This window comes from Vitis vinifera, chromosome 12, assembly GCF_030704535.1.
Source record: "Vitis vinifera cultivar Pinot Noir 40024 chromosome 12, ASM3070453v1".
Classification (NCBI taxonomy): Eukaryota; Viridiplantae; Streptophyta; class Magnoliopsida; order Vitales; family Vitaceae; genus Vitis; species Vitis vinifera.
In genome coordinates, this window is record NC_081816.1 from 7147131 (window position 1) to 7285307 (window position 138177).

The window sequence follows — 138177 nt, forward strand, 5'->3', positions numbered from 1 at the left end:
AAAAAAATCGATTCCAAATGTTGAGATAATGGTTTTCCCATAACATTTATCAATTTTTTTTTCTTGTTTTATGAGCTAATACCATCCAAAATTTTGAAGCTATAAACTCTTTGATGCTTCTCTTAAGTGTAAAATTCGAACTCAAAAATATCTTTTGAATTTAATGAACCCTAAAAAAAATTATTGAATATAAATCAGAAATTAATGAATTTAACCATTATCCTTCCTAAGTATAAGGCATTCATTATTATAAAGAGGATTAAAAAAACTGTGTAAATTTTTTTCTTATTTTTTGAGCTAATACCATGCAAAATTTAGAAAATATGAACTCTTAGATGCTTCTCTAAAGTGTAAAATTCGAACTCAAAAATATTTTTTGAATTTAATGAACCCTAAAAAAATTACTGAATATAAATCAGAAATTAATGAATTAGATCCTTATTCTTCTTAAGTATAAGGCAATCATTATTATAAAGAGGATTAAAAAAATTGTGTAAAATTTTTTTCTTATTTTTTGAGCTAATACCATGCAAAATTTCATAAATATAAACTCTTTTGAGTCTTCTCTAAAGTGTAAAATTTGAACTCAAAAGTATTTTTTGAATTTAATGAACCCTAAAAAGGATTTATTGAAATACAAATCAGAAATTAATGAATTTAACCATTATTCTTCCTAAGTATAAGGCATTCATTATTATAAAGAGGGATCAAAAAATTGTGGATATACGCAAGGATGAGAATGTAGGCCACCATGCTAAGGAATGAAAAACTAAATGCTGACCTTGAATATTAATTGTGAAGGGCTCATTGGCCCACTCTTCCATCTACCTCTGCTAGGAATGTCAAGTTTATGTAGGAGGCACAAAGGGATCATTTGAATTTTTTCGAAGTAAATGGTTGTGAGAATTTAAATTTCAAGAAAATATTGCAGTGATGCTGGGCCCTTTTTGAACACTAAACCACAACCTATATATGGCAAATTCATTCCTTTTTTCTAAAAGATTTGTTCTCAATTAAGATAAGATATTGTTTGATATGATAGTGTGGTCGTCTTTGTGACCAAAAATATGTGCAACATAGCGTGAAAATGTCCAACTTTCTTGATTGAGAATAGCAATTCACTTTTGATATTTTTACGTGGACTTAATAGTTAAATTTGTTAAAAATACATTTCGACTCTAAATAATTCAAAGATTTGTCATGTGAGAATTTTCTAACCTTGTATATAATAAGCTCCTCTTGTGAGTAATTATATAATTTTCAAAGCATATAAGAAAATATCAACGAAAGTAATTTTAAAAAAATTATTTTTAACAACAATTTTCAAAAATTGTTATATAATGTTTTATTGTCCTAAAATCTTTTTAGAAACTTAAAATGTTTTAAAGATTTTTTCTATACTTTTAAATATATTTTAAAATAATTTTTATCTCTAGTATTTCATTTTTAATAATTTTTCATATTTGTATTATTATTTTTCAAAATCATCCTTAAAACAAGTATAACGTTCTCTTAAAACACTATTTTCTCTATTTAAGAATTGAGAAACCATTTTTTATTTTCTAATCATCAAATGTGTGGGTTTTTGTTTTTTTTTTCTTTTGTTCTTGAGAGTAGAAAACTATTTTCAAAAATAGTTTCCAAACAAGACTTTATTTTGCCGACTAATAATTTTTAGTAGTATTATTTTGAGTATATATAGATCCAAATTATTTTCTTAAGGAAAACAATTAATCATCCTCAAACAACTAATCATCCTCAAACAACATTTTCATAATTCCTTTTACCGTTATACTAGATTTTATTCTTAATAGAAAGAAATTACAAAATAAAGTATCTATATATTTGATTGAAAGAAGAACCGTAGTAATCTTCAAAATCAAACATTATAACATCTTTAGAAAAATCTAATCTTCAAATAAAAAAACTCCAAATTACAGATACCTTTAATTTTGAATTAATTAATTTATTGTTCTATTTATTTCTCTAAAAATATATGACGATAAATACAAATATTAAGCTACTATTCTTACTAGATTGAAAAACATGTAACAAGGGGATACCATTAGAGTATTAGACTGGTTAGTTTGGTACTCTGAGGGGGTAGCGACCGTACGTTTTTTTATAACTAGGGTGTTCTCCCTGGATTCCTAGTGAGTTGAAGCTCAACTGCACACCCTCCGGGCCTCCCCCTACAACCTCTTTCTGCATTCTTCCATTAAATGACCTCTGAGTCATGCAGGCTCTGCATGCCAAACCCCATTTACTACCTTCATGCCTCTCTTGCCTTGCCCTCCCCCCCACAACCACATATCCCATGTTTGCTAACATCTCTCTTCAACCCCTACCAGTGAAAGAACAACAAAAATAATTTGTCCAAATGCTTCTTTGAATGCCTTTTTATTTTATTTTGGCATGCTTAAGGAGATGGTAATGGTAATTGGATTTTAAGAGTCATTTTTATTTTATTTTTGTTCTTTTGAGTTCAATTTTGAGCCTATTTCATAATTGTTTTTTAAAACAGTTTTAAAAAATAATTTTTGAAAACCGTTTTCTAATCTTTTATAGAACAAATGTATGTTTGAGAATATAAAATATTTTAAAATTATTTTCTATATTTTTAAATATCTTTTAAAAATAACTTTTATATATAGTACTTTATTTTTAATCATTCTTAATATTTTTCATTATAAAATAATTGAAAACAATCAAAAGATGTTCTCTAAAAATATTTTATTTTTTGTTTTTAAAAATAAAAAATATTCTTTTATTTTTTTGGTTTTGAGAACAGAAAAATATTTTTTAAAACCAAACTGATCTTTTGTTTTTTGTTTTTGTCTTGATATTTCTAATAATGTTGCTAATTGCGGAGTTAAAAGTTATATTTAAGGGGATTTTTTGAAGTGCTTATATGAACCCTCTTATTCAACATAGTAATTTGGATTAATATTAGATAAGAGTTTTTGTTTAACATTGCAAATGACTTGAAAGTAAGGTTTTTTAATTATTATTCTCAATAATATGGATTATGGCATTAAAAAGACCCTAATCCCAAAGTCCATATTTTATGCAAAAATCCTTTTAATAAATAAGAATTTATTTACAATATTCGTTCTCTTACTTGGGCACCCTCTCCTATTTCACATATGGAACTTCTAACCAAAATCAACAATAAAGTACTTTATTTTTTAAAATATTTTTTAATTAAGACTATATTTGGTTCTAAAAAAATTTGAAGGAAAATGCAATAAAAAAAAAATAAAAAGAAAGAAAAAGTGAATGAAAATAAAAAATGGATTTCCAATCAATAAATTATTTTTTATATCATTTTAAACTCATTTTACTCATTTTAATTTATTTATATAAAAATTAAATAATTTAAAATATATAAATTTCTAACTAATTTTAATTATACTTGATTTTTTTTTTTCCATAGATAAACTAAACATAAGAAAATAATTTTTCTGGACTTTTTTTTTCCATAGTGATTTCTAGAAACCAAACATAACCTAACTTTTTCTAACATTTTTAGATGGTGGCATTTGGGTTAACTCGATAAGGCTAAAAATAGGATTTTTAGTATATGTAGAAAATTGTTTCATGCAAAGAAACGTCCATAATTCCAAAATTTACTTCTTTAAGAATTAGACTTAATTACATTTCAATTTTTGCTTAACCTTTTTGCTTGTAGTTAAAATTTAGAAATATTAAATTTTCTTAATTTAATGATACCACCATACATTCTATAACATCAAAAGTATTTATACAGGAAAAGTTTTAAGAAAAAAAAAATGATAAATCATGGGCAAAAACGTTACTTACCTCCACCTAAATCTTCATTTTTTAATTAAGTTTAAACCACCAATAAGATTTATTAATGCTTATCTTTTGAATTTAAAAAATACTTTTGAAGTGTTTATCATGTTTTTTTTATTAAATCCAAGATAATATTGAGTATATTCAAACAAATATTTCACATTGCATATTCAATTAATTAATAATAATAATAAAAAAAAAAAAACAATGGTACCAATCACGCATATATTGAACTCCCAATTTCTAACATTGAAAATACATGAAGGACTACACTTTTCTTAGCTTTTGGATTTATCGTCTTTGAAATATGTAATAAAAAACAATTTTTATAGCAATTTTTAGAAACAGTGTTTTATGTTTTTTTAAAACAAAATTATGTCAGAGAGCTTTGAACATTCTCAATCTATTTTTCATATTTTTAAATATTTCTAAAAAATAACTTTTATCTCCAATATCATTTTATTTTAAATTATTTTTCATATTTATATATTATTTAAAAAATTACCAAAAAATAATCAAAATATGTTATTATAAACACATTGCTTCTATAATAAGTTCTAAAAAAAATTGTTTTTTGTCAAAAATTTATCAAACCTTGTTTTAGAGTTTCAAAAACTATTTTATGTTTTTTGAGGATATTTTTAAGGGAGAATTACCCTTAAGGGTAGGTTAGGAAAAAAATTATCGAGAAAGGTGGGTAGATTTGATAATTCTTCTGAAAGCCTAACATTTTTATTAGACAAATTTACCCTGAATTTCCCGAATTCATTTACCAATTGAAAAGTACGTCTTCTTTCACCAACAGTCAAATCAATCTATTTCACAATATTACAACCAAAGAAAATTTTACAACAAATACAAAATAAACAAATGAAAATTATAATCAATTGAGACATATTTTATATAATAAAGAACAATATGTGTTGTATATTAGACATGTTAGGGATATACGAAAAAACCCACAACTGCCTAGTTTCATAAGAAATTTGAAATTTTCAAAATTTTATCTTATCGTAATAATGTTTGTATTTGCATTGTAATTGTAGTGTATTTTTATTGTACCTTTATATTTTTATATAAAAAAATTAATTTTGTAAATTTTTTTTTATACATCATTGGATTACCATCAATAATTTCATGTATTGAAATTATAATAGTGTATTTTTGTTATCTTTTTATAATTTTGATTTGCAAGGATGCTTTATGATAAGAATACAACATGATAGCCTAGAAATGTTAATTCAGTAAAAAAATGAATTCAATATTTTGTCATTTTGGTATATTGTAATGTATCGTAATATTAATATTTTTTCATTGTAACTATATTACATTTATATTGTACTTGTACTTTATAACTGAAGTAATGGTTCTTTTACACAACATTCAAACTACTAGGCATTCAACACATCATACCAAAATAATAAAAGATAAAGTGGTCTCGTACAAAAGGGATTTCAATTTTTAATGAAAATCCAAATATGTTCATAAATACACAAAGAAAGTGGTCCCAAACAAGTATGAAACAATTGAGAAATTTTTTTCTTCTATCATGTCAAACAAGTCTCAACAACAAAACTTAAGTGCAAACCTTTTTTAATGGAAATCAATAATAATCATATCAAACAACTCACCTAGAAAATAAATTAAAAATAAAAATGCATCTTCAATATGACCAAAATAATATAAAAAAATTCAAAAAAAAAATGTAATTTCTTTCTCAAAACCTCCTTTAATATTTTAGATCTACATTGTTAAAATTATTAACATTTTGTTCTTTCAATCTGATTTTTAAATTATTTATTTATTTATTTTGCATAAACTAATGTATTTTTGTTTTTTTGATTTTTTTTTTTAAATCTTTCCTTTAATGGATTTCTTGCTAGATTCACACAAAGAAACAAGTTTTGTGGAGACGGTTTCAAATCATGATCTGAAGTGTTGGAACTTTTTCCTTTTTCCTTTTTTTCTTCTTCAATACCGATAAACTGTAGTTGGGTTAAAAAATACTTTTTTTTTTTTGCTGTTGCTTTTCATTTATTAAAGGTAGTCTTGATATTTAAACAAAATAAGACATTTTGAAGAATTATAATAATTTTATCCTACCCTTAAAAAGAATTATCAAATCTACTCATCCTTCTCGGTCATATTTTTTCCTAACCTAGAGGATAATTTTTCCTATTTTTAAAATCAATTTCCAAACCATTTTTAGAAACAATTCCCACACGTGTACTGAATAATTTTTTTGGGTGTTGTGTTCTCATAAAAGTAAGACCTAGTAGCATAGAACTGTGGGTGTTTGATCAGGTCTAGCTTCTAAAAGTTAACTTACGTCCATTTTCTTCCATAATCAATATTTAGTGGAAAATAAATTTTGAAAGGAAATTAAATGACATTACTCAAAAAGCAAACTAACTTGAGATTTTATTTTATTTTTTTATTTTTATTTGCAAATTTATAAAAATAATAACATGTGAAATTATTATAGAAAAAATATTAGATTGGAAGATAATTTAAAAAAAAACATTTTTTTAATAAAATAAGAGCATTTTCAATTAATATACCCATTAAGTAAATTTGAGAAAAATTAATAAAATAATTACAATTTAATATTTGAGAAAAATTGAAATATAGTAAAACCATACAATTAAATGAATATGGGCTTTGCATTTTGTTAATTACCTATTAATTCAAGTATTATGTTTTTGGTTTTCCATCTACTTTTTATGTTGTTTATTATTTAAATAAGATCACATTGAGAAATGATTCATAAAGCAACTTTATTGATGCATTGAATAATGTGAAATAATAATTCTTATAAAATAAAGATTATTTATATTTTAAATATTTTAAATGTGAATGAGATATTGGCTTAATGGCATTACAAGTTGGTTAATTACTTTTTCCCTCTCTCAATTTAAGACTAATTTCCAAAACTTACTTCTTTTTAATTTAATTCCAAACCTACATTACTTTGACTAACCTCCATCAATACTTCCCAAAAAGAATTGAAGCAACTAAAATTTGAAGTGTTGCATCTCTATTAACATTAATAATTTCATGTCCAAACATTTTGATTATTTTAATATTATTATAATTATAATATTTTGATATTTTTAATTAAATAAAACCCATCATCGAGAGTTCTGTCCAAACATTTTTTAAAGTTGTGTTTAATTTTTAACATCGTTTTGAGTATAAATAAATAAATAAATAAATAATAGGAGTATTGTGTATAAGCAAATTCAAAAATTGACATTTCAATTTTGAATGAAGAAAAAAAAAAAGTGTCCCTTTGTAGAATTGATTGAGACACGACCATGGCACCCTGGGCCTATGGCCACAAATGTCCTTTTCCTTAAAAGAGGGACACAATTGGGTATGGAAAATTAATTTTCACACTAAAAAAGCGAGATGTTTTCATTACTATTAGACAGTGATTATGATTATGTATTGATTTCTTGTACACCCAAACATAGATATAAATATCATGTGTTTTTTGTTTAATTACTGAATATGATGGAAGTTTTCGTTTCATTTTTAAAAAAATTATTTTTGAATTATTTGGAAATATTTCAATTAATTTCTGTGAATTTTATCACAGTGGTTGAAGTAAAACCTTGACTGCGGGTAATTATTGAACTCAATAAATAATGTCTTAGTCCTACTCATGAATTGCAAACTCATGGATTCTTTAAATTTATTATTCATTATTACATTGTTTCTTCACATTATATATATTTTTAGAAATTATGACAAATTCTTGATTAGAATTTGAATCACACTTGACTAGAATATATAGGGTATTTTGATAACTGTTTTCAAAAATAGTTTTTGAGAATAATTTTTGAAAATTGTTTTATGATGTTTTATAAAACACAAGTTTATTTGAAAATCTAAAAAAAATATTTTTAGCATGCTTTTAATATTTTTAAATATGTTTTAAAAATTAAATAATTTTTATGTCTAATATTTTATTTTTAATCATTCTATATATTTATATAATTATATTTTAAAACAACTCTCAACAAATAAGTGAAAACAACACAGAATAATTAAAAAACGTTTTTTGAAAATGCTATATTTTTGTTTTTAAGAATAGAAAACAAAAAATAGTTTTTGGTTATTAAACGTGTTTTTTTTTTGTTTTTTGTTTTGAAGGATAAAAAAATTATTTTAAAAAACTGTTGCCAAAACAACCCATAATTACTCTACATGAAATTCAAAGTTTCATATCATATGTTTATTTTGAATTCAGCAATAAAGAAAAAAAAAAGACAGAATTACTTTTTAGATTGAAAAATTTATGTGATTTTTTTATAAAAATGAAAAGGATTTTATATATTTATATTACCAACCCAATAACTTTTATCCTAATTCATGTTAAAAGCAATTTAATTTTGATAATAATTTCCTATTTCTATTGAGGTAACAAATCATTGAAATGATGAAGCATTTCTAAAATCATATTTATACTCACCAATTAATTAATTAAATTATATTTTTAGAATAAAGAATGTTGGTTTGCCTAAGTAAGTTTTGATGGGTTGAAAGAATGTAAGCATGTCTCACTCTATCCATGCATTTAGGGCACACTACGTGCCACAGTTGACACCATCAATCCTTGTCCTTGCAACCTAACAAGCTTTCCTTAACTTGCACCTTTTTTAATTTTTGCTTCTTAGGTTTTTTGTGATCAATAATTTTATGTGGGTCTCTTTTATTTATTCTTTTAGGGAATAACTTTTTGACCAACTATATTTATTAATTCTTTCTAAACTATTATATTTATTGTGTTCATTAATTAATTATTGACTTTATGAAAGAAAAATAATAATAATAATAATAATAACAAGTTGTGATCCTTGTGATATCTATTAATACCACCATAGCTTGACATGTACAAGCAGGTGAGTGGGGTCACATGCAAAAGTTTCAACCATCAATTTAGAGACCATAGATTATATTTATTTTTTGTTTTTATTATACCCAAACTCTCTTATTTGTTTTTAGTCAATTTTTAAGACAAATGTAAATATTAAAGTTTGGAGTTATCTTTCAAATACCCTTTATTAATAACATAATAGAATTAAGAATATTACTTTTTTTTTTTATTATAATATTCTATCACTATTTTTGAGACACCTTCGATCTTTAGATTTAAAAACCGATTGTTCTTTGCAGTTAACTCATTATCTCTAAAAATTATACATTCTACAATAATTATTGATGTATCACCAGTGGTGGAGCCTGTAGTTTAGTTCAAGGGATAACTTTTTAACACATATACAACTCTTAGCCTATCGGTCCAAACTTGTCATTTTTAGGAAGGATAATAACAATTTTGAGTATTACTCACATAGTTGTGAAAGGCACGCCTAGGCTCGAGGCGACGCAACGCCACTCTCCGGCGCCTCGCCTGAAGGCAGTCGATGCCCCTTCAGGAAGGCACCGCTTAAGCGCGCAAGGCGCTCGCCTCCGGCAAGGCACGAGGCGCTCGCCTGAGTCGCCTCTGACAGTCCGACCAGGTATGCACCCCTCTTTCTCCTTCTCCTTCTCCTTCTTTTTCTTCTTCTTCTTCTTTTTCTTCTTCTTCTTCTTCCTCCCGTCGGGTTGCAGAACTCTCTCCCCTAATTTTTTTTTTTTTAATTTGTGGGACCAAACGACGTCGTTTTAGCCCTTTTTAATTTAAAAGGAAGGGTCCAAAACGACGTCGTTTTGGACCCTGTTCCTTTTAAAAAAAAAAACAGGCCAAAACGATGCCGTTTTGGCCTGTTCCTCCATTCCAGCCCCCTTTTTTGGTCTTTCTCAACCCGAGATCACTCCTAATCGTGCCCTAGCCTCAACCGTGCTGGAGAAGTGAAGAAGAAGAAGAAAAAAATATATATATATATATATATATATATATATATATATATATATATATATATATATATATATATATAGGGGAAAATAGGAGAAAATATATAAGTAAATTAGGGTGCACCTCACTTCACTAAAGCCAACGCCTCAGGTGCGCCTTGCGCCTCAGGCTCCAGGACTACTTTTGCGCCTTGGTGCGCCTTGAGCCTTTTAAAACTATGATTACTCATATGGCTACTTACAACCATTTTTATAAATACTATTAGAATCTCTAATAACTCATTCTAATGCACTTTTATAGTTTATTCTTGAACCATCAAAATTTAATTTGATATTTTCATTAAGCGAAGGAATCTAATGATTCTATTTTTTAACCACTTGAGGAACATTACGTCATTCGTTTTAAACATAAGAGTCAATCACGTATTCTTGTAGAGTTTGAAAGTTTAAGGTAACTTTCTCAATAACATAAAAAAGTTAAATTAGATATTCTTAAATGATCTAATATCTATGAATCCATACATTCAACAAGGTAATAAATCTTTAACATAAAACATCACTATTTAATATCATACCAATAAAATAATATGATTGGTACAAGAAGAATATGATTATGCTATAAAATGCAAATAACACATCCTGACTCATATTACATACTAAAATTTATATCATGTGCTAAAATTTAATGTTTGATATTAAAATTTCAATATGATAACTTTTTCGTCGATGACATTTTCATATTTTCAAAGTCGTTGAAATTAATGTTCATGGAATTTCCATGCAGCTACCTCGTGTTGACCAAGAGCCACGTCACAAGAGAGAATTAATATTTCCAAGGCAAGTGGATACCAAGTAAACAGAAGTCCATTGGAGAAGTCAAAATAAGAATGCCAAGACAAGGGTCCTATGTTCATGTGACTCACAGTGGAATGCTATGACACGCCACCGGTCTCATTAAAGCTTTCCCTTCTTTTCAACTTTTCCTTGCCTTCCTCGAGCACCCAACTCTGAATTATGATCCTTCTGGAGTTGCAAGCACTAGCAACACGTTCCCAGACTTAACATCTTCAGGTCCAACGCCCGTAAGATTTCCCCATCCACTATCAGTAAGTTCAAATTTTATACCTTTCAATGATACTAACTCTCTCATCGTAGAATCTTGATATCTCAAAAGTTCATGAAATTTACATAAAAAGTGTAAGGATTTAGAGTATTTGTTTGTATATATATAACTTAGATTAATAAATTTAGATTAATAATTTTATTTTAATCTTTATAGACTCATGATCATTAGTTTTGATTTAAGATAATTTAAGTATGATTAAGTGTGTATTTGATTTATTTTTCTTGTATGGAATTAATTGTTGGAAAAATAAAGTTTTCTTTAGCAGCACTCAAGTGTAGGGGTGCCAGGCTCCCTTGCGAGCTGTCAAGCAGTGAGGTGATTTTTGAAAAATTTTCTTTAGATGTTGAAAATCAATTTTTCATATTTGAAGCTATCGGAGCTGATTGGACCGATTGGTTAGGGTGCCTTGTAATGTTGAAAACTCACATGTGTCTTAAATTACCGTTGTTATTAATCTTTTATATATTCTCAATACTTTTAAGTGTCTAACTCGCTTTCAAGGTTGAGTTGTAATGGTTGACTGCATCTTTATAAGCCATGTAAGAGTTCATTAAGGAGCACAAGATGCATTGTCGTGGCCGCAAAGACAAGTATATGTATTGACTATTGACTAATACCCATAATTTTTATATTTATAAAGTTTTTGATACATTTTATAAATAATTTTCCATGCACATCATATTTTCCATGTATAATTGTATTATTGTTTTAATAGTTGAATATCACATTCTGATTAAAGAGTTTATAATAGAGAAAAAAAATTTAAATTTTTGGATTTAAAAATCAAGCCCACCTAGTCACCCCTTGGGAATTAGGATAATAATTTTCATTTATATGTATTTTTTTGTTTATGTAAGTGTCAATCATATCAACTTTGATAATCAAGGGTATAAATAAAATAAAGAGGAAAAAAAAAAAGGAAAACTTAGTCTTGTTATGGAAAAACTTAGTCTTTTCATGGGTTTTGAAAATGTCAAAAAGGAGAACTAAGACTTTGATAAAAAGTAGAATAAAATAAAGTTGATTGGATCCTCTGCATTTTATTTCTATATAATTAAGAGTTAGTTTGATATTGATTTTATAAAATGTTTTTAATTTTTTTAATACTTGAAAGATAAAAAATTTCATAGATTAGAAATATTAAAAATACTTATTGGAATCATTATCAAATGCATTTTAAAACTTCATTTGACAGTGATTCTAAAAATTGTTTTTAACTTAAAAAATATTTTTTTTAAATATTAGATATTTGATAAATTTTAAGAAATATCTTTAAAAATCTAAAAACAATCACTTATAGTGATAAAAAAACACTTCTTTTTATTTTTTCTTTAAAAAAATATTTGATAAGTGATTATTCTAAAAACACTTTCAAATAAAACACTTTTGTTAAAAGCATTTTGACTAAAAACACAGTCTAACACACTCCAAAATGCTTATTTGGTTTTTTTTTATTATCCATAAATGATGTTGTAAAATAAATTTTAATAAAATAGGTTCTCATGCAACATTTTAAAATGTGGAAGTATGCATAAGCAAGTCGAATTATCAACACAAGGATTAAATATTACATTTTGGAGTTATATTTTGAAAATATTTTTTTTCAAAGATAAATATAATTATAATATTTTTTAAAAATTAATAAAATAAAAATGTGCATTCGGGTAAAAATATGAAATTTTACAAAATGCTAGTAAATCATATTAAAAAACATGCGACTCGGGTTTGAGAGTTTCATCCAAACATTTTCAAAAGACGGGTTCAATGTTTAACAAGAATATAATATAAGAACTATTACTAAGGCCAAAGCAATTAGGGTAAGGGCATTGACCTCATTTATATGGATTTTTGCATGTCATCCTATCCCATTTGGACTTGAAATGGTCATATGGGTATGGAGTCAATTGAGTTTCTAAAATGCAGAAACTTTCATACTAAGCCTTTCTATGGAAATGGAGGTGTTCTTGGCTATGAATAAGTCAATATGAAAGGATTGAAAGTTTTTCCTTTATTATGTGGAGTTGGTTGAAAACCAGACCATTTCTCACCTTGTGAATCAACCTTAGCTTTAATGGAGTAGGGTCTCATGCTTTCCTTTTCATGCACTAAATATTTTGAAGTAAAAACAGGGCTTGGGCAGTTTTTGGTGGAAAATGGGCCTTAGCATACAATAGAAAAAAACACAAATTACAAAATATGTGGGTCCAAGGGATTAATTGTGCTGATGTTTTTGGTTCCTTCTTCCTTCTTTTTTTTTTTTTGAAAAATAATTTTTTTGGATTCATTATCAGATCCAATCAAAAGATGGGTTGTATGCTTTGATGCTGCTAGGGCAGCCCCATTTTGAATAAGCCACAATTGCCATTTTAGGGGCACTTTCAGATGTGGTCCTAAATTATATGAATGGACATTGAGATGGAAGGGACAATCGGCTTACCTCATGGTACCCAAAAGGTCAACCAATAGGCCAAAATTTTAGCCAGTACCCTGGCAAGTTGGATTGAATTTTGTTTGGACTTTAGTTTATATAACCTTGATATGTATTATATTATTCTTTATGTAAGAATTTAAGTTAATGGGTCAATCAGAACTTGATATGGTATTATAACTTGGTCATACTGAGAGACCCAAATGTTTATTTTATTTATTTTATTAAAGTCGTATACCAAATGTTTATTTTATTTATTTTATTAAAGTCATATACGAGGGAAAAAAAAGGAATATTCATAAGATTGGGCTTTATTTTAAATATTGTTAGTATATCATCTAAAATTAAATTCAAGTTTTTAGGTCAAATTAGTAGCTACACAAATTTATTGAGTTGTTATATTTGAAATAGGCTTGATATGAATTGATTCTCTTTAATTTTATTAAAAAATTCATAATTTAAAAAATATATATAAAAACAAAAAAAAATATTGTTTCTCTATTTTACTTTATATAATAAGTTATTAAGCCTTTAACGAAAAATTTATAATATCGATATTATTCTATAAAAATTATTGTTTTATTTCAACTTCTATCAAAATTGGAAAAAAAAAAAAAAAACCATGTTTAAAATCTCAAAGATCTAGGTGGTTAATTATGGTCAAACTTGTCTTCAGGATCATTTATTATACTTGGGCTAAAATTTGTTTTATGGGATCATTTATTATTTGGGCTAAGGATGGGGTGGGTACACCCTAAGCTTGAGCCTAAAAACTATAGGCCCAGTTGGTAGGAGGGGTAAATGGGGTTAGGCCTCAGGCTTAACCAGTCCAATATGCTGTTCTTCATGAACAAGAAAACTTCTGGAGTCTTCAGTGGGCCCAAATACAAAGGAAATGGGAGAGAATGACCAAACATAATCCAACTAAAACTATATAGAATCTGCAATGGGGCTCATGCCTCTCTCTCTCTCTCTCTCTCTCTCTCTCTCTCTCTCTCTCCATCTCTCCCTCTCTCCCTCTCTCCCTCTCTCCCTCCTCCTCCTCCTCTCTCTCTCTATATATTGTCTAATTCTTATCTATTTTCTTGATGACCAAATAGAAATTGCCACTCACATCCAACATAACAAATACAAAGGAAAAAGGACAAAGATGTAATGAAGTAATTGGGTTCATGCATAATTGCCATATTTAGAATATCTTGTCTTTATGATATAAAAACATTGTAGTCAACTTTTCAAGGGTATTATTCTATTCCAAGTGATGGAAGATACTTTTTCACGTGAACTTGGACATGATTCTATTGTTTGTGAATTGGTTAACACTTTTCTTTAGACATTGGATTTGGTATTTGTGACAAAGGAATAAAATTTAGGGCACCTTTCATTATTTTTATATGGTGTTTGTAGGATCAAATCCATCAATCAAAGTGGACCAAAGTTTAATGCTACATTCTTCACAATATTCTAAACCATACTCTTTAACAAGATTCAATGTATACTTCTCCATTTTACAGAATATTATCAGTGATTTTTAATTTTTCTTTAAAAAATACTTGAGACCCATGTCCACAATTGATGGTGTGAAATGGGTTGAAGTTTTCATGAAATGATCATCTTTTTTTATGGGATTCTTTCACTGCAGGCCTGCTATTCTTCTGGGTGGGCTTCCACTAAGGTCATAGGTAGCCATTTAATGGGCCAAGAAAAGCCCATATCTAAGAGCCCAATGTTACTTTTTGGACAGACATTTACCCACTTTTTTCAGTGAAAATTCAGAAGTCCCAAGAGAACAACCATGGGAAGCAAGGTATCTATTCCCACCAGTAACTGGGCCTGAGTTGATTCTATAGTAGATTGTTTACCAGGCACAGGAGCAGCCATTTGTTGGGGTTGCCACTGCCAGCCCAGCCAACTTAAACTTTATCAAGCTTTACATGTATAGGCTTGTCAAATTAAAGAAGATCCAAGTTGGGCTCATCAAAGTTAATTTCTATGAATATAATATATAAATATTATATTTTACAAAAACATTATTTATAGAAAAGGTAAGGTGAAAATGAAAAAGGAAAAAGTATAATTTCAATTACCTCCCTTCAAATTTTGGTTAAATATACTGTATATATTTTATTATTTTGAAATTTTATCAAATATCTCTTTTATTTTGAATTAAATGAGAATAAGTGGAAATGACAAGCAAGAATAGATTTTGAATTAAAGAGAAATTGAGTGAAAATAAATGAAAATGATAAATGATGAGGTATTTTTTGAAATTTTAAACTTATACTAGCTAAATATGTTTAGTCTAAATCTTAAGGAAAGTGAGTGAAATTTATGTGAAGAAAATAAAATAAAGTAGAACCAAGTATAATATGTCGTGTGTATAATTTGATTTCATTACTTTTTATTCAACATCTCATTTCTTCGTACTTTAATTTTGTTCTTTAATACTTCGATTCAATTAGTTTATATCTAGTCTTTTTTTCTCCTTCTATATTTTTGTCGCATTTGTTTATATATACCTTTGTTTAATGATTTAAATTTCATATGTACATTTAACGGCTGGTGGACAAGTACCAGATTAAAGCCTAGAATTTTCAAATTGCATTTAGTAGATTCAAATATGTCCTTTGAAGAAAATCGATGACAAGAAAAGATTAAAACACATCAAAGCTAGTTTTTGACCATTATTTCAAAGTATTTACACTGAAGGTGGGCCAGAACAATTATAAATCAACTACTAAGGGGTCTATCAATTTTTTTTCCACAAGTGCACATGCCACAAGAAACGAAAAAGTCTGTTAAGTCAAATACTGGGCTTGTTGGGGCTCTTATCAAGCTCACTTAATGAATGCAGGCCATTATGCAAAGGCCAAAGTCTCCAAAATTTATTTGGATTATTAAGTCTTTGGTTGAAAAGTTAAGGTTCAAAGAAAGAAAAAAATGGCTACCTTTGCTGGGTGAAAACCCCACAAAGGTCAACCCCAAGAAGCCATGACCCCTCCCATTTTGTTCTCTTCTTGCACGTTCTATCTCTATCTCTCAGAGCTCCCACTCCTTGTTTTTGTGTTGTTAACGGCTGATTTTTAACTTCCTCCACTCCCTATACCCCACACCAAGATTCTACATGATGGCTTCCCTATTTCTCTATATTCAATCATCTTTCTTCTCTTATAAATCTGTTGAGAAACGGGGGTAGTCCATTGCCTCAAAGCCAGGCGCAAGACCAATAACAAATCTAGCTACCTGTATATATATCTTCTCCTTTTCTTTATTTTTCTTCTTGTTGGTTGGTTGGTTTTTGATGATGGAGGATTCTCTGGGTTCTTTTGTGGACAAGGGTTTTGCCCTTAAAGGAGCAGAAGACGGTCCTGAAGAGAGTGGTTGGACTGCCTACTTTGAAGATTTGTCATCAATCAGTAGAGGGCATGGTTCAAATTCCAGTGCCTGTGATACTTCTTCCTTGGTTTCTGATGCTGCTTCTGGTGCTGCATGGAAAGCCACCACTGGTAATCATGTGGTTGCATGCTCTTCGATCGCGGGTTCTCCTCAGATTCCTAGGAAATTGAGTTTCAAGAAGACGAGAGCCCGGGAAATTTCTTATGATGATTCCTTGGAGGATACTGCAAGCTCTCCTGTTAATAGTCCCAAGGTCTGATATTGATATTATAGATACGAACCCCATCTTTCTTCAACTTTTGTATTGTTTCTTAGCCTTCTGTGTTGAATGCCTTCTTTTCAAATATCTTAGACCAGCACCTTGCAGAAGATGGAAATGAATCCCAGGAAGACAGATTCCCACATGGAAAATTCTCAGGTAAACATTTTTTTCCCCTTTCTTTTTCTGTTTGGTTGGGGGAGTGATGTCCATGAATCATCAATTGTTCAGTGGAGGGTGTTTGGTGTTTGATAATTGAGATTTTACCTAACTCAGTTTTCGGGGTTCTGATGGTTTTGTAGGGGAAAGGAGATGGCAGTGCTGATCATTATTCAAAACTGCAGGCAAATGAAAGAAATGAAATGAATGATTTCAATGGGAAGAACAATATTGATTGTACAGACTTGAAGAAAAGGGGGCTGTGCTTGGTTCCTTTATCCATGTTAGTGAGCTATCTTGGTTGAATTTGAGTTTTCTTTCTCATCTTCTGTGTAGTAGGACTTGTCAAAGTTGAAAATCAAGGAAAAACTCCTGATGATATATAATATGTTGATGAATGTATCAACACCCACCATCTTTCTCAGCCTGTAAAATGAATCTACTTCAAGCCTTCTATATATGCCAAATATATTCAATGACAAGAAAATAAGACAAGTTTCATATCATCTTTTCAATAGCAAGAGAGCTATATTTATAAAGCTTTTTTGAGGCTAGAAACCTGCCAAAAGCATAACTTAATTCACATACATTGATAATAGATGGAAAAAAGATGAGAGGAGTGATTCATGTCTTTTTTCAATTTGTTTTCAAAAGTAAGAAAAGTACCTTCAAAATAATGCATTTTAATCATTTTTACAACTCAATTATTGATGGGCACTTGTCGATCTTCGTAAATTAGGGAAAAAGTAAATGTTGTTTAATTAACAAACCTCAAACAAGATGAATAATAATTGTTGGTGGAGATAACATTAATTATGATTTATTTTTTTCTGATATTGTATTCTTTTGGGGTATGAGAATAATTACAGAATCCATAAGGATACAAGTTCCTTGTACCCACAAAGAAAACAATATGTATGACAAAGAAAAAAAGTAGATTGATAAATTTAAAAATTAATTCATCTTCAACCTCTTGCAGGCCTTTCATTTAAAATATTCAGAAAGGACTGCAATGGAAGACCCCTCCATGTGCATGACATTAAGGCAGGCGAGCACAGAAGACCATCAGAGTTGTTAAGGGCATTGAGCAGAAATCCCACAATTAATTCTTGGGGTTGACTCTCTTCCTCACATTCTTCTAGATCTTCTCCTAAGTCTTAACCACCTGTTTCCTTTTGGTATAATAATCATACAACAAATACAAAAGCTCAATAAACATAATACCGTCATATGCGGTCTGATTGATGAAAAGTGCAAGAGAATATTGCTCAAAGTCTGTAACTAATCTTACACCAACCATTCAATATTCGTAAAGATACCAAGAAAATGAGTGCTAAACCTAATAAGCAACTATGGTGTAAAGGAATAATTGTTAGGTTGGGAAAGAAAAAAAAAAAAAAAAAAGGAAGAAGGGTTTCTGCATTTTTTTCACGTTTAGTAAAGATTCAGCACAACCAACATTTTTAATACACAACATTGATTGTTTTGCAAGAAAGTGAGGGAAAAGGTTGAGAGAAAAAGACACCTAGTGGATAGTTGTATTAAATTGAAGAAATGCATGTATGAGGCCTGTAAGAGCAGCAAGGAGATAATGAGAGTACACTATTTTGAAAATGGCCCACACCTGATTGATTGGTCTCAATAGATATAGACTGAGTTATACGCTAATGAACAGGACAATGAATGTACGAGTACCTTATTTATCGACCTCGAGTATGATGGTTTTACGGATAAGCTCCATATGTCAAGATTTTCACATCAGCATCATGAATTATTCAATGGATTAAGTGGGGAAAAGGCTGTAGCAGATGTTCAGTAATGCAAAATAATAGATCAAAGAATTATGATACGAAGAGTTGGAATTTTAGACCAATGAGATAAACCATGTTTGATTGGATAGGCATTAGCAAATAATTAGATTTTTCTGTGAACCATTGTCTTTAGATTGATGCTAGCAAATCAAAGTTAGGTGATCAATCAAATAGTTAACAACCTCTAATGATGCTCTATGAATTTTAGAGGTGGTAGATCACAGGTCTAGCTCAAACTCAGCTTGAAACAATTACATCGCGACGAATTACTCGTCTCTCATTACAGTACACTTATCGACCTTCTGAACAAGAATGAATTTGGGTCTATCTTATCCTAATTAATGGGGTATTTCCTTCACATAAACATGTCCACACGTTCACATATTGGCCCTCCATTATATTGTATCATCACATCATTATCCAATGTAAAGGGCCTGGTTAACTGTTTGATTAGTGATCATATATAATTCATACTGCCATTCATATGTCGGCTTTTGGTATGCAACTTTATTAGATTACTTAATCCTTGTTTAAAAATTAGTCCTAGCCCTCATAATTCTTCCTTCTAATGGAAACTTTCTGTCGACCATTTCTACATACCCAGCAGTAAGGGTGGGGCTAGAGGCTTGGCTCCTTCACTGAATGAACTGTTAAATTTTGAATTGTCTACAATTGGAAGACTTGAAAGAGGAATATTCAATTGAGGTTACACGCCAAATTAATGGTAAATGATGACCTTCATTGTTTTTTTCAGAGGTGGGGCATTTTGAATAGTAACCAATGTCTAATGAACTGTGGGAGTACTAAACTTTTCTTTAGGGTAGGCCCTCACAAGGGGGTTGTTCAACCTCAAGTCAAGTGGACCCTCAAATAGGGAAGTTGTGTATATAATTGAAACATTAATTTCATACGTCATTTTGTCATGCTATCGGTTTCACACCGACCCATTTCCTCATTGCTTCAGGTAAAGGCATTGTGGGAAAAAGAATAGAAAAACTTGGGACTTATCGACAGCCCACTTTGGACCCCAATATGTTATAAAGTTCCCTGCTAGTGGTCCTAAGAAATTCCATGGGTTGTGGCTGAAAATGAGTACCACTGGGTCCTGTTTGGTAGCCAGGAATATAGAGAGAAAATCAAATCTTATTTGGATCGAATGGTTGTTGTGAGATTCCATCTTGCTGCTACCATTTTTGGCTTTTCTCAACAACCCAATAGAGCACAAATCAATTCTATCCATAGACTTAGGCTATGAAACACAGCCAAAGTTTGATATGATTCAGTTTACCAATTCATATCTTGATGATGATCAAGGTGGGCAGGACTCAAATCCTTCGTCCAATCATAGCATGGCACATGACCGAGTGGAGAGTGTTGTAAAATTTGTGATTAAACATAAAGGTAAAATAATACTAGATTAGTATTGACACCAAGTTTCTGAAATAAGACAATGCCTAGGCTAAAATAGTTAAGGATCTTACAAGATTTCAAGCCCTGGATGATGGGTCATCGATCAAAATATTCGAGCACCGCCATGGTCACCCTAATGAGAGTAGCAGACTGATGGCGACAGTTGTGATTGAACTTTGAAATCATGCCCGTCAAGGACTCAAATGATCATTGATTGATGGATGAGTGAAACCTCGTGGTACTGAGATGAGTCATTCACCATTTCTTTTTAGCAATAGGTGATTTTTTACTAGCACATATTCGATCCATGATACCCGTGATGTATAAAGAAGGAATTAAGTTATCGATAACCCCGTGACATGAGGGAATTATAGAGAAATGTTAATCATTTTCTAATGGTGAACCTTGCTCTTTCTTGCTTGATTAGAACAATTAGTGGCGCCGGTGAATCTGATTTCTTTCAAAAAAAAAAAATATTTTATACTATGATCATATGGGCAGAGGCTTCTAAGTTCTAACAAATATTGATTAATAAGAGCATAAAATCAAGGACTAAATCTCATATAAAATGTAGATTATAGGAAGACTAGATGCTTATCAGTCATAGGAATATATATATACGGTCTTTGCTTCAGAAAATAGGACATCTATGTTTATAGTCACACTCTTCTTTTGAATGAATGATCATGATCTTTTACCAGAAACTATTAGTTGATCACATTGAATTTGAAAAAGGTTTGGCTCAAGATCATCATAATCTTTTACTAGAAAACCAGGCATTGAATATCGATAAATTTGTGTTTACTTGTATTGCATGCAGTGCATTAGGTCTACTACTCCCATCCACAGCTTGTTAAATGTCCTTTTCTGCAGTAGTACCATCTGCATCAGAAGCACATTCAACAGCATGTGTTTATCAGGATATTGCGGGCACAAGAATTACGTGCCCAACATTTTGGCAAATGTCTTTCTTGAATAGGCCATAGCCAGAGCTGTTTTGAGTGCTCATAAACAATAATTTGAAATCACTCGTGGAACACCTGCATAGGAAAGTTCATGCAAGCAATCAAAATAACTCTAAAAGTCACAACTAGGATACAATAGATGCGGTTTCCACAGGGAAAAATCTTTTGAATCTTGTAGAATTGCCATCTAACAACCCTTCACAACTTCATGGAAAGTCTGGGCAGCTCCATAGCCAATTGCATTGAGAACCAAGTGATTACAACTCATGGGCTACAACAGTATGGAGTCAGAGGAGAACCCACCCATTGGATAACCATCCTTCTTACCATCTGAGAATTTAGGGGAACCCATTTAGAGAATATCATTACTATTTATATATAGATATATGCCCAAAACTGTACAACAAACTGTCTCTGCCTTCATCAAAATAGTATTTCTGTTTTTCTACTTTCTGCTCTCTGGGCTGAAATGCAGTTTTTGCATTTCTCCTTTTCCCCCCTTTTAGAAGATGAAATCATAACAATTACAAGACAGGAACATCAAGTGATCCATTGGTATAGCATATTTGTGCTTCTAACTCATCATACATTTGAACGTAGGAAGCAACAACAAGGAGAGGGACCAAAAGCTTTAACCGATCATCCTGAGAGAGTTCCAATCATTTCCAGGAAATAAATTTTCATGTTATCATTAAACTTTAATTTCTGAAATCTGAGCTAATTTGAATCATAATACAAGGCAAAATGATTACATAACAACAATCATAACTTGATTTTGGACTTGCATTTGGACTCAACATACTGTGTCTGAATAAAAACAGAGATATTGAACAAACTAAAAGCCCGTGCACCCATCTTCAAGATCTTTATCACTCCCACTTTCCCATGTAAAGTTGCTGTGGAAATCAAGTTTAAGCATCCAGCTTCAAATCACCCAAAAAGTAGGGACTTGATATCAACTTATCTGCAAAGATCTGTGAGAAGTGTAAATATTAAGTGTACCGCGTGCAGGGACAATTTCATGTTCAATAGGAACTTCAGCTACAACGGTCTCATGATAATTCACAAAAGATGAATTCTTGAATTTGAAGCTTCCGTAGTTTGGGTTATTTATTCTAACAACTACTCCCAATGTGATGTTTAGTTGTAAGTTGGGGAAGACTTCAAGTTCAATGTGTGGCTTACAGGGTGGAAGGTGACTTGGGGTTGTTTAGGCTTTAGCATGGTGAAGAGCAAGATCAATGAAACAATTAGAATGACAAGAACTAGCAGTATGGTTGTGGCTAAGCAGATTTTGAATCCTTTGCAGGAAGATTTGACACCAGCCATGTTCACTGATAGTTGGAATTCGAAGATGAAGAGTTAAAAAATTGCATTGTTTCAGAACATTAAAGGAATGTTGATGATTAATAAGACTTGTGGACAAAATAGGAATCTTCTTTGAGTCATTTTTGTGGATTTAAGTGTTTGTTTGGCTTGATTTAGCGTAGAAGGTTGCATATTAGAGCCTTGTTTGAACATGCACGCAAATGACCCATGGTTGAAAAAGTTGTAGCCCTATAGTTCTAGAAGTTTTTTGCAGGGGAAAAAACCATGACTAGTGGTTAAGGTTTTAGACAAAGATGAGGACAAATCAAAGCAAACAATCAGAAGTTTGGTGTTTGATATAATGCCACTCACTTTGGTTTCTCCAATAGAATTTGTCTCATCTGTCTGGTCACTTAACATAAAATATTTTGCTTACGTCCAAGTAAATAAATTCCAAGAAGAAGACTTCAGAATTCTGTCAGTCATGGCAGAGAAGGAAGGAGGAATAGTCAAGAAGAGGCATGTAGAGGCAATGAGAATGGCAATCACAGTTCTTGGGAGCACGGCTACATGTGGATCCTGCAAAAGAAGGTGAAATACATGGCTACAGCAGATCAAGAAGGGAACTAATGCTCTGGTCTCCAGTAGATAACTGTTGATGGCCACAAAATTCAACTCAAGAGCCTAGCTGGCATCACCAAGACTTCTCCAGTTGAGGCATTTGCTGCTGGCCAGTAACGTGTCTAAAGTATTTGGTACTCATGGTTCACCAGGAGTTGGCTGCAGCTCTTTAATAGTCAACCATTTCTCATTAAGGGTGTGCTTTGATAGGATATCTCAAAGGGATTCTAGGAGGAAATACAGATTCATGGATAAGGCATTTGAATCGCAGATGGTGGTAGGCCAGAGCATAATTCTTGCCTTGAAGAAAGGACATAAAAGCAAATACTTCATCTATAATGTTTTCTCTCTGAGAAATTGGAAACAAGAAGAATTAATCAAATAACTATATAATCATGAGGAGTTGAGTTTATTACCTTTTACCACATTTTCTTGATCCAAGACTGGGACAGGATAAAGCTAGGCTGTAGGCTACATTTCTCCATACTTCTACTGTTCTTTGGGTAGCTATAAAGAAGCAGAAGGGTGTCATGAACCGTCAATATGAGTACTACAAGCACAATTGGATAAACAGCAATTCTGGAGCTTCCATTGAAAAACCTACAGCTGAAACCTAATATTTTCTGTTTGACTCCATTGGTTGAGGCATATAAAACCATGATTTGTTAAGTCGGTATGCTGTAATGGAATATGAGATGAATTCAATGTAAATATCCAGTCATTTTCTCATGGAACCTCTAGAATACAAGAGGAAATTAAAAGAGTTTGAATAAAGAAACCTGCTGAATAACATCTCTCCAACCATGCAGTTGCCACTAAGCTCTCATGCTGGAACTCCTCACAGATTCCCAGAGCTAAAAACAAAACTGAATGCAGAATAAGGTTCTGTAATGGGCTTTCTTGATTTGCTCCACTTTCACCTGATGAAGGAGGGTTTCGATAAAAAGATCTTCAGAGTCAAGATCATCCTGTGTTCAGCGCAAAATCATCTATGACGCCCGAATTAGCAATGACCGATAACGTAATCTTAGCAGCTTTGTCTTTCCTCTCCTATCATGATACCCAGAATCATTTTCCACACTAGAACCATCACACCCACATATTAAATTTCCTTCCTCAAACCCCTCCTCCCCTTTTCCCCATGGTTCCACCCATCTTCATCTCCATTGTATTTTTACCAGTAACATCTTCCCTCAGGGAAATGCTTGCCCAACTCTCAGAAAAGCCTCCAAAATCTCCAACTTGCATTGATTTCCTTCGCCGCATTCTTGATCTGAACATCAACTTGATTCATTTATGGACGATTAACAACACCGCCGCAATCACCGGAAACAGCCTCCATCCGGAGGTCAAAAACACTTCCACTGGACATTGCAGCAAAGAAGACCCACCTCCTTTTCCTTCACAACGATAATGAAACTGTAAGCAGCTCTCTCAACGTCGCAGCTGAAAACCCTAACTTGAAGAGCAAGTGATCAATTGTTTTCCAGGCTTGGAAGAATTCCTTTCCTTTGTAGTTCAAGGGACCGCCGGAGCAGACGGTGCCTACGTGGACGAGGGTGGACCCAGAAATGGGGGTCGGAAGTTGATGAAATCTTCGATGATTTCGCACCATGAACAGTCCCATTGCAGGAGCCTGAGGTTTCGCAGATGAAAATTTTTCTTGGGGGCCCGTTTGTTTGGCTAGAAGATTAGTTGGGTTGAAGAAAAAACCATGCAGGAAATTGGATTTTGAATGTGTTGGAAGCATAGAGCATCTGTGAATTTATTTCTCCAATCACATACATGGTACAAATCTTCCCCATTTTTAAAAATGAAAATTCCATCACTTGCCACTTCGTTGATTCGAAAACCCATCAAATACAAACATAAATCACCTTGAGTTGCCATTTGAGTTGAATCATGGGTGGTGAAATAAACACAGTTTCATTGTTTGTAACGATATTTTGTGGGCAGTTACTTGTCGTTTTGGTGTTCCAAATAGTATAATGGCCGGCCATCATAGTAACATCAACATATCAAAACTGTTCCCAATATCACATAATCCTCTCGTCGTCTCCCTTTTAGGCTCTCTTTCTTGTTCTTTCTTCCCTAAACCTCTCTGTAATTTCATCAAGATGAACGACCTGCTCACGGTAAGTTGGATGTATTCTGCTAAGGAGTTCCGTTTCTGTACTTTTTGATGCCTGATTGTTGATGGGAATGGTAGACTGGCTTTATCTGAGTTTTGCTTTTGAATTTAATGATTCATTTGTTGTTTTTGCAAGGGGGTTGGTGGTTCATGTTGTACCGAAATGCATCCGTAAATTGTGATGGTTTTGATGGGAGATGCCTTTTTCTGTGAAATTTGATGTAGAATTGGACCTTTTTAAGAAAACCCATTACCTATCTGTGATTTCTCTGGAATCATACCAGTTTGGTCACTGAGAAAATTGAGGAAAAGAGAGAGAAAATCATCTCAAGTTCTAAACTAAGCCAAACAATTGTATGAAGCTATGATTAAAATGTTAAGTTTTTCTTAGCTTATAGATGATGGTCCACATGTGATTTCTTTTCATTTCCTACCTTTCTCAGCAACCAAATGGATGCTATGTTTATGCTAGTCCTGGTGTGAAAACTTTCGGGAAAGTTTTCAGTTGAATATTTCAATGAATTGAATTGGTTCATCTCAACTGAAGCAGCTGTCTTGTTTCTGACTGTTGGGATTTTCTGGCACTGATTCAATTTTTAGTTCAAAGATGATCATATAGTTGCTTTGTTCTTTGAACTCATACTCAGAAGACTATAATTACTGTGTCTGCAACTGCATGCACTTTCAGGATTCATTTGTTGGAGATGCCAAAGTTCAGCCTCCCAAAGAAAGAGACATCGAAATGGGAACCCGGGTTCTGAGGACTAACTCAGATTTGGGATTGGAAGCTTTCAATAAGCAGGTGTTGATACTCGAGTTGTTTGATTTTTCTATATGTATGTCTGTATACTAAACATTTCTCTCTTTATTTGTTAGATACAAGAGGTTGAGAAGCAGGTGGATAAGCTCACATTCTTACTCAAGAAACTTAAGGTATGGAATAGTGCTGATACTGGACTCTGTTTAGGGATTCATGGAGGCATTTATAAGGATTGATGAAATGAAATCTCAATGTATTGGTTCAAGTAAATGGAGAATATATACTGTCATACCAGAAGATCAAGTCATCAGTTCCTACAGATTTTTCTCTCAAAATTCTCGTCACTAGTCATTAACTTTCTCTCTATGGAGGTTGAAGATAACTGAAACAGCATTTAGCTCCCTTGTTTCATTGTCTCTGGCAAAATGGCAAATTTGAAACAGGATCTTTCAAAAATCATACTGACCAGTAGGACAACCAAAAATTTTCAACTGAAACAGGACTTTTGGGCAAAAGCCCATTACTAACCCAATGATGCAGGGTAGTTTTATTGCTTACAGTTACAGCCACAATTTAACTCCAGAAACTCAAAATGTAAGCTCTTTGCAGGATGCTAACGAGGAGTCGAAGTCTGTTACCAAAGCGTCTGCCATGAAAGGTAAAGCTTTTCTCCTTCAACCCTTACTCATCTGTTGAGAACTTGTAAACTCAATTAGATGTTCAACCCTATTACATTCCCAATAAATGGGCTATGAAAATGTTGTATGGCTTCATGCGCAACCAAGTTGGCTACATTGGGTGCTCAGTGCTGTTGGGTGCATGCTACTCATATTTTATGCTTATTGTGTACTTCCTTATTTAGCTACTTCAATTGCTCTAAAAGTACTGATAAATCATTCACAGAAATCAAGAAGCGGTTGGAGAAAGATGTTGATGAAGTGGGAAAGATAGCACAAAATGTCAAAGCAAAACTAGAAGCAATAAACAGAGATGTATTACTTTACTCATCTACCGCTTGATACACCAGCATGTTCCATGAGGCTAAGCAGCCTGTCATTATGCTTGTGCTGTTGTTTTCTGATTCCTTCCTCTCCCTCTCCAGAACTTAGCCAATCGAAAAAAGCCTGGCTGTGAAAAGGGAACAGGTGTTGATCGATCAAGGAAAAACATGACAAAGTATGTTGCAAGTGCAAAATAAATTTGATTCCTAGATTACTGCAACCTTTCTTTTTCAAAGTAGAACTTTAGCAACTTGCTAGTCATAAACAATTCTTGAATCTCAGTGCATTGACAAAGAAGTTCAAGGACCTAATGATAGACTTTCAGGTTTGTCTACTTTGTAATCTGGGTTACCTTTTTTGTTAGTTTTCTTTCAATCTTCTCATCAATGTATTTATGATTTAGGCCCTCAGACAAAAGATGCAAGATGAGTACCGCGAGGTTGTGGAGAGAAGGGTCATGACAGGTTAGCCTGAAAACTCTCAAAGAATGAAAAAACCCACAAATTAATGGTCTTTCTAGGACTTTAGAACCTCAATGATCTAGTTTCCATCCATTAAATTGCACTTTGTGTTATGTTTTTATGATTGAACAGTTACTGGAACCAGACCAGATGAAGAGGTGAGTCTGAATCCTCCATTAGAATCTGAGCTATAATGGACATGGCTGTTATCATAATTGGCCAAAATTTAATGACTTTTCTAGACAATAGACAACCTGATAGAAACTGGAAACAGCGAGCAAATCTTCCAGAAGGCAATTCAAGAGATGGGTAGAGGACAGGTGTGTTAGCTTTGGGGAGCTGAAGTTTTACAAATACACAGATGCCTTGAATCTTTCGCTTTAGTCCTAAATGTGAGCCATGGTTGCAGGTGCTGGCCACACTGGAAGAAATTCAGGAAAGACATGACACTGTGAAGGAAATTGAGAAGAAGCTCCTTGACTTGCATCAGGTATATTTGCACCCATAAACTAAAGCTTGAAACATCGACAATGTATAATCCTGTTTTGTGTTTTCATTTGTTAGATTTACCTTGATATGGCTGTTCTAGTGGAAGCCCAAGGAGACCTGTTAAATAACATTGAAAACCAGGTTTGCTTCTGCTTTTACAACCATTCTTCCTTTGGGTTGTGAGCTTGGTTTATTATTGGTGGCATATTATTGTTCTTAACTCCATTCTTATTCTGCTCCTCTCCAATGCTTGTAGGTGACAAATGCAGTGGACCATGTGCAATGGGGAACAGATGCTCTCAGAACAGCAAAGAGCTTGCAAAAGAAGTCAAGAAAATGCATGATGTTTGCCATCATCCTCATCTTGATTATTGCAGCCATTATCACTCTTTCTGTCCTGAAACCTTGGAAATAGTCTGCAGAAGAATTTGAAGAATGGTGAATTTGATTTTCTTCTTCCTCAGTTCTTTTCTGTTATTTATTTACCAGAGTGTCCATTCAAATAACAGCCATTAAAGAGTTGCGGTTGCTTCATCCCCTTGTATTTTTGCTTCCCTGCTTAGTTTTCTTAATCAAAATTTATGAACAATGCAGAATAACAATTTTGCAAGGCATTCTCACCTTTGAGTCTTGGCTTACTTTTCATTCTCTCTATCACAATGTTCTCAGACTTCCCATTACTTTAGATCCAATATTCATTTTTGTCAAAAGATAGAACAGATCTAAATTTGATTTAAATATGAATAAAGCTTAGGTTTATCAAGTGTTCTGATAAAATCCCAAAATTTCACATTTTGCTAGCCCAAAATTTCTCTTAAAAATAATTTTAATGATTATAAAACAAAGAAATTTGATCTAATTATATTTTTAGCATAATTTATTTGATTTTTATAAGAATATTAATCAACATTTATTAAGGACAATCAAAGTGAGCTTCATAGAGTTTTCATCAAGGACGAAAACTAAATTTAGGTTAACCATACGCAAGATTAGGTGCACTAGGCTAGTAATTCATATCATTTTGTTTAAGACACTCTAAGTCATCTAAGTGAAATTAAACTACTTACAAAAAATTGGATGAAAACTCTATCAAAGTAGGGATGGTAGTGGAGTGGGTTCACGATGGTCAACCCATCCTTATCCTATTTATTCAAAATAATTATCATCTTTATCTTATTAAAAAAATTAAATAGAATGGGGCGGAGGTGGATATGCAAATTTCTTATACCCAGCACCCCTCATCTAGTTTGAAAATATTTTAATTTTTTAAAAATTATTTTAAATTTTTTTTAATTATATTAAAATAAATATATTTTATAAATAATTAAAATGTTATAATTTTTATAACTTATATTATTGAAAAGCACTTTATTATTATTATTATTATTATATATTAAAATTGAAAAATAAAAATTAAATTAAATTAATTTTATATATAATCGAGGCTAGACAAGATAAGGTAATACTTAAACCTACCCTAAACTCATCTTAAGTTTTCTAAAAAATCTCAAACCCACCCTTAACCCATTTATTTAAATTTCAAACTTGTCCCATTAGGGGTAGGGTGGAGTGAATATCCAAAAAAATTCATCCTATTGCCATCCATATTCCAAAAACAAAAAAACCAAGGTTAAAATCGATCTATTTTCTATTGGAAAGGTTTTTTAACCACTATAAAATCTTTGTTTACTCCTCTATGTCCTTTGTCTATTTATGTTACATACAATTAGTTTAAATGTTATCATTTATATCTAACATTACTAAAATTTTAGAGACCAACATCAAATTCTAGCCCTCTTCCGCACCCCTCTCTTGGGTGTACACCATGGGATTAATTAATTAGCTTGTTTCCCTATAATTATCATAATAAAAATTTTATAATAGTTAATTATGTGACTAATAGAAAATTGGAATTAGATAATAATTAGGATTTTTAATTATGCTTTAATTGCTAAAATTTATTTAGAAATTTCCTAAATTAACACTTGTTTTTATCTCACATATTTTTCCATTTTAAGGTTTGTAATTAAAATATATGTTCTATTATTGAAATTAAGTTATTAATTTTTAATTTAAATAATAATTTAGAGTACGATTTAACACTAATTCTAGAAAGTAGTTTTAGTTAAGTATTTGATAAAATTTAGGAAATACTTTTTAAAATATGAAAAATCACTTATAGTGTTTTTAGAAACACTTCATAGTAGATTCTCCTAAAAATGCTTTCAGATAAAATACTTCAAAGAAAAACATTGTCAAACGTAGTCTTAAAACCCCTTTAATAATAATTTAGAAAATGCTTTTAACTTAAAAAAGTATTTTTGAGAAAAAAAAAAAGGTAAATACTTTTAAAATTTTGAAAAATTATTTATAAAGTTGAAAAATCACTTTATAATGTTTTTTAAAGAAATATTTTATATGTGATTCTCCTTCCAACGCTTTCCAAAAAAACAGTTTCATTATAAGCATTTTGTGTAGAAACATTGTCACACCAACTATTAATATCTTTTTAAGTCTTAAAAAACCATCGTGTAGTACAAAAAACATTCAACCCTCCACCATAACAACACTGCAAAAGCACTGCATTATATATGAAATTCAAGGACAAACATTTTCATTATGAGCTTAATTAGAAGTGAACTTGAAACCAGAACAAAAACTTCATGATATTAACTGATGGAACAAACGAAATGACAGTAGTTAAACATAAACAAGTTTCTTCTCTTCAGACTCGAGAGAGCTAATCCAACAGGTACTACTACTAACATGCGATGTGTGGCCAAAAATTGCCCAAAATAACCCAGTCATATATGGGATTATTGCCACATTATTTTACTTCAGTTCCATAAAATATTAGGAACCAGACAAAAGTTCCCAAACCCCACCCCTTGATTCCACTGGAAACCATAGCTCTCCTACATTCTTGACTTGGCAATCACCAGAGTGTTGCCTTCCCCCATCCCCATCCCTCTTGGCAATGTCCATGTCTCTTTGAATTGCTCTTCTGTTACTCCTGCAAAACAATATAATTGACATGAAAATAGTCAGAAGTTTCAATTATCATGAAGGGCTATGTTCATTTGTAGATATTGTATGTGAATTGAGGGAAGGGGGCGACTTGCCTTTCCCCATGGCAGCAGTGGAGGAGATGCCTCCCTGGACAGTCTTGAGAACCCTATCATAATAATTTGCACCAGACCATTTCTGATGTGCAAGTGTGTCAACTCCATTGTTCCTCTCCTCCCTCTGGATCTTCTCCACATAAGCCTGCATTCCCCTGCGCGCAAAGTCCCTCGCAAACGTGTCGATAATGAGTGCATCGGCGTGGAAACCGGCCAATGTAATGAACTGCCAGCAGTAGCCCAACCGGGCGATCCGTGGAATGAAGTCCCTCATCTGTTCATCCGTCATTCCTGATGCATCCCAGTTGAAAGAAGGGGAGAGATTGTAAGCCAACATGATCTCTGGCTGCATTGATTTCACCCCTTCTGCAAACTTGGTGCACTCAACCAAGTCTGGGCTTGCGGTCTCCATCCAGATTAGGTCAGCGTAAGGAGCAAAAGCCCAGCCACGGACAATTGCAGCCATTACTGACCCTTTGAACCTGTAGAACCCTTCTCGGGTTCTCGGCAAGTCCCAGTCCCAGAACAGATTGCGAAGCCCCAACCTTTCAGCAATCTCCCGGCCTTGGTCATTGGAGAGACACTTATCGTACCCTGAATGATTCATCCACTCATTCAGCCTCCTCCTCTTCTCATCCTCCCTTATGTTCAGATTGTTGATGGCATCCACAACACACTCTGAAAATGTCTTCAACTGTGCCACTGAGAGCCAATTATCCTCAATGGCTTGAAGTTCAGCCCCAGTCTTACCAGCGGCCATTGCCTCAGCTAGAATAGTGGCCAAGCCCTTCCCCTTAAGGTTCGGGTTGGTTGCTCCCAAAATGAATTGATGATCCCTAGTATCCACATTGGTCTGAATCAAATTGGCTGCAACTGCATCAGTCCTGGCCACCAACACTGTCTCAACCCCCATAACATCAAACTGCAACCTTGCTGCCACAAGCCTATTGATATGCTCACTGACTGAAACAAGAACTTTCCCGGCCATGTGCCCGCATTTCTTTGTCATTGAAGACTGGTCCTCAATGTGGACTCCAGCAGCCCCACGCTCCACAAACAGCTTGCAGAGCTTAACAGTGGCAGTTGCACCACCAAACCCAGTATCCCCATCAGCTATGATGGGCTTCAAGTAGTCCACATAAGGCGTTCTCGCTCTCTCTTCGCGGCTCATGCTCATCCTAGCCTCTTTCTGCTTCCTGTCATGGTACTGCTGAGCAAAGTAGAGGTGCTCAACCTTGTTTGGGACAGTGTCATAAGGGTAGTCAGCCAAGTCAGGGCCTGGCTCATTGGTAGTGGTGTGTGTTGAAGAGCATTGCCAGCCTGAGACATAGATGGTGTCCAAGTGCTTGGCCATCATGGCAACTTGAACTGGGTCCAAAGCACCAAACGTCCTGGAGGCAGTGCCATTGGCTTGGTGAGTCTTGAGAGTTTTCCACAGCTTCTTGGCCATCTCATTGGAGCCATAGCTTTGCTTGAGGTTGCCACGGAGAGCCACAACATCTCGGGCTGAGTATGGCCTCCTGGTTAGCTTGAACCTCTCAGAGTTCCACCATGCTTGCACCTCTGCTACTTCTGCTTCAAACCTCCCTTCTTCCTCCAGTATCTGTCCACAAAATTCTAAATCATTAGCTGTTGGGGAGGCTGCACATTTACTTGGGCTGGGCTTGGGCAAAGCTTATGGACCAAATTTGAGTGCAGGCCAGACCCCAAGACACAACGGCATGCCCCAAGTCAAACTCCATTTATTAATTTTTCAGCAAAAATTAATAGGATAAGGGAAATTACACTACTTGCATGATCTAATGATTTTTCATCAGAATTGAAAATAAGGGTAAGTGTCAGCTAGTTGGACTTGGTGGCCAAGTGGACATTTTTGGAGCTGCACATGTCAGCTAGATGGATATATATGTTGACAAACCCACATGCAATTTCTTCTTTAGATCATCCAGAAAAGGCCAAACAAGCAAGTGAACTGATGGAAAAAGAAATCAAATATTGCTTAAAAATGGGGTGGATGCATTACGTATGAACACTTCTTTTAGACAAAAAGACATCTTATATGGTTGAAAAAAGAAGCATCAGGCTATGGTTTTTCTTAAAGGGGAAGAGACATTCTCAAAATATGTCGTTGAGTTGAAGATCCAGATTTCAGACCATCCCAAAAGGGAAAGAAATTTTCAGATATGCCTTATTCTTTTAGTTGGTTCTTGAAAACAACATTGCATGTCTTGAGAGAGACAGATCTCTTCAAATCTAAAATTCTTGTGTCTTGAAAAATTCTCTCCAGCCTCTTTGGATTTTGGAGAAAGAAAATGAGAGAAAAGTAAAGGTTGAAATCACTAGAAAATATTGGATCCTTTCTGAAGCTATTTTCAGCAGTTTTTTCTTTGTTTTCTTCCCTTGAAAACAGAAGAAAGAACAAAAGTAAGCCACAATCTAGTAGATCTGAGAACACATAGTTTATGAAAATCCAATTCATTAGACATATCAGGAGAGCTCAATTAAAGCATTGTTTGGAAGCCATGAATCATGCGAAAAGTGCAAAAACCCCAGTGCATGCACTGTTCTTTCAGAGCAAAGTCTGAGCTCCTCTCTTGAGTCTCTCTGGATGAAACCCTACCACTACCAAAATGCCACTGCAAACAACACAGAACTGTCAAATTTTCATGTCAAATGTACACCATCACCCCTTCATAGCTAGGTGTGTTTTACTGCAATTTGGCCTCAAAACAGAACTTCACCTGAACTCATTGAGAAAAAGAACTGTAAAACATAATTCTGAACCAAAAATGTTAACACCCATGCTACTTTGAACACACATGAAGTGCTTGAATTCATCTACACAGAAAAATGAAGCCAAAATTTGAGAAGAAAGGGGTGTCTTTGAGCTTACCATTGAAGGCACTCCAAAAGATGCAGCCATGGGAAGAACTGAATTTGACAGAGAAAAGGAAAGAGATGAGTATAAACAACTAGGAGATGAAGTTCATGGCAATGGCTCCTCCAAGTTGTTCTATTTATAACATGAGAGGAGATCAAAGTGATGCCCTTAAGGTGAGAAAAAAACAAAATCCAAGAAATTTCCACTGTGTTTCTCATTTACGCTTTAACTGTGGAATTAAATTTTGCCATTGTTATCTGGTTGAAACATGGCCCTTGAGGGCTGCAGTTGCAGGCACGTAGACTATGGTGCTTCACAAACCATCCTGGGCATTTCTTTCCATCAACTATGCTTGTCGTCTTCCTCTTTTCCATGATGTCACCTTTTTTATTATCTGCTTAACTGCTTCAGTTTTTCTGTTTATTTTTCTTTTCCATTTCTTTTATTTATTTGAGTTGGTTGATTTGTGTGAGTTCAGGGCCTTCAGGCCATGTATGAGAAAGTGATTCCACTTCATTTCTTTGTTTTACAACTATTACACAAATTCTGCGCCACTAGAATTAGGTAGGATAGATTTGGGAGTAAACCTAGCAAAAGTGCTTATATCTCAAAAGTATTCTAATAATGTTTTTAAAAAATGATTTTAAGAAACATTTATGTAGGGGTCCATTTGATAAGAGTACAAGTGATTTTAAAAAGTATTTTTAATATTTTTAATACTTAAAAGATAAATAAAAAAATTTAAATATAAAAGGAAAAAATGTTAAAAATGCTAGCTTTTTAAAATCCTTTAACTAACGAATTCTAAGTTCTTATCCAAAGATCACTTTAGGTTAACTAGGAGCCCATGTAAAGCCACTTTAGAAGATTTATCACTTATCCAGACCACACAAGGCCTAGGATTGCAAAGGATCCGAGCCCCAAGAGGCAAATCTAGATGTAGAGGGGCCAGAAATGGCAGACCCACAAGCCACTTTTCCATATTGGTCCAATCATAGGAGCTGCACCCATGTTGGACCCACACAATCTCTGCCTCCTGATTGACCCACTTCACAGTCTTCACTCCACCATGATTGGAGCCTCTGGGGCTCCCATTTCATATTTGGGTTCACCCCAAAACCCCCAAAAATCATTGAAATGGGCTCACTCACCTTGAGCCCTCAAATGTTTATGGCTCAATCTCTATACATTTAGGGCATGGTGAAAGCAAAGATGTGTACGTAAGACACTTAGCCTCAATCCATGTGGACACCACAGAGCTCCAACACCTGTGGGGGTGGTTTTGGGTGGAAGTTTTACGTGTCACAATGGTGTAGAGGCTAAAATGGATATGGGATATACAGTACTTGAAGATTTCTAATAGTTATCTATTGAAAAGCACACACTAAAGTTGATCCATTTAGCTTAAGTTTTTGAACTCTTTTTTGGAATTACTATATGGGGATTCGATTCAATATATTGTGTGTGGATGTGCTCCTTTTATTGTGGGGAAGGTGGTTACACTGCTGACGATAGAAATGGTTAGAAGAGTTTGAAGTTTGGACTCCCAAGGAACAGAAGAAGGATAAGCCTATCTGCAAATTTCACTCTCATGCTAGCTAGCTACATATGATGATATATATTCCACATATCCTCTCCAAGTTTTTCTCCCAATCTCATCTCTTTCCCTGCCATGACTGCCCACCTCATAAACACCATCTCGGTCCACTCATTTTCATGAATTCCATGTCACCCAGTATCATTCCATATTAAGTAACAATCCATGTAAATATTGTCCGATCGTGTTGAATGGAATTTTATAAGATTTCAATGTAGAATCAAATAAAATCTCGTATCAGGATTAGGGATTAACTCTAATATTATTTATAATAATTCACTTTTTTATATTTAATATATTTTTCTGTCTTTAAAACATATTTATATGATTTTAAAAAAATGCATATATATAATATCATAAACTTTTATACATATGTAAAGCAAGAAAGCCAACCCTACATATAATTTGAATAAGTCACGGTCACACTTTGTGATACAAATGAAGGAAATATGTAACATATGAATCGGGTTGGTTGTGGGTATGGGGGAGGATGGGGATGAGACGTCATGGGTGTGTATATTATTCCACCGTCAATATACATGAGAGGATGAGGGTGGGTTTTGGACTATATCCATTTATGTGAGTTTCTAGAAAGTGATGGTGGGTTTGGGTGGCCAAAGAGGTAGGTGGTTTGTGGTGGAGGTGGTGGTGGTGGGGGGTTTGAAAGAAAAAACAAAAGGGATTGGAGAGAGGAAGAGAGGAGTCCCTTTCATCTTGGGATCTTCAAAACTATATATATAGAAAATGGGCTCACCAGTTAAGAGTGTGGGGGACTGAGGGTATGTGTTCTGAATCTCACTGATCTTTCAATTCTTGCTTGTGATGCAGGTGTGGTTGGGTGTTGAGCATTTCAAGAAAATACAACTTCCACATCTCTATTTTCTTTTCCTTTTTTCCTTTTTTTTTCTTTTTTTTTAATAAAAAAAAATTATTTTCTCTTTGTATTCTCGGGTTTAGGCTAAATTAATGTTCAACCCTATAAATTATTTAATAAATAGGTGATTTTTTTTGTCAACTTAAATAATACAATTTTGAATTGACTCATGTAATTATTGTATTAATTAAAACTAATAATAACCTTAAATTATTTAATTGACCCATTTTTAATTTATTTTTAAAATCAATGAATTAATTGAATCATATACATGCTCGATGGAGACACTAATCATATAAATTTAAATAAGAACCAGTTCAACCTAATTATTAAATTGGATGATTGATTATTAAATGATTTAAATGAATTACACGATGTATACGAACATCACCGAAACCATGCACATAATGCGTTCGGCTCTCAACTCCTTTGAATGGGCTTGGCCTTGAACTCAAACTTGTTCATTTTTTGGATCAAGAAATAATGAGCTTGACTGCACACTATAAAAGCCCAAGGCCAAACCCATGTGACCCATAACCCCTTGAAACACGATCTTCTAAGAGGAACATTATGAAGTTTGGAATCATAAAAAAAAAAAATCATATTTAATAAATTTGTTTGGTGTGCCTAATCATAGACATCCTCGTAATTGAAAAAATGTAACATTATTATTATTATTATTATTATTTTAATTTATAGTAATATATAGCATGAAATGAGACCCCTTTTCCCCTTGACCCACTGACCCACGACAATCACAAAGTCCAACTTTCTATAAACAACATCTGGAAAAAAATAAAAATAAAATAATAATAATAATAATAAGACAACAGTTACGTACTAGTAAAGTTTATCCAAATTGGGGCCATTGGGAACTATTCCCAGATTTTCTGTCCAAATTAAGGGCCCCATTGTAGTAATTGGATGTTGGAACCACCCCAAAATAAAAATAAAAAATAAAAAAATAAAAAGAAAGAAAGAGGACTCTTTTTGGTTACTGTTGTTGAAATTTGAAAACAGTTTTACGTTATTTAAAACAAAAACATTTTTCTAAGTCAACAAAAATGTTTAGTAAAATTTTGATTAAAAATAATTTTATAATAGTTTTTTTTGAAAATATGTTTTTGTGGACCACTTTTTTTGTACAAAATATTTTTCTAACTCACAATATGTTTGATAAAGTTTTGATAGGAATAGGCTTACAATAATTTGTTATGAAACAGTTTTAAAATAATTTTTTTTTTAATATTTTTTTGTGAGTGTTCGGAACAATAATATTTTTTGTTTAGCATTTAAAAAAATTATATTTTTTTTAAATGTAATATTATTTGACCATTATTATTTAAAAATAAATTTTAAAAACAAACTAAAATAGAGAATAAATGAGAATTGTTTTCACCCGATTTTAAAAATAATATATATATATATATATATAGGCCCATTTGATCACGTTTTTTAAAATTTATCTTCAAAAATTATTTTTTACTTTTTAACTTAAAAATTATTTTTGAAAATAAGATTTAGAAAATATGATCAAATAGGCTCTAATCTTTCATATTTGAGTTTCATATTGAATTTTATCAAGTAAAACAATTAAAAATTAAATTTTTTTTTTTAAATATTTTGGAAAACAGTTGTAAAAAACATTCCCAAAACAGATCCCAAAAATAGTTCTTAATTGTTATTTAAAAACAAAATTCTGTCTAGGAGAAATTTTAACCACGTATTCTTCCCAGATGTGTTGTATGTGCAATACAAAAATTCATAAAATACTTTTTATATTTCATTTGTTACTCAAATCGTTCTATAAAATAAATAAATAAGACAACCTAAAACACCTCAAATTTATTCAAAAAGATGTCTTAATTTATTCTAAAAGATATGCTTCCAGGATAAATTAGAGGAGAAATTAATTATAAAAAAAAAATCGTTTTCAATTAAAAATTTATGACACTTGATTTTGAAATTTTAAAAAATGAAAAAACTGTTTTGAAAAAGTAGAAAAGTATTTTCGGCCACCGTCCAGAGATTCCAGAAAGAAAAGATAAAAGAAATGGTTCGTTGAAACAACCAAGGTGCGGCTAAAAAATACTGAAGTTGATTATAACATGCTGTTTAGGATTCCGAATGAACGACAAAAAAATTCCAGGTGCATTTGCTCGGTTGCAGGCTACAGTCTGAGCAGTTGGTAACATGGCTTCTTCATATCAACACCCAGGACCAGATTGTTGTAAGAGGAATCAACTCAGAATTTGTCAGTGAAAGTGCAGCCAAAAGGGTTTGATTTTCAGTGAATTTTCATTTTTCTCAGATTTTCTTTCAGGGTTTTACCATTGAACTTTGTGTTCTTCTTAAAAATGTGTGTTTGGAAGCTAAGAAACTTCACCATGGATTCAGGTTTTAGTTGATGATGATGATCAGAATATTTCATTGCTCATCAGAGATGGTAAGATTGCAAATCCAAACACCAAACCACCATGGAAATATCAAGAAAACATTGTACAAGCACTGATTATAGCTAAAACTCCACACTACACTTCTCTTTTTGCTCTTGATCAAAGACAAGTGATAAATACCAAACAGCTAAACTTTCTTACAACCCCCAAAATTTTCCTGCCCTGACCAAGAAAACACCACCCCCTCTTTTCTGGCCTTTCATTCACTTGATGAATATCTTGAAGTCCAGTACTTCTCAATTTCCTCTGCCGTTCTTCCAGGAATTCTCCCAGCAATCAGAGACCACCTAAAGGATCATCATTTTCCCTTATTATAAGGCCTCATTCAAAAGTTTCAGAGAAGGAAAAGTAAAGAAAAAGAAGAATGAAAAGAAGCAGAGACACACACCTCTCTCCAACCAGATTGAACATCCTAGTGATCAGGGTTTCCTCATCTTCAGAGAATTCAAGCTTGGAATCTTGACTGCTTCCCTCTGCAGCAACAACCACCAAGGAAAGAGAAAAAAACTGGTTAGTATCTTGTGGGGATAATAGCAAAAGAAGCAAAATTTCATATGGGTTACCAGCCCAAAAATACCCATAAAACACAAAGGTTACCAGCAAAAGAGCCACTAATTCCAAACGGGTACCTCTAGAATTCAGAGAGCTATGATGTGGGAATTTATGAAGCAGGGCACCCAATAGAAAAACAGAGAGACCCAGAAGGCAAAACCACATTTTTGATAGAAAATACCCATAAAAACACATGAATCCAGAGAGCTAACATCACAAAAATGATTTGGGTATTTATGAAACAGGAACCCCAATACCAAAACATGAAGACCCAGAAGGCAAAAAACACATCTTTAGTAGAAAACATTCAGAAAACCAGAAGGTGACATGCAAATGGAGAAGAGCAGAAGAGCCATTAAATCCTTCAGATGGGTACCTCTAGAATCCAGAGAGCTGCCATCAGAGGAGTGATCCAAGTCAGCCATTAGGTTTGAAAACACAGAAGACAACACAGAGAAGAACAAAAATTCTATCAGGTGAAGCTTGTAAGAGAAGAGGGCCTGTGAAGTAAATGTGGGTGGAAATGAAATGCTTAAGTAGTATTAATAGAGGAAGGGGGACATTCCTAAGGAATAAGGGGGGTCTTGTGGGCAGGGAAGAACGGGTGTTAAAGTGAAAGAAGAATGGTAGTTGGAAGAGGGGGTTGTGGACTTGGGTAGTCCAAGTTTGATAGGTAGTTGGGAACACTTAAACTATTGGTTGGTAGAGTTGTTTGGAGATAAGGATCATCTTATGTATGACCACTCACACCTCTGCCCAGGAAAATGACCACTCTCCGATGAAGTGGATTTTCAATAAGTATACACTAGTATTTGTCAGAAAAGCCAGACAAAATGTCTTTTGTAACAAAATACAATATGTTCAAAATTTTGATACGGTACCTTACAAATCCCATATCATCTTCTAGCTTACTTTTTAAATGAAGTCATTAAAATGAATGTTCCAAAACCCTTAACTTTTGGTAAGTCAAAAACATCCCCTTTGAAGTTCAAAAAATTTCAACACTTGTTTGGTTAATTTTTTCTCTTTTGACTCATGTAAGAAATCATGCTTGATGAAATTTTATTCTCTTGACCATGATTTTGACTTTGGGTATTCACTTTCACTTCTCAAGTAAATTTAATCTAACTCTATATGGGAAGGAATAAATAAATTTAAAAAAAAAAAAAAAACCCTAGAGAATATTTTAGGATTGATGGGATTGATCTTGAAGGGCATGGTAGGATGTGAGTATGGGTATGAGTGTTGTACCCAAGTGGTTGAAGTGGGTGGAAAATGGAAAATGTTGGCAGGTGCATTCAATAGTAAGATAAGATACTTAAGGGTGTTTAAGTTGAAAGTAGTAATTGAGTAAACGCCAAACATCAAACAAACATGCCCTTGGAGGGAGCTGTGACTGTGAGACACCCATGGAGGAAAATATCGTGTATCGAAGGGTTTCGACACGATATTTTTCCATGAAAATATCGTGTCGGCGATATTTTGGTATTTCTCGCGAAAAATCGGCTATTTCTCGCAATATATCGCGTGGTCAACGCGGGTCAGACCCGCTACAGTGCCCATCAACGCGCTACAGTGCCTCCATTTCTTGCTACTGAGAGGATTTGAACCCCAAACCTTTTGGTTTGGGGTTCATCCACTTACCACTGGGCTAAGTTGCCCTTTGATATATATTATGCAACAACTATATATATACTTAAATTCATTATATAAAGAAAATATAAGAATATTTTAAATAGCAAATTAATTATAATTATTTTATAATAAAATGCAAAGTCTTTTAATTAATTACCAAAAATATAAAAATTATATAATTTTCTTCATAATGTTTTTAATATCATTAATAATTAATTAAATATTAAAAAATTATATATATATATATATATCATTATTTATTTTATATTGTTTAATTAGTATGTTTGCAATATGGATGATTTAATATTATTTTTACATTCAATTGTAATTAATTTTTATATTTTTATTGAATTAACTTAGGTTAATTTGATTATTTAATTATAAATTGATATGTTTATTTTAGATGATTATTTGTGATTTATTTTCACATTTAGAATTAAATTAAACTAGTTAACTTAGCTAAATTATTTAATTAATTTAATTAACATGCTAAATTATTTAATTAATTTAATTAACATGAAATAATATATTTTGAATATGAAATATGTTTATTTAATGAATTTAATGTGTACAAATTATTGATATTTAATGAAATGAAATATTTTATGTGACTGAGAACAATTACAAAATTAACATTTCTTATAGATCGACATGATGTAATTACATCTATTATCGCAAATTATATCATATATATATATATATATATATATATATATCAAATTTTTCAATAAAACAACTTTAAAATGTCAATTATACTTCTAATTATATTATTATGAGGTTTTTCTTGCATTTCCATAAGTTTTTAACAATTTTAAGTCTACCGATTTTTTTTTCAGAATATCCGCCGATATATCTCCGATATATCCGATATATCTCCGATATATCCGATATATCTCCGATATATCCGATATATCCGTAAAATCGAAGTACCGATAGATCCGTGATTACCGATATTTTCTTCCATAGAGACACCCTAATAATTGCCCTTAGCCCCAATTTATACTAATTCAGCATTTACAGCGGACAAGTACATGCTAGATAAAGATGTCTCTCTCTCCTTACTTACGCGCCTCATCAGCGCGTGATGTTCACGCGCATAAAATAATAATATAATAAAGTTAAAAAATGCTTATAAACTACTGGACAGAGATGGGCTTTCTTTAATTTTCTATTTCTTTTTTTTTTTCTTATTTAATTATGGAGTTTTAAGAGGTGGGTGCGTTTTGTTTTATTGTAATCTTAAAAAATTATTTCTAATATTTTAATATTTGAAACATAAAAAATTTAAATAATAAAAATATTATAAATGCTTTTTAAAATTATCTTCAAATACATTTTAAGAAACTTTAGACAATCATTTTTATAAAGTAAAATACTTTATTATGATAATCAAATGAACAATACAATTAGTTATGTCCATTATTATTTATAATATATTAGGTTAAAAATAAATAAATAAAGAAAAAATTCTTAGATTCAAAACCCGAGTATTTTGAGATGAAGTAAAACTATAACAATTTTCTCGTTTTTAAAATAAGACAATTATACTTTAGAATATCGCTATATATTTCATCGCTTCTATGTATTTTTCATCACTTATTTAACTAAGTAATAAAGTGTCATTCAAGCATATTATTATGGTATTTATAATTATAACTCATTTTATAAAATTAAGAATATATATTAATTTTGTGGGCTTTTTTTTCCCACAGGTTGAGTGGACAAATTAGCACACGTGCTTGAGAGAGTAGGGGAGGTGGAGGACCGACATATGATCATTGATGATGAGGATATGAATGGAGGGCCGGGATCATCCAAGGTTGATCCGCCTTGTGATTTGTGGAAAGGGACAGGTGGAAAACCCGCTTTGACTTCTCATGGTTTTCTAAAGAAACATGAGCTATGATTGGATAAGGCACTCACCCACATCCCCTTCATTATTAATGATTTTGGGTAGCTTTCATCACATGAATCATAAAATAATTTCACTAATAAAAATAAAAATAAAAATAGAAAGATGTCCCTTTCTTATGTTGGGCCCACCATTTGCTTACTAGGTTATTAATTTTTTTTTTTTGTCAAATATGTTACCCTCACTATTCACACTTTCTTTTCACTGTAGTGTTCATATTCCTTACATTTGTGAATTCTACCGAAGAGGGGCATATTTGTATACCCCTTTAAAAACCAATAGCTTTTCTTTTGTTTTGGGACCATCCGATGTTAGGAAATGTCCCAAATTCCTAATTAATATAGATTCATTTTTTTGTAAAGAATATTATATAGAATATTTTTAGGTTGATATATTATTGTAATATTAGACTTCCTTATAAAATAAGGAAGGTTGTTGGAAATATCTCTATAAATATTTTAGGTCATGAGGGGAAAAAGTTATATGAGATGGAGATGGGCTTATAGAGACTATACGAGGTGGATAGAGATGTGAGGAAGAACGGGAGGTACCCGGTGGAGCGAGAGGGCTCGTAGTAAGGTATGGATACAAGGAGTGGGAAAACATGGGATGTTTTGGGAACCCAATAGTTGTATCTGGTTTTGTCCTCTATAGTATTCTCTATTGTATAGTGGAATCATTCTCTCTCATTCGTGGACGTAGGCATGGTTGTCCGAACCACGTTAAAACCTTGTGTACCTTATGTGTGATTGTTTTATCTTTGTGTTCTTGAACTAACATTGTTGACATCAAAGCTTTCGCTGACATAACAACTGGTATCAGAGCTTGGGTTGAAGATTTCTGGAAGAGTAAAATATCACAAAGCACACAAGATGAAAACAAAAGGAATTTTCACTGAAGGTGGAGTCGATTACTCTTTCGTGGTGATATGATACAAAAAGGTTTGTGTCATGGAGAGATTGAAGATTAACTTCATGGAATTTGGTCCAAGGTGGAGATTGTTAGGAAATGTCCCAAATTCCTAATTAGTATAAATTCTTTTTTTGTAAAGAATATTATATAGAATATTTTTAGGTTGATATATTATTGTATATTAGACTTCCTTATAGAATAAAGAAGGTTGTTGGAAATATCTCTATAAATATTCTAGGTCATGAGGGAAAAATGTCATGAGATGGAGATGGGCCTATAGAGACTATACAAGGTGGATAGAGATGTGAGGAAGAATGGGAGGTACCCGGTGGAGCGAGAGGGCTCGTAGTAAGGTATGGATACAAGGAGTGGGGAAACATGGGATGTTTCAGGAACCCAATAGTTGTATTTGATTCTGTCCTCTGTAATATTCTCTATTGTATAGTGGAATCATTATCTCTCATCATTAGACATAGGCATGGTTGGCCGAACCACGTTAAAACCTCATGTACCGTATGTGTGATTGTTTTATCTTTGTGTTCTTGAACTAACATTGTTGGCATCAAAGCTTTCGCTGTCACAACAACTGGTATCAGAGCTTGGGTTGAAGATTTCTGGAAGAGTAAAAGATCACAAAACACACAAGATGAAAACAAAAGGAATTTTCACTGAAGGTGGAGTCGATTACTCTTTCATAGTGATATGATACAAAAAGGTTTGTGTTATGAAGAGCTTGAAAATTAACTTCATGGAATTTGGTCAAAGGTGGAGATTGTTAGGAAGTGTCCCAAATTCCTAATTAGTATAGATTCTTTTTTTTTGTAAAGAATATTATATAGAATATTTCTAAGTTGATATATTATTATAATATTAGACTTCCTTATAGAATAAGGAAGGTTGTTGGAAATATCTCTATAAATATTCTAAGTCATGAGGGGAAAAAGATATGAGATGGAGATGGGTCTGTAGAGACTATACAAGGTGGATAGAGATGTGAGGAAGAACGGGAGGTACCCGGTGGAGCGAGAAGGCTTGTAGTAAGGTATGGATACAAGGAGTGGGGAAACATGGGATGTTTTAGGAACCCAATAGTTGTATCTGGTTTTATCATCTATAATATTCTCTATTGTATAGTGGAATCATTATTTCTCATCCGTGGATGTAGGCATGGTTGGTCGAACCACGTTAAAACCCCGTGTACCGTATGTGTGATTGTTTTATCTTTATGTTCTTAAACTAACATTGTTGGCATCAAAGCTTTCGCTGGCATAACACCCGGGAGAGTTGAATTTTTTCATTTTTCTGAAGTGGGGGGACCTCTTTTTGAAAACAAACGAGCAGCATGGGACGTGTGGTGAGGGATGTGACCATGGTCATGGTGGTGGTTGAGGAGGGGGACTTGCTGAGAGTTGAAGCAGTGAAGCTGTTGGAAGCTTGCAAGAGAAGGTAAAGAAAGTTGATAGCAGAGAGGGGATAGAAGGATTCGAGGGGGATTTTTCGGAAGAAAAACAGAGATAGAAGGTGTAGGGGAAAAGAAAAAAAAATAAAAGGAAGAAAAACAGAGAAGATAGAGAAATGAGATTTTCAGGTAAGATTACTCTGTTTTTCTTGAGTTTCCATCATTATCATTGTCTTTTATCTTTTCTTCCTACAATTCGGGCTACTTTTGTTGATTTTGCTATGCTTGGCCATCTGGAGCTTTGATGATTCTGACTTGATTGTATGTTCTTTGTTGTTGATACATTCTCTGTTTTGTTTGGCATGGTTAGGATTCAATGGATCTCTATTTTCATTTTCATTATGTGGCATATTATGTAGCATCGATTTCTTTTATTCCACCTTAAGACCTCTTTACTTGTTTAAGCCCATGGATTGAAACTTGAAATGTGCTTTTGTTGGTCCATTTTGCTTCCACCTTTGGTACTTTGTTTTGTTTTCATTGTTTCCACTATTTTTGGTTCTCATCCCAATCAAACCCCATTCGCCACGCCACAGTCGATGTCGGCTCCTCAGTTGACCACTCGGATGGCTTTTTGTGGTGCCCCTACCACTCTCACTAGCTGATTGTGACACTCATTCGATCGCTTTTGAGGCCGCCATGGAGCTCGACGAGTCTGATATTTGTAGCTCCTCCCATCCTGCCTTGCCCGAGTTCCGCAAGCCCATTCTGAGTTCGTGACTCACGAGGAAGTCGACGAAGCGTGGAGAGTCAAGTGATCGCAGCATTGCGACGGTCGATCCGCTGCCAGTAAATATTCTGGACTGGTCCAAGATCTTTAAAAAGATTACAGAGATAATCGAATGAGAGAAGCGGATGATATCCGGGTGATAGGCAACGTCTCCATGATTCGCTTCTCTAGGTCGGAAAGTAGTGACTGTAGACGAAAGATTTAGAAAAATGTTGGCCTGTTCTAGGTTGGATATTCTGGTCAATTGAGCAAGCAGAAAACGAAGTGCGATCCATGGAGGGATCCTCATCAACTAGATCCAAGGCATGTTGAAGTGTTGGTTGAACTGCAATCTGTACATGTGGTGGAGGATACTAGAGCTATTGCAGCTGAGTTTGATGGTTCTGTTTCTTTGAGCAAGCCGTTTTCGTTGTCAAGAAGTTAACAGCTTGTTTAACAACTTAACAAGCTGTTTAAGTAGTTAACAGTCTGGTTGTTGTAACTAATTAGAAAGTGGTTAATAACTGATTTTTAGATTCCTGTATATAAGAAACAGAGGACCTAACAGAGGGTAGTTTTGCTGTAGCTCAATTTTAGTTTTTCATCTTTTTGGTTTTCTCTCAAACAGATGCTCTGCACATCTCGTTCTAATCGTTTAAATATCTCAAATATTGGACACTCCACTATTTCTTCAGCTTCTCGGTCTTTAAATCTAAAAATATTTTACATGTTCCACAACTTACAACCAATCTGATAAGTGTGAATAGGTTGTGTACTGACAATAATGTCACTGTGGAATTCTTTACTAATGGATTTGTGGTGAAGGATCAAGCTTCGAAGAAGGCTCTTCTCCAAGGTAACCTTAACTATGGCTTATACAAATTGTCGTCTTCAGCACCTAGTAGAAGATATCAAGATCCTAATGATAATAAACTTGCTGGAAGAACAAGCTTGACAACTGAGGTCCCATGTATGTCATCTACATTACAACTTTCCAATAAGGCAAATCTATGGCATTTCAGGTTAGGCCATCCTGCACATAAAATAGTCAATAAAGTTCTGAGTGCTTGTAGCTTGCCCCCAGAACATTGGACAAGTGTTTGTGAACCTTGTCAAATGGCAAAGAGCCATCGCCTACCTTTTACTTTGTCTGAATCCAGAGCATCTCAGCCTTTTGCTCTTGTACATTCTGATCTATGGGGTCCTGCTCCTGTTGTTGGTACTAATGGTGCAAGATACTTTGTGCTCTTTGTGGATGATCATACAAGATTTTCTTGGTTGTATCTACTAGTTTCTAAAGATCAAGCTATCTCTGCCTTTTTGCAATTTAAAGTGATGATTGAGACTCAATTTGATACTAAAGTTAGAATGCTTCAAACTGATTGGGGAGGAGAGTTTCAAGCCTTTACTGATACTTTGTGTAAGTTTGGGATTCTGCATAGAGTATCTTGTCCATCCACTTCTCAACAAAATGGCCGTGTTGAGAGAAAACATAGACATGTGGTTGAAGTAGGCCTTTCTTTTCTTGCTCATGCTTCTATTCCTCTCAAATATTGGCCTTTTGCCTTCCAATATGCTTTATATTTGATTAATAGACTTCCTTCCTCTGTGCTAAACTTTTCTTCTCCATATAAGACTCTTTACCATTGTCTACCAAATTATTCTTTTCTTCGTGTCTATGGTTGCACTTGTTATCCTTTTCTTCGCCCTTTTAATCGCCATAAATTTGCATATCGATCAGTTAAATGCACCTTCATTGGCTACAGCTCTAAGCATAAAGGATATCTCTGTTTAAACATGTCCAATGGAAAAATACATATATCACGACATGTTATTTTTGATGAACTAGATTTCCCGTTTGCTAAGCCCTCTACAGTTCAGCCTCCTTGTCGTGTTTCCCCCACTCATTGTGCCATTCCTTTAACAACACCAATCACTCCAATATCTTCCCTCTTGCCTTCCTCATCCAGTCCATCTTCAGAATTAGTTCCAATCTCTGATACTAGTGTGTCAATTTCCTCTTCTGAGGTTGCACCTATTCCAACAGCTCAACCTTCTTCCTCTCATGTTCCTTCTCCTTGTCATCCCATGACAATGCGTGCCAAAAAGGGCATCTTCAAGCCTAAGATATTTCTGTCTCCTATTGAGACTATTTTTCATCCACTTTGTGAACCGAATTCTTTCAAGAAAGCTGTTAAAGTTCCTGAATGGCAGCAAGCTATGCACCTTGAATTTGAAGCTCTCATGAGCAATAAAACATGGGTCCTGGTCCCCCTTCCACCTAATCAGAATATTATTGGATGTCGCTGGGTTTATAAATTGAAGTATAAACCTGATGGAACTGTTGAACGCTATAAGGCACGTTTGGTGGCGAAAGGATTTCATCAAACTCCCGGTTTTGATTACTTTGAAACCTTCAGTCCCGTGGTTAAACCCACTACTATTCGTGTGGTTCTCTCTTTGGCATTAAGTAAAAATTGGTTTATTAGACAACTTGATGTTCATAATGCATTTCTTAATGGTGATTTATCTGAGCAAGTTTTTATGACACAACCCCCAGGCTTTGTGGATTCCTCTAAGCCCAACTTTGTTTGTAAACTTACCAAGGCATTGTATGGTTTGAAGCAAGCTCCACGTGCTTGGTTCACCAAACTCAGCTCCGCCTTAGTTAAATGGGGTTTTTCCATGTCACAAGTAGATACATCAATGTTTGTTTACTGTAACAATTCTGCCATGCTTGTTGTCTTGGTTTATGTTGATGATATTATTGTCACTGGCTCAAGTTCCTTGCTCATTGAACAACTTATATCCTCCTTAAACTCTTGCTTTGCTCTCAAGGATCTTGGTCCTCTCAACTTTTTTCTTGGAATAGAGGTGCTCAATTCTGGATCTTCTTTGCATTTAAGTCAAGCTAAATATATATGTGATCTTCTTCAACGTGCTGGTTTGTCTGAATCAAAGTCCATGGCTTCCCCAATGGCTGCTGGTTCTGTTCTCTCCATAGCTGATGGTACCAGATTAGAAGATCCCACCTTGTACCGGAGTCTTATAGGTGTCCTGCAGTATTGCACAATTACTAGACCAGACATTGCTTATACTGTTAATAAGCTTTGCCAATTTATGCATGCTCCAACCTCTACTCATCTTCAAACCGTGAAACGTGTCCTTCGTTATCTCAAATGTTCATTGTTTTATGGGCTTTCCTTCCAACCATCTTCCTCCCTTGATCTTATTACCTGTACAGATGCAGATTGGGCATCTTGCCCTGATGATAGACGTAGCACCAGTGGCTACTGCATATTTTTTGGAGGCAATCTGGTCTCTTGGTCAGCCTCTAAACAAAAGGTGGTTTCTCGCTCCAGTACTGAATCCGAATATAGGGGCTTGGCTAACACAGCAGCTGAACTCACTTGGATCCAGTCCCTGCTTAAAGAACTCTTTGTTCCCCTGTTTCAGCCTCCTGTTCTATATTGTGATAATCTCAGCACTACTTATTTAGCTGCAAATCCTGTTCTTCATTCTCGGGCTAAACATGTGGAAATTGATTATCATTTTGTTCGTGAACGAGTCTTGCAAAAAACTCTTGATGTTCGATTTCTCCCATCTGAATATCAAGTTGCTGATATCTTGACCAAAGCTCTTTCAACTCAACGTTTTCTTCATCTCCGAAGCAAGCTCACAGTTCTTTCTTGCCCTGTGTGCTTGAGGGGGGATGTCAAGAAGTTAACAGGTTGTTTAACAACTTAACAGGTTGTTTAACAACTTAACAAGTTGTTTAAGTAGTTAACAGTCTGGTTGTTGTAACTAATTAGAAAGTGGTTAATAACTGATTTTTAGATTCCTGTATATAAGAAACAGAGGACCTAACAGAGGGTAGTTTTGCTGTAGCTCAATTTCAGTTTTTCATCTTTCTGGTTTTCTCTCAAACAGATGCTCTGTACATCTCGTTCTTATCTTCATATCTCTGAGTTCTTTCTTTCGTTTCATGTTGTCACAAGTGTAAAAAATGCTTCCACACCTTAGGTATCCAAAACTGAAGAGATGAGCTTCTGGGTTGAGCCAAGGAAGTTGACCATATTTATGAGATTGGCACTACTTCAGATGTCGCACTATCTCCCGTTCGCACAATCGATGAAGACTTGGCTACACCAGAGTCATTTGATATTGCAGTGGCAGATGGAACTGATACATTGCCTTTGATAGAAACTGATCAACATCCTCCAACTGTAGTCACTAACCTCCCAATGCAATGCTAGTGACACCCAAGCCCACGTGCACAATTCCATTTTTGCATGGCCACCTTTCTTGGCCCATTTCCAAAGCCCACAAACTTTAAAAATTGATTTTCGAAAATCTAGTTTCCAAATAATTCAACTCTATAATCTTTCATCATTAGAATTTTGAGGTCCTAAATTCCATTTTCCAATAATTTTCTAAAATTCCAACTTTCATATCTATTTATTTAATCTTTATTATTATTTATTTTTATTATTATTACTTTATTTATTGATTTATTTACTAAAATTCCATCTCTAAACTTTTTTAAAAAAAAAGAATTCCAATTCCCAAATTTAATTCACAAATTTCCAAAATTCCAATTTCCATATCTATTTATTTAATAATTATTATTTTCGTTATTATTATTATTTCATTTATTTAATCATTTATTTTAAAATTCCACCTTTAAACAATTTTTCAAATTTTCGACTTTCGAATTTAAATTTCCAATTTCAAAAATCCCAATATTCACGTTCATTTATTTAATTATTATTTTCGTTTTTATTATTATTCTTTTTATTTATTCATTTATTTATTTTTGAAAATTTCGCCTTTAAACAATTTTTCAAAATAATAATAATTATTATTCTCTAATGAAAATAGGGCCCCACAAGTTTAATTCTCTCATGATGCAAATGGTTTGGCAGCTAATATTTTGACTCATTTTCCAACTAAACCTACCATTTTGCACCTGGGCCACACGTTGCATGGCCATCTGGACATGCAACCTATCACCACCATTCATTACTTATTCATTTATTCATTTATATCTTGACATTAGAGTTCAATTTTTCAAAATTTCGACTTTCAAATTTAAATTTCCAACCTCAAAAATCTCAATATTCACGTTCATTTATTTAATTATTATTTTCGTTTTTATTATTATTATTCTTATTTATTTATTTATTTTAAAATTCCATATTTAAACATTTTTTCAAAATTCTGACTTCCGAATTTAAAATTTCTAATTTCAAAAATTCCAATTTTCACATTTATTTAATTATTATCATTTTCATTATTATTATTATTTTGTTTATTTATTTTAAAATTTTCCATCTTTGAATAACTCTTCAAAATTTCAATTCCCGAATTTAATTTCCAATTTCCAAAATCTCAATTTTCACATTTGTTTATTATTATTATTATTTTATTTATTTATTTATCTATTTATTTTGAAATCTAATTTCCAAAAATCCAATTCATAATTTAATTCTTCAAAATTCAATTCTCGAAATAATTTTATAAGACTTGATTTTGAAATTAATTTTCCAAAAAATTCCAAAATTCCGAATTTAATTTTTAAAATCCCAATTCTTAAATTTAATTTTCAGAATTCCAATTTCTTTCAAATAATTTTCAAATTTAATTTTCTTAGCTTTAATTTTCATACAATTTTCCAAAATTCCAATTTTCAAACTTATTCTTTTAGAAATTTCCATTCTCAAATAATTTTCCGAAATCCCAATTTTCGCATTTAATTTTTAAGAAATCTCATTCCCAAATAATTTTTCCAAGTTCCAATTTACATGACTCCCAATTTCAAATTATTTTTCTAAAATTCCAATTTTCCAATTTAGTTCTTAAAACTCTGACTTTCAATTTAGTTTCAAAACTTGATTTTCAAAATTTGTCTTTCGGATGGTCTTAAATCTTTTAAATTCTTTATTTGATTTGTTTATTTGCCTAATTTAATTCTTTTATTTACTCATCTTTCACATAATTATTCATTTATTTATTTTATTATTTTACTTATTTTATTTGTTTATTTATTTATTTGTCATTATTATTGTTATTGTTATTATTACTGTTATTTTCTTCTTTCTTTATTTTCCTTTTCTTCGTTAGAATCTTGATTCACCTAAATCTAATTTTTTAATAAAAGTTCTACCATTTTTCATTCAGGCATGCATCTTGTGATTTTCTTCGGTTTTTAATTATTTTCCTCATTTTTCACTGTTTTAATAAGCATGAAGACAATTTTCATAATTCCAAGATAATGAAATTTGTGAGATTAATTCATGCAAGATCAATTGGGTTTTGGTGAAACTCAACATATGTGATTTTCTCATTGATTGATTGATTGCTATGCTTGATTGACTTACCTCACTCTATGACATGCACAAAATTATTCCGTATTTGTTCGCTAACTTTGTCTCTTATGATGGCTTGTGACTAAGGTACGCTTCGTACTTGATTGTGTTTATCAATTTATTTGTTATCATGCATGTCTTACTTTCAAACATTTGATTACTGTTCAGTATCTATATTTAATAAATCAATTGTCACACTTGTTTCATTTTATTAGTAGAGATCCATCTTTTGGGGGTTAGAGGGGTACTATGGTCTTTACTTTCCCGATAAGTAACATAACCCCTTATTATAAATACATATGTAACAAATAAAAACCCTTACTAAACTATAAAATATAGAACCTTTTTAGTATTCAATTATTTAAATATAAAACCCAAATCCATTACTCAAATAAAAATTCCCTAATCAATTTTTAAAAACCAAATATTAAATGGTAATCTTTGGAAACTTTCTACACTTAAATGTACTTCCCAACATTGTTGAGTCAAATGATCTCCTATCAAGAATGCATGCGTGTGGTGAGTCAAGTGTTTGAAGTATTTAGCTCAAAAGTTAATTACCTAATTGGTAAGCACATTTTGAATTTTGACTAATTTGATATTTGGCCAGCATATGGAATCATAAAAAGTGTTGGGGTTGGGTGAAAATGTTTTGATTTATTGAAGAAGACATAAAAACATGGACAAAGAAGACATCAACCTAATGAAGGAGAGAGATAGGAAGGACAATAGAGCAATTTGAAGAAGCTTTTATGTTTTCCTTTTCCTTTTCCGTTGTTTGAAACCATCTTTGGACATGAATGGTTAGATTCTTGGAAATATGTGGTTATGTACGTATATGGAAAAAGGGTCAACACCCACTTAATCAGAGATTCTCCTTGATGAATCGTATTCCTCTCTCAAAAGCCACCCGAAATCTCAAGGATCAAGACTTTACATGACATTTCAGAAAGGATTCTTTTCTCCAACCTTCTATTCTCTCTTTGGAATCCATATGCGCACCTAGTTTTACTGAGTTCTATGTTAATGATTATCCAGAGAAGGAGGTCTCTATAGGGCCATCTGAATTATATTGGTCTATAGGGCTCTCTGAATAGATAGAAGGGCTTTAGAGGGTTTAGAGGGCTTTATATAGTCTTTAGAGGGTTTTTATTTTCTTTAAAGAAAATAATATATAACTAAGATTAATTAAAAATGTATATATTTTAAATTATTTAATATTTATATTGAAAAATGAAAATAAGTGAAATGAGTTTGAAGTAATATATAAAAATAATTTATTGATTTTAAATCCATTATTATTTTTTTTTGTTTTTTCTTCCATTTTTTCTTTCTGTTTTCTTTCCCTCGTATTTTTCTTTATATTTTCTGAAACCAAACATAACCTTCAAGTTTTCAATTTGGAAAAAGTTTTAAATTCTAATTTTATTTTTTAATTTTTAAAATCAATTAAAAAATTTTATTCTAATGAATATTTAGATGAATGTAAATTAATTTTGGAGTTTTAATTAAATTGAAATTGATTTATTTTGATTTTGTATAAGACTTTTCCCTTGGGATAGAAGAAAAATCTTCTGCCTCTTTTCACTGCACAGAAATGAAGCCTAAAATGAAAAGATCAAACCTCCAAATCCCTATTTAAACAAACCTTCAACCATACTTCCATTAATCAAAGACTTACCTATTTCCTAAGTACATAAGGCAAACAATATTTTGATGGTCAAATCAATAGGATCTTCAATTCTTATCAACAATAGTTTAATTAAATCAATTTTTTAATTTCTAACAACTCCCAGTTCAAGTTCAGATCCCCTTCCAATGGCCTCTGGACTAAGTGAGGTCTCTAACTAACCCTTTTCCTATAAAAAAAGGGGCAACAAAATCATAGATTGCAAATTTGGTTGTGGTCAAAGAGGAAAATATTAATCCAACTAAAGCAGATGGTTTCCAAATAAACCATAATCCTTTCACATTACACACTTGAAAACAAAAACACACACACCACAGAAGTACTGTAATCTCAAAACAGTTCTGACCCACATATGACTCTTTCTCAAGTTCAGATATTATACTAGTAGTTACTGCTCCCAACAGTTGATAATTTGCATATAGAGATTTGTTTTCTGCTAACAGAGCTCAAAAACCATGGATCTTGATGTTTTCCTTCTTCACAATGCCAGCCTGAATGAGGGAGAAGCATCAACAAAGTGAGCATGATTATCATAATATATGAATACAATTAGCGGATCATAATATATACATGGTATCATAATCAAATTATGCCTGACTTATGAATGATACCTGCACAAGGAATGTGGAAACATTCTTCCTTTGATCACCCTGAAGTTGAATGACCTGCACCCATAGGAAATCAAAATACCAACTCTCCGAAAATGGTGTATTACAGAAGGTAGAAATATTGATGATGTGTTTTTAGTAGAAATGTTTTCTTAATAAGTGTTTTCGGGAGAATCACTTATCAAAATGCTACAAGTGATTTTTCAATTTTTTTAAACATACTTTCTAAATTTTGCTAAACGCCTGATTTTTCTTCAGATATGCTTTCTAAAAGCATTGCCAAACACACTCTTAATTTTCTACTAGATTTTCATTCAAAAATAAAAGGCTGGTGGAAGTTTTATTTAGCATGTAATCAATTCTTTGCCCTTTAAAGAGGGAATCAATGCAAGTTTCAAGAACAATTGCAGGATCATCTTCAATGATAGTAAAACCAAAGACTGGAAGGTTTAGATATGAGCTCTATAGGTTTTAATGAAAGGGTAAGAGGCAAACCTGGCCTAGCTCAGGGTCCTGGACAACAGTGCCATTGCAGCAGAACTCCTTCTTGAGGTCCTTGAGAATCTTGTTGTAGCTGAATTCCTTCTTCAACCCTTGCACGGTAGTCAGGCTTTTCCTCCCATTACGCTGCTGGATACGCACATGGACGTACTCTTTTGTCCCCGCGCCCGAGTCCTCAGCATTTGCATCAGCAAAAGGGTCTGCCTCATCACAACATACCACAAAGAATGGCATTACATTTGGTCACAGGGATGTAAATGGATTACTGGTTTCTAGATTTCATTAAATATTTGAGAACATTTATTAGTCTGAACAAAGAGAACATACCAAAAGTGGTTGGAATATTTGCGTCGAGTTCAGACATGAAACTTGGCTGATGGATGGAAGTGATTGAGTAACCTAACAGAGATTGCTTTTAATTTCAATCAAAATGCTCTGTGCCAAAATAGAGTGAATATAACCAAATTAGTTAAAAACCAAGCAGAAATATCATGAGGAATTTAACCATGTCCAGATCAAAAATCCAATCAGTCAAAGCCTAATTAGAACCAAAAAATTCAAATAAGATAGAATAATCTTGGATTGCCAAAATTAGAAGTATAAAATGGGCAACTGTCACATATATACAAAGAACTAATTTAAGATAAACAAAATTAACTTGTGATTTCTAATGAAGCATAAGAGAATTTTCAGAACCAATCTGTCATTCACATTGAATCACCTAGTCACTCTTCTGTTAATGCCTGGATTAAGACCAAGATCATACAGAAGAAGAAACAAGTTTGGAGTGGTTGTTTGATGGGCAAATGAGCTGGGAATAAGTTCTGATTTCTGAGTGGCTGTAACATCCTTTTAAAATAAGGGTATGAATCATCCTCAAAACATTAAAATAAAGAATTTTAGAAAGATCAAAGTCCAACAAGCATCCCAATAAGCCAGACTAGAAAAAACCAAAATAATAAAAAAACAACAGGTCGATCAGTAACTGAAAAATGATGAATGCAACCTAATTGCACAATATCCAATAACGTATTCAGAAGAATAACAAAGTTCATGGTGGACATAAATACTTATGGCTGAGAAGCCCAACAAACTAAACGAGTAACCCTTATAAACGAAGAGTAAATGCACTTGAAATCATCAATAATACATGCCACAAAATCTAACCATACAAATAATAGTAATCCAGAACTAGAAGATAACGAAGGAAACTCAATTATACCAAACCCAATAACCTGTGAAAAAATTGAGTCTGATGACGAGCTCCAACATGTACATATAAAACTAAGAAAACCACAAAAGCCAAACTAGGAAAAGCCAATAACACCAGAAACGAAATGTTGAGAAAAAAGGGTATATCATGAAATCATCAAGGAATCAACAATATTTAACCAATAACTTTTGAAAATATGAAGACAACCCAATCATACCAAATTCAATGCCCAAGGGGAAAAAAAAAACCTTGTATTCATCATGTATAAATACAACCAAAGCCCCAAGAAAGCAAACTGGCAAAAACGCAGTATACCAAAATTCATATTTTATCTGATGAAACCACCAAGAATCGATGCCCCAAGATCCAAACCAGGAATATGAGTAATCAGTGACTGGAAAATCATGCACGCTTTCAATCATACCAAACTGAATTATGGAAAACTTGATGTCCAACATACTTTTGAATACCAAGAAAACCCAAAAAAAGGCCAAATAAGAAAAAAAACCAACAACACCAACATTCATAATGATTTCCTTCTTAACAAAAAGTATTTACAATCAAATCACCAATAATTCAAACCCCGAGATCTAAAACCAACAATAACAGCAATCAGCAACTACAAATTCATGATCAAGTATACAAAACCCTAAAATATAGAAGATAAAGATGCATATGTAGAGCTAAGCAGAAAAAAACCAATAGAAAAAATTTCATATATTGGAAAAGGCAGTGAATACATAACCAGAAGAACAATTTTTTTAATCGGAGATCACCAAGAGCTCAAACCCAAAAATAATATTAAGCAACAGCTAGACGATCATGAACAAAACCCCAAATCGTAGAAAACCCACAAATAGAATCAGAAAAAATAAATTGTAGAAGAAAAAAGATCGTACCTTTCCCACAGATTCTGGAGAGGAACAGAGAGAGAACAAGATAAAGAAAGAGAAAGGGGGTGGGTTTAAGAAGGCTGCTCTTAACCACACAAGTTGATTCTATCTAACCCTGGTTAATGGTGTAGAGTTAGTGGGTTTCGTACGTATTTATGTGGGCCTCCCACTTTTCTGACCGTCATGGGCCTGAAATAGACGGTCATGATTGCAACCCATATTTGGCTGGGTCAGGTCCACTCTCTGCAGATGCTTTCGGATCCGGATCAGTATATGGGTCGGGTCACCAATTTCCAACCTAAAATAAATTTGGAAGTCCACCCTCGATGCACACACCGGAAAAGAAGCTCCTTCATAGTCTGACCCGAAATATCGGATTCGATTCACGCCCTAGTTCAATTCGTTTCAGTGAATCCTGACGATAAGCGAAGAACCCATCTACCTTTTTCTGCGGTTTCTCCAGGAATTTTCTCTATTCTCCATTGCTCGTTAATTGTTTGATGTAATGTCTCAAAGAGAACCCTCTTTACATTTTCAGTTTTCGATTCTATAACAGCACCAGGAGAGAGCTCAGAGTTGTGTTTGCTGCTGTTGTGATGGCATTGAGGGGGAAATTGTGGCATTGTTTTTTGGATGAAGCTAGTGGCTTTGCCATGTATGCCAGATTTTATAGCGTGAAAGTGGACTTGAAAAAGCTCAGGCCAATGATTCTCAAGAGAATTGAGAATCGAGCTAAGGAGTATCCCATTAGCAGCATGATTCCGGTTGCGCAGGATGTGCTCAAGGCACGGTCTCTGCTCATCCAAGGCGTGTCTACCCTCATGAATGTTTTTCCTGTCATGGCCTGCAAGTAAGCCCAGAAAATCTTTACTCCATTTAGGATTGATTGTGTGATTTATGATCAATATCTGTGTCTTAGAGGATACCCATTTGATTAAATTATTCAGTTGAATGCACAGTTAAAGATATGATAGGTAATGCATAGAATGAAATGACAGGAGTGGCTCTTCCCTGTGCTGACCCTCCTCTCTTATTGGAGTTGTGACCAGCTGTGTGAAAGTTAATACACTAAACACATCAACATGGATAGAGTTGAGATTATCTTTAGTATCGAATGAAACATGTTGATAGTCTTATTGGTTACTCTCCACCCACCCCGGTACTGCAGAATGCTTATTCTTGCATCAAATTGGGTTTCTCTCATTAGCATTTTTCCGTTAAAGGTGTGGCGTGAGTGCTGGATGACTTAGATAATATAGAAGTGTATCAAAATTAGAAGTTGATTTTTCAATTTTGACTTTATGCAGCGATTATTAAGCCTGATTGTGTGATAGACTAGATTTTGTTGAGCTCCAAGAATGATGTTGCGTGACTAAATTATTATGGCCTAACCAATATAGAGTATACTTGAAGATCTTGAAAGTGTCATGGGGATTTATGAAATTGTTGGGAAAATTCACTGCTCCCATGAAATTTTGTTAAAATCTTCTAACATTTAAAAATCTTAGTGGTAGCTCCATTTTCTAAATTTAGTGTAGTTTAAACTTGTTTCATGAAATGCCAGATGTTGACAAAAACTCCAGAGAAACTTCCATGTGATACTTGATATCATTCTGTCTTAGGCTTGTAAGCTCGGGAAAAATTTAGCACTCTTTCATTTTCTTTTTATAGGAAATTAGTATGTTCTTAGCATTCATCTAGAAATTTGATGGGGTTTACACTATGTGACAGAGAGATTGTTACTTCAGCGGTTTTCCTAATCCTCGTATCAGACAACTTGACACATTTGTGTGTTGGGCTTCGTTTTAGGCACCTATACTTTCCCCAGATTGCTATTTTGTACACTTAGGTGCTATTTGGTTTGACTTTTGGAAGCCAAAATCAGTTCTTTAAGCCCAACAAGAGTTATTATATGTGTTTGGGTGTTTTTAATAAAGCCTTTGGTTTCCAAAAGAGCTTAATGGAAAGTAAGGTCAAGGTTGTTTCTCATGAAAGAACATTTTTAGCTTATGCAAGAAGCTGTTTTATGTTTAATGAAACTTGAATAACACCTAAACTGTCCCTTTGAGACCATGGTTTCAGCTTCAGCTTCTGCTTTTGCCTGAAAGTGGAAGCATAAGTCTATAACACACACGGCCTCAGTATCGTGCAATGTGAAGATCTCACACTGCCTTCATGCCAAGTATTGTCGGTATGGAATAATGTATACTATCATCTCTTCAGGATTCGGATAAGGAAGATCTACCAGAGATTTTGTCCAATTTTCAACGATCAGAAAGAATTATGAGGATGCCAGTTCATGATTATGTTTTCAGTACAACAGTCTATATGACTCAGAGACTACATTATGCCTTGCAGAGCACCTTATGGCCTTGCACTTTTAAGCCTGCATGCACATGCAGCATTTTGTAGTAGTGGGTAGTACAGACCTAGTTGCGTTTTATAAGTCAACTCAGCTTCATCCAAAGAGAATTGTATTACCTTCTCATACCACCTATAAACCTCCATGTAAACAGTAATCTGTGGGGAAGTGATATCTTAAACAGCATCCTATGAAGGAAGTGTAAATTTGAATAACTGAATACTTTAAGTGACCTTGTGCCCTAACTATGACTTCACATATTCAAAAAATTTGAAGGCCAAGCATTTGATCAAGTGGCTATATCAAATTTATATTCAAGCTCACTTGAACCCATGGAAACTCACATATTTATCTCTCTCCTGTGGAAAGAACTTGATCATGCTGCTGTTTGACTACACATTCTGTTCCCTAAAAAGAAAAAACTTGGTTTCTTACTCCATTAATGGAACACTTTTGTAGGTTCTGTCCAGAAGTATATATTGGTGAGCAAGGTCACTTGATTCAGACTTGCTATGGTTACAAGCGCCGTTCCAAGAACCAGGTTCATGAATGGATAAGTGGTAGCTTGAATGATATACTAGTCCCAGTAGAAACATTTCACCTACAGAAAATGTTCCAAGATGTAATCAAGCACCACCAAAGATTTGATTTTGACCGTGTTCCTGCAGTATTTGAACTATGCCTACAAGCAGGGGCTGATCTAGATGAAGAAAATTTGAGTTCCAGCAGTTGGAAATCTGAAAGCACCTTTAGTGGTGTCCATGGAACCAAGTCTTTGTCACCAGATGAACTGAAGTTCGTAGCCACTGGAACTTTGAGGGCATGGGAGGTGCTTAGATCTGGCATTCGGAGGCTGCTGCTGGTTTACCCTGCAAAGGTTTGTAAGTACTGTTCAGAAGTTCATGTGGGACCATCTGGGCACAAAGCTAGGCTTTGTGGGGTATTTAAGTATGAAAGTTGGCGGGGTGCCCATTTCTGGAAGAAGGCGGATGTAGATGATTTGGTGCCTCCTAAGATTGTGTGGCGACAGAGGCCTCAGGATCCTCCTGTGCTTGTGAATGAAGGGCGGGATTTTTATGGACATGCACCTGCAGTGGTGGATCTGTGTACAAAGGCTGGTGCTATTGCACCAGCCAGGTATCACTCTATGATGAAAGTGCAAGGTCTGCCAGGACCTACTGGGGTCAAGTCCTGAAGCTCTCAGTTGCTTCATTTCCAGAAGTGTGGACTTCAGGGCCCTTCATCTGGTGCATCTTGGGGCTGGAATTTTTACAGCCCTTCAAGTGGTGGAGAGTTCTTCCTAGTTCTTATATACAGCAAGAAATTTGTAACATAATTTTTTGACATTAGATATGCTCATTTGGGAGTTGCAATCACCAGGTGTAATCTTTGTACTTGTTCATCATAATAAGTTGCTCGATCGCCTTTGCCTCTTTTAGCTCAGGAGTTATAGAAATTCATTGATCAGTTATTAATCTTCAAATGTATGTGAAATTGATTGATTAGTTATATTTTGAAATGTGTGTGAAAAGACAAAGCCAGACCTCATTCTTGAGGTATTGAATGTTAGTAGCTATTACAAAAATCATATTAAATTAAGCACCCACAACCAGTATCTTTGGTCTTGATCTTCATACTTGACTTTGGTCTTTCTTTTCATTAAAGAAGAAGAAATATATACTGAAAAAAAAATTCATATAAATCAATAGATAATAGGATGATAAAATGATATTGACTTTTTCTTGTCTCAATCATAAGAAGCGCATTTCACAACTGCCCCACTTTCTAGGTTTTGTATGAACAAACTAGCTTAAGTGCTGTCTACTTCACCACCTTTCTAGTTATCTACTTCCGCTCATCTCTTTTCCTCAAAAGATAAAGAGTTCTGTGTTGTGATTTTGAATATGAAGCTCCAAGTGGAAATATTGACAGGAAAGTTTTTCTACATTGAAGTGGGTGATGATGGCAAGGTTGCAGATCTTAAGAGGGTGATTGGGGACCAGGAAAATCTCCCAGATGATAGACTCATTGTCATCCTCTACAACAATGAGGACAACCAGGGCGTCTTGATGAAAGAAGATGACACTTCTCTGGTTGATTATGGGGTCCAAGATGGGTCCCTTCTCTACCTCTTTTTCAGTCTCCCACCCCCTGATGATGGCTCCATCCAAAATCTTGACCTCGCTTTTCTTGATTCACCCTTGGGGTTTCCAATTGAAACAGACAAAACTGATGCCAAATGAAAAGAAAAGAAAATAGAGATGGGTGATTAGTTTTGTTCTTGATATAATTTCCTGTAATAAAAAAAAAAAAAAAAAGAACTATTGTAAAAAAATGAAAAAAAAAAAAAGTTATATAAAAAATTTGTGAGCTCATAAGGTAGAATGCCTTAAAAGTTAAAACATGAACCCTTCAAAAATGTAAATTCTTTTAGTCCATATTTTCTTTATTTTCTTGCTAGGATATGTTTCAACTGATTTTCCCATTGGAAAACCCTTTACAAATGGAGTTTTCACATGCACGTGTCAGCTAGAATCAACAACATGGGAAAGAAGAGATTTTCTGTGAAGAGTGACATGAAGATCATGCTAGAGAACACATTTGGAATGAATCAACAGAACATGTCTTTCCTTATTTTTCTAGCCATCCAAACAGACTCATGTCTTTGTTGTTCAGAATTCATACACCCGAATCTGCTACCATCCTTCTACTGAGGGAAAGAGCCCAGCTGCATGCTGATGTGGCACTGGACTGACACATCTGGAGACTCGCTCCATATGACTTGATTTTAACCGTCAAGGAATGTGGACACACAAGTTTTGCTTTGTCACTTTGACAGAGTCTCAGACTTGAAGAAAATTAGGATTGAGAGGAAGTCTGGCCCACGGAAAAAGGATTATTCTCTCACTTATTCACAAAGATGAGATGTCTGATCATGATCCTTGTATAAGAATTATGTTAATTCCGGTTCAACCATAAATACGACACATGTTTAGTCTATCAAGAAAGTTAGATTAATAGGAGTATACTAAGTAAACAAAAACAGCATTTGGAAGTATACAGTAAAGAATCATTGTACTAAGATTTTGCTGCATTAGTCTTCAATTTACAACAAGCTTAAGCTTTTAAACATGGACTTTAAACATGAACCTCTGTCTAATGTTTCTTGCTTACCAAAAACCCAAATTGAGAGTCCCAGATCATACAGATAGGGTTTTATGACTTCGTTTTATGATTGTTTTTCGGCTAGGAGTCATTAAAATTCCAGGACAGAATAGAACTGAATCAAACAAGAAAATGGTGTGGAGGAGTGTCATGAAGATGACACTAAACAACACATTCAGAGTGAACAAAAAATCATGCAGATTACATTCCCACCTAAACATTCACTAAAATACAGAGGAGATTCTCTTCATTTCAACCCAACCAAGACAAACTTATCCTGGTTTCTAGCTACCTAATACAGTTGCCTTCTTCCCAACTTGAGAAACCTGATATCATGGACAGGGATTCAGTGATTATGCACATTGAAGGGTTGGAAGAAGTGGTCAGCTTCTCAATAGAGATACCCTCAGCAGCTACCTTCCGTCAACTGAAGGAAAAGATCACGGAGAAGCTCATTCTTCCCAAGGATGGACGAGTACCCATGAATGATAATTCCACATTAGAGAGTCGGGGATTCAAACATCTGGCTGAACAAGTGCTTAAGGTCATGCCACTACCCCAGGGAAATCAAATCAACATTACAATATCTATTCCACCAGGAACAAATTATTTTAATTTAATAGTGAAAGATAAACAAACTGTGCTGGAACTGAAGCAAAAAATATGCAGCATCTACAACAATATTGGTCCACACAGATTTCAGCTTTTTCACCGCTTCACAGAGATGATGAACAATGTCCCGCTCTATAAGTATTTTTTCTATGAGGGTCCAATATCATTACGCTAACAGATTTCAGCTTTTTCACCTCTTCACAGAGATGATGAACAGTGTCCCAATCCATAAGTGCTTTGTCAATGAGGGTCCCAATATCATTATGCTATTGAATTAGGATTATAATAATGTATATGATCTAAGAATAAAGACTTTAATGTATATTAGTATCTTCTGTAATAGTCAAAATAGGAATCCTATGAAGACTCTTTGAAGTGTGTGAAAGACAAACCCTTCTTGTTATGTTGGTAGCTATTGCCAAAATCAAATAAAAGTTAAGCACCCATCTCATGGCCTCTATCTTTTATCTTAATCTACTTGTTCTCTCAATTCTTTTAGTAATTATGTAAACTGACAAAAAGAAGAAAAGACGAAGAAAAAATAAAAACTTACATAAGAATTAAGATTAATCAGGTAATATAGGGAAATTTTGTTTTAAAATGATGACTTTTTCTTTTCTCAATCAATAGGTTTTGCATGAACTGACTTGGTTAAAATGCTGTCTAGTTCACAACTTTTCTAGTTATCTAACTGCCACTCATCTCTCTTTTCCCAAAAGGGATTTCTGTGTTGTGATGTTGAATATGAAGCTCCTAGTAGAGATATTCACAGGGAAGTTTTTCAACATTGAAGTGGGTGATGATGCCAAGGTTGCAGATCTTAAGAGGGTGATTGGGGCCCATGAAAATCTCCCAAATGATAGGACTAATTCTCATTCTCTACAACAGTCAAAACAACCAGGGCATCTTGATTAAGGAAGATTGAGACTTCTCTGGTTAATTATGGGGTCCAAGATGGGTCCCTCCACTGCCTCTTCTTCAGTCTCCCACCCCTGAATATGGCTCCACCCAAAACTTTGACCTCACTACCTGATTCACTCTTGGAGTTTCCAATTAAAACAACCAAAACTGAGGCCAAATGAAAAGAAAATGAAAATGGGTAATGTTGGTTTTTTTTTTAATCTATTTTGTCTGAACAATTGTAAGAAAAAAAAAAAACTCTCTCTTGCATAAGTTTTAGCTGTTTATCCCAACAGAAAAGCCCTTCACAAATGGAGTTTCTAGAATCAACTAAATGGAAAAGAATAGATTCTCCAAGAACAGTGTCATGAAGATCACACTAGAAAACACATTTTGAATGAATCAACAGAGCAAGTCTTTTTAGCAAAAAAATTGTCACTTAAATACCAGGCTATCTCCTTGTTTTTCTAGCCATTCAAGCAAAAGGGGCAAAGACTCATTCCATTTTTAATTTTCCAACTCTTTCATTTTCTGTCAACTTTCCAACCCTTTCATGGGTTCCCAGGACTTAGTGACTTTCACAGTTGAAGGCAGTGAAGAGGTGGTGAAGTTCAGAATTCATATACCCCAATCTGCTACCATCCTTCAACTGAGAGAAAGAATCCAGCAGTACACTGGTGTAGATCTGGACCGACAGATCATTTTCGACAAGGAGACTCGCTTATTATGGCTTGATTTTCAAACTGTCGGGGAATGTGGATACACAAGTTCTGGCACTATCTTTCTCTTAGTTTTGCCTCTTCCACTTGGGGCACAGCTCTGTATTAAGATATCTAGTTGGGCAGCTGAGTTTCACTTGACTGTGCAAGACAATGACACTGTGTCAGACTTGAAGAAGAAAATTAGGACTGAGAGGAAGTTTAGCCCAGAAAAAAGGATTAATCTTTTTCACTTATTCACAGAGATGCATGATCATGATCCCTTGTATAAGTATTATGTTAATGTGGGTTCTACCATAACCATGACACATGTTTAGTCTACAAATAAAGATTTATGGGATTATACTATGTAACCAGTATTAAGATTTTGCTGCTCATGTTTCTTGCATACCAAAAACTGATTTTTTTTTGTGCCTAAATTTTGCATCCAGTATCATGAAATCGGGTTTATGACATTTTTAAGATTGTTTTTCTGTAGTCTTCAAAATTCCCAAAAATGGAATAGAACTGAGTAGTAAAAAAAATGCTGTGAATGAATGTCATGAATATCACATTAGACAACACATTCAGTGTGAATAATAAATTCATGTTGATTCACTAAAATGGTGAGGATTCTCCTCATTTCAACCCAAACAAGACAATCTGATCGCTGTTTCTAGCTTCCTAAAACAGTTGCCTTCTTCTTGACTTGAGAAACCCGTTTTCATGGACAAGGATTCAATGATTGTGTGCATTGAAGGGATGGATGAAGTGGTCTCCTTCACTATAGCCATACCCTTAGCTGCTACCTTCCTTCAACTGAAAGAAGAGATCGAGGCAAAAACGGGTGTGATGGTGGAGCGGCAGATCATTTTTGACAAGGTCAAGCATGAAACCTTGCCTGATAATTTCACAGTAAATAACTGGGGATTCCAAAGCCCGGCTGAAGTACTGCTTATGGTGTTACCACTGCCCCTGGGAACCGAAATCAACATTACAGTATCTATTCCAACTATAGGTGATAATTTTAATTTAAAGGTAGAAGATAAACAAACTGTGCTGGAACTGAAGCGCAAAATCTGCAGCATCAGGAACAATATCGATCCAGATGAAATTCTGCTTTATCACTTGGCCACAGAGATGGAAGACAATAAACAGCTGTATAAGTACTTTGTCAATCAGGGTTCCAAAATCATCCTGCTATTTCACTAGGAGTATAATTATCTATATGATCTAAGAATGGAAGACTTTAATGTCTCTTAATATCTTCAATATTAAACTTCAATGTCGGATTTACAGCAAAAATGAAGAGTCGCATTATTTCTATTACCAAATATCAAAAATAAAATACCATCAACTTCATCTCCATACATATATAAACCCTACTTGAAACCAAGTAGATACCAATATTAAACCAATACCCTAAATTTATTTTAAGTGACTTCAGAAGGCTGATATCCTTAATTTGGTGGGGGGAAGAAGACAGCATCAGAATTCCTCTTGGACCGGAACTGTTTCTCTGCATCAGGGGGAATATTGAAGGCAGCCTCCAGCACTTGAGGAGAAAGGGCCTTCCAAACTCCAGTTTTTCCAGCTAAATTGGTGAATATTGGACTGCAAAATTCACATGATAACACAATCAAAGGCCAGTACTTATCATGGAAATGATGAATCTAGTAGTTAAAATGCAGGGGATGACTTACTTGGGGGTGGAGATGATGGAGAACCACTCCATTCCATCAGGATCAGCTATCTTCGAAACCACGAAAAACCTTGGTACAATGAACAGATTGCCAGCCTTTAGGGTGGTCTCCAGGACCCTCTTCCCATCAACCCCTACAACCTGAACTCGGCCACTGCCTCGGACGACATAAGTCACCTGCAGGGCCGAGTCACAGGAGAAGCCAGGAGAGCACATGGCACCCCCATCAAGTCTAACAAGATCAGCACCAAGCCCAACCTCACCAACCAGAGGCAAGTTCTTGGTATTCAGAACCACAACTCTTCCACCATTCTTGATATCAATATCCAATGGAGCTTCCTCACAGTTCAATGCCATACCGTTTCGGTGTTCGATTTTGGGCTCAGGCATCTTGAAAGTGTCAGCAAGCTTGACAATGCCAACCCCTGATTGCTTCTCAACGAGGAGTTTAGCTACTTTTTCTTCCAAGTCCCATGCCCTGGCCACAAACTCAGTTGTAAAACCAGTCATTAGGCCAGTTGTGCCTGTGAGAAAGAAATCGGTGAATTCGCCTGCTTTGTGTGCTTTTGAGGTTTCACCCAGGAAGAGAACTACAAGTTCAGTGTCCTCTTTGTTGTACCACCATGTTACAACACCGAAAGGAAGGGCGATGGCGTCGCCTTTCTTGATTGCAATCACCTTCTCCTCTGACTCAGGAAGGACAATTCCTGCAACCCCACTTCCTAGAAAATACCAGAATCATCAGTCAAAAAGGGATCAAAACTCTAGTGTAAGATTAGATGATCTTTAAAGTTATATCTAATCTCTGAAATTATGGAAGAAACAGATCCGCACAAACAGTTATGAGCATCATAAAAGGATCAAAAGGTTAGAAGATCTTTAAAGGTTAACCCAATCTTTGAAATCATAGAAGAATAAAAATTTGCAGAATTCGTCATGATGGGTCGGTCTTAAATGCATTTTCTGAAAACATGAACCCATGAATCAATACAGAGAAAAGAAGAAGGGAATGGAGGAATAGACCTTGAAGAACATAAGCAACCTTGGAGGAATCAGAATAGCGAGGAAGAGCAAAGCCATGCTTCTCAAGAGCAAGCTTGGAAGCACCAATGTTGCCTTCACGTAGCATGGGAAGCTCTGAAGGGCACCATGCAAAGTATGATCCTCCATTCTCTCCAAACAATTTCTTTGCCAACTTCGGAGATAGATCCAGTTCCATTTTTCTATCTTGTGTTCCTTTTTTCTATTTCCTTTTATTTCTTCCTCGATTTTAATAATTTCATAAATTGAAGCCCCTCAATGCTCCATTTATATGCATCAAGATGTTAAGGTAAAGACTAATTCCAAATCTGATAGGAAGATAATCAGGAGTCTGTTGTAACAGAAAAGTTTTCAACATTCCCAAAATTTAAGGAAAGAACACCCTTAATATTAATTTTGTCAAAAAAAAGAAAAAAAAATATTAACGTTGTCCCATTAATCAACCTTTACCCACAAAGGAATATATATATATATATATATATATATCAGATCATATTTAAAATAAAATTACAAAAAGTTTAGAATTATCATGTGATGTTGGAGTTGGTTAATGAAAACCGTCATAGCATATTCATATGAAAATCCATGGAGAAAGAGAAGATAAATTCAACTAGATTTTCTTCATAGCATATTCTTGTGAAAATCCACAACATGTATTTCAAAGATAGTATTAAAAGAAAAGGAAAAAAGAAAAAGAAACTCCTAATGTGACTCTTCAAAGTCTGCTGTATAGCAGTATTTCATGTCTCAGTTCAATATTCAAAATCCATTTCGACTCACTGTGCCTCTGAATACGTACAGTGAATCCCCATCTTCAACACCATGCCATCGAAGACTGCAATTATCGCGCATAATTCTTTGTTTGTGAATGAACAAATAATCATCCCTAGGAAGAATTTTTCGGGCCAGAAGCAGTTGTCTCAGCTCATGAACCGTGTCCATGTCTCTCAGTTCCAATGGTATGCAAGCAGAATTAAGCAAACTTGAAGAAGTTTGAACCACCACATTGAGCTTTCTAACGGGAGGTTGGTCCCTTGTGCGATTCAGAGCCTTGAGGAACACAATAATTTCAGAAAATTCCCGTATGCCGTACTCACTTAAATTGCGAAAGTCCTCTTCCATCTCTGTACCAGAAAAGTATAGTATCATTCTTTTAATTGGGGTGCCTTCAATTATATGGATTTTCTCTTTTAGGCTTCCCACAGTTTCAGTTCTGTCCACTTCTATACTAATTTGTCTAGCTGAGAACTTAATGATGATTTGAATTTTACTACAGCGAGCTAAAGGGTAGTGCTCTATATGTTTGGTCATGAGATCAATTCTTGTACCTTCAGTGACAATGGGGTAATCTTCCATGTCCAGTCCATCCATGAGCTCCCACCCGGATACTGACAGGGTTTGTAGAGCCACTGGAACCCCATGGAGTTGCTCTATCTTGTGTTTGATTTCCAAAACTGGTTCTTGGAGGCCTATGTCTATGGAAAATTCGCATGTTCGTGTAGTGATAATGACCCGCATTGTGATGCTAATGTGGGATTAGGGAACAGTAAAAAATTCAGAGTTGAGTATTTGGAAATTTCTCTTCAGCTATATATGAAGAATGTGAAGGGGAACCAGGTTTGGAAGTTGGAATCACGTTAAGAGAATGAGAAATATCAAGTGTGTGCTAGTCATTTTGAGCACATTTTGCCTTTGTTTTCATGCAAATATACTCTTCTACATGACACATTAATTTTGTGTTTGTTAGAATCGTTGACCAATTCCATGATTATTGGTACTCCCATGGTTTGCTGATTTGTGCTTACCCGATTGTGGTGATTTGCGTTATCCAATTGAATATGTATTCTTTATTTTCTTCACTTTTTCTATTTAGTTGGAGCATTAGGCTCTTTCTAATTTCTCTCAAAGTGTTTTTTTTACTTCTAAACCTCATTCGTGTCAGTGACATTCAGTAGTCTACTATGGCTCAGACACAATCAAATGTTTCCCAACCTATCTCTATTCTTAGTGGTTTCAACTACATGCATTGGCTTCAAGTTATACATAAGGTTTTTGAAAGGACGAAAATTATGATGTTTTGTCATTGATAATACCGAAATACCTGCTGAAGGTGTCTTTGAATTCAAAAGAGTTTGAATCTCGCATCGAGGATTAAGACAATAATAATCACAAAATTCTTACATCAGTCACCAATGCATCCCTTGCTTCTATTAGTGTGTCATTTGATTGCTTTGAGACAACAAAAGAAGTTCGAGACTTTTATCTACTCATTATGCCTTAGGCTTGCAAAGGGTATCCCTTTGTAAAACCTCACCTTCGTTATAATTGGCCTCAACTAGGAGGGTAAATCTCACTATCTCTATTGTCACAAGCGCAAACTTTCTCCATAAGTTTTTCATGTTTGTGTGGTACTTAGAAGCCCTCTAAACTAGCATACTCTGACCCCATGAGATGGTAATAAAGATTAACCCATAAGGCATGTGAGATTACGATGTTTTAACCCTAACTTGTATTTTATTTCCTTCCTTAATAAAATATAGAATCCCTTTGGTGAGTTCATACTTACTCCTCTCATGCTCCCTAGGAGGCTCTCCCATCATTTTTTTTGTAAGTGTGACATTGCCCACTTCTTATTTGACTAAGAGTATAATTCGGCTCATTTCTTATCCATTTGAAACTCATATTGTTGCCACTTGCATCAGTCCACGTACCAACCATTGAAGTCTCTGAGTCATGGTGCAACTCATCTTTCTTAGGCTTGCCCCAATGCCAAGACACCCCTTTTGTGTTCTACCTTAAGTTTGCCTACTCTTACGCCTTGAGTCAATCCACTCATGCGCTTGAATTTGCCATGCATCCAATCATCTTGTTGTTGCAACTCTAGGCAGTCCATCCATGCATATCTATGTTATAACTCAAGTGCATGACAAGCCCCCTTTTGGTATGCACTCCTCACAACCAAGGATAAAAATATCGGTAATCACGGATATATCGGCATTTTGATTTTATGGATATATCGGATATATGAAAGATATATATCAATGGATATTTTGGAAAAAAAAAATTTGATAGGCCTAAAATTGTTAAAAACTCATGAAAATTCAAGAAAACCTCATAACAATATGATTAGAAGCATAATAAACATTTTAAAGTTGTTTTATTGAAGAATTTGACATAAGTATGATATAATTTGCAATATTAGATGTAATTATATCATGTCAATCGATAAGAAATATTATTTTGTAATTGTACACTCATTATAAAGTAACATAAAATACTTCATTTCATTAAATATCAATAACTTGTACACATTACATTGCAATGTCCCTTTAGTACCAAAATTATGATTGATGTGGTTCAATAGAATTGGTATATGAAGGAACCTAGCCTTGCTGTTGGAGACAATATTGGTACCAACTCAATGAGCCTCGATAATATTGGTTAAAAATTCTAACATGCCATGCATATATCTCTTGAGTCCTGCTCACTACCTCTACATGGATAGGATACTCAAGGTTCACCCATGTGTTAATGTCAAATCCTCATTCCATTTGATATGAAACTTGGTATGACATTTGTGTGGAAATAGAGTAACTCGACATACCATACTCTTCATCTGTTGAACTTGAAGGTTGACTATAACTCATCACATAAGGAGGGTAGACGTTAGCTTCATTCAATGAGTCACTAAATTGAATCCATATACTTCAAGATTCAAAACTCCTTGAAAGTAACTCCTCATTATATTGTTCCATCATTCGTTTTCTTCTTCTATAGGGTTTCCCAATAGCTCCTATGCCTGGACTAGCTCTGCTAGAACCATGGTCTTCATTTTGTGTGCAGTGTGTGAAATCATTTTCACACGTAAATTGACTCAATGGATATTGACTTTGTTGACGTTGCCAAATATCTCATCCAACATTATCACTTCCATCATCAGTTCCACCTCTTAAACCATCGTAACCAGAAGCAGAAGTACCTGCAGTAGTAAGTTTACTACTGTGGCCAGCACTTGTTGAGTCAACCTTTTAGTGGGAATTCAATGTCGCCTGAAATGAATCCTCAGTATCTTTGCTAAAACTTTCAGATTGAATTTGTTCAGACAACACACGTTCAACATTAACTCCAAATTCTCGAGAATGAGTGACAATTCGTGGATTAGGATTTCCAACTTCATCATCCAAGTGTGTAGGCCTAATCCATTGGAACAGGTGATTGTTTTCTTCTTCACCCATCTCGGCTGAAATGTCAAGAAGATCAAGATAATTTTTTTTCAACAACTCAATCATTTTTTGCTTCCATATCATGTAACTTTAGTCTCATGTTATAGTAACACAAAACTAATTGCTCTAGTTGAGGGTAAGCCAAACGATTTTGTTGCTTTGTGTGGATAAGAGCGAATGTGCTCCAATTTCTCTCGCAGGCAAAAGATGACATAGTTTATGAGAGAACTTTGATGGCTAACTATTTCAATGTAGGTGTATGATTCCCATACATGAATCAACATTCAGCTGCAACCAATTTCATAATTATATAAATACTTATATGGTGAATTTACAATAATGATAATCAATTTTTTCCTATAAATACTCATCGGGCACCATGGTTGACCTTGTTGCAACCGCTGCTCAATCACCAAATCCTATTTTTGCATTTCGAAAAGGCACAAGCTATGTGTTCAACATTTAATTTATTAATATCATATTTGTTAGTAAACGTTCAAATAAATTGATGAATGAAATTATTGTTTTATTAAATTAACAAAAATAACAGTTTTTTATTTACCTCATTTCCAAATTGAACAAACGATTCAATAATTGAGTCTAATTTTGCAAAAACATCATGGATTGCTTGAAGTAGTTCTGAATCACTACCAACTCCACACCTATATTGAAATCTTGGATTTAAGAAGTATGCTATAATAAAATTAAATGGATTTAGTATTTTGTTAGAGAAAATTAAATAAATTAAGACTAAAAACTTACAAAAATATATAGTACTTAAGTACCTGTTTCATGAAATGAATGTCTTAATGTTTTCTCCCAACGATCTTTTATTACTTTGAAAATCCAATCTTCAACTCCTTGATGAATAAGGTTCTCTTTCATCACGTGCATAAGCTCATACACAAACGACATAATGGGAACAACTTCAGAATCCATAAGTCGAAGCACGATGTATAATGGCTCATGTAATGAAACTATATTTGTCACTTTATCCCAATACACATGGTCAAACATTAAATATTGCTCTAAATCTCGTCTAATTTTTGTTCGACTGAGCTTGTGTTGTGCTCAATCATCATTCATAAACAATATTTTCAAATCGGCTTTTTTTTTTAAGAAGATTGTCAAGAGCAATATAATTGATAGTAAACCTTGTAGCTCCTAGTCAAACAATGTCTCCACCACAATACTTTCTCATTTGTGTAAGTAGTCAACCATGGTTGTAAATGAAATTGGTTATCTTGCAAGCATTGTTTATTACATTTGTAATACTGGGTCTTTTGCCAATGTTTTCAAAGATTAAGTCGATGCAGTGCGCCGCACACAAAGTCCAATATAAGGTAAACTTCTTCATTAATAGGTTCCATGTTTTCACGAATGCTGACCTATTATCTATGATAATTTAGGCCACATTTTCTTGACCTACTTCTTTGATAACAGTCTTCAATAGCTCGTATATATACTTGTGGTCTTTGATATTGTTCGATGCATCGACTGACTTAAGGAACATCATGGTCCCCTTTGAATAAACCATGAAATTAATAATACTTAATTTCATGGGTTATGTCCATCCATTTGACATTATTGTGCACTCATATGTCTTCCATTTTTCTCTTTACTGGTTCACATAAGCTTGTTTTTCTTTGTACTCCATTTCCAAGTACTTGTTTTTTGTTTCATATGGAGATGAAGGTTCGATTCTCATTCCTGCAATTCATATATAACAAATATTTAAAACATGTCACAAAAGACTATACTTACTAAAAGTATGAAACAATATAACAATTCAAAAATTAGTAATTACCTACTTGTTGTGCACCAATAATCATATTCTAAAGTGATGAGAGTTTTCTTTTCGGGGTGTGATGCTCTCATAAATGAAGAATTTGCTTATTAAGCGTCTCATCATTTCTTTAATTGAACCACCCTTAAATATATCTTTGATTTTTTTTTTTTTGTCTTGTTGTAGAAAACTTATAGAACGAAGGGGTAATAGAGGGTGATTGGTTCAAATGTTGCATACTTTGTGATTTCTACATCATCGTCGATGTACTAGTAAGCCGTGAAGACTCCTCTATTTTACGTTTGCTTCCTATAGTGTTCTCATATTGTTGACACCCATTTTGTCGGTTTCAAGGCATGAACTGTAGATCGATACGAATCACGCTTTTCCGAGTGCATATCTGTTGGATACATATACACATCTTGATCCTCAACATCTTCATCATCACTATCTTCGTCTATCAGATGTGTATCAATGACCCCCATTGTGCCATGTAATTGAGCACGAATCTCTTGAATATTTGCAACTTTCTTTGCTTTTGCTTTAGTTTTGTCATGCACCATCAATCATATCTCTTCTTTCACTTCGGGAGGCACTCTAATACACTTTTTGGTGTTGTTATGTGGGTCGTTATGCGTTAAATGGAACTTGAATCGCGTGATGCCTCCACTTTTCATCAACAACCCACAGAAATTATAAATTGTCTCATTTCTGTTCCCCTCTACTAGTGAACAATACTTCCAAGCTGGATCATGCCCTGGCATGGGAGGACCACCTCCACTTCCACTACCCATGTTAAATCTATTGCAAGAAAAATATACTTGAATGTGATTTTAATGTAAACAAAGACTAAGCAAACATTTAAATTTAACATGTTGCAATTTAATGTGAAAATAAAATTAAATAATCATGTAAAATGAACATATTCCAAATAGACTAATTTATACTAATAGCTAAATTAATTAAATAATTTAGCTAAGTTAGTTTACTAAATCTAAATCTATGAGAAATCTACAAAATATATTAATTAATTATAATTGAATGTGAAAATAAATTACAATAATCATATAATTAAATGTGAAAATAAACTAGTTGAATCTAATTCTAACTAGATTGAATGTGAAAATAAAATTAAATAATCATCTAAAATAAACATATCCATCTATAATTAAATAATCAAATTATCCTAAGTTAATTTAATGAAAATATACAAATTAATTACAATTTAAAACAAACATACCTTTAAATAATTGAATAATTGAGCAATCTTAGAAAAATTATGAGCAATGAGAGATCAAATGAAGAATGAAATCAAATATGGTTGAAATGGATGCAAAATGAGCTATATATAGGAAAATTTAGGGCAAAAATAACTGTTGAAAGATGATTTTATCGTTGGAAAACATTTTTGGCCGTTGAATCAAAATTTGGGTGAAATATGACCGTTGGATAAAATCCAAATTAAATTTAGGGTGTTGGATGGACTACCACCATGACCGTTGCACTCGAGAGTGATCTAGCTCATCAGTGCATGCAAACGTGATCTGGCCCATCAAATCATGCTCAAAAGGGCGGCGATTTTTCTTCAAAAATTGCCAATTTATCGCTGATATATCATCAAAATATCGGCAATTTTTCCATGTGAGTGATGATTAATTGCTAAAATCGTCGATTTATCACCGTGAGTCGATATATTGCCGATATATCAACAATATTTTGGCTATATATCCCAATTTTTTGCCTCTCCAATAAATCCTCACGAAATATTGTGTCGAAACCCTTCAATATATCTTGATATTTTCGTCCATGCTCACAACATGGTTCACCAACCATGTACCCGTTGTAGCATCTCCAGGAAACACGCTCTCCATGCAACTTGTGTGCATGCCAAGTCTCCTCTTGGCATGAACACCCTACAACATGCCTCAATAGCATATTGTAGTGTCTTTAGGCAACTTGTTGCATGCTTTATATGTAGCCTCTGTGTGTGTGTGTTAAATTGTTTATTGGCCTTGCATATCACACAACATGTCTTACCAACCTGTTGTAGCTTCTTTAGGCAACCTACTACATGCTTTCTATGCAATTCATGTGTTCCTATCACGTTTATGTCGAGAAAATCCTGTTTATGCATTTGTCTTGTTGCTACTATGATTTTATACCTTGCCCAAGCCCCTCTTATTGATGTAACAACGAGTCATGGCATTGCACTCATGACTTCTCATCCTCATGCAAAAGGAATTGTGTCCTTATGCCAACCATTAGACATCTTCTTTGAGTTGGCTTCATTGATACTACATCGCTATGCCTTGTCCAAGTCCATCTTGGTGTTACAACGGGCCATGGCATTATGCTCATGGATCACCAAAACACCTCTTTGCACAAGGCATTACGCCCTTGTAGGTGTTACCTTGGTTATAGGCCACTTATAGAGCCAAGGTGTCGTCTCATGAGGCCTTGGTGTCGTATGCTCTATGTCAAGGGTCTAACACATTGTAAACATTCATCTCACACTTCCTATATTACAAACCTTCACCTTACTCTTCCTATACTACAAGGCCTTCAACTTATAATTACCAAAGTGTTATTGATGATCACCAACTTTTGGAACTCTTTCTCCATTCTCCCCTTCAAAAGAATAACAATAAAAAGATCAAAAAATATTCTTCCCTTAATCTCTTGAACTCAATTTCGCTTGGGTTTGACACCCAAATATTCATTGGGTACTATAAATTCAAAGTTTTCGGAGACTTCGCAATAAAGAGAGTACAAAACTATGCAGCAAACACATACTTATACACATATATACCTTTTTGTACAATCTAGAATTTTTCAACTCTCAAAAATTTTCATTCTTAAGCATGAGTCAATTTTTAGAGAGCAACACAATGATGGCACTGTTGAGCCACTATTGTTCATATTTTCATTAGATTGATGCATAGTATGAAAGTTGAAACTCAATGCCCTCAAATATCTTCTTCAAAAGTGGGTGTAGTCCACTGTGGCCCTTTGGGGGATTTAAACCTGGTTGTTGCGTACTCCAAAGGGGCAACCTATAATTCTTTATGCTGATCAATTAAATAATCTTCCCCTATTTGATTCTTACTTAAGAAAGTCTTAAAAAAATAAAAATTAATAAAACCCTCATTGAACAGATTAATATATCTAATAACCTTACATTTGGTAATCAATTAATGGCTTCTCTCAAGTACAAACAGATTAAATAAGTCAATCGCGAATGTTCGTGTGTGCAATCCCATATATTTTCTATATCACAATCACAGTCTAAGATTTGTGTTGGTTATCACAGAGTGACCTCACCTATATGCTTTAACAAATGAAGTATGATTAGGAACACTAATTAAATTCATCTTAAACAAAGATGTTATAGTCTGTAAAGCCTGGTGGTTTGTTGGGCATTGATTAATGCATAAACCTTATGTTTTTAATCACAAATGAGCATATCTGTATAGTATTATTGTAATTTAATTAAGTGCATTGACCAACAAGAGAGAATGTTAAATCTGCAAATTGCGGTTTTTGTATTAATTTTAGAGAAAAAGAAAAATTAAAGATTCCTTTGGACCAAGACTTGCTGGCCATGTTACTTGCAAGCTCAGCTCCATCTCCAACATTTTATTGTTTGATTTTGGAACCACTTAGGGTAGCTGTTTTAATTATATACGTGCTATGCATATTTTTCCCTGTGTACTTAATTTTGGTGGGCTTTTAATTAATTTTGTAAATTTCCACTTGTATTACACTATGAATCTCCAAAGGACCCTCCCACCATTTGGCAAAAAATATAGAAAAATTAGAGTAAACCCATCACTAAGTATTCTTAATACATATCATATTTATTAGTTACAGGTGTTTTAATAAGAATGTCTACGTTTATGGAGAAAAGAAAAGTCAAATCGACTACCAAATTATAAGAATATATAAAGACTATACATGTAACTTGGCACATATTATCGGTCATTTTTACCAATTAGAAGTTTAGGGTCATCAATATTAAAAAGTTATTGTTTCTTATTCTTGAAGTCCTTAGAAAAAGAACTAAATTAAAGCATATATATATATATAACACCTCAAACATTGCATTTCTACGGAATTCTTGTAATGGATTTGGGATTTTGGACACTTACGTACATTGTCTTGAGTTAGGTTAAAGTCATGATTTCAGTTGCTAAGGATTCTAGAAGATAAATATGATAAAGAATATAGATAATGGAGAAGAGATTAACTAAAGGCCCTCATCTCTTTCCATGGTTGGTGGAGATAACTCAGAGATGGAGCCATGTCTTCTGCAAAAATTCATTGTAAGAATTATTAAAAAAAGGTCAACCCTTATCATTTGACCTTATCAAATTAATCTGCAAAAACAATTTCAGAATGAGTGCAATGACAGCTTTCTCCTGAAAAGTTCAAAGTCTTAATCCCAACCATATATACCACCCATATGTTGCATACAATTTCAGAGCTCAGCATCAAATTAAGTTAGTTCATTAATTTGTTCTCTGTAAGATACAATGTCTTCTCAAAAGCTCTTCTCAGCTTTCTTTCTCCAAGTGATCCTTGCCACTTTGGTCTTAGGCGTGGCAAATGTGCAGTGCTTGAAACTTGGTTTCTACAAGAAAACATGTCCTGCAGCTGAGGATATCGTGCGAAAGACTACGGCCCAATACATTTCAAAAGCACCAACTCTTGCAGCTCCTTTGCTGAGAATGCATTTTCATGACTGTTTTGTTAGGGTATGTTGCATGTATTATTATATTGCACTATAATATTGCTGCCAAATAAATACTAATACATTTATCATACTGGGCAAGTTCAAGAAGTATAATAAGTTGGCTTTGCAGGGATGCGATGGTTCGGTTCTATTGAATTCAACAAAGAATAACCAAGCTGAAAAGGATGCAATCCCCAACCTAAGCCTCAGAGGTTACCATGTTATCGATGCAGCAAAATCTGCAGTGGAAAAGAAGTGTCCAGGAGTGGTTTCTTGTGCTGACATCCTAGCCCTTGTAGCTAGAGATGCAGTTTCAATGGTATACCAACATGAAATTAGTACGGTTTATAAGAAAGAGCTAGGTTGCCGATGACTAATACATGGTTTCAATCTTATATCAGATCAATGGACCGTATTGGAAAGTCCCTACAGGTAGAAGGGATGGAAAAGTATCAGTTGCCTTGGAGGCCTTAATAAATTTGCCACCTCCTTTCGCCAACATTACTCAACTAAAATCAATGTTCCACTCAAAGGGTCTGTCTGTAAAAGACCTAGTAGTTCTATCAGGTAACCAAAATTTATAATGCATTAACATAAATCTTAGTGTGCTTATCAAAATTTTCTAACTTGATCATGAGATTGTTTCTGATGAGATAGGTGGACACACAATTGGGATCTCTCACTGTTCATCCTTCACCAACCGCCTATACAACTTCACTGGAAAAGGTGACACTGACCCCTCCATGGATCCCAACTATGTGATTCAGTTGAAGAAGAAATGCAGGCCGGGAGACGTTACTACAATAGTAGAGATGGACCCTGGAAGCTTCAAAACATTCGATGGAGACTATTACACTATGGTGGCTAAGAGAAGAGGCCTTTTCCAATCTGATGTAGCTCTTCTTGATGATGTTCAGACTAGAAAATATGTAAAACTTCACTCATTTTCCCATGGAAAGAGTTTTGGGAAAGATTTTGCAGCATCCATGGTCAAAATGGGAAAGGTTGGAGTGCTGACAGGCAAGGCGGGTGGAATCAGGAAATACTGTGCTTTTGTCAATAAATAATAATATGGAGCAGCTGTTTTCTTACTTTGTTCATCAACTTTGTGATTGAATTGTATTGTTGTACATTGGTTTGTCCCAAGAATTTTTGGGTACAAATCAATCTTTGCTACCTCTTTGTGGATTGTGAATCTTGTAATTGAGTTCTTTAATTTTTTTTATTTTATTAACGAATAAGATTATGTCAATATTGTTGTTTCCATTAATTTTCTTTCTCTGAAATCATTGATTTCAACTTACCCCCACAGAATCCAAATGTAAAAAGATATTGGAAATGACCCTCCTTACAAGTAATACAATCATTTGTGTTTCACTTACATTCAAGGACATGGTCATATTATAACAAGAAGACAATGACAAAAGAGTAGATTTAAATCGAAGTTGGTTGCAGTGGCACCCTGTGGCCTGCCAGCATATATACGAAAGAAAGTGGAGAATTGAATTAAAAAAAAATGTGCATGAGGTGTTGTTGACTGTGAACTAGTTTCCTGAACACATCAAGAGGGAAAAAAAGCATCGCCCAAGGTACCCATTATGTGATTCTTTTGCATCTATTCAACTAATGGGTAAATTTTACTCGCACCTTATGAGGTTAAGGTTAAATATATTTACTTATTTATGTATCATGATTTCAAATTTTATCAAATGATTCGCTTATTTTTAACAAAAGAAAATATAAGTGAAAATATCAAATAAAAACGATAGAATCGATATTTGATGCAATTTAAACTAAATGATGAATAAGTGTATTTAATTCAAATTTCAAGGAATATGAGTGAAATGAACATATAACTAAAAAAAACAAAATAATAATAATAACATTCCTTTTACAATCCATCTATTCTACTTCATTAAAGCAAAATTTCTTTCAATGAAATTTTATAAATATTGGTCTTAAAGTTAAAATTAATGACTAGAGTTAATGGAATTGCAACATTAGGAACTTAATTAGACACTATCTTTGAGCTGGCAAATCTATTCGTTGATCAAGAAAGAAGAAGATGAAATACAAAGCATCCACACATCACAAAAGTAAATGCTTTAACTATGCTAGCTAGAAAAGTCATAATGAAAAAAAAAAAAAGCATTTCTCAAAGTACAAATATGCATACAAAGCCTCTAGGAATGATATGGTCTCGAGCTACATAGCGAATATACTACGTGCCATCCATTTTATTCTGTCGCCAATATGCTTAGATTTGGTGGCCTTTGGCTGGTCTTGTGAACAGTTCCCCAAGTGGTTTCTTTTTCACGTTTTCAACATACAATAACCCTTTATTGTAAAAAAAACGTGTGCATTCAATTTCTTAAACAACCAATTGCATTATAGTACTCTTTAAATAAATTTTCACCACGTCTTCATTATGCTCTAGAGTCAAAATCTTATTAGACTACTCCAACTTGTCTACAAAGGCAACCCTACATGCCCGATGTTATAGAAGAAGTACTGCAAAATAAATTACAACCATCTAACTAGATAATGCAAATGATAAATGAGGTGGAGCTAGAAATAGGATTCAAAAGGCAATAAGAAAGAGACTAGTTTTACAGAGGCAAATGCGAGCAAAAAGTAACATTTTGCTTATTAATTGGTTTGTTAATTTCTCTTTAAAACTAAAGTCATTAGACCAAAACCTCCCCCTCTAAACCCTTGCTAAATCTTCCAGTATGTTCCTAATACTAGTCTTACTGTATATGTAGCTCGATGTGTATTATTGGCTCTTTTTTACAAATTTAAACATTTTAGAGTACTTCCATTAATTTTCATAGTTTTTGGATAAGGGATTTTGTAGGTTAAAGAAGTACTATTTTAGACTTTTAGTTGCTTTTAATCTGAAATCATAATTTTCATACAATGATTAAGAAAAAGGCTTATAATTTCCATAGTTTGGTGGAAGTGCTTCATCCTTCCTATTATATTAAACTAAGAGATGCAGCCACGTCTGCTCCAAAATCCATTCCAAAAATAGTACAAAGTCAACCCTTTTCATCTTGACCCTATCAAATCTGCAAAAACAATTTCAATAGTAGTGCAATGACAGCTTGCAAATGATAAATTCAAAGGCCTAATCTCAACTACATATACCATCATATGCTGGATAGAATTTCAGAACTTAGCAGCAAAGTTAATCCATTTTGTTCCCTAATAGACACAATGTCTACTCAGAAGCTTTTCTCAGCTTTGTTTCTTCAACTAATCCTTGCCATTTTCGTCCTAGACGTTGCCGATGCGCAGTACTTGAAGCTCGGGTTCTACAAGAACACATGCCCAGCAGCTGAGGACATTGTCCGAGAGACTACAGCTCAATACATTTCAAAAGCACCAACTCTTGCAGCTTCCTTGCTGAGAATACATTTTCATGACTGTTTTGTCAGGGTATGTATGTTGCATGTTAATTGTTACAGTTGTACTAAATACCATGACCTAATTTTCGTTTCAATGGTATGCAAGTTCAAGGATTAAGTTCATAGGCTAATAATTAAGTTGATTTTACAGGGTTGCGATGGATCAGTCTTATTGAACTCTACAAAGCATAATCAAGCTGAAAAGGATGCAATCCCCAACCTAAGCCTCAGAGGCTACCAAGTTATTGATGCAGCAAAATCTGCAGTGGAAAAGAAGTGTCCAGGAGTGGTTTCTTGTGCTGACATCCTAGCCCTAGTAGCTCGAGATGCAGTTTCAATGGTATACCAATGAGTCCTTAATTCAATTCCACACTAACATCAAATTGAATATTTCACTCTCAATCATGTAGATATTATCAGTTTTTGGTCTAATAAATTCTTATAATTTTAAAATGTGTCTACATAGTTAAAATGAGCTTATACATATATAGTTTCATGAACTTTTTCCCGTTATCCGATGTAGGAGTTTGTTTGACTCGATAAGAAGTGTTTATCTATTTGACTCTACAATTCTATTGATAAAAATGTTGTGTCTGCATAAGAAATGATTATGACATTCAACATTAGATAGGGAAAAAAGTTCTGAAAATTATACATGCGTGAATTTCTCTTAATTGTATAGACGCATTTTAAATCGTAAGAATTCATTGACCCAAAAGGGCCAAAACAGATAATATCTACATGGCCAAAAACGACTTATTACAAAATGACTATCATTTATAAGAAAGAACTAGGTTACCAATAACTAATACATGGTTTCCATCTTATATCAGATCAATGGACCATATTGGCAAGTCCCCACTGGAAGAAGGGATGGAAAATTATCAGTTGCCTTGGAGGCCTTAACAAATTTGCCTCCTCCTTTCGCCAACATTACTCAACTAAAAGCAATGTTCCAGTCAAAGGGTCTGTCTATAAAAGACCTAGCAGTTCTATCAGGTAACCAAAATTTATAATGCATTAACATAAATCCTTGTAAGCTTATCAAAATTTTCTAACTTGATCATGATATTGTTTCCGATGAAATAGGTGGACACACAATTGGGATCTCTCACTGTTCATCCTTCACCAACCGCCTTTACAACTTCACTGGGAAAGGTGACACTGACCCTTCCATGGATCCCAACTATGTGATCCAATTGAAGAAGAAATGCAAGCCAGGAGATGTTTCTACAGTTGTGGAGATGGACCCCGGAAGCTTCAAATCATTTGATGAAGACTACTACTCTGTTGTAGCTAAAAGGAGGGGCCTTTTCCAATCCGATGCAGCTCTTCTTGATGATGTTGAGACTAGCAAATATGTGAGACTTCAGTCTTTTTCCCATGGAAAATCTTTTGGGCGAGACTTTGCAGCATCCATGGTCAAAATGGGCAGGATTGGAGTGCTCACTGGGAATGCAGGTGAAATCAGGAAATACTGTGCCTTTGTCAACTAATTAATGGGGCTCTTTTTTTCATTTTTTTTTCCTGCTCATCAACTTTCTGATTGAATTGTATTTGTGGGCGTTACACATTCATTTTCCTTCCTTTTTTTTTTTTTTTTTTTAACCCAAGAATTTATGGGCAAGTGGGGCTGCAGGAAACTAAAAGCAACTTCTAATTGCTGCCTCATTTGCTGGGTGTTGATCTTGCAATGTGTTGTGTACATTTGTTTTTCTGAGCAATGAGTAAGATTTATGGTGCTGTTTCCACATTTTGTTTCTGGTAATACACCATTATTCTTTGAGAATTGTCCTTGAAGCCAACTTGAGACCAACCCAATTGAAACTTTTCTAGAAATGAATTCAAATGGGTTTTTCTAGTTGTTTGGGGGAAAAAATGCGCTTTCATATACATATCAAAATATAATCATAAATAAAAATCCTTAAAAAATAATTCAATTTTCATTCACTCAAAAATTAAAAGTAATATAAGAGGTAATTAAAGATAGTATATATATATATATATATATATATATATATATATATATTTGTTTATGTAATCAAATGTAATATTTTTAATTAAAAAATATATAAAATTTTAATTATTTTTAAATAAATATATTAAATTCGAAGTTTTCAAACTTAAATATTATGATTTTTTTTGGGTGGGCATGGAAACACACTTCTTCTTTTTTTATAAAAAATTGTGTGGTTTGGACCCAACCCATACTTTTTGCAATTTTACAAAAAATAAATAAATAAATAATAACAAGCTAATATGGGCAAATATGAAAATTTTATATACCCATTTTGCCTTTTTTTCAATTTTTAAAATTTTAATGACATTAAAAAAATATAATTTATAAATAAATAAATATTATCATTTTTTGTAATTTATTTTATTGAATTTTTTTATTTTTATGTTAAAAAAAGAAAAATTAAAATAATCTATATATATATATAATTAAATCATGTTAATTATTTCATGATGACAAAAAATTAGAAATTATGCATAATACAAACATATAATAATCTTCTTTGTTTCTCATCACAATTACAACAGGCTTTGGTGATTATTGAGAAATTTCAACTTGAAAAATTAAATTAATACCTTTACTAATTCATATTTAGTTTTCAAAAAACCAACTCTACCATCCTAAATTGTGTCAAAAGTGACACCTTCAAAGAAAAATTTAACTACCAAAAATTTCAAAATATATATATATATTCTTTCCTATTATACAAATAAAACAATCTTCAAACCTACATAAAGAAAGAAGCATTAATTAAGGTTTAAATATAAAAAATATCTTTCAACTAAAAGTTTTTAAAATTCAAAGCCATTTAAAATACTTCACCTATTTTGTCAGAATATTCATGGTGCATGGGTCCCATATTTATTGCAATTATTGACATTCAAAATTTAAGTCAAAATTTTGGATTTAATCCTTACAATTATTATATATATATATATATATATATATATATATATATATATATATATATATATATATATATAAGATAGTATAATTTTCTATTTAAATTTACTATTTAAAAAAGAACTTCTAAAAATATTTTTACAATAACATTTAATGTTTTTTTAAATTTTATTAAGAAAAAAAATGATGTTTTTTTATATATTTTTTTTAATGTTAAATTGATAAATTATGTTTTTGTATTAAATTCGAGAAAGAAAGACTATTTAATTTTTCATTTAGATTATCTAAAAAGAATAAGAAAATAATGAAAAATGTTTAATTGTTTTTTATTTTTTTGTAATAAAATAATTTTAAAAATTTTATATGATTTGCATAGTATTTTTTTTTTCTCAATTTTCATTTTTTTTCTCTATACATTGAGTGAATGATGTTAATACATATAATATGTTGAATATTAATGAGGTATAAAAAGTAATCTTTAAGATTATTACTTTTATTATAAAATATAGGTGCATTAATGAGGTATAATGATGTGTTAATATCAATATGATATGAATAAATATTTTTAGAATTATTACTTTTGTAATAAAATATAAGTACGACATAAATGTATTATATTTGTAATATAAATATACTAATGTCATAGTATATTATAATATAATTTAATTTATTTTTGTTTAATTTTTTCATGTGTTATATTACCCAAAGGATAGTTGTGTGTTATTCTATTAAATAGTTGTATTATTCAATTAAATATTTGTATATTATTCAATTGATGGGTGCTAAAAATAATTATTCATTATATTATATTAACAAAATTTTTAACTGTAATGACATAATAACCTTAGGATGTGATTTTTATTTACGAGATATTGAATTTTATTTTATTTTTACCATATTCTCTAAAAAATCTCAAAATTTTTGAAAAAGAAAAAAGAAAAAAAATATTTCAATTAATTTAATTTCTTATATATATATATATATATATATATATATATATATATATATATATATATATATTCATTCAACCCCACTTTACTATAGGAGTAAAAATAAAATGACAGATTTATTAAATATACCATATTGATGTGATAATATAAAATAATTTATAATTAATACAAAACAATAAACTAGATTAATAATTCACAATTTGTTAGATTATTTTTATGAAAATTCTAACTTTCAATTGGAATTATCATTTTCAAGTCCATTCAAATAAATAATAAAATTATTTTTATTGTTAACTTTCATAAGCAAAACTTTATTATACAATCTGTTAATTATTCAAAAGTGAAAAAAAAAAATTGAGATATGAGACATGGAGTAATGATTAGTTGTACCTACCATCATATGTGGCCCCTATATTATTAATAATCTCATAATTATTTATAGATAATATAAAAAACATAAAATTATTCTCTAAAAATTTTTGAGATAAATGACCCTTTCCATTTATTATCACATTTACTCCACCTGTCTGACACTCTCAATAATTTATCATACGAGACAAAAGTCACATGTCACAATTTTGAATACATGGCTAGCAAAGATCCATGGACCTTCCAAGGCAAGATTCCAATAATATCATGCCATGACTAATCAACCTATGCATGAGACATTGTTGTTGCCCATTATAGAAGCTTCATTCATACATGAATTTTCTTATACAAGTTACATGACCCAACAAATTTCTAAAGCACTTGATTTATAAAAACAAATAAAAACAAAAACAAAAAGAGGGCCAAATATCTTTGGTGATGCATGAGTTTGATTCTAAAACAAGAAGCTGACAAATGACAGGCATTTGCTTTAATTTTTATACATCAGTTGCTTTTGCCTTTTTCTGTCCTATTTCCCTGGTTCCATATCACCAAAAAAATTACAGTATTGTTTCTTTTGATGAATTGGGGAATATGGAATAAAGTCCTTTCATAAAATGCACAAAAACCTAGATTTTAAATAAATCAAAAAAAAAAAAAAAATCCTTTAGACACCCTCCTAATCCATATATGTACACTGGGTTTTGCCTTCCAAGGGACATAAAGAATCAAATTCTTTTCAATAATTGGAATCTTTAACCCTTTATGCTGTGTACCAATGGTCTCAGTAAACTTATGTATATGATTTTCTTTTGCCTTACAAGTGAAACAAAGAATCCAATTATTTTCAAAAATGATGACAATTTTCTCTTTTTAGCTATAATTAGAAGCTAAAAATAAGATTAAAGTCATCATTTTCAAACCTTAATATTAATATTGTAAAAGGGTTTTTTACACGTCAAATCACTTACTAAATGAGTTAAAATTGAATTATTACGATAATAATATATTTTAAAAAGGGTTTTTAGCTTATCGGAGTCGATTCAAAATCTGACTCGTGAACAACCATCTTTTCACACCTCTTTTTTTTTTAACTCTTTGCTAGGAAATCAAATTTATTGAACATTTTCACTTTTGTTAGACCAGGCAGAACGTGGCCCATATATGGGTTGGCAAATGGCAAGTATCAAGGGACAGAGCCCCAAAGCAGGTACTCAATCATCGGAAAAAAACAAGGAGAGTACGGCGAAAATAAAGTTGGCATTGCAAGAGTAGGTGAACTGCCCACATTTTTGGATTCATTATCCTTCCATTTTTCATATCATGTAGTTTATATCACTGTCATTAGAGAAAAAAAAAAAAAAAACCCACCAAAACCAGCTAAAACTAGCTATATTTTTCTCAAATGGCCATGCAAAAATGTGTCACTAATGCTGCTAAATTACAGGTATGTCAGCCACGATGCCTGTAGTCAAATATACGAATCTCTGTCCACTTGTCCATATGACAGTAGCGCCTAACTAATCATATGTTTAATACCCTCGTTTCAATTAAAATACCATAAAGTAGTCCAAAGTATCACATGTTAGTTACCTGGTGTACAAGTATTTCTTGTCTTCTGACCCAATTCAAGTGATTTAGAGCCTATAAATCTTGCTACAACTGTGACAACAGACAGAAGAAACGTAAACATGGAGAGGATTAGCCTTTTGGGGATTGTAATCTTGGGTTTTGCTGGGATTTTGGGTTCAGTTCAAGCTGATTTGAAGCTGGGTTTTTATGGTGAGAGCTGCCCTAAAGCTGAGAAAATTGTGTTGGACTATGTCAAGAAGCATATCCCAAATGCCCCATCTTTGGCAGCAGCCCTTATCAGAATGCACTTCCATGATTGTTTTGTGAGGGTAAACAACTAAAACCCCATTTCTCTCCGTTCAGAATATGATTAGTAAAGGGTTTTTTGATGATTGAGATGGGATTATTTTGTTTTTTCTTCATCATTAGGGTTGTGATGGATCAGTTCTGATAAACTCCACCTCAAGCAACCAAGCTGAGAAGGATGGTACTCCAAATCTAACCCTAAGAGGCTTTGACTTCATTGAAAGAGTGAAGAGTGTGGTTGAAGCTGAATGCCCCGGCATAGTCTCCTGTGCAGACATCCTTGCTTTAGTGGCCAGAGACTCCATTGTTGTCACTGTAAGTATCCATCCAAAGCTCCAAACCGATGAAAGAAATTAAACCTTCTGCCTCCATTTGTAAATCATCTCAAGAATGTTTCCCTCACAGGGTGGTCCATTCTGGAACGTCCCAACTGGTAGAAGGGACGGACTGATATCAAATTCATCAGAGGCAGTATCCGATATCCCGCGGCCAGTTAACAACTTCACTACTCTCCAGACATTGTTTGCCAATAAGGGTCTTGACTTAAACGATCTAGTTTTACTGTCCGGTGAGCTAAACACAAATGCCCATTGTTTATTATCATATGTTCGTGAGCTGATCAAACTACATTGTTTCAGGTGCTCATACTATTGGGGTTTCTCACTGTTCATCGTTCTCCAACCGACTGTATAATTTTACTGGGGTTGGCGATGAGGACCCGGCTTTGGACAGCGAATATGCAGCAAATCTCAAGGCAAGAAAGTGTAAAGTAGCTACTGATAATACCACAATAGTTGAGATGGATCCGGGAAGTTTTAGGACATTTGATCTTAGCTACTACACCCTTCTGCTCAAGCGACGGGGACTATTCGAATCAGATGCGGCTTTGACGACAAACTCTGGGACAAAGGCTTTTATCACTCAAATCCTTCAAGGGCCCCTGTCGAGTTTCTTGGCTGAATTTGCAAAATCAATGGAGAAGATGGGTCGGATCGAGGTGAAGACTGGAACAGCAGGCGAGGTCAGGAAGCAGTGTGCAGTGATAAATGGCTGAGAGTGATTTTATTAGAGGATTGTGTGAATGATTTTGTTTTGTGTCTGGGGTTGGGGTTTTAATTGTTGTTGATCTGGTAATAAGACCAAGTGGGTGTGAAAATAAAATGGAAATGCACAGTTTTCCTGTTGAATTAGAAATTTCTTCTCTGCAGATTTTCTTGCCAACCAAACACTTTCTTGGTCACTCAAATAAAAATAATCCCCTTAAAATGAAAATTGCATAGGTGAAATAGTTAAATGATTTCTTGGAAAACAAATTCTTTTTTTTTTAACTTTTTTTTTGGTTAATTTTTTAACTTTAATTGGAATAAATTTGGATTCAAATCTCTTAGAAAAGTCAATACTTCAACCATCATCATAACTAACGAAATTTATGTTATACGCTACCAAATCCGACAAAATTGTCCCCTACTATTCAAATTATTTTCCCAACATGACATGTTACCTCTCATCATACATTGCATAATTCAAAAAAAAAAAAAAGGATATTTGAGTACCAAAGACCAATTATATAGTGTTCAAATGGGAAAATGGTAGGGTACAATTCCATATGATAATCATATCCGACGTGTGATTTGGATTGTCAAAATGTGTTTCCCAAATGTGTGGCAAGAGTTTATCTTTGAAGAGAAAACCCTTTATCCACTTTTGTCTTTGAGGACCCCACAGAAAATGATAAAGAGGCTTTCAAACACATAACAATTTCAAATCAAATAATGTCTATATATTACTGATTTCATCAGTAAAAAGAGAAAGAATCCCTTTAGGAAGTTGCTCCATATCTACAGTAGTCCTCTTCTTAGTCTTTATTAAAGACATCGTTTGCCCACTCTTCACTCACGAAAGCTTGAGTTAAGCAAAAAACATTGACATAATTCATTCCTCTGAGCATGAAAGAGTATCACATTTCTATCTAAATCTGTGAAAAGAGAAAGTAAGAAACATTATTTAAACATAAAAATTATTGAGTGGAGCACCGTAGATCTTTTTTGTGGTGTTAAATTAGAATATAAAAAGATAAGAAATATTGATAAAAATGAAAAAAAATAAAAAAAAGGAAAAAAAAAAAGATAAAGTATCTATTTAGATACATTTCATATTTTTTATTTTTAGAATTAAAAACTCCTATATAAAAATAGAACTTATTGTTAAAATATATATATATATATATATATATATATATATATATATATATATTTAAAAATCACATTTAGAATTTTAAAATAATTAAAAAAAATTGATATCTCAATTTTTGTAAATAGTCTTTGTAAAAGATAAAGAGACCTTCAAATGCATAACAATTTCAAATCAAATAATATCTATATATTACTGATGTCATCAGTAAAAAGAGAAAGAACCCCTCGGGGAAGTTGGTCAGTATCCATAGTAGTCCTCTTCTTAGTCTTTATTAAAGACATCGCTTGCCCACTCTTCACTCTCGAAAGCCAAAATTTTTGACATAACTCATTCCTCTAAGCATGAAAGAGCTTCACCTTTCTATTTAAATTAGTGGGAGGAAAAGGAAAGAGATATTATTTAAACATAAAAATTATTGAGTGGAACTGTAGACCCCTTTTGTGGGGGACTCGGGAGGAGAGTTTTTTTTTTTCTCTTCTCTTTGCATTTCTTTTTGAAATAAGGGGGGCCCCTTTTCTGCTAGGGAGAAGCAGCATTGGACATGTAGCAAAGGGGGAATGGCAGCCATGAAGGTGGTTGAAGAGGCCATGCTTGCTGATGGGGGAACAGGAGGGCAAGTGGTGGCTTGCTAAGCAAGGAGGTATCCGGAGGAAAAAAATGAGAAAAAAAAATGGGGAACGGGTGGAGAAAATGGAGGAGGATTGATCTTTCTGCTGGGACTTCCAGTTAAGATTACTATGATCTTGTCATATTCTCCTATTTCTAAGGATTCCATTTCATTTTCCGTTGGCCAGCGAGCATAATTCGTTGGTTCACTTTGTCCATCAACAGTTTTTTTTAAATTGGCATGGTTGGATCCGACTGTTTATGAGTATTGCTCTGTTTTGGCTCCCTATCATATTTTCTTATTCTTTTGTTGCAAATGGTCATATTCATGTTTGGGCTCAGGTTGGTGATTGATGGTCATATATTAGTTTGTTTTCCGTTTGCTTTACTGGTTTTCAATCTGTTGATAACTCATGGAGTGAGGTTACAGCTATTAAATCCTCAGACCTCTCATCCTTGCCCTGTTCCTTAACAATTTCTTTCTTCATACCTCTCATGCCACCAACTTCCTACTCATGCACACAGGAACTACACATCTGCTCCTATCCTTCATTTCCCTTCTCATTTCCCTCCCGTTTTCTCACTTCCCAAACACCCTCACATGCATCCTTCACGCCTATCATGCTTGCTTCTCACCCATACTATTCCACCATCCACATCTCCATCTGCAACTCCGGCATCGACTCCGGCAGCGTCTCCAAAAGCATTGGACTCCAATCATTTGAATCACATTCGTTAATCACCCAACCTCCCCGCTGCGACGTCGTTTTAGTCCTCGTTGCGTTGTCGGTGTTGTGTGTGTCGGGTGTCGACGTCGTACATGAAGCCAATGCTCCGGCACCGTCTCGTAAGTTGCCGATGTCACCATATCCGACATCAATTCCGCCGGCCAAGACTCCAGAGTCGACGTCTCCAGCCAAGTCTCTAGAACCGGCATCTCCGGGTGAGTCTCCAGCATCACCACCCGCGGTTAGTCCTGCCTAATCCCCATCAGAATCGCCATCTTCTTCGCCGCTCACAGCCTCTCCCGTGACGCCTCCGAGTGCCACTCCGGCTTTGAGTCCGACTACGCAAGCGTCTTCCCCGATTCCATCTCCCGAATCCACCACTCTACCTAGAGCTCATCGCCATCATCACCTGCTCCGGCCATACGGGCACTTGCACCAGCCACCATGGCGGCAACATCTTCTGGATGTCGTCGGATTGCCGCCACTGCTCCTCTCTCCATCGTGTCGCCGGTGGTGGAAGCTTCCTCTGAGGATGATACCCAGGTGGAGAGGCAAGCTGTGAAGGAGATGAAGTCTTGGGTTTGCCCATCGTGACGGATATTGGGCTTGAGAAGAAGCCCAGCCCAAGCATGTTGATGGAGGGTAATGTTTTCTCAAATGAGTGGGTTGTGAAAGAGGTGAAGCCTTAGGCTTGCCCATGGCGACGGATATGGGCTTAAGTAGGAGTCCAGACCCAAGCATGTTGATGGAGGGCCTCATGCTCCCTATGCTAGCTACCCTCATGGCCCAAGTCCATGTTGAGTTAGCCCATTTGGCTACTTCATTTCTAAATAAGTTTTAAATCTCTAATCTTAGTAATCTATTGATTTATTCATTCATTTTTATTTTTTTATCTTATTCTATTTTATTTTATTTTCACCAATTTAGTTAACTCAACATAAAGACAATTAAAAGGCAAATTATTAAGGTTGAATATCATTTTCAAAACTTAAAATAATTCATATCTTATCTTCCCGTCTTTAGTTATGTCTAATCACCATGTATGAAAGTTTTTATATTGTTAACTTATGTTGGTCTCGATGAGTTTACTACATTCTAAACTTTAAATCTTATTTTCAAAACTTAGGTCCTTAAGTCCAATCCTTCAAATATCTCATGTCCTAATTTAATTATCCATCCTAAAAAATTCCACTATTCGCCTAAATGTTATTTTCATCAATTAGAATTATTATCTCATACATATCTATTTGTTTAAAGTCTAATCCTTCAAAAATCACATGTCCTAATTTAATTTTTCATCCTAAAAATTCCACTATTCGTCTAAAGGTTATTTTCATCAATTAGAATTATTATCCCATACATATCTATTTGTTTAAAGTCTAATCCTTCAAAAATCTCATGTCCTAATTTAATGTTCAATCCTAAAAATTCCACTATTCGTCTAAATGTTATTTTTCATTAATTAGAATTATTATCTCATACATATCTATTCATTTAAAGTACAATCCTTCAAAAATCTAACGTTCTAATTTAATGTTCAATCCTAAAAATTCCACTATTCATCTAAATGTTATTTTTTCGTTAATTATAATTATTATCTCATATTATTTATTTAAAAAGTCCAATCCTTCAAAAATCTCATGTCCTAATTTAATGTTCAATCCTAAAAATTCCACTATTCGTCTAAATGTTATTTTTCGTTAATTAGAATTATTATCTCATATTATTTATTTAAAAAGTCCAATCCTTCAAAGATCCCATGTCCCAATTTAATTTTTCATCCTAAAAATTCCACTATTCGCCTAAATGTTATTTTCATCAATTAGAATTATTATCCCATACTGTGAAACCAAGGTTTGGTTAATCTTGATTTTGATGATAACAAAACAAGGTTTAAAACTAATGATCATATTTCAAGTGTGATTAGGCAAGACGACTTCCAAAGTGGCAATCCAAAGACAAATCAAGGCAATGAGAAATCATGAAGAAGAAGACCACCTCAAAAAGAAGAGTTTTTCAAGACCAAAGCTTTTTAAGATCTCTTTGTAAGGTTGTTAGTACACTAGGACTTTCATGCATTTCATTCTTTATTTGTGCACTAAAATCATCCAAGAGTAATATTGTTTTAAATATCTTAAGAATTGGATGATTTCATGTTTTCAACTAAAACCTTGTGTTAAATGATTTTCAAACTTGTGTTAAAAGGTTTTAAGTTGAAAAGGGTTGAGTGTTGAGCCAAAAAAATGGCTCAACCGGTTCAACCGATCGACCGGTTGAGGGATGTCAAAAAGTTTCTCTTTCCCAGTGACCTTCTCTTCCCGGTCAAGGTTGAACCTCAACCGGTTGAGGTCCGGTCGAGGTCCGGTTGAGGTCCGGTCGAGGTCCGGTTAAGGTCCGATCAAGGACCGATTAAGGGAGGCCAAAAAGTTTCTCTCTCTCCTAGTGGTCTTCTCTTCCCGGTCAAGGTTGAACCTCAACCGGTTGAGGTCCGGTTGAGACCCAACGGTCACTTTTTCTAACGGCTAGTCAACCGGTCGACCCCTAGCTTGATTGGTCGAACCCCCAACGGCTAGTTTGGCTTTTTTTCTTTTATAAAAAGGCTTCAATCTTCATTGTTTCACAAACTTAACCTTCCCAAATCATTCTTGATTATATTTGAGCCTTGGAAGAGTGTTTTTTAGTGCATCATTGTTTCATAACTTGCATATCTTTAGTGCACCATTCAATCCTAGTTTTTCTTGTATCTTTGAGCCTAAAGTTCTATTACTAAGATTTTTGTGAGATCAATCTTTGTATATCTTTTAGAGGAATTTTCTCAAGTGGGGGGTATCACTTGAGAGGTTGTTCAAGAGTGGGATAACTCTTGAGAAGTGTAAAGGGTGCTTGGAGCCAAAAGTCCAAGAGGATGAATTGGAACCAGAATCCAATTGTAAAGAGATTGGAAGCTTGGTTGAAGCTTCAAGATAGTGGAACTCTCACTCGGTTAGGAGGTTGAGGAGAGTGGACGTAGGCAAGGAAGTGCCGAACCACTATAAACTCTCGTGTTTGCACTCTCTCTTCCCTAACTCTTTTAAATTATATGCAATTGTGTTTATTTTGTTTATTATATATTTGCATATAATTGTCTCTTAGTTTTGCATAGTTTAAATTTGTGAAAAAAAGACCATCATCCTATTTACCCCCTCCCTCTAGGGTGATTACCATAATTTGGATTAACCTCAAATTCCTAACAATTGGTATCAGAGCAAGGCTTCTTGTTAAGACTTAACCGTCTAAGAAGTAATGGCTATTCCATCAAGCTCATCCAAAATTGAAAGTTTTTCAACCACCCGACCTCCACTTTTCACGGGAACTGACTATTCCTATTGGAAAACTAAAATAACTTGGTTTATCCAATCTACTAGTCTTGATTTATGGGATGTCATTGAAGATGGTCCCCACATTCCTTCAAAATTAGAAAATTGAGTGATGGTTCCAAAACTTAAGCATGAATGGGATGAACTTGATAGAAAGAAAGTTCAATTAAGTGCCAAAGCCGTTTTTATCTTACATTGTGCTATTGATAGAAATGAATTTAATCGTATTTGGCATTGTAAGTCGGCTAAAGAAATTTGGAAACTATTATAAGTCACTTATGAGGGAAACGACCAAGTTAAAGAGTCTAGAATCAATATCCTTATGCATGATTATGAATTATTTTCAATAAAGGATTTTGAATCTATTGTTGAGATGTTTTCTAGGTTTCTTGTGATTGTGAATGGACTTGAAGCCTTGGGAAAGACCTACACCGAAGTAGAGAAAGTCATGAAGATCTTAAGGTCTCTACCAAAGAAATGGGAAACAAAAGTGACGGCTATTCAAGAAGCGAAGGATCTCAACAAGCTCTCACTTGAAGAACTCATTGGGTCACTCATGACTTATGAGATAGAGTTGTAAAATCATCAAAGAGTTGAAGAAAATGAGAAAAGTATAGCCTTTATGGCTATAACAAATGATGATGAAGAGGAAGAGAGTGAAAGTGAAAGTGATGAAGTAAACTCCAACTCTAACCATTTTGATTTTCAAGACGAGCTTCAAAAATTATTTTTAAATCTTGAAAAACTTGGTTCCAAAAATATCCCTCTCAAGAAAAAGATTTCTTGTCTTCTAAATGAGCTCAATGAGGATAATGAAAATTTTGAAAATATTGAGAAGACAAAAATCCCTTTTGAAAAGGAAAATAAGGAGCTAAAAATTCTCAAATGGCCAAAAGACTTTTGATATGATTTTGGCAAATCAAAAATTGCATTTTTGATAAAAAGAGGTTAGCCTACAAGCCTTTCAAAAATCAATTTTTTTTAAAAGGAAACCTCTAGTTTTTCACCTTTAACTATTTGCGATTTTTGTAAAAGAAGAGGTCACTTTGGTGATATTTGAAAATCCCATCATGTTCTTCAAAACTCTAAAATTATTTTGGATTCCAAAGGAAAGAAAGACTAACCCTCTAGGACCCAAAAAGATATGAGTACCAAAGGTTTCTTAAAATTGTTTTGTAAAGATCCATGCAAAAAAGAGGATATGTTTACCTTGGAAGAAATGCATTGATAATATTGGTAATGGTATCCCTTCTAAAGCTAAATTTGCAATTGGTATCATTTTGCTAACACTTGGTATATCTTTTGATAATATAACTTTTGGTATCACTTTGATAAAATTGGCATATTTGTTAAACCAAGGTTTTGGATTTAAAAAGAAGATTTTTTATATATACCTATGTAAAATTGAATGATCATATGCTTGTATGCCCTAAATATATTATTCAATGCATGTTATATATCTTTTTAAATGCATATGTTCTCCCATATATATTTTTCCATATCATGCTTTAAATTGGGAATGCTTTAAAGATGATCAATTTTTTATTTGGAAACTATTCTCAAATGAAAAAGGGGGAGATTCATTTTCATGAGAAATCATATCATGCTTATTGTTTATTTTTTAAACTTTTGATAAACATGTGATTCCCTTTATATACTTTATTGAAACTTTTTGTTGATGACAAAAAGGAGGAGAAGTAATGGTAGGTTGCTAACTTGGGAAGATATTACAAATATTGTTTTAGCAATCCTATTCATATTGATGTTATGTGCTTTTTTTGTTATATTTGTATGCATCATATTTAATAATAATGTCTTGTCAAATTGTTAAATTGCTCTTTATGTTATTTATGTTTAATTATATCATTTTGAGCATCCTTAATATACTCCTTGAAGTTTCTAAACTTGAAAATTTTATAAATTCAAAGGAGCATATATTGAGGGGGAGCTTTTTAGCAACCTTGGTTTTGTCATCATCAAAAAGGGGGAGATTGTGAAACCAAGGTTTGGTTAATCTTGATTTTGATGATAACAAAATAAGGTTTAGAACTAATGATCATATTTCAAGTGTGATTAGGCAAGACGACTTCCAAAGTGGCAATCCAAAGACAAATCAAGCCAAGGAGAAATCATGAAGAAGAAGACCACCTTAAAGAGAAGAGTTTTTCAAGACCAAAGCTTTTTAAGATCTCTTTGTAAGGTTGTTGGTGCACTAGGACTTTCATGCATTTCATTCTTTATTTATGCACTAAAATCATCTAAGAGTAATATTGTTTTAAATATCTTAAGAATTGGATTATTTCATGTTTTCAACTAAAACCTTATGTTAAATGATTTTCAAACTTATGTTAAAAGGTTTTAAATTGAAAAAGGTTGAGTGTTGAGCCAAAAAAAAATGGCTCAACCGGTTGTGCTCGTCCAATCAAGGACCGGTTGAGGGAGGCCAAAAAGTTTCTCTCTCTCCCAGTGGCCTTCTCTTCCCGGTCAAGGTTGAACCTCAATCGGTTGAGGTCTGGTCGAGGTCCAGTTGAGGTCCGGTCGAGGTCCAACGGTCACTTTTCCTAACGACTAGTCAACTGGTCGACCCCTAACTCGACCGGTCAAACCCCCAACGGCTAGTTTGACTTTTTTCTTCTATAAAAAGGCTCCAATCTTCATTATTTCACAAACTTAACTTTCCCAAATCACTCTTGAATATATTTGAGTCTTGGAAAAGTGTTTTTTAGTGCACCATTGTTTCATAAGTTGCATATCTTTAGTGCACCATTCAATCCTAGTTTTTCTTATATCTTTGAGCCTAAAGTTCTATTACTAGGATTTTTGTGAGATCAATCTTTATATATCTTTTAGATGAATTTTCTCAAGTGAGAGGTATCACTTGAGAGGTTGTTCAAGAGTGGGATAACTCTTGAGAAGTGTAAAGGGTGTTTGGAGCCAAAAGTCCAAGAGGGTGAATCGGAACCATAATTCAATTGTAAAGAGATTGGAAGCTTGGTTGAAGTTTCAAGATAGTGGAACCCTCACTCGGTTAGGAGGTTGAGGAGAGTGGACGTAGGCAAGGAAGTGCCGAACCACTATAGACTCTCATGTTTGCACTCTCTCTTCCCTAACTCTTTTAAATTATATGCAATTGTGTTTATTTTGTTTATTATATATTTGCATATAATTGTCTCTTATTTTTGCATAGTTTAAATTTGTGAAAAAGATACCATCACCCTATTTACCCCCCTCCCTCTAGGATGATTACCATAGTTTGGATTAGCCTCAAATTCCTAACACATACATATCTATTTGTTTAAAGTCTAATCCTTCAAAAATCTCATATCCTAATTTAATGTTCAATCCTAAAAATTCCATTATTCGTCTAAATGTTATTTTTCGTTAATTAGAATTATTATCCCATATTATTTATTTAAAAAATCCAATCCCATGTCCTAATTTAATTTTCCATCCTAAAAATTCCACTATTCACCTAAATGTTATTTTTATCAATTAGAATTATTATCTCATACATATCTATTTGTTTAAAGTCTAATCCTTCAAAAATCTCATGTCCTAATTTAATTTTTGATCCTAAAAATTCCACTATTCGCCTAAATGTTATTTTCATCAATTAGAATTATTATCCCATACATATCTATTTGTTTAAAGTCTAATCCTTCAAAAATCTCATGTCCTAATTTAATTTTTCATCCTAAAAATTCCACTATTCGCCTAAATGTTATTTTTATTAATTAGAATTATTATCTCATACTTATCTATTTATTTAAAGTCTAATCCTTCAAGAATCTCATGTCCTAATTTAATTTTTCAATCCTAAAATTTCTAGGATTCGTTTAAATCTTATTTTCATCAATTAGAATTATTATCTCATACTTATCTATTTATTTAAAGTCTAATCCTTCAAGAATCTCATGTCCTAATTTAAATTTTCAATCCTAAAAATTCCATTATTCGTCTAAATGTTATTTTTTGTTAATTAGAATTATTATCCCCTATTTATTTATTTATTTAAAGCCTAATCCTTCAAAAATCTAATGCCCTAATTTAATTTTTCAATCTTAAAAATTCCACTATTCGTCTAAATGTTATTTTCATCAATTAGAATTATTATATCATACTTATCTATTTATTTAAAGTCCAATCCTTCAAAATCTCATGTCCTAATTTAATTCTCAATCCTAGAAATTTCATTATTCGTCTAAATGTTATTTTCGTTAATTAGAATTATTATCCCATATTTATTTATTTATTTAAGGTCCAATTCTTCAAAAATCCAACGTCCTAATTTAATTTTCAATCTTAAAAATTCCACTACTCATTTTCTATTCGTTTAAAATATTATTTCCGTTAAATAACATTATTATTTCATATTTATTTATTTATTCTAATCGTTAAAGTTTAATTCTTCAAAACCCGACTTCCAAATCTAATTTCCAATCTCAAAAGCTCCACCGTGCGTATACCGCCGTTTAATGATTATTCTCGTTATTAATGTTATCTCATTCATTTACTTATTCAATTATTCATATACTAAAGATCTCATCTCTAAATAAATTCTTAAGTTTTCAATCTCTAAATTCACATCTCCAATCTCTAAAATTCCATCTTTCACAATTATTTACCTAATCTTTATTATTTCACTATCGTTATTATTCCATTCATTTACTTATTCACTCATCCACTTATCCACTCATTTAAAATCCCAAACCCTCAAATCATTTTCAAAATTCCAATCTTGTTCAAATTCAATTTCTAAAATTCTCATTCTCACATTCAACCTCTAAAAGTCTGATCTTCAAATAAACTCTAAAACTCCAATTTTCCAATAATCTTCGAGATTCCAATTTTTCAATTAAATTTCAAAAATCCAATTTTCTCTCAAATAGTTTTGATTCCGCTCTGGTTTTCAAACGATCTTCTGTTCCCCTTGATTTCAATAAGTATGAATAAATTTTTCATAATTCTATAATACTGGAATCTGTGACATTAAGTCATGCAAAGTAAATAGGCTTTGGTGGGGACCCAACATGGGTGACTTTATGATTGTTTGATTTGATTATTATACATGATTGATTTATCCTACTCTCTGACATGCATGAGATTATTCTTAAATTATGCACTAACTCTCTCTATTGATAGCGCATAGTGGCTCGTTGCCCAGGTATATACCCATTTTCCCTCTAATCGTTGTCTATGCATGTCCCGATTCTCATATGTGCATGATTTATTTTGGGTATTCATTGATTTACTCATCCATTATCATGATTACTTCAATTTTATTAGTAGAGACCCGACTTAGGGACATAGAGGGGTGCTACGATTTTTGTCGTACCTTCTCGATAAGTAACCAGACCCCCGAACCTGATCCGATTTTTCATACATCACCTTTTCCAAAATAAAGAGTCACATTTAGAGTTTTTCTTTTTTATTTTATTTACCCTTTTAAATAAAACAAAAATAAGTGGCGACTCCAAGTCATTTTTCTTAATCAATAAAATCATTTTTCAAAATCAAAATCAAATCCACCATCGAGTGGGAAATGCATGAGCCGAAATGCGGGGTCCATAAGAACACATTAGATCTTTTTTGTGATGTTAAATTAGAATATAAAAAAATAAGAAATATTGATAAAAAAATAAAAAAATAAAGGAAAAATGAGATAAAGTGTCTATTTAGATACATTTCATATATTTTATTTTTAGAATTAAATGTATTGTTAAAACATATATAGATTTATCTTTTATATTTAAAAATCGTATTTAGAAATTTTAAAAAAAAAATGATATCTCACTTTTTGTGAATAGTCTTTCAATTTTTTAATGTAAGGTTTTAAGAATTGTTAAATCTTATATAAAAATTATTATTATTATTATTTTATAATTTTAAAAATTGTATCTAAATGAGAACTTATGTATAAAATAATGATATCATTTGAAAAATACAAAACAATAGACCATGTTGCGAATTTTGTGTAGTGACTATTTTTTATATGATGTCGAAGAACAATCGTTCATATTATAGTCAAATCCAAACAAATAATTTCTCTCTTTTAAAAATTTTAAATCAAAAAATAATATAGAAAACGATATGGTTTTTCATAATGGAATTACAAGTAGAAAATAGAAGATTTTTTTTTTTTGGTGATGTAGCTATTTGTTATTGGTCTATCACTTTTTTCATGACTATTTAGTTTTTTTTTAAATGTGAAGAAAAGAAATTAAAGAGGAAAAATAGAAAGAAAAAAAAAAGAAGAAATTCCTTTTAATAGAATATCCCATTTAAGAAAAACCCCAATAACCAAACTTGGACTTGGGCCGAAAGAATCAACCATAAAAGGCCTCCCAAATTCGGTCTTCCCAGGCCCAGCCGCACACTAAACCCTAACCCTAATCCTTCGAAACCCTAACAAACAAACAGCTCTCTATATAAACGACCCATTACACTCTTCTCGCCTCTGCCTCTTCCTCTTCCTCTTCCTCGTCCATGTAAAATCTCAATTTCCTATTGACAAGTCTCCTTTTTCTATTTTTTTGTCGCTGAGTTTGATTTTTGATTTGTATATTCAATAGAGCGGGTGTGATGATGAAACCATGTGGACTAGAGTTTCTGATCTGGGTTTAATCCCCAGAAGTTGAAGACAAACCCTTGGCTGTCTGAGCACTCGAAGTCGCAGGTCTAAGTTCAGGGAAGTGTAGCGGTGTTTTGGGAAAAGCCCCTTTCCCTTCACCTATTAGCTTTGGTCCTTCTCTCTCCTCATTTTTTTCATTATTGGAAAGTTATAATTTTTGGGGTTTTTTTTTTCCTGTTATAGTGATTGAGGGCTTATGATGATAATTTCAATTATCTTAGCGGATTTCAGTGAGATTTATTCAATGATCTGATTGTTACACACACTGAAGCCTCTCTCAATATTTGTTTTCATTTTTATTTTTAGTTTTTTTAATTTTTGAAAGTATGTGCTGTGATGAGACGAGACACATTGGTGTTCATAGGGCAGTGGACGGGCCCAATGGGTCTGCCGTGAGCCTATTGAATTCAAACGACTTCTCCTTCCACTGAGCACATTATGCGTATGTTTTACGGAAACATATTTGTGTTTTATGAAATCAGAAAACTGCTTTGAAAAGTAGAGTAGATAGAAAATTGCGCCCATTACCAATACTGGGGGTTTGAAAACAGTACCTCCAGATGTAATGGCACGGGCGCTACATCCAAAATTGTGGCCATCCTGATCGGTGATTTTTAGTATCATTTGATCCTGGAAACACCTCATACATTTTCATTTTTTATGTACATTGCTGAGTCTGAACCCTAAATCTTAGTCTTAATAATAATAGTAGTTAAAAATTTAGAAATTTCCCGAAAGGTTACAAACTGAACATTGAGAAGAGAAATTATCAACGTTTTGAAAACCGGACTGACTGGTCCGGCCGTCTGACGCTGGCCATTCCAGTCCGGTCCAGCTTTAAAAGCCTTTTGAATTAACCTTGAATAGACCATCATTGGACCGGTGAATCGTGTGAATTGGGCGAGTCTTCAAGATCAGAGTTTTTTTATTTTTGGTTTTCTCCTTCCAAAACGATGCTGTTTTGATGCATTGTGCATGATTGCAGCGGTCGTGCGGTTGGCAGACTGCAGTGGTTTTGATGTTACAATTTTCTGTGTGGATTTACATAATTGTGATAATAATATTATAAATCAATATTATTTTATGTGCATAATAGGATTGTATATATTGTTACTTATTTTTTATGGATTAATCATAAATATTTGATTAATTCATTAAGTGAAGTAGTTTAAATAATGTGTGTAACGTGTGATATATATAAATTTATATGCAAATGAACTTTTCTTCTTGAGGTTGAAAAAGGCGCATGCATTGTACACTTGTTTTGATAGTACACATAGATTGAATATTGGGGGTAGAGAGAAAAGTTTATTGAATACTGATATTCATACTATCACGGATCGAGCACAGCATGAAAATGGCTTTTCATGGCATTAATTAAGATAAACATTTCATTTATTATCATTTAATGCATGTTTTAATGTCTACATGTGATCCAATGTCGTTTAAAATTTCATCAATTGGTATTAGAGTTGATTCTAGATCTCGATATGAGGTCTGTTTGGTCTCATAAGGGTGTTTGTTTGGCTTTACAATTTCATGGGACACGAGGACGTTGAGTTTATATGAGAGTGTTTATAACATCATACATCAAATAGGGGGGAAAGTTTTTAACATTATATAAGTATGGACTTCTCGTAATCTTATAAACGTATTTTAAAGTCGTAAGGACTCGACCCCTTTGAATTCAAAATGGATAATATCTATATGATTGGGAGTGAGTCATTACAAATGTTATACCAATTGATGAAATTGTAAACGATCTAGATCACATTAACATTAAAGCATGCATTAAATAACAATAAATAAAATGTTTACATTGATTAATGTCATGAAAGGTCATTTTTGTGCTTCACTAGTATCTAAGAATATGCTCAATCCGTGATGGTATGAAAATGCGGGTTTAAATGAGTTTTTTCCTTTCTACACCCAAGATTCAGTGTTCTCAAAACGAGTGGGTAACGCGTGCCTTTTTTCAACTCAAGAAGAAGAAATATATATATATATCACATATTACACATATTATTTGGACCACTTGATTTAATGAGCCAATCAAGTGAATTAAGGTGAATCTATAAAAAATCAAGCAATAATGTGTCTAGCTCCATTATGGATCGTAATACAAAAATAAAATAACATTGATATATAACATTTGTCACATTAATTATGTAAGTCCACACATAAAAAATTTCAACAATTCTCTTTCTTGGACTACATAATCATACATCACTTAGATATACTTAATATAATTATATACGAATTCTATACTAATTATTATAAAATATCTTTATAACAATAACATGTACAAATATTAAATCGAGGTACCCATTCTATGATAACTCTTAACTTACCCTCTATTTTGGTGCCTTTAGTGGGCCTAGTATTTCCGGCAATTGCAATGGCTTCGTTATTTCTTCATGTTCAAAAAAACAAGATTTTTTAGATCCGATGGAACTACATCTCATCCATTCTTTTTTTTTTCAAGACTTAGACTTGGATCATAACATAGATATCCATTTAGTGGAATATGGTATAACATGTGGCTTCCTCAGAACATAAATGAAAGAGCTCTTATGTATGGTATGTGGAAACATGATATATGGGTAAATAAATTATAGCTATTTTAAAATAGATCAGGATCATCGGATGTCTGAAATGGAAATCTATATGTATGTAGATATCTATAGGGGATCATATGAGGGGGATGTTATTATTTTAGATTTAACCAATTCGATGAATTACGCCTAAAGGTTCACATCAGAATAGTGCTAGTTGATGAGAGTTACTTCGGAAACAAAAAGGAGTAAAGTAAAATTCATTTGGGTTATTCTCTCAATTACAATAAAATGCAACTGGATCTAGTATGAGTTGGCGATCAGAACGTATATGGATAGAACTTATAATAGGGTCTCGAAAAACAAGTAATTTCTACTGGGCCTTTATCCTTTTTTTAGGTTCATTAGGGTTCTTATTGGTTGGAACTTCCAGTTATCTTAGTAGGAATTTGATATCTTTATTTTCGTCTCAGTAAATAATTTTTTTTCCACAAGGGATCGTGATGTCTTTCTACGGGATTGTCGATCTCTTTATTAGCTCTTATTTGTGGTGCACAATTTCGTGGAATGTAGGTAGTGGTTATGATCGATTCGATAGAAAAGAAGGAATAGTGTGTATTTTTTGTTGGGGATTTCCTGGAAAAAATCGCCGGATCTTCCTCCGATTACTTATGAAAGATATTCAGTCCATCAGAATAGCAGTTAAAGAGGATATTTATGCCCGTCGTATCCTTGTCCTTTATATGGAAATCAGAGGACAGGGGGCCATTCCTTTGACTCGTACTGATGAGAATTTGACGCCACGAGAAATGGAACAAAAAGCTGCTGAATTAGCCTATTTCTTGCGTGTACCGATTGAAGTATTTTGAAATGAACTGATTTCTTAGCAGGAGGGAAAAAATTCAAGAATCCGCCATTCCTTTTCTATAGCATAACTTAACTGAAGTTTCGCTCATTTGAGCTAAAGCAGACGTATACGATCATAAAAGGAAACTGTTTTTGTCCGCAAAAATGGTCTTTTATGCGTATGGAAATCGACTCACGGTAACAAAGCAAGTAACAAATCGAAAAATTCCCATATATCAAAACATTTCGAAATAAAGAATTTATTTTAGGTTCAATATTTGGAATTGATACGCTAGATGCAGATAGATCATATCTTGTAAATTCTCTCTTTTTTGTCAATCGACGTTTCTTTTTATCATTTCTTTTGTGTTCCTTAATGACTAAACCTCTTATAATGATAACTATCAAATTTCTATCTTGTTTTGCCACTTCAGTCCATCACAATATTCTTCAGAAATTTCTCTCAATTATTCCAGTAGCCAGCAAAAGTTTTTCGAAATATTAAATATATTGATAGAAATGGTCGAAAGGGAGTTCTTTCGTCTTGAAATTTGAAAAATATTCATTAAAAAAGCGGTTCTTTCGGGCATTCTTGGGCATTCATCGAAAGGGGTGCTTAGAATCTGACCAATTGCGGAGATATCTGGAAACAATATTTTTTATTATTTCTTCATTCGAAGTGGACTCTTATTCTATTTCTGTATTCTTTCTAGATTCAAGGACTAACTGCTGAATCACAAATAAAAAACATAGAATAGATTCATAGGCTCGATACCTTGTAATAGAACTCATGTTTGATAGAACTATTAGATCGAGAGTCAACGAATGAATTGGGTTCATTAAAAATTCACAGCTGAAAAAAAAATGACAAAAAAGAAAGCATTCACTCCCCTTCTATATCTTGCATCTATAGTATTTTTGCCCTGGTGGATCTCTCTATCACTTAATAAAAGTCTAGAATCTTGGGTTACTAATTGGTGGAATACTAGGCAATCTGAAACTTTTTTGAATGACATTCAAGAAAAGAGTATTCTAGAAAAATTCATAGAATTAGAGGAACTCTTCTTGTTGGACGAAATGATAAAGGAATGCCCGGAAACACATCTACAAAAGCTTCGTATGGGAATCCACAAAGAAATGATCCAATTGATCAAGATGTACAATGAGGATCCTATCCATACGATTTTGCACTTCTCGACAAATATAATCTGTTTCGTTATTCTAAGTGGTTATTCTATTATGGGTAATTAAGAACTTCTTATTCTTAACTCTTGGATTCAGCAATTCCTATATAACTTAAGCGACACAATAAAAGCTTTTTCTATTCTTTTATTAACTAATTTATGTATCGGATTCCACTCGCCCCATGGTTGGGAACTGATGATTGGCTCTGTCTACAAAGATTTTGGATTTGCTCATAACGATCAAATTATATCTGGTCTTGTTTCCACCTTTCCGGTCATTCTAGATACAATTTTAAAATATTGGATCTTCCGGTATTTAAATTGTGTATCTCCGTCACTTGTAGTGATTTATCATTCAATGAATGACTGAAAAATGATCCAATCCATTGTTGATATTAATCCAATTAGAATGTTTGTTACTTTGTACATAAACACTTTATAATCATAAATCAATATCCCATAGAATTTCATCAAAACAAATAATCAAATGTAATCATACATGCTCCATTGTTTGATTCACATGAAAATATACAATAATAACAATCATTTCAACAATAACTTAATATTACAATACTAAAAATGACTCTCACTAACTTAATACAACCTAAGCTCCCAACAAACTCATTTGAGATACATGTTCATAAAACACAACTATGGGTAAGTCTTTTGTTAGCGGATTCGTCAACATATTTTTTGTTAACATGTGCTCAATATCAATAAAAGATTTTGTCACTTTCTCCTTAACAAAATAGAACTTTACATCAATATGTTTGAAGCGAGAAGTACTCCTAGTGTTCTTAGAGAAAGCAACAGTTACAAAATCATCACAAAATAATTTCAGCGGTCTAGAAATAGAGTCAACAACTTTCAAAGCTGAAATAAAATTTCGTATCCATATAGCATGACAACAAGTCTCACAACATGCCACATACTTTGTCTCCATGGTTGAGGATGTTGTAAGTGTTTGTTTGACACTTTTTCAAGATACAACTCTTGTCATCACAAAAATATAGTCTGTAATGGATTTCTTATCATTTATGCAGTCAGCAAAATCAGCATCACAAAACCCAACTATATTAAGTATGTTGATACGTTGATATGTCAACATTAAGTCCTTAGTTCCTTATAAATACCTAAGGACCTTCTTAGCAGCTTTCCAATGTTGACTCCCAGGATTGCTCAAGTACCTTCCCAACATGCCCACAACAAAAGCAATATCAAGGCGTATACATACTTGAACATACATAAGGCCGCCCATCAAAGATGAATAAGGAATGGTTCTCATTTCCTCTCCCTTATCATCATTTTGAGGACAATGAACCTTCGAAAACTTATCACCCTTCACAATTGGCGCTCTAGTAGAACTACAGTTATGCATATTGAATTTCTTCAATATCTTTTCAATATAGGTTCTTTGAGACAATTTAAGCACCTCATTAGCCCTATTACGAAGAATCTTTATGCCTAAAACATAAAAAGTCTCACCAAGATCTTTCATGTCAAAATGGGTTGACAACATGTGCTTTGTCTCAATCAACAAGTCATAATCATTTGAAGCGAGTAGTATATCATCAACGTATAAAACAAGAAATATGTAACTACTCCCACTGACCCTCAAATATATGCATCTATCAACTTTATTATCTTTAAAACCATTTTGGGTGATAATCTTATCAAACTTTAAATACCTCTACTTCAAAGTTATTTTCAGTAAGAGGCTTGATGGTAGATAATTGCATAATAATTCCAAGATTGTTAGTAGCTGGAAAATAACAAAATTAAACAATCTGCATATTATTACAATATCATGTTATTTGCTAGTTTCCAAAATTTCTCAATTTAGTAATAACTTGGAATTTTGAAATTCCACAGCGGTAAGAACAACTAATTAAATATCACAACCAAGATGCAATAATTTTATTACCGAAATGGCAAAAAAAAATTAGTACGATTCATAATATATAATTAATTTCCTTCACCAATCTAAGCATCCTATCAAGTATTATAATCATCAATAGGACAATTACAATACCCATATGGACCTTAGTAGTCACAATAATAAAGCAACCAAAAGTGAGAAATAAAATATCTCAACAAAGACAATTTAACACATATAGGATCACGATAGGTAACTACATATATGTTCATTATTGTCATGATAAACTCAAATATTTAATTTGCACAACTTGACACACTTGGAATTGAGATAGGTAATCACACAAATGTTCTTTATTGTCATAATAAATTTAAATATTTAACAAAAATGGCCTAGGATAACATTATTGGTATAAGATAAAAAAATTATATCATAAAGAACAATAATAATAATAATAATAATGTCAATAAAACCAAATTTAACAAATGTATAATTTTTTTTTATGACGTTATGATGACGTCATCATGCACTGTTCATCTTCTCCATCGGTGACAACTAAAAATTTTTTTTCTTCGAACCAAGTTGTATTCAGCCCGATGGAGAAGATGAACAATGCATGATGATGTCATAAAAAAACTTTTTTTTGTTGTCTTGGTATTTTTGGAATTATTACGTATTTGTTAAATTTATTAAAAAAAAGAAGAAATAAAAAGGAAGCGGGACCGGGCGGCTCCTCTGCTACCAAGATAGAGGGTCCTTAAACAAATCTCTTTTATTATTTCCTTAGAAATATATTTTCCTTTATTTCCAAAAAAAAAAATCCTATTTCTTCTTTTTTAAAAAAAAAAAACCTTATTTTTCCTTAATAATTCAAGTTTTTAATTTATTTCCATCATTTTAAGTTTCTAATTTTTTAAGCTTTGATATTTAAAATTTGTGATTTTAAATTTCTAATATTAAAATTTACATTTCTAATTTGATGAGTTTAAACAAAAAGAAAAAAAAGGTTAAAAAAATAAAGATGTCACGAATTTTAAATTTTATTAAATTTATTTTTTATAATTATTTTTAATCTTAATAACATATAAATTATATATTTATGATATGGTTAGACAAAAGTGTATTTTTTTTTAAGTCAATGATCTTAACTTTCTTGAATTAAATTGGAAATAAAAACAGGAAAATTTTTTAGGAATGCTGCAAAGGAAAGGATAAAAAATAAACAAAAAGCATAAAAGACAAAAAAAATTAACAAAATAAATAAATTTTAAGTTAATAAATTATTTTTATATGATATTTTAAAAATATTTTTATTTTATACTATATAAAAATTTAATAATTTAAAAATATATAAATTTTAGATTGTTTTAAATATATTTGATTAAAAAAAATTAACAGTAACTCATTTACCATCACAACAAGATTTTTGGACTTCTTTGCAAAAGAAAATAAAAATCCAATGTCAAGTGAAGCTGGTTCAATCAATCTGATTTAACATCTAAATGAATTCTAACCTGAACTGATTCAATTAAAATTGACCAATTTGATTCACTTGCTTTTTTAAAATTAAAAAGCCCCAACCCTTGCTAAATGATTTGAAGTCAAAAACTGGGAAAGGAAATTTAATTGTTAACCGCCAAAAAAAAATGGTGTCTCATGCCCACATTTGTAAGTTTTCGTACGTCATTAATGTCATACTTAAATAATATTAATAATTATAATTATAATTAATAATAATAGTAACGGGCTTCAGGCCACCTGGTATTAAATTTCTGTGGAGGATAAAATTCAAAGAGAACATGAAAACATTTCTATTCTTCTATAATGTTGTCAGAAATAATAAGGAATAAGGTAGCAATCAAATGGCCACACCAAAGCTTTATATGAACTAACCAGGGTTACATTATTTTTAATTTATTTGTTATTTGGGGCATGAGGGGTAAGAGGATTTTAGACTGGAAGAAGGAAAGGAGAGGAGCATTTTCCTGAGAAAAATTCTGGGTCAACTTATGATTGTGATTCGGTAACACCGTCCTAACAAAAACTTCATAAGAAGAAATGTCCACCTGCAACTCCAGTGTTGTTATTTCTTAACTGCGAGGTATATACCGGAGATTATTGCCACCCCAGCGACTGCAGCACCCAGAGAGGTGAGGATCTTCACAGCAGAAACAGCTGGGCTATGTGATGGAGGTTCCAGAAGAGACGTAATCTGCAAGAGGGGTACAGACAAAAGTATGAACATTTGAAATATATGCACATTAAGATAAAGAGGCATTCAATCGGGAAAAGTGGAAGAACTGATATTGAATTCAGATGCAGTCAATGTGTTCCTGGAAAGTCAGAAAGTACTAAAAAAAGAAAACAAATACTAAGAAAAATTATTTTTTCATATTTAATAATATTATGAAAAATATGAAAGAAAATAGAATATAATTAAAATTAGTTAAAAACTTATGCATTTTCAAACTTATGAGTTTGAAGGAGTATATAAAAATAAATTATTGAGTTCAAATTTGTTTTTTATTTTCCTTCACTTTTTCTTTTTTTTCTATTTTTCCTCTATTTTATTTTCCTTCAAATTTTCCAAAAACCAAACATAGCCTTAGAGTACTCATGGAATGATGTAAAGAGCAAGAGTTCACCAGAGATCATGTAGCAGTCCTCAGCAAAGGAAATGTTCCCTTACCTGAATAGGCTGCTGCCAGTTCTTCTTAATCCCTTGCAGGTGACCCTTTCCAACAACTGCCACTACTGAACTATGCTTAGCAGCGACTCTTAGTAATGTGGACGACATGAACCTGAACATACAAGCATTTTTAAGAAATACTGATAAAATTAATGTGATATAAGCACTCATGAACCAACAAGCAAAGCATGAGAGGAATGAGGACTATGACAAAAAGGCACCCATATGGATTCAATAATTCTTATAGGGTAGTTCTTATAGTTGGCACCTCATTTCACAGCTTTCATCCTTTCAGTTCTCTTGCTGGGTTGGTGGGTAGGTGGGTGGGTGTTAGGAGGTATGTAAGATGGTAGTAACAGTCATTTTGTGGTTTTGCACTGCCAACACCAGACAAAAGGATTGCAAAATGTCTCACCGCCCTCATAAATTTTAATTTGGGTTTTTTGTATTCAAGCAGGAGAACAAACAAATGTCATGGTCCTTTCTCACAGGAATTGGTTCATTACCTTCCTTTTCCTTCTCTATATCTTGATTATCAACACTAAGAGATAAAGAAAGACATCGGAAGAAGTAGGTTGTATCAAGGAAGAAAAGATAATTCTAAAGACAAGATTATGGCTTTAGAAGCAACACAATGATGACATCAAATATAATATACCGAAGAAGAATACTAACTGGTCTCGCTCATGTACAAGGGTCTCCATTAGAGTGGGGAACTCCTTGCTCATCTCCTGAATCACAAGAGTCAACATGTCGACATTGTCCATTTCCTTCATCTGAAGTTATACAAGCCCACATTATAGTCAACTGATATTCAGCAACATGAGATGAACTCTTCTTGTAGAGTTCAAAATGAGGTATCTTTTGGGCAAAAAATCACTCCTGCAAATAAAAAGAGCTTACCATTTTGTTTAGATCCTCTTGACTTGGTAGAAAGAATGCTTGAAAAGTTATAGTGTATAATAGTTTTGCCTTGTGCCAAAGGGGCATTTTTCCCCATGTCCTCCGCAATGTAATCTGCTTCGGTTGAAGGCATACTTTAGTTTGTCCATAATGAAATTTTCAAGCACCGACAACCATGTAAAGAATTTTTATTTTTATTTTTTTGATAAGAACTACGTAAAGAAAGTTAAGAAGACATGGCATAGTACTGAGCACTCAAAAACAGCAGGGGAACAATAGAGATAATGCCAATTCAAGACTAAAAAGTTCAGATTGCCATCAAATTTATCACATAATTTCCTATAGCAAATAAGTAATCTGAGGGACAAACATTCAAGAACAATTGTTATACATTAAAGAACACATCCAGTGGATAATCCAATGGTGCAAGTCCGGACTCCAACAGGCCATGCCTTGAAAGTTATTGGCATAAAAGAAGATAGTTCTGGTTAAATGTTATTCAAACTGAGGAACAGGGAGTCAACTAGTAATGCATTGTGATGGCAAATCACAAGTATCACATGAGAGTGAATCCCATGCCCAACCTTTATGGAGGTCCCCATTGAAAATGCAATGTAATCTATATCCATAAGTCTAGAGCAAAGTGTATCTTACATTTATTGGGCGGTCCCCAAGCATCACCTTGCCACCATACTTCATTGCCTCTTCATATGCCACACGAAACTCAGCACCAGGGAAAACCTCAAGCCTATTAGCAACCTAACATTAAAAAATGACAAGAAAAAATCACAATTCAAAACTAATTACAACACACACATAAAAACTATTATTCTAGTTTAATAGAAGGAAAAAAGAATAACTGGAGAAAAATAATGTCAAGAGCTCATGAGGACCACACCTTGGCAAGAAACCAGCTATAAAGTATTCCCAAGAGATTATGGTTTTTCTTCCACATGTCTATCATTTCACTCATAGTTGGTACCTGATGAACTAAAAATGAGTACACATGCAAGTGAAAACTTGGATATTAATGATTCAAGTAATATAGATGTCTGGTCACACAAGTGCTGTCCAGGAAAAAGGAATCTACATCAACGCTAGTATTTAACATCTTAGGTTATAGATGTAAGTTGGGTTAAAGCAGAAATATGAACAACCAGACAATGAATATCCAGTTAACATTCGGGCTATTCCACTAGAGCTGAAAGATGATCCAGAATGTAATATAGTTCAATCAGATTTTAATATATTTGCTTTATTTACCTATCAAAAAATGTAATATAGTTCAATCAATTACACCAGCAAAATGGAAACATGATCAAGACAATGATAGAAACACAAACCTTTAAACTCTGAGGAGTAAGGACTGCCACTCGACTTGAGCATAGCTCCAAGAAAACAGCCTGTGATCAGTTTATGCACATGAAATGGCAAACTATCAGATGAATCGAACACACGCACACAAAAATAAATTAAAAATAAAAATAAAATAAACTAAATAAATAAAAGCAGCTATCTAACTTGTGACTGATCTACCAATCAATCAAGCTTCAGTGAGTTTCAAAAAGGGAAGCACCTCTGGTTTCAAGTAACTGATTACAGCTTGAACTTCTCTGCATGATTCCTGCAAAGGACCAAGATAAGTACAGCCAGCAGTTTTCTTTGAATTGTGTTGAAGGATAAAACCGGGTTTGGCCAATGATGTGTGATCTCAAAATACAGCCCCAATGGGTCTCCTGAGTTTTATACAGTCTCATGGAAGAATTTAACAAATAAATAAGGAAGAAAACAAACACATTAATCATTCCAAAGAAGCTACAATAATATTTCATAAAAGGCCAACCAAGAGGGCTTAGTAGTTTTCAAATTCTAAGGAAATATCTCACTCAAAGGAGGGAGGGTTTATTGACAGCTTTCTAGCAAGGGGAAGAGATGGAGAAGGGGTGGAGGTTTCCCATATGTTATTTCTGGACGCTACTATCATTTTTTGTGATGCTAGTAAGGAGAACCCTGAATACCTAAGTTGGGTTTTTATGTGGGTTAAGCCTTTGTCAGGGTTAAAGATCAGTGAGTAGTTTTAGGCTGCAAGGTACCTCCCAACCACCTATTTAGGACTTCCATTGGGAGCCCCTTATAACTCCTCTAGAGTTTGGGAAGGGATGGAAGGCTTACTCTGGTGAAGAGTACTTTGTCTAGCTTGCTTATTTACTTCATGTCTCTTTTTGTCATCCCAAAGAAGGTAGCTATTAGATTGGAAAAAATTCAATTGTTTGCTCGGAGAAACAAAAAAGGGGGTTAGGGTATCATAAATTTATCCATCTCTAATTTGGGGGTGGGGGGTGGTTGCAACAAAAGCCACATTTGGTAAAATGGGTTATTGTTTGCTCGGAGAAACAAAAATGGGGTTAGGGTATCAGAAATTTATCCATCTCTAATGAAACTCTTTTGGGTAAATGGTCTTGGAGATTTATAAGTGAAAGGAATCCTCTCCAAAAAGGGGTAATTGTATGTAAGTATGGGCAAGTTGGGAGAGTTTCAAGAATAGAATAGGTTTTAAGGTTGGGCCTAGGAACACGGTGAAGTTCTAGAAGAACACGTGGTGTGGGAACGCATTCTTAAGAGATTCGTTTCCAGAGCTCTATTTTATAGCTACCTCAAAAGGTGCTTGGGTGAGTGACCTTTGGGATGATGGTGGCTGGAGTCCTAAGTTTACAAGGCAATTGCATGATGGGAAACTAGAAGGGATACAAGTCTTTTTTGGGATGTTGTTTGCACACCCCATTTCTTTGGAGACTGACGATGTTATGATATGGTTACCTACAAAGAATGGTCCTTTTTCAATTAAGTCCTTCTATTCCTCTTTGGCAAATAGGAGAGCAAAACCATTTCCTTATGGCACAATATGGAATTCCTAGAAACCATCAAGAATAAACCTTTTTGCTTAGGAAACAACTTGGATCAAGATTTTAACTCTAGATCAACTTAAAAAGAGGGGATGGAGGATTCCTAATGGATGCTACTTGTGTAAGGAATGAGAAGAAACAAGCAATCATATTCTCATTCATTTTTCCAAAGCTCGCTTATTATGGCAATTGATTTTTGCATTTTCTGGTGGGTCAAGTGATGCATTCTTTAGTTAGAGAGGTATTTCTGAGCTAGCACGGGTCTTTTGTTGATAAAAAGAAAAAAAGGCTTGAAAGATTATTCTGTTATGTTTGTTTTGGACCTAATAGAGGGAGAGGAATAGAAGCCCTTTTGATAATTGTGAAAACATGAACCAAACATTTAAAAATTATTTTTTATATCTTTTTTATGACTGGGTTAGATTGTACATTGGGGATGGTTCTTTGTCGCTATTAGACTTTGTGGATTGGTTAGGCTCTTTGTAGAGCTCAACTACTGGTTTTTGTATTTTCACGCATCTTTTTAGGTCCTTTGTTTTTCTTTATATACTTTGTGTATACCTCGTTTCTTTTTAATACAATCCTTATTTACCTATCAAAAAAAAAAAATCTCAAGATAATGTTGCTAGTCCCAACCCTCAAAGGTTAGTTTTCAAATGTTGTACAAATCTTGGACAACTATAGAATGATAAAATATAACAAAGGGACCAACTCAAGACCCAATGCTAGAGGCACATGTATAATGAGCAGCCATAAGCAAACAATTGACCATTTCAGAATGGAACAGAAATTTTGAAGGAAATGCAACTCAGGTTCTCATAATACCATAACAAACATCAAAACCAGAACAAACTAAAGGAAAATAGTAATATATGAAAATATAAGATTCTACCTCATTGCAACTCATAACAGAAGAACTCCAATGGGTTAAATTGTCGAAATGTTACAATAATGCAAAGTTAAGCCCCTAAAGTATTCATTATCTAAGACTCAACCCAGTCACCAGTATAAAAAACTAAGTTCGAACATGACTCACTCCTTTTCCATTCGACCTACAGAATACTAATTCAGATACCATACAATTGTTCAGCTTACATAAAGTGAAAATTTTCATTCTTCTGCATCAAAACCAGCATTATCTGCTTTTATTTATTTCAATTTTCTTGCTAAGAAAACAGAGAAAGTTGATAATGATGTTATTTTTTTTAATCTAGACGCCAATTTTTCATTTCCCAAAACCAAAACAATGCAGAATATGTATTTTTTTTTCCCCTTTTGTTTTTCTTTATTGCCTATGAAAAAAAAATCCCTTTCCATTTTTCTGAATCTCATCTGAAAAGAAAAAATAAAAAATAAAAAGTAAAAAATCCTGTAAGCCGGATACAATTTTCAATTTTTCCCTAACCAAATCACTATACCACATAGCATTCAAACTTGATTTCCTTGTTTTTTTTTCTTGATTTTCTGACAAGAAAAAATAGAGGATGAGAAAAAAAAAATTCACTTAACGAAGCCTAACACGATCGTCACCAATTTCTCGGGAAACATAACAGTAGAAAACACAACACTCGAACCTCTCATTTTCTCTCTTCCTCAATTTTCTTCACATCCAAAAAACAAAAAGACGCCGACTCGCCTGCCGTTTTCTCTCCTTCTCAATGTTCTAATTATCCAAACAACAAAAGGGCACAAACTAACCTCCCAATTTATCTCCTTCTCGTTTTCTACGCATCCAAACAACCGAAAAACAGAGTTACCTGCGAGACATGAGCAGTTCCGACCAAGTAGACATCGCAGGTACCGCCTTCCGCTGAGGACTCGCAAGAAAGCATCACCACACTCCTCGAAAGCTCCTCCGGCAGAACCCTATTCCGATCCGAACCTTCAGCTTCCGCATTCAAAGATGCGACGTCGTGTTGACGGTCATCAACCGAAACAAAATCTTCAGGAGAGGTTTCAATATTAGGGTTAGGAATAGGATCGAGATCAGGGTTATCCACGTGAACAAAGTCCTCCGAGGCGGTGTTAAGTCCCGGAGACGGGCAGTCGGGTTCCATCGACGCCATTAGTGACTCAGTTCTTCTACAACTCCCAGATAGGCCAGCAACAGTAATTTTGGGGTTTAGCGATGGCGAAAAACAGAAGCGCGGAGTGAGGCCAGGGATATTTCGGGAATGAGAGATGGAGTACGCGCCGGCGACAGGCCTGGCCGGTGGCGTCCGGCTGAGGACAGCGGCCAAGCAACGAAGTGACTCGGGCGAATCGAACTGTCTCACTAGGCAAATCGAGCGAGTCGATCGTATCATGAACGTCTCTCCCTAGTCTCCAAACTCTCCATTACACCACACTAGAAACCATAACTTATAGCTGCTATATGTGTCCACCTGCCACGTGGCTAAATAGATCTCATGTGCTAAATAATATAATTCTAGTTTGAATCAATAATTGCGAAAAACCCAATGTTTTCATAACCGATCAGTCATTAAACCTGAAAAATTACATGTTCATGGTTCACTAGTCGGACCAATGGTCAGCGGTCAAATCGATGATGTCATAAATAATTAAATATATAATTTATAAATTATTAAAATTTAAAATAATTATAAAAATAAAAATAACAATTTATATATTATTTATAAATTAAAATTTTATTTGAAAATCAGAAAACTAGTTTCAAATTATAAATAAATCAAAATTATAAATAAAAAATAACACATTAAATATAAAACATATAAAACACGGGGATGGGGGTGGGGGTGGGGGTGGGGATTTACACAGAAGGGGGTGGGCAAGGGGCCTTACACAAGGGGTGGTCGCAGCGGGAGGGGGGTGTCAAGGATACGTTACCTTAATTAGCAGCTCAATATCTTGTCCTTAATTGGCTATTCCCTTGTACATATTTATTCTTATTATTTTATGTACTTTGTAAATGGCAATATATAGAAGAAACACTCACCACAATAATGTGTGGTGTTTTTCAGCAAAAGTTCACATGGTATCAGAGTCATTTCGGACTAGCCTCCATTGATCCCCCTTGCTTCAATGGCTATCGAAAACACCTCCTCCACCCTTCTCCCTTTCAACACCAAGATTCACATGGTGACCATCAAACTCTCCTCCTCCAATTATCTCGTATGGAGGAGCCAACTTCTTCCTCTCCTTGAAAGCCAAGAACTTCTCGCCCATGTGGATGGAACTCTTGCACCTCCTCCACGGTTTGCTCCTATTGACTCTCAGATGCCAAACATCAAGCACTTGGCGTGGAAAAAAACTGACAAGCACTTCTTGAGTCTTTTGCTCTCCTCCCTCACGGAGGAAGCCATGGTCGAGGTCGTGGGCCTCTCCACCTCATGCGAGGTCTGGTTAGCACTCGAAAATACATTCAATCACCGATCAAAATCCAGAGAAATTCGGCTTAAGGATGACCTTCAATTGATGAGACATGGAACGCGATCGGTAACCGAATATGCTTGGGCATTCAAAGCCCTTTGTGATCAACTCCACACCATTGGAAGACCAGTCGACGACACTGATAAAGTCCACTGGTTCCTTCGTGGCCTTGGTTCAAATTTCACCAGTTTCTCCACCACCCAAATGGCTTAAATGCCACTGCCATCCTTTCCTGATTTGGTCTCCAAGGCTGAAAGCTTTGAGCTTTTCCAAAAATCCCTTGACAATCACGATCTACCCACAGCTGCTTTCACAGCCACCAATCACAGTCAACCTCGCTCAGCTTTCAGAAACCAGTCCCGCCATCCATCAGGTCGCCACTCATCTTCCCACCGTGGCAATAGCCTTTCCAACTCCGGATAGGGCCGCCATCTGCCACGCTGCCAGATCTGCCGCCAAGAAGGGCACTACGTTGATAAGTGCAACCAACGGTATGCACAGGGTGGAGAACCTGTTTGCACCATAGTCAACCTTGTCGAGGCCTTTAAGGCCTCCTACTCTCTTAATGGGCCCGAGCCCAGTGACTGGTACTTGGACATAGGGGCTTCGACCCACATGACACCAAACCTCTCCCACTTGGATCAAGCAAGTAATTACACGGGTAAGGATCGTGTAGTTGTCGGGAATGGTGCTTCCCTTCCCATTACCCACACCGGTACCATCTCTCATACCCCATCTCTTGAGTTATTGGATGTATTAGTTGTTCTTTGCTTAACGAAAAATCTCTTGTCCATTAGTAAATTAACATCTGATTTTTCTCTTGCTGTTACACTTACTAATAATTTTTTTTCTATCCAGAATTGTCAATTGGGAAGGGTGGTGGCCTATATATGCTGGAGCACGGAAATTCCGCTTTCATTTATGTTCTTAAAAATAAGGCTCTTCATGCCTCGTATGATTTATGGCATACTCGTCTTGGACATGTTAGCCATTTTGTTATTTCTTTATTAAATAAAAATGGTCATCTTTATCTTACCTCATTGTTGCATCCTCTTTCATTATGTGACACGTGTCAAATTGCAAAAAATCATTGCTTGCCTTATTCTCGTAATGAACGATGCTTGTCTCACGTGTTGGATCTTATTCATTGCGATATTTGGGGTCTCTCCCCCGTTAAATCAACTTCGGGATTTATTTATTTTGTGTTATTCATTTATGATTATTCTCGCTTTACTTGGATTTACCCTTTAAAATTAAAATCTGAATTTTATGACATCTTTATTCACTTTCAAAATCTTGTTGAAAACCAACATTCCACTTGCATAAAAAATTTTCAAAGTGATGGTGGTGTTGAGTTTACAAGCAATCACTTCAAAGCCCACCTTAGCACCTCGGGTATTCATCATCAACTCTCTTGCCCCTATACCCCTGCCCAAAATGGCCGCGCTAAAAGAAAATACCGACATGTGACAGAAACCAGTCAGCGACTCTTTCTAATTTCCTAACCACCACTTTCTGTTTTTCTTCTATTGTTCCTCTACTGCATTTTCTCATAAAACTGCGGAAAAATTCTGATTTTCTTGGGAAAACCAAAAAAGTACGATTCGAAGGTAGTGGATAATCCGTTCGAGTTGATTCGATAGTCTAAGTGTCACAAAACAATTTTTTTTTTCTTTTCCTAGATTTGATTTCCTCAAATTTCGGTGTGAACTAGCCCCGTATTTATAGTTGTCAGCCACAAGGGAGCTTTCAGTCGGTGCCACCGAGGAGAGCTGGTGTCGCGGCGGGGAGAGGGGGCTCACAGTCAATGTTAGGGCACGGCGAGGGCCTTACACGGGGTGGTTGTGGTGGGAGGAGGGAGATTTACAATTGTCGGCCACGAGGGAGTTTCTAGTCAGTGTCGTCGAGGGAAGTTGGTGTCGCAGCGGGGAAGGCTCACAGTTTGTGTCAGGGCGCGGGGGAGCACAACAACAGTTTCACACTACAATGGGTGGGTTGAAGGTTGAAGATGGGAGAAGCATCAAAACGACATCGTTTTGACACTTAAAAAAAAAAAATGAACCATCTAGTTCGGAAGGAACCGATCGGTTCACCCAGTCAAACCGTCGATTCAATCGATCTGATTCCGGTTTAACCCTTCTCTGAGCCAATTGACCAGACCGAAACCTTGACCGGTTGGCGGTTGGAACGGTTGGTCCGGTCCAGTTTTTAAAACCATGGAAAAAACCTAAATTTGAGAAAATAAATTAATAGTATTCTTTAAATTTTCTATTTTTTCATATTATATTTTTTTTAAATAAAAGATAGATTTTCTTCCTAAATTTGTATATATATATTTTAGGTAATTTTGTCTAATTTTTGTGATTTATCCTAAAATATCATATATCATTTAATAGAAAATATATATTTTAAAATATTATTTTCAATTGATACTTTATGTTATATTTATATCAATTTATAAAATAAATAAAATAAATAAAAGTTTGCTATTAAAGAATATGGATATTTTTTTAATTTATTTTTATACCATAAATTTAATTTTTAATCAAATTTTTTTATTTTGTAAAATAAAATTTTAATAAATTAATAAAAATATGAATTTATGATATATTAGATATGTTTATCCTTTATCTTAATTTAATATTAACATATTCCAAATAGGAATAATATTAAAAAATAAATAAATAAATAACATATTCTATCACTTATCTTATCTCATAAGTCATAATTGATTGAATATAAATAAAATTTGTTATCATCTTTTTTATTTTATCTCATATATATTTGACTAACCAAACATGATCAAAGGTTTAATTGAAAAAGCTCGAGAAAATAAGAAATAAAAGGAAAAAAAAACAAAGGTGGATGATAAAAAATAAAATATAAATAAAAAAACTTTAAAATCAACGTTGTCAATATTGATAATATTCTAGTAACGTGAATGACCACATGGACTAGTTGAAGTTAAACTCATCTTAGAGTCTGTCTTTTAAAAAGAGTTTTTAATATTTTTAATACTTAAATTTTTTTTTTCATTCAAGTGTTAGAAATACCAAAAACACTTTCTAGAATCACTCCCCAACGCACTTTTTAGAACTCTTTTGATAGTGATTTTAGGAAGCACTTCAAACCTTTTTAACACTTGAAAATTTTTATCATTCAAGTGTTAGAAATATTAGATACATTTTCTAAAATCACTACCAAACACACTCTTAATTTTAAAAAAAAAAATACTAGTTTTTAACTTATTAAAACTAATGTTTCACAAACTCAAATCGGACAAAGTGACGGGAATATAAAAATTTGGGAAAGTTGTGTTTGCAGGCTACTATATGGAAGATATATGGTTTTGACAACCCACTTATCTGAAATATGAGATGTGGCTATTAATGGGAAAAATATTATATTTCTCATGCACTATATACTGTTTAGGTTTGCATTTCTAAAACTGCCTTTTAATGTTTCCCTGTCAATAGCCACCGGTCTCCATGTTAGCAAGCAAAAATATGAAACTTGAAGTTATCAAATCTGAAACCCACAAAACACCCAACCCGAGAAACATTTGAAAGTTGGGAAACTCTCTTTGTCATTTCATCTCGTTTTGCTCTAACTCGATCTAAAAAAATTTCCATTTTCAGAGCTCGTTTGATACACGAATGTAGGCATCCGATCTGTTTATTCACGTTTTGAGCAGGCGATGGATACCCATCTTCCGAAAGCCATCTTCATCTGATTTTGGCATAACCCTAGGCATATTCTGAAAACCTTCATTTTCCGAAAACCCATCTTCGAGGCATATCTTCATATTTCTTCATCAAATATTGAATTTTTTTAATGTTTCTGGAAACCGAAGTGGAACTTCCTTTTGTTGTGAATTAATCAATCACAGGTGAGTTTTCCATTTAAGGATTCGTTTAGTTGTTGAGAAAATATTGGGGTCGAATGTGTTATATTTTGGGGTTTGTTGTATTTTGATTAATGTTCGCATAAATGAAGATAAGGGAAAATTTGTTTTGGTTAAAGAAATTTTCAGATGGACCCACCTCTTTTTGAATTTAAAGTCACCCAGTTTTCCTTTTTGTTTTTTTGGATTTATTTTTTCAATTTATTTGCTTTTTTTTTTTGTTTTTGTATCGGGGAATATGTTGATATGGATTCTCTTTCTGTTTTTGTTCATATCCATATGAGTTTAGTGTGAAATCAAATCGTGAAGCAGGATTTTGATGTACAGAGAAGGGTTAGGGTAACAAGGTTTGATTTGGGTAATATAGGCGTGCAATTATTTGTCATGACTTTTATTTTCTATTTGCTTATTTTGTTTGTTTGCATGTTTCGAATCAATCCAAAAGATGTTAGGTTTTAAATTTTGTCTTTGTTTTTTATTTGTTGCTTTTAAATTTTGTTAATGATTCAAATTCAATTCCTATTTCATCATACACTAGTCCTTTTGAGCCTTTTATTTGCTGGATAAGAAGTGGAGATGGAGGTTGTATATGATTCCTATGAGAAAGTGAATACTAATTGATGAAGAAATGAATGATTTTGAAGATAAATAATATTTATTTGTTTCTTATTTTAGCTTATGATGTTCTTTTCAGTTGTGAATTTGATGGGAATTGTGATTTCCATTTTTGTGGCACTGTTTCCCAGTTACCACTATGATTGTTAACAAGGAACATCTTCTATTTTCTTGATTCATTAGCTATGTGGAAATGCAATTAAAAAAATTACTAAGATGCACAAGTTTCCAATTTGATTGTGCTTAGGATTATCATTGTATTTTTTTTGTTTATAACAATAAGATTTGTGTAAATGACAATATATTAAAGAAAAAAAGGTTGATATGAGAACCTATTAGGTACTTGCTGTTTGAATTTGACAAGATTAATTGATTTGGAAGGTTAATGAAAGTGTTACATGCCTATAACTTAGATTTACCTGTAGTTTTTTGCATGCATATTCTTTTTGTGCTCTGTCTCTTTATTTTTCAGCCCATGCCAGGTGGCTCTTTATATACTTCTTCTCTAGTAGGGTTTGGTCCTTAGGCTCAGGCTCTTCAATATTTAAAAAGCAGAAAAAAAAAAAGAGACCCTACTTTGACAATGGCTGCTTGAGCAAGGGATGAAATAATTTTTCTCACATTTTTCTTTATCTCATTTTAGCATGAACTTAATTCAAATACTAGAAGTAAACTTTGTTTCCTACTTTTCAGTCATATGGTAAAAGCATTGGATGTGAAATACGTACACTTCAACATTATAATCTCAACAAATTTTCACATGTACATCAATAGTTCATTAATTTTTGTATGTCAACTCTTTTTAAAGGTTGGCTCAATCAGTTAAATGTCTAATTAACCTTTGACATCTCTACTATTAAATAACTCCTATGCTCGCCTTTTCTGTTGTTTGACCAACACCCTTTGCTCAGAATTATGATTGCTTCACCGCATAGCCCATTGCTAGACAGAGTTTTACATTTACTATGGAAGCCGAATTCCAAACTAAGGATCTTTTCATGAAGATGTCTACATTTTAAAGTCATTGCTAGGTGGAGTAAAATGCTTCATCATCTTAGAGTATCTTCATTGCTGATGTTAGGCCTATAGGAGCTGTTACTTAGATGCAACAGAATAATCTAAAAATGTGCTTGAGGAGCACTGATAGTGCTACTAATACATCTGAAGTTGTGAAGGTGTGCATCAATATGAAGCAATCATGGTTCTTCTTATTTTTTTATTTTTGGTTTAATGTTGGATTTTTTTTTCTTGTATTGTAGTGCAGTGAAGATGATAGAATGCCTGATGGTATTTCAAAACATTTTGTTCTTTGTTTTTCCTTGGAATCTTTTAAATTTGGTTGTGTAAATATGAAATGTTATCATAAAATGTTGTTTCAATGTCTCTTTTGCATTATCATAGTAGTTGTTGTGAGCATGGGCATTCTAAATTTAGCTTCAATTGAAGCCTAATGATGTCAAGTCATTCCTAAAGACACAAAAAACTACATACATTGAAACAAAAACAATCAATTTCACTTTCTCATGCCCTCTAAGAGGGGCTGTTGGTTTATCATATGTATTCATAAGGAAATCGGACAAAAGTAAGAAAAAATTGTAAATACCCTAATCTATGATTGAAGGTCACAAATATATGTACATTATAGAGAGAAAGAGAATGCATTTTGGTTCTATCATTTGTTTTTAGTCTTATTCCTTATATACTTCGATCATACTTTTGTATCACTATACAATGATTTAGATTTTATTAGATGTTGTCAATGATTCCATACAAAGCTCAATCAATTCCCGATTCTTATTAGGTAGAGAGGGATTTGTACAACAAACTTTGTCCCTCTTTGCTCCCATTTCAGTGGAGGGTAGCATGGGTTCAAAATTGTCCATTTTTAATATATTTTTTTTTTATATATATTGAAATAAGTTTTTGGTATTTCATAAAAATAGGGATATTTGGTAAGTTATTTTTTATTTATTTTTTAATTTAAAGATAACAAACTTATTTGAATGCATTGTTTTTTAAAATTATTTATTTTTTATTTTGATTTTGTAAAAACGTTGTAAATTAAATTTATATAATATTAATTAAATTTTAATAAAAAAATCAATATATAATATTAATTAAATTTAATAAAATTCTTATTGAAAATAAAATTAGTTTTGTAATTAAACAATAAATAGTCTTTAGTAAAATAGGAATGGTAATATTATATTGCAATCACAAAATTATATTTTTTTTATAAAAGTTTTACCATTTTACCCTTTATTATGGAAATATGGATATTGACATCTTTGTAAAAGCATATTTTTTTTTTATTAAAAATTAATAACAATGTTTTAAAAATAATAATTATTAATAATATTTTTTAAAATGAATTTATTATACTATTTTGCTCTTTATTATAGAAATATGGACATTGACATCTTTGTAAAATAATAATTGATTTTTTATTAAATAATAATAATAATAATATAAAAATAAGAATGATTAATAGTATTATTTAAAATAAATTTTAAAATAAATAAATTCAACACAAAATATTGTTTGATTTGAAGTTTATTTTTCAAGTGAAAGAAATTATAAAAATATAACTATGTTCATAAATAAATAATAGAATAGATCAATTTTTATCCAAAAATTTATGGTATTAATTGGTTTACAATTTGATTTTTAAATTATTTTTTAAAATTACTTAGACTTGTTAATAAATCTATATATATATATATATATATATATATATATATATATATATATATATATATATGATTTTATATAGAAAATAAACAATAAAGTTATTAATTTTTGTTCATAGATTTCTTATATTAATTTGATCACTATTTGAGTTTAACTTATTTTTAAAAATTACTAGATCTGTTAAAGAATCCAATACACAAGTTTTGCTTGATTTAAAGTTTATTTGCCAAATAATTTTTTTTACAAAAATATAATTATATATAAAGAAGAAACTAGTGAAGTCATTCAAAATGAATTTTAATTTATGATTTTTTTAAATATTATTTTGTTGAATTTCATGATTTTCTATGTCATTCAAATAAAAAAAAGTACCTTAAATTGATTTTTGAGTTTCAAATTATTTTTAAAAATTAATAATTTGATTTAAAATTTATTTACTTAATAATATGTTTTAGAGAAATTAAGGGAAATTCTAAAAAAAAAAAGTGCAATTTTAAATAATATCATATTTTAAAATACAAAGTATTAGTAATGATAAACTACAAATTTTAAAATATAGCAAGTAATGTCCAAGATTGAAGGTCCGAGGCTTGGGATAGGTAGAATCCAACTTTAACTAATGTAGTACCTAAGGTTCCTTAAGGTAGTACCTAAGGTAGATTAAGGTAGTATTTAGGGTACAGTCCTCAAAAAACCAAATTTGAACCACTTGACTATAGAAAAGAATCACATAATCGCATGGCCTAAGGGTCACAAAGGAAGGTTTGAGGCTTGGGATAGGTAGAACCCAACTTTAACTAAGGTAGTACCTAAGGTCCCTTAAAGGTAGTACGTAAGGTAGATTAAAGTAGTACGTAAGGGTTATTAAGGTAGTACCTAGGGTACAATCCTCAAAAAACCAAATGTGAACCACTTGGTCATAGAAAAGAATCACATAATGACATGGTCTAAGGGTCACAAAGGAAGGCTTGAGGCTTGGGATAGGCAGAACCCAACTTTAACTAAGGTAGTACCTAGGATCGCTTAAGGTAGTACCTAAGGTAGATTAAGGTGGTACCTAAGGGCTATTAAGGTAGTACCTAAGGTATAGTCCACAAAAAACTAAAGGTGAACCACTTGACCACACAAAAGAATCACATAATGACATGCTCTAAGGCTCACAAAGGAAGGTTCAAGGCTTCGGATAGGTAGTACCCAACTTTAATTAAGGTAGTACCTAAGGTCAGTTAAGGTAGTACCTAAAGTAGATTAAGGTGGTACTTAAGGGCTATTAAGGTAGTACATATGATACATTCCCCAAAATAACAATGCGACTTACAACCAAATATGTTGTAAGTTCCATCTGGATTCAATACAACTTATGGGTCAAATGGTTATTTGGGAATAATATGGTTCAAGGCCTCGGTACCAAAATAAGCCAACGCTAAGTTCCTAACATACTTGTGAATATAACCAGTTGCAGTAATAGACTATGAAGCATCCGGGCCGACAAACCTTGCAAAGGAGTCCATGCACCATAATTCCACCAATTTCCCTTCTCGTTTGAAGATTTAAGGAAGATGGGTCTCATATTTCAAACTCTCAAATATTTTTTTGAGACTTTCCATTTGGATGGGTCTCGGGTGGGAAGATGAGCACTCCCGTCAGCTCCACTCTATTGCTATAGAATCACACTCACACCTACGCCTCTTGAAGCTGGTTGGTTACTCAATGTTCTTACGATCAATTGCCCTGCTTGCTTGCTGAGATAGTGGAGAAGAAATAAAGGGATAAAGGGAAACTGGGTTAGGTTAAAATAAGAGGATGAAGGTTTGAAAATGGATATATGTTGACTGGTCAGGACGTCAAGACACAGTTCTCTCGTCCTCGGATTTGAAACTAGGTTCAAAATTGGGAATTTCCTTAGATGGGGTTAGGGCAAAATGACTAGAGTGAGAGAGAGTTTCCCTACTTTTGGTTCTCGGGTTGGGTTTCTTTGTGTTTCAGATTTGAGAATTAGTTCAAGTTTCAAATTGTTCTGCTGACATGGGAAGGATTTGCTGATGACATAGAAAAATTTAAGGGCAATCTAGGAAGAGGAAAAATAAACAGGACCTAGTGCACGTTTTGGATATTATTTTGCCTATTAATAGTTGGATGTCATATTTCATATATTTGGGTTTTCAAAACCATATATTTTCCACATCAGATGCCAAAAACACAAGTTTCCCTAAAAATTTGATGACAAACCAACTAGTCTGACCCCTAATATTTGGTTGTATGAAAAATAAAACCTTCACAAAATTAGAGCTTCAGTCTACCAATTCCCAAGGGGGATGACCACAACCAGTTGGCAATGGCTATTAGTAGAGTTACTGCTCAATCAGTTCCAATGTTGATAAACTAGTAGTATGATGGATTGTTCCTTGCTTGATTGTCTTATCAACTAATCGAGTTGGAACTTGTGTATAACGACTAGCTTGAGCAAGAAACAATTATGCAAGGTTCTTAAACTTCATTTATGAATTTTACAATGGTTAAATATCAATTACGTCATTAGAAAAAGAGCATCCATTTTGAGTGAATTTATTTAAAATGCTTGCATATCCTTCTTATTTGAGGATGATAACGGGTAGGTTCGAGATAGGACCTCATCTCATTTATTTAAAATAATTATCATCCTCATCCTATTAAAAAAACTAAAAGAGGTAAGGCAAGGTCCCATATGGGAGGCAACTTGAGCTAAAATTTTGATGGAGGGAATGGATGATGCCAAATAAATGCTGCATGTGCAAGTTTGAAGAGGAAACGAAAGATCATTTACTATTGCATTGTCTAAAAGCAAGTACATTGTGGTAGCTGGTTTGCATTTTTTTTCATATTCAGTGAGTGATGCATTCTTCTATGAGGGGGGTGCTTCTAAGTTAGAATGGTGTCCCGGTTTGCCAAAAAAGGAAAAAAGCTTGAAAAGTTGCTCATCTATACATTTTTTGATCCATTTGGAGGGAACGAAATAGGAGAGCTTTTGAGGATAAGAAATGCTTAGATCAATCTTTTAAAAGTTTTCTTTGTGTATTTATATTGGGATTGGGTTAGAGTGTACATGATTATTACATTATTTCTTTGATAGATTTTGTGAACTGGTTAGGTTTCTCGTAGGTTGCGGCTGTGTTGTTGCTCCTATCAGTTTTTTGTATATGTATATATCGTGTATGCCTTTTCATTAATACAATACCCGTTTTAATTGTATATTATAAAGGTGAATATGTGAATTTCCCATACTTGCCATTTTTAAAGTTTTTTTTTTAAATTTTAAAAAATTTTGTAATTACATTTAAAATAAATATATTTTATAAATAATTAAAAAATATTTTTAAAGTATTATTATTATTATTATCATTATTATTATATATTAAAAATAAATAAAAATAAAAATTAAATTAAATTCATTTTATTAAAAAAATTCTCAAACTTACCTTTAACCCGTTTATTTAAATTTCAAACTTGTCTTATTAGAAACGACACGAGGAGGGTACTTGAAAAAAAACTCATCCCATTACCATCCCTATTCTCACTGCACTCTTAAGGCTTGCAACCTCTTATCAGTATATTTAACCTTAAACTAAGTGTTGTACAAAGGATTGTAAAGGGCTATTAAAACTTCAAATACAAGTGTACGAAGTGATTGAGAAAATGATTGAATTAGTGGAAAAACTTTAAGTTTGAGAATAAGTAAGAAAAAGTTAGAAGAGGAGGTTCTCGAATTATTACAAACCTTTTATTTGTATTCGCATCTCTATTTTATTTTACTATCTCTTAATTTATAGTAATCACATTCAAAATTATTATTGGAATCAAATTTTTATCATTAATTAAGAGTGTGTTTGAAAGTAATTTTAGAAAACGTTTCTAATATTTTTAATACTTTAATAATAAAAATTTTCAAATATTAAAAATATTAAAAACGCTTCTTAAAATCACTAACAAACGAACTCTAAATTTTGGCCTACACCCAATTCATCGTTACCCCAATTTGGTTGTTATACAAAATAATTTACCTGGACATATTAGTTTTTATCTTAAAACGAATATCTCGTACCGAATCAATATCTACCTAACTTTTAATTCGAGTCATTCAAAGTATACGGTGAAATCTAAATTATTTAATAATTTTAAATTAACTTAATATATGAAAGTTTTGTTGAACATAAAAGTTTACGCATAGGTTAAAAAATACTCAATAAGAACTCTTCTACCCAAAAAAAGTCCAAATAGATTAATTAGGTTTTAAGAAAAAACCTTTTGCTTCCTTTGAGCAAATCCAAACAGGCCTTATCTGGTTTTACGGTATGAATTTTTTATTAAATTATCAAAATACATCTCGCTGGAAGCCTGGAACCCACCCATACATGATCGAGACTCGTGGGCCAGACCAGCCTCACCAGTTAATCTGGGCTTGGTCCGGCATTCAAAAGCCCAACCCACAATTCGTCTAGTATCTCACGTTTTAAGCTTCTAGGGTTATCATCTTCTCTTCTTCAATCATCAATCCATCATTCATCACCGTTCATCAGGTACCTTTTTTGTTTTCCTCCGATTAGAATTTTGCATTTCGTTCGATTCAACGTCAAAACCTAGGGTTTTCTCAACTTTCAGGAATTTAATGTGTGTGTGTTGTTTCTTTTTTTTCTTTTCGATCAGTCAGAGGAATTATTTTCATATCGGAAGTGTTGGTTGAGTTCGTATTTCGTATGAAATTTCACTGCTCGATTCCTTAAAATTGTGGATATTAACAATGGTGGAGCGAAAACTCTACAAAACGAAGCTCTGTGTGCTGTACGAGAGAGGTCACTGTCCGCGTCAGACCTGCTCTTTCGCCCACGGCGATGCCGAGCTTCGAGGATTCTCCGGTTCCTTTAATGGTAACTTGGCTCTTTATTCCAATTCTTTGTTCTTCTTGTTTCCAATACCGAGGATAATTTTTTGATCATCGAGCAGATTTGAACATGGGAAAGATGAAAATGATGGAAAGCAGTGCTTGGTAGGGTAGGGTTAGGTTGATAACTTGCTTAGTAAAGATTGCCAAAATAATGATTCATTTTCTGGAAATATCAAATTGTTTCATTTTGTTGGTAGTTTCATTTTTAGTCCGGTTTCAGAATCTTTGTTTGAAAGACTTTTTACAATTCTGTCCTGTATTAGTTTTCGTTTTTTCTAGTTTTGGAGACAGAATTTGCTTCTCATTTTCCCTAGTCTCTCACAAAGGACAATTCCCTCTACTACAATCTGGCATTGCAAAATGGTGGTGAAGTAATAATTAGCCTGAAATGGGCATCCTTGCTTAATGGTGTGGAAGTTATGGAATTGAATTGTTTCAAGAAAGAATTACCTCTACCAAAGAGCGGTCCATAACTTCGATTCAAGCAGTTTATGTACCTGCAGACATTACCAAACTAGACTCCTACTTTTGCTGCCTTCTTATACTGATCAAGAGAGATGAAGATGAAATTTCGTAGATAGGAAAGTTGAATGCGCTGTCAGCCATGTGCAGCTGCCCTTATCTTTCACTTCTTTTGATTCTTTTTTTTCTTCTTTAACTTTAAAGGTTTTAATTGTTGTTAACTTGTTAGCAGTAAAACAAACTTATTGCTTGAGTCTAGATTCCTGGATATCATAGTGCAATTTAATCAATATTTCAATTTTTTCCTGCTATATAGTACTGAACCTGGAGCTCCAAGTGGTTGGTGTGCTTTTAGAGTCTCATGGTTTTCAGACTTAATGCTGACAAATGTTTTGGTTATAGAGTCTTGGAGTCCCATATAAAGCAAATTTCCAATACAAGACACGCAGAGTACTTTTAAGTGACAAACTGCAGATTGAAAATGTGATTACTGTTAATAATAATTTTGTCTTTCTATGAGCACATTTGTTTTATTAGTTTTTTAATTGTGTGCATTGATGATTATACAATAATCTTGTATTTTGCATATTTTTAATCTTCTTTACATTTTATGACCTTTTTTTCCCTCTACAATGAGATAAAACAAATTTTAATTATGTTAATGGATTTCTTAAAATGTGTCAAAGTTTGCTCAGGGAAATCTGTAGTAGAATGAAAAAAAAAAGAAGTATTTACCGAAAACATGTGCAGAAACTTCAAGTTACCATATATAAATCCTTCTCAACACAAGATATACTATCTTATTAGCTCTTTTTTGATCCATCATGAGTTTTTCCATTTATTTTTGGCCTTTCATTTGAAATAATTCTACTTAGAGTAATGTGTGCATTGTATCATTTTGTTTCCTAGTTGATTTTTCACATAACCATCATGTTCTTTTCCCTCATCTGAAATTATCATGGGTCTGGCCCTTTTAGTTAGATAGATTATCTTCACTCACCAATACAGAGGAAAAAGTTGTTTGCAATTATATGACAAATAATGGAATTTATGCGGGGAAGATACTAACTGATTGACTTAGTTATTAACGTATCTTGCTGAGAGAAACCTTGCATTATATCAGTAGTCTAGGTGATTCATTAATCAATAGAAAGTTTGTATTGACTGATAGGTTCAATATCTCTTTCCTCAGGATGGATTGTGCTGGTTGCTTTATTTTAAAGCATATTGTGATATTGTTTATCGGCATTCTTGATCGTGGTTTATTTTAATACATCTATTAATTAGAGATGTTTTAATAGAAAAATTTTATCTGATGGATCAAATTAGGTTTTGTGGAATGTATCGTCGTCCATAAGATTTAGATCACAAGCAGGTTCGGTGAAACATCCAATTGTTTTCTGTAATAAGTTCTGCAATCTATATGTTGGTGGAGCATTTGGCATTCACATCATTTATGACTTCTTCTTGAGTGGTATTGCGAAGGGATATCTTGCATGGAAAGAACGCAGTTTTTACTGGAGATATATATTCAGAAAAGACTAAATTTATTGCTTGTGGGATCCATTATATATATGTCTTAGTATGGCACCTGGGAGAAATTTCTACTGTACAGACTGCATTATATTTCTTATTGGTCAAGAGGACAGGAATATCGACTATCCTTTATCTGTTGCTTCTATGGTTTTCGAAGGGTTTTCTCAATATTAAAAGCTCAAACACAGGCATTTCCAATCTATTCTTTATATGAGGGTGCTATTTTCTATGGCTCCCTTGGATGGCAAGGAGGAACTATTATTAATTATGTTACTCATGTTATCCATGTAATGGTAAGCTTAGCCCCATAATGATTTATGGGCCCTCTGCTTGTTTCAACCTTGAGATATGAATTCATAATCACATTGTCCATCCCTACTAGAAAGATTTTTTCTTTTCCTCATTGCAGGTAGGCGGGACTATCGAGATGATGACTTGAGGGATAAGCTAGACAGAAGGCATTCTCCACCACGAAGGTATTCCCCTGGAAGAGGTGCAAGAAGCCGGCCTGTCATTCATGGTTAGAAATGGCATCCTTAAAAGTTCTCTTTTCACCTCACATTGTAATGATAGCCATTTTCTTAACTTTCCTTTTCATTTGGATTGGTTATGAATGAGTTGAGTTTATTCATTGCAACATAATGGTGGGTTTTTAACATTTGATTTTCATTCTTGTCCTATTCTCTTGTCATGGATGTTTGATAACAATGGGTCAATTAAGGGTAATTATAAAGTAATGTTAAACTCAATTTTTATTTATTTTCATGATTTCCTTTTGATCATTCCCTGATTATTCTTTTGGCTTTGATTTGTTCTGTTGGAATTTGTTCGCAGGATATAGTCCATCCAGATCCGTTGGAAAAAAGAGGTACCATGATATAAATTCTTCTTGAGGTTTATATTACAAATTTGTGACAAATGTTTTGCCTTTATATTAAAAAACAAGTTGTACTTTGTGTAATGGGTTTTAAGGTTGTTGACCTTTTATAGGCTTCATTCTCCTGCTACTTTGTATGTTGTGCATATATTGAATTAAAATAATGAAATATTTTATGCTGCAGTGATAGAAAACATAGAAGGAAACAACAGTTGGACGGACAAAGTGATTTTTCTGGAAGTTTAAGAATTTCAGATGGAACTGATGATAGACTTAAAGAAGGGAAGCTGGCACCGTCTGGTTCCAAAAATGTTCTTGGGGAACAGGTTTGGATTATTTCATTCTTTTTGAGTGGATGGCTGAAATGTTTTCTATTATGAATTTATTTAGAATGGTTGCTCCTAATTTTATTGACCTTGATATGGCCTGTTCTTTTGTTGGAAAACATATGCAGTTAAAACAAGTTCAGTTAGATATTGACAGACTTGATGATCACAAGAGTCAACTGAAGGTCAGTTTTTTCTCTTTGTAAATACAGTTGCTTATTGGTGACAGCGGGACAACAATTTTGTTCTTTTCCTTCCTTTTTGTTTTGTTTCTCTTTAAATAATGGAAAATATGGCTACATGCCTGTAAGCATGGCATGTATTGTTACGGTCTAAATATACTTTGAATTATCATCTGCTGGAGTCAACTCCCATTGATTATGGATTATAACATGTTAGATAGAGTGGATATCACTTACACCAAATAGTAGGGCAAGATCAGGGTCATGTGGGGATTCCTTTATCCCTTTACATTTTTTTTTTCTCTTTCTCTCTTCTTTTTTTTTTTTTTTTTTTTTTTTTTTTGTGATGGCTGGGGAGTCATGATGCATTTTTGTCTCTCAATGTTATCTCCTCTCTCTCTCTCTCTCTCTTTCTCTCCCTCTCTCTCTCCTCCTGTCCTTAATTATTTTAATTTGAACATTGAGACATTTACTGAACCCCTGTTTGTGTTGTTCAAAAGACCTATATGGAAGAGAGGGTCCAAGAAGCAGATAGTCTTACTTCGAGAATTCAGGAGCTTGAATCTCAGTTATATAAGGAGAGAGAGGATTGCAAAAGGTATCATAACTATACGATCAAGATTTTTCAGTTCTTGTGTTTCTCTGAAGTGCTCTTCCTTTATGGGTGATTCCTACCCACTTTTCTCTGGGCTGCTGATGCTTCTAGGATTACTTCAAAAATTAAGAAGTTCGTCAAAGCACATAGTCGTTATTTACGAATACAAGACGACCTGAAGAGGTAATTTCTTTCATATTATTATTGCAATTCCTTTTTCATGCCTTTTTTGCTTAAAACTTAAAAGCATTTATTTTGGTCTGATTCTCTAATGGATGACATGTTCTTCAAGGTTGATAGTTTTGCACAAATCAATATTTATTGGAATATGTAGGTCAGAGGCCAGACTTCAGAAGTTGGGAAGTCAACTAATCTCAGATACTTCTAAACATGCCAATGAAGAGGACTCAAGCATTGACATTCTGAGTGATGGAGAGCCCACTGGCAACCATGTAGTGAGTCCTAAGAATGGGCAGCAGATTAAGGCTTCTCCAAGCAAAAAAAGGGCGCACAGTAATTTGGATGCTGAAGGGTCAAAACCAGGTTTACTTAAATTGACATATTTTGTATATTAAGCTTTGTGGTTTAGTTGAAATCTAAAGAAATAGTTTTTTGCCCTGTTATTGTAGATTTTGCTTCTCCCTAGATCCCTGCAAAATATTTGAACTTGGAAAAATGTTAACATTATATGATATGGCAGAGATGTTCTCAAGGCATCTGAAATGACAGCTCCAAAAAAAAAAAAGACAGAGAAAGGTTGAGGGACCATGACTATTTTGTGTGTTTGTGGAGTTCCTATATAAATGAGATCCATTTCCTGCTATCAATTAGCTCAAAAGGAATTTGGGATTAACTTTTAGATGGTAGACATCAGGCTCAGAGCCTGTCATAAAAATAATAAAAATTTTCAATGGATCAAGCCTTGATCTATAGAGCTGGATTTAAATAGTTGGGATAAGGCTTGCTGGTTCTCCTTCTGGTTCATGTCCAGCATTTTGATACATGCGATAGTGTCTATTCGTGCTGTATGTACTTCCCTGGTTATGTATTGTTTGGATTCCTGAAATATTTTTAAAGCAAAATTATAAGTCTAATGGTTCTTTTAAGTACCAAATGCTATAATGTTGTAATTCGTTTTTATCTTCCATGCTTGCTTTGGAGTGTGGCAATGATTGTTATTTATTATGAGATGTAGCACCTCAATTTTGTGTCCAGTGATGTTGATAATATCTCCGTGGTATACCAGGAAAAGTAGCCAAAGGAGAAGGATTTCTGGCAGGAACAACCAGATCAGAGAAGCTTTCTCGGTGGAAGATGCAGCATGCTCAATTAATGCATAAAAAGGAAGCTGAGGTTTTGGACAATGGAAATAGTGGCAGTAAGCCCCTAACAATAGAAGGCAAGCATAAGAGAGGGAAGAATGTTTCTGCTAGCATTCCCTTGGCAGATAAGGTGCCCTTCTTATTTTTGGTAATTTTTGATTGCTTATTAGAAAACATTAGGTGCAAGGCTGTAAGCATTCATGCAGCAGTAGGCCCTAATTAATTTCAAGCATGTGTTTGGTGCCCAATAAATGTCGCCACAGTATTGTGGCATGGGCACCAGCTGCTGAACATTTTTGCTTTCATAAAGTATGCCACAGGAGGACACCATATTAAAATATGAAATTGCATTGCTAATTCAAAAATGCAATAAAAGGTCACGGTGTTGGCCTTCTGTATCCATTATTATTAGATCTTGTAAGTGACAGGTCAAAATGTAACATTTTTAATGGTAGCACATTTTGTTTATACTACTGTAGATTCTATCTGCAGATGAGTACTGTGAAAAGCATCTCAAGCGTCATCAGTAGTGCACATCTCAATTGTTAAACATGGTTAGAACCTGATTAAGTGCCCTGAAAACATCATGCAGTCATCCAAAGGATCTGAGGGGCTTTATTCATTCATTCATTTATTTATTTATCATGGGATCAAAAAATCACATTGTGAAGAAAATTCTCTAATTTCTATGGTCTTGGTTTGCCTAATTAGATATTTGTTAATGGGTAATAAAGTAGGAATGCTAGTAATGAAATTCATCCTTCACATGATGAATGTGCAGTTGAAGGGTTTGGAGTCTGGGCTTGTGTTGCCATCGACCAGCATGGCTGCTCATGCAGTTGATGAAGTTGAGACAGTTGAAACAGAGAAGATCGAGACTGTTGAAACTGCTTCTAGAGAAGTAGATAAAGTTGCTGCATATGAGATCCCAGGCCTGCCATTTCCACCTCCACCGCCGCCTCCTCACCCTCGTAATGCCTATTCACAGGTCCATTCATATTGCTAGCTTATACTTTCTTGGCATTATATGATTCCAGGTACCCAGTTTTAGTTCATACCTAGCTTTGGCTCAAATTATTAAATTTCCAATGGTAGTTTTCAATGCATTATCTGTCTTTTGACCAAAAAAATTGTGCTCTTATGCTGGGCATTGAGTTTAAACTGAAATAACTGTTTGCCTTACTAAATTCAGCATCTGAAATGAGCAAATTGACTTGGCTTGCAGTACAAGGGTGAAGATGAGAATGTGGATGTGGATGGGATCGAGGAGGAGATGGTGGATGTTGATACCATTTGATATATTTAATAATGTTAGCTGAAAAACTGCTGGAATTTCATTTGGCAAGGGAAGTGGGATTACCCAACTCTGTACAAAGTTGTGGGGTAATATGGATTTGTGCTTTTTCAGGAGTTTTATGTCATTTTGTTTCTTCAGAATGCTGTTATGTGTCTTGGAAGTAACAAAAATGAGGATTTTGATTGGCAAATAGCGGCTCCTTGTGGCAACATTGACTAGGGTGGACACCAAATTGGCCACCCTTCTCTCCCCCTACCCAACTCCTCTTTTTGTTCATTGAAATTTATGTATTCAATTTGATGAAAAACCGAATTTATTGATTTGGTTTTCAGGTAAAACTATTTTCATTTGGTTTGAATTAAATCTAAATATTATGCATTCTGGTTTTTGGGTTATACAATTTAATGAAAAACCAATATTATAGATTTGGTTTTCAGGTAATCTATTTTCAATTGGTTTGCATTGAATCTAAATATCATGCATTCTCTTATTTAGGTTATCATTTTTCCAAGAAACATGTGGGCTTAATTTTTGCCTAAATCAAATGAATCGAAACAAATTGAATTGAATTTATTTCAAGGATTGAATTAAACTGACTCGTGCCCATTCTTTATGACCTCGTACACAGAAGACTTTGGTTCACTTTTATCAATTCATTTCTCTAGGATTTACCTAGTGCCGTTTTCTTGAAGGACAAATCTTTGTCAAGCCCTAAATCCTCAATGCAAAATATGAAGAAATCCAAAATATGAAAAGCAGGTACGATTACTACCCTTTTCAGTCTCAACAGAACATTTCTCGCTTGTAGACTCCGGAAAGCCCCTCTACCAACCATGCCATGAGCCCTAAAGATTGAGCAGCAGATTAAGGCTTCTCCATGCAGGAAGGTAGAGAATGGCACTGAAATGGCAATTCTAAATATTGATCGGTAACCACCATAACTTTGAATTAGCGAAGGACATGGGACGGCTCAAGATGGATGACATATGACTGCTCACAAAGGAAGGTGGTAGTGACTGCAATGGCTCGCCACTTGCACTTGTCACTGTTGAGAGAGCCATGAAGGGAAAGGCAAAGGTGGAGTTGTGGAGGGAAGCAGTTAGTGAGCTGAGGAAATCTGTACCTTACATCAAAGGGGTAGAGAAAAAGGTGTTCTTGCCATTGAAGTGGAGCTATGATTCATTGCAAGGTAAGAACATAAAGGCCTGTCTTCTGTAAATGAACCTGGACACCGTTGGGTTGCTAGAGGAACAAAACTTGGAGGAAACACTCATTAGAGGGACTGCTTTGATTGAAAACCTCTAGGATTGTTGGATGTTAAAAAATGGAACACAACCAGGAACTGTGATATTGTACATATGTTGCTATATGATTTGCAGCGTATGGAAGTAGGTGTCTTGTTCAATCTGCGAAGGGCTTGGAACATATTCCTGATGACAGAACATGGCAATCTCTTGCTATC

At 33.5% G+C, this 138177-nt stretch overlaps 13 protein-coding genes and 4 non-coding genes across 21 annotated transcripts; 12 read left to right on the top strand and 5 right to left on the bottom strand.

The window, feature by feature from the left end:
• Positions 1 to 16134: 16134 nt before the first annotated feature.
• Positions 16135 to 18259, top strand: LOC100253364 (vascular-related unknown protein 1). 2 transcript variants are annotated; one of them, XM_019223307.2, is made up of 4 exons: positions 16176 to 16878; positions 16978 to 17043; positions 17187 to 17326; positions 18023 to 18259. In XM_019223307.2, the coding sequence occupies exons 1-4, from the start codon at positions 16531 to 16533 to the stop codon at positions 18033 to 18035; spliced, it is 567 nt and encodes a 188-aa protein (XP_019078852.1). In that variant the 5' UTR covers positions 16176 to 16530; the 3' UTR covers positions 18036 to 18259. The 2 variants fall into 2 exon arrangements, with proteins under 2 accessions (XP_002279953.1, XP_019078852.1); XM_002279917.4 differs by lacking the exon at positions 18023 to 18259 and having other exon boundaries at positions 16135 to 16878; positions 17187 to 17549.
• Positions 18260 to 23888: 5629 nt separating this feature from the next.
• LOC100251625 (syntaxin-132) lies at positions 23889 to 28638 on the top strand. Of its 2 annotated transcripts, none has more exons than XM_002273870.5 (13): positions 23889 to 25293; positions 25978 to 26091; positions 26166 to 26222; positions 26659 to 26707; positions 26953 to 27041; positions 27152 to 27225; positions 27333 to 27375; positions 27454 to 27514; positions 27644 to 27669; positions 27754 to 27831; positions 27921 to 28001; positions 28076 to 28141; positions 28257 to 28638. In XM_002273870.5, the coding sequence occupies exons 1-13, from the start codon at positions 25147 to 25149 to the stop codon at positions 28413 to 28415; spliced, it is 1044 nt and encodes a 347-aa protein (XP_002273906.3). In that variant the 5' UTR covers positions 23889 to 25146; the 3' UTR covers positions 28416 to 28638. The 2 variants fall into 2 exon arrangements, with proteins under 2 accessions (XP_002273906.3, XP_010657317.1); XM_010659015.3 differs by having other exon boundaries at positions 23889 to 24946.
• A 2003-nt stretch (positions 28639 to 30641) lies between these two features.
• On the bottom strand, positions 30642 to 34138 carry LOC100248231 (isocitrate lyase). The gene is made up of 3 exons (XM_002279988.4): positions 34016 to 34138; positions 31123 to 32725; positions 30642 to 31013 (listed from the first exon to the last, which is right to left on the bottom strand). Exons 1-3 carry the CDS (start codon positions 34043 to 34045, stop codon positions 30916 to 30918), a joined length of 1731 nt encoding a protein of 576 aa, XP_002280024.1. The 5' UTR covers positions 34046 to 34138; the 3' UTR covers positions 30642 to 30915.
• Positions 34139 to 54378: 20240 nt separating this feature from the next.
• On the bottom strand, positions 54379 to 57503 carry LOC100243115 (protein translation factor SUI1 homolog 1). Its single transcript, XM_003633243.4, has 5 exons — positions 57389 to 57503; positions 55604 to 55711; positions 55271 to 55476; positions 54779 to 54832; positions 54379 to 54658 (listed from the first exon to the last, which is right to left on the bottom strand). Exons 2-5 carry the CDS (start codon positions 55638 to 55640, stop codon positions 54614 to 54616), a joined length of 342 nt encoding a protein of 113 aa, XP_003633291.1. The 5' UTR covers positions 55641 to 55711; positions 57389 to 57503; the 3' UTR covers positions 54379 to 54613.
• A 108-nt stretch (positions 57504 to 57611) lies between these two features.
• On the top strand, positions 57612 to 61182 carry LOC100263618 (APO protein 4, mitochondrial). Its single transcript, XM_002273963.5, has 2 exons — positions 57612 to 58232; positions 60204 to 61182. The coding sequence occupies exons 1-2, from the start codon at positions 57979 to 57981 to the stop codon at positions 60937 to 60939; spliced, it is 990 nt and encodes a 329-aa protein (XP_002273999.2). The 5' UTR covers positions 57612 to 57978; the 3' UTR covers positions 60940 to 61182.
• A 429-nt stretch (positions 61183 to 61611) lies between these two features.
• On the top strand, positions 61612 to 62004 carry LOC132254779 (uncharacterized). The gene has a single exon (XM_059741294.1). It carries the CDS (start codon positions 61649 to 61651, stop codon positions 61985 to 61987), a length of 339 nt encoding a protein of 112 aa, XP_059597277.1. The 5' UTR covers positions 61612 to 61648; the 3' UTR covers positions 61988 to 62004.
• A 4412-nt stretch (positions 62005 to 66416) lies between these two features.
• LOC100265414 (glutelin type-D 1) lies at positions 66417 to 68132 on the bottom strand. The gene is made up of 3 exons (XM_002280155.5): positions 67845 to 68132; positions 66823 to 67543; positions 66417 to 66733 (listed from the first exon to the last, which is right to left on the bottom strand). Exons 1-3 carry the CDS (start codon positions 68038 to 68040, stop codon positions 66580 to 66582), a joined length of 1071 nt encoding a protein of 356 aa, XP_002280191.1. The 5' UTR covers positions 68041 to 68132; the 3' UTR covers positions 66417 to 66579.
• A 331-nt stretch (positions 68133 to 68463) lies between these two features.
• On the bottom strand, positions 68464 to 69437 carry LOC100243083 (uncharacterized). The gene has a single exon (XM_002274059.3). It carries the CDS (start codon positions 69378 to 69380, stop codon positions 68622 to 68624), a length of 759 nt encoding a protein of 252 aa, XP_002274095.1. The 5' UTR covers positions 69381 to 69437; the 3' UTR covers positions 68464 to 68621.
• Positions 69438 to 78403: 8966 nt separating this feature from the next.
• On the top strand, positions 78404 to 79670 carry LOC100260174 (peroxidase 27). Its single transcript, XM_002274121.4, has 4 exons — positions 78404 to 78625; positions 78734 to 78922; positions 79005 to 79170; positions 79261 to 79670. Exons 1-4 carry the CDS (start codon positions 78404 to 78406, stop codon positions 79668 to 79670), a joined length of 987 nt encoding a protein of 328 aa, XP_002274157.2.
• Positions 79671 to 81822: 2152 nt separating this feature from the next.
• Positions 81823 to 83764, top strand: LOC100260202 (peroxidase 27). Its single transcript, XM_002280180.4, has 4 exons — positions 81823 to 82044; positions 82165 to 82353; positions 82847 to 83012; positions 83103 to 83764. Exons 1-4 carry the CDS (start codon positions 81823 to 81825, stop codon positions 83507 to 83509), a joined length of 984 nt encoding a protein of 327 aa, XP_002280216.1. The 3' UTR covers positions 83510 to 83764.
• Positions 83765 to 87837: 4073 nt separating this feature from the next.
• Positions 87838 to 89324, top strand: LOC100255112 (peroxidase 3). The gene is made up of 4 exons (XM_002280238.5): positions 87838 to 88153; positions 88254 to 88445; positions 88536 to 88698; positions 88769 to 89324. The coding sequence occupies exons 1-4, from the start codon at positions 87944 to 87946 to the stop codon at positions 89182 to 89184; spliced, it is 981 nt and encodes a 326-aa protein (XP_002280274.1). The 5' UTR covers positions 87838 to 87943; the 3' UTR covers positions 89185 to 89324.
• Positions 89325 to 101586: 12262 nt separating this feature from the next.
• On the top strand, positions 101587 to 101681 carry LOC132254825 (small nucleolar RNA Z157/R69/R10). The gene has a single exon (XR_009467206.1). It is a non-coding gene; the product is annotated as a small nucleolar RNA Z157/R69/R10 (small nucleolar RNA).
• A 153-nt stretch (positions 101682 to 101834) lies between these two features.
• Positions 101835 to 101918, top strand: LOC132254827 (small nucleolar RNA R11/Z151). Its single transcript, XR_009467208.1, has one exon. It is a non-coding gene; the product is annotated as a small nucleolar RNA R11/Z151 (small nucleolar RNA).
• A 53-nt stretch (positions 101919 to 101971) lies between these two features.
• Positions 101972 to 102080, top strand: LOC132254828 (small nucleolar RNA Z152/R70/R12). The gene has a single exon (XR_009467209.1). It is a non-coding gene; the product is annotated as a small nucleolar RNA Z152/R70/R12 (small nucleolar RNA).
• Positions 102081 to 102170: 90 nt separating this feature from the next.
• On the top strand, positions 102171 to 102295 carry LOC132254835 (small nucleolar RNA snoR80). The gene has a single exon (XR_009467216.1). It is a non-coding gene; the product is annotated as a small nucleolar RNA snoR80 (small nucleolar RNA).
• A 7597-nt stretch (positions 102296 to 109892) lies between these two features.
• On the bottom strand, positions 109893 to 116960 carry LOC100244828 (uncharacterized). Its single transcript, XM_002280372.5, has 9 exons — positions 116358 to 116960; positions 113274 to 113321; positions 113041 to 113100; positions 112596 to 112679; positions 112352 to 112456; positions 111698 to 111811; positions 111470 to 111570; positions 110795 to 110906; positions 109893 to 110317 (listed from the first exon to the last, which is right to left on the bottom strand). Exons 1-9 carry the CDS (start codon positions 116904 to 116906, stop codon positions 110189 to 110191), a joined length of 1302 nt encoding a protein of 433 aa, XP_002280408.1. The 5' UTR covers positions 116907 to 116960; the 3' UTR covers positions 109893 to 110188.
• A 12685-nt stretch (positions 116961 to 129645) lies between these two features.
• On the top strand, positions 129646 to 137093 carry LOC100244801 (zinc finger CCCH domain-containing protein 13). 3 transcript variants are annotated; one of them, XM_019223643.2, is made up of 12 exons: positions 129646 to 129753; positions 129881 to 130101; positions 132526 to 132636; positions 132951 to 132984; positions 133178 to 133319; positions 133448 to 133504; positions 134002 to 134099; positions 134208 to 134279; positions 134431 to 134639; positions 135343 to 135548; positions 136200 to 136455; positions 136611 to 137093. In XM_019223643.2, exons 2-11 carry the CDS (start codon positions 129975 to 129977, stop codon positions 136422 to 136424), a joined length of 1281 nt encoding a protein of 426 aa, XP_019079188.1. In that variant the 5' UTR covers positions 129646 to 129753; positions 129881 to 129974; the 3' UTR covers positions 136425 to 136455; positions 136611 to 137093. The 3 variants fall into 3 exon arrangements, with proteins under 3 accessions (XP_019079188.1, XP_002274263.1, XP_010657321.1); XM_002274227.5 differs by having other exon boundaries at positions 136200 to 136406; positions 136644 to 137093; XM_010659019.3 differs by having other exon boundaries at positions 136644 to 136852.
• The last annotated feature ends 1084 nt before the right edge of the window (positions 137094 to 138177 follow it).

Excerpts from the sequence above, each read along its gene's own strand:
- LOC100253364 (XM_002279917.4), top strand. The coding sequence starts at position 16,531 with ATGATGGAGGATTCTCTGGGTTCTTTTGTGGACAAGGGTTTTGCCCTT. Across the intron at positions 16,879-16,977 it reads CTCCTGTTAATAGTCCCAAG|ACCAGCACCTTGCAGAAGAT; the intron begins GTCTGATATTGA and ends CAAATATCTTAG. Across the intron at positions 17,044-17,186 it reads CCCACATGGAAAATTCTCAG|GGGAAAGGAGATGGCAGTGC; the intron begins GTAAACATTTTT and ends ATGGTTTTGTAG.
- LOC100251625 (XM_002273870.5), top strand. The coding sequence starts at position 25,147 with ATGGCCGGCCATCATAGTAACATCAACATATCAAAACTGTTCCCAATA. Across the intron at positions 27,670-27,753 it reads GAACCAGACCAGATGAAGAG|ACAATAGACAACCTGATAGA; the intron begins GTGAGTCTGAAT and ends TGACTTTTCTAG. Across the intron at positions 28,002-28,075 it reads AGCTCCTTGACTTGCATCAG|ATTTACCTTGATATGGCTGT; the intron begins GTATATTTGCAC and ends TTCATTTGTTAG.
- LOC100248231 (XM_002279988.4), bottom strand. The coding sequence starts at position 34,045 with ATGGCTGCATCTTTTGGAGTGCCTTCAATG. Across the intron at positions 32,726-34,015 it reads CTTTTGGAGTGCCTTCAATG|ATACTGGAGGAAGAAGGGAG; the intron begins GTAAGCTCAAAG and ends TTTTGTGGACAG. Across the intron at positions 31,014-31,122 it reads CACTGCTGCCATGGGGAAAG|GAGTAACAGAAGAGCAATTC; the intron begins GCAAGTCGCCCC and ends ATTGTTTTGCAG.
- LOC100243115 (XM_003633243.4), bottom strand. The coding sequence starts at position 55,640 with ATGTCTGAACTCGACGCAAATATTCCAACCACTTTTG. Across the intron at positions 55,477-55,603 it reads AAATATTCCAACCACTTTTG|ACCCTTTTGCTGATGCAAAT; the intron begins GTATGTTCTCTT and ends GTGATGAGGCAG. Across the intron at positions 54,833-55,270 it reads AGGACCCTGAGCTAGGCCAG|GTCATTCAACTTCAGGGTGA; the intron begins GTTTGCCTCTTA and ends CTATGGGTGCAG.
- LOC100263618 (XM_002273963.5), top strand. The coding sequence starts at position 57,979 with ATGGCATTGAGGGGGAAATTGTGGCATTGTTTTTTGGATGAAGCTAGT. Across the intron at positions 58,233-60,203 it reads TTTCCTGTCATGGCCTGCAA|GTTCTGTCCAGAAGTATATA; the intron begins GTAAGCCCAGAA and ends ACACTTTTGTAG.
- LOC132254779 (XM_059741294.1), top strand. The coding sequence starts at position 61,649 with ATGAAGCTCCAAGTGGAAATATTGACAGGAAAGTTTTTCTACATTGAA.
- LOC100265414 (XM_002280155.5), bottom strand. The coding sequence starts at position 68,040 with ATGGAACTGGATCTATCTCCGAAGTTGGCAAAGAAATTGTTTGGAGAG. Across the intron at positions 67,544-67,844 it reads GGTTGCTTATGTTCTTCAAG|GAAGTGGGGTTGCAGGAATT; the intron begins GTCTATTCCTCC and ends GGTATTTTCTAG. Across the intron at positions 66,734-66,822 it reads TCCATCATCTCCACCCCCAA|TCCAATATTCACCAATTTAG; the intron begins GTAAGTCATCCC and ends TGAATTTTGCAG.
- LOC100243083 (XM_002274059.3), bottom strand. The coding sequence starts at position 69,380 with ATGCGGGTCATTATCACTACACGAACATGCGAATTTTCCATAGACATA.
- LOC100260174 (XM_002274121.4), top strand. The coding sequence starts at position 78,404 with ATGTCTTCTCAAAAGCTCTTCTCAGCTTTCTTTCTCCAAGTGATCCTT. Across the intron at positions 78,626-78,733 it reads TTCATGACTGTTTTGTTAGG|GGATGCGATGGTTCGGTTCT; the intron begins GTATGTTGCATG and ends TTGGCTTTGCAG. Across the intron at positions 79,171-79,260 it reads AGACCTAGTAGTTCTATCAG|GTGGACACACAATTGGGATC; the intron begins GTAACCAAAATT and ends CTGATGAGATAG.
- LOC100260202 (XM_002280180.4), top strand. The coding sequence starts at position 81,823 with ATGTCTACTCAGAAGCTTTTCTCAGCTTTGTTTCTTCAACTAATCCTT. Across the intron at positions 82,045-82,164 it reads TTCATGACTGTTTTGTCAGG|GGTTGCGATGGATCAGTCTT; the intron begins GTATGTATGTTG and ends TTGATTTTACAG. Across the intron at positions 83,013-83,102 it reads AGACCTAGCAGTTCTATCAG|GTGGACACACAATTGGGATC; the intron begins GTAACCAAAATT and ends CCGATGAAATAG.
- LOC100255112 (XM_002280238.5), top strand. The coding sequence starts at position 87,944 with ATGGAGAGGATTAGCCTTTTGGGGATTGTAATCTTGGGTTTTGCTGGG. Across the intron at positions 88,446-88,535 it reads GAGACTCCATTGTTGTCACT|GGTGGTCCATTCTGGAACGT; the intron begins GTAAGTATCCAT and ends TTTCCCTCACAG. Across the intron at positions 88,699-88,768 it reads CGATCTAGTTTTACTGTCCG|GTGCTCATACTATTGGGGTT; the intron begins GTGAGCTAAACA and ends ACATTGTTTCAG.
- LOC100244828 (XM_002280372.5), bottom strand. The coding sequence starts at position 116,906 with ATGATACGATCGACTCGCTCGATTTGCCTAGTGAGACAGTTCGATTCG. Across the intron at positions 112,680-113,040 it reads TTACTCCTCAGAGTTTAAAG|GTACCAACTATGAGTGAAAT; the intron begins GTTTGTGTTTCT and ends TTAGTTCATCAG. Across the intron at positions 111,571-111,697 it reads AAGAGGATCTAAACAAAATG|ATGAAGGAAATGGACAATGT; the intron begins GTAAGCTCTTTT and ends GTATAACTTCAG.
- LOC100244801 (XM_002274227.5), top strand. The coding sequence starts at position 129,975 with ATGGTGGAGCGAAAACTCTACAAAACGAAGCTCTGTGTGCTGTACGAG. Across the intron at positions 134,100-134,207 it reads GAGAGAGAGGATTGCAAAAG|GATTACTTCAAAAATTAAGA; the intron begins GTATCATAACTA and ends TGATGCTTCTAG. Across the intron at positions 134,640-135,342 it reads TGCTGAAGGGTCAAAACCAG|GAAAAGTAGCCAAAGGAGAA; the intron begins GTTTACTTAAAT and ends GTGGTATACCAG.